Genomic DNA, 144,179 nt, shown 5'->3' with positions numbered 1-144,179 from the left:
AAAATAAGATTAATAAATATTTTTTTAATAAAATCATTCTATAATGTATTGCCCGCAGAAGTTATACACTAAAAATGTATATTTAAGGGTATTTTTAATGTATAACTTCTACAAACTTATAATACATATGATTTGGATATAACACCTCTCCAATCCAGATATGAATCTGAGTCTTCCATAATACACACAATTATTAATGATTCCTACTTGTCTTCCTCATGATGAAGAGTGTGCAAAATCTGATATGGGAAAAAAAGAAGAACATTTTTATAAGACGATAGATTCGAACCGGGTTCATAATCCATCGCATCAAAACATGATGCTGTGCGCTTAACAAGCTGCCCCACTCACCCCGCTATTTCAGAGGTAAATTTCTCAACACCTGTTGTACAACGCACGAGCGGTGCGTGAGCAGCGCCTACTGTAACACCGGCATGCATGTTCACACACCCGGGTTTCATACCAGGAGCAGCAACGCGAGCAGTGCATCAGCGTCAAGCAGGTGCGGTGCGAGAGGCGGGCAGGTATGATTTCTGCTCAAATGTGTCAGTTTGTTTTTGATTACATTGCTTTCACCAGCGTTGGATCGGTTGCACATAGACAGAATAACATCTTTAGAAAACTATAGAGTCTTTAACAACGTCTTTATTATAAAGGGAAAATATATTCATGGGGATAAATTTTTTTCTGCGTGAGAAAATGGATGTGTGGCGTGAGAGCGTGAGAATACGGCCAATTGCGTGACTCTCACACCGAATGCGTGAGAGTTGGCAACCCTCATTAAAACATCAATATTGCGTATCAAGAAAGACCTCACAAGATGGTCAAAACTATTTTTCAGGAAGAATAAACCTTATGAAAATGATAATATTCCAAACATATTCTCAATATCCATGCCTTTTTCAATCTAACAATTACTGACATAAACAATCCCTATAGTTATAAATTTCCCACTGATTAAGGGGAATTGTCTCTACCAATTTTTTAATAATATATATATAGGCAAAACATGCTAGGATCATTCTAGACTATAAATTTGAAAATGTGTAGATATTGATATAAAAAGAAGAAAAAAAAATATATATATACATACATATATATATATATATATATATATATATATATATATATATATATATATATATATAAATGCATTCAAAGGGGGGCTAATAAATAATTTTACTTAAAGTAGTTATAATGAATTTTTGTGATTGAGTTTATAATTGGAAAACCAAAACAAAAAAATGCCGGATGTGGCAGAAGGAACATTTTGTTCTGTCACCATTTTCAGTATATGAAATATTGTGGTCTTGTAAAACATGACATTTTATTTTTATATCAACACATTTAGAAGAAGGACAACATTTGTTACACTAATCTAATCAAGCAATAACGATGAAAACAGGTTGTAAAACCATGATGCAGACAAATAATTCCATTTCAATATGAATAGGTGTATAAATAAATTAATTACCAGAATATTTTAAACTAAACTAAAGAAGGTTAATACATAAAATACTACCAAATGAAATGGATGAATTGCATTATTTAAAGAGCCAGAGAAAAGGTATTTTTAACATCACAATAACTAATTAACTATTTGTTTTGTGTTTCTCTTCCCATTATTGCATTTTTTGTGTTTCTCTCTGGATGTAACAGGATGATGTAGCACTTTGGGGCAAATATGGCCAATAATAATGCAAAACTAGAAGCTAATATGGCAAATATCTCAACAGCCACTGCATATTTTCCTGGCGAACTCACATAGGCTGGAACAAATGCAATCCACACAGCACAGAAGATTAACATGCTAAAAGTGATGAACTTTGCTTCATTGAAATTATCTGGGAGATTTCTTGCCAAGAAGGCTAACAGGAAACTTATTGCTGCCAACAGTCCAATGTATCCCAACAGCAGAGAAAAACCAGCCACTGAACCAATGGCACATTCATATACTATTATAGAGCGGAAGTAATGATTGTTTTTATGGGGTGTTGGAGAGGCTGTTGATAACCAGACTGCACATATAACAACCTGGAGGGCCGTAAGGACCAGAACTGTGCATCTTTGTTGAGATGCTCCAAACCATTTCATTGCTCCTTTGCCTTCTGGCCGAGAGGACTTGAACACAGCTATTACCACCATAGTCTTGACCAGAATGCTGGAGACACACAGAACAAAACTTATGCCAAACACAGCATGTCTTAACTGACACGTCCACAACTGTGGTCGGCCGATGAACAGCAGCACACATAAAAAACACAGTTTGAGTGACAAAAGCAGCAGGAAGCTGAGCTCTGAATTGTTGGCTCGTACTATGGGTGTGTTATGATGAAGAGCAAATATGATCATCACAAGAGCACAGAAGCAGGTGCCAAGCAGAGAAGCAGTGGTCAGAGAGATGCCCAGAGGATCCTCATAGGACAGAAACTCTACTTCTTTTGGGACACATTGATCCTTATCCGGACTGGACCAAAACTCATCTGGACACATCATGCACTCCACAGCATCTGTCATAAAGACACAATAAGCCAAGGAGGGAAAAAACAACTCTTCCAATAATATTACAGTTTAAAATAAACTTTTTACCTCTTGTATTAGAAAACTCTCCATCTCCACAAGGCAGGCAGTCAAAACAGCAGAGAGGAAGTCCCTTCCTTGTTGCTTGTCTGGTGCCTGGGGGGCAGCTCTCACTACATACAGACAGTGGGGGCTGAAAGAGACACCATCTGTTATCACTCATGTATTTTACATCATGACAAGACTGGCCTGTATTCTCATTTGTCTTAATAGATTTCACTAAAATTCTGATCTTTGAAAAGGGTTACGAACAGACAAGGTTAGTTACTTTTTTGGTTTCAAAGTTCCAATATATTGCATCTGCATCCAGTGTGAGCATCATCCCTGTTGTTGCCCCTTCATATACTACACCAATCTTGTGTACTGTTATTGACCCATCAGAGCTTGGCTGCCAATTCAACACATCATAGATGGCTAGAGCATCTCCATTCTTATCAAATGTCACATGATCCCCAAAGCCTGTGGTGAAGTTCACATTTTGTAGATAGTGAACCAACTGTAGACAGGACAGGTGTTACATGTTTATCTAAATTCTAAACATTATAGAGCACACATTTTGAATTTACACATGTAGTTAACCTATGTATGTCTGTACAGAATACAAACTGTATCTGTGTATCTACCTGCCAGGGTTTAAGGCTAGTTATGTCAGCACAGCTGTTCCCAATGAATGGTCCTCTTCCCTCCTCACACTGCATCAGGTCATGAAGTCCATGTGCCAGAGCATAAACTGCTTTATAGACATTATAAGAAGCCCTTAACCCTGAAACATCAGTGTAAGGTGTGTTTGTTGTACTTAGATCCTCTTGTCCTGTACACTCCATTTTTTCTTGCTCTCGACCTGTTTTTAGACCTCCAGTTTCAAACCTGCATCCAAAAAGATTTTCCCAGAAGATCCTCACTATATTTTGTGATGTATCATTACTGGGACGAATACGTAGTAGGAATTCATGAAGCCCTTCAATCTCTCCACGCCTAATAGCAATGCCAAGTGTTCCTCCCAAGAAGGGCAAGAAACGAGGAGTGTGGTATTCAAGAGAGGTGGCCCAAGCTTCACTTGCAATCCACTGACAACCTGTCATGTTCTGCAGCACCACCTCATCCATTAAAGGTATCAGAAAGGATGAAAGGGCAAAAACAACAACCACTCTTGCTGTAGAGCCCTGGATCACCCTGATTATACGCTGAATATCTTTGGGATTGTGATCATTGGGCAGGATTTCTGAAAAAGCAACACAGTGTCCAGACAACTGCATTTCCTTGTGGAACATTTGTGCAGCATAGACACCATAATCATCACCACTGTAGAGGAGACCAACCCAAGTCCATTTAAAATGCTTTAAAATCTGAACCATAGCCCGCACCTGAAAGGCATCACTAGGAATCGTTCTGAAGAAAGAAGGGTACTTTTTCCGGTCACTCAAACAGGAGCAGGTGGCATAGTGACTAACCTTAGTAGAGAAGATGGAGAAAGACAAGGCAAAAGAAATAAAAATAAGTAAACAACTAAACTTTTTCAGAGAAGGTTTATGGCCTAATATACATACAGTCGAGCGCAGTTAATCATACCCAGGGCAAATTCTGACAGTTTTTATACAAATGTAAATAAAGGCTGAGATTTATTTTTTTCCACAATGATGCCTCTTGTACATCATCTTATTATTTTGTAAGTGTAATTTCCAGTCAAAAACAAACAAACAAAAACTTGCTGGTTAAATAAATGTAACTTTATTTTACTTCGTATGAAAAACTTCAGGCTTGACTGTAATATATATATATATATATATATATATATATATATATATATATATATATATATATATATATAATTATGCAGGTGAATGTGTGTGTACTAATATGTAAAATGCACATCCTCTTGTCTTACTATAGGTACTCGAAACAGCCCCAGAACACTGGAAATTGCAATGGAAGGAGTTGAACTTGCATCTCCCACAATCCCAATCACCGGAGGAGGGCCAGTACAATTGAGGTTAGAATATGAGTCCTCTGTTCCACTGGCCAGTGACATGGCAGCCCGGAACGCCATTCTTAGCATCACACAGTTGTCATAAAGATGGTATCCAAGAGTAATGTTTGGCAGCAGGGTTGGATTCTTATTGATCTCATTTATTGCAAATGCCATGGTTTGTGCATGCTGTAAACCTTCCATATTAAATCTAAAATAATAATACAATAAAAAAGTAATTTTTTAAAGATATTTCAACTTAAAAACAATTCATTATTAGCATATTTACACTTACACCAGAGTGCATGCATCAATTAAGAAACATTGTAATTTTTGTGTAAACACCATTATTGACAGAACATAATTTTTACAGATTAAAATGGTTATTGAAACATAACATTCTTAATTATTTGTTACTTTTTTATTCTAATTTTCAATGTTGTTCTTCACATTTATACAATATTCAGTCTAACACACTTTTCACAATATGGTTGTTGTGGTTCCATTCTGAAGCTCAGCTCTGGGAACACTGTGAAAAAGTGAACATGAAACAGGCCTCCAAGTATAAAATCTCCATCCTGGTACATTCCATTCAGTTTAAAACGTCCCTGGAGCTGACAGGAACGTAGTCTATGGATTGAATCTGCATAGATATGTTTAAAGCACAAGCATAGAGAAAGATACAGAGTGATACACATCTCTCTTTTTTCTCTGACTGATCCACTCACCCACTCAGTGCACTAATTTATGATGAAGGCTGCATGAAGTGTCACCTTGAAAAACGTTGTGCCAAGTGTGTCTCCCTGGAAATTTGGACGTCATAATTTCTTCCCTCCCAACTTGAAAATTTGGTCATGCACACTGAGTTACTGCTTGGGGAAGTTGTCTGAAGGTTTCTTTGAATACGCTGAGCTGGTTTAATTTAAATTTACTCGTACAATGCTTTCAACTTATCACAGGTTCTTCCTCAGGGTATTCGCTAGATGTCAGTCATGCATTTGAGTTTGAACACTTTTAAATGTATAACAGTACAAGAAATAGATCTACCCTTAAAAAACAGTATAGTGGCACAATGAACATGATTTCTCCAAGTTTAACAAGTTTCTGGATTAACCTTTTTTTTTTTTTTCAATCCAGAAACAACATGCAAGTCCAAATAGAATCAGATGCTATACAACAAAGGCTGAAACAAAGTGAAAATAGCAACAAAAAAATCTATTTACATTACTGTGCTATTTACACTCAGTGTCAATAGAAGGTAGATGCTATTTAAACCATGTGCTAAAAGAAAGTATATGCTGTTTGCACTGGCCTAATAGAAGTTAGATGCAGCAAGATGTTGTTCACATATAAGGCTAAATATTTACACTGGTTAAAGTGTCAAATCAGATTGTAAAAACAGTAATGCCTTGCACTTCAACTACCTAATAAACAAACAAAATATACTAATCATTTAAGAAAAAAATACATGATCACTTACTGTGTCGCTGCAGTGTTTGAGAGAGGATATACAATGTATTTTACTGTTAGGGGTATCCCAGCTAGCAAAATTCATGTGGCTCAAATCCGGCCCACACCAGAAACTAACATCTGGCCAACATACCGCATGGAATGATGGCACTTGGGCGGTCTGTTCTTGTTTGCAAGATCTGGGCCAAAATTTTGGTTTTGCCTCACTTCATTTTGTTTGCTGTAATGAACAATCTTTTCAAGCAAAGTTCTTAAAAGTTATAGCAGCCCAAAAGAAAATTTATATCAAGAGGTTTAGGGCTGAGCCCAACTAAAGCAAACACTGTCTCCATGATGGTGACTTTAGTCTATGTGGTCAACATATGTTTTAAGATAACTGGGTCATATTTGCTATATCTCCTCTGGGCTGCTTTAGGCTCAAATGTACATTAAGCAGAGCTTACTGTGCCGAATATTTGCCAAAAGTGGCCCACATATGTTTTAAATAGGGCTGTCAAAATTAGCACGTTAACACACGTGTTTAATTTAAAATATTTAAAGCGTAAAAAAAAAAATGCAAATACCGCTGTTGCAGTTTTTTTTTATTTCCTGTTGAGGCCGACGTGTGTTCAGGGCCAGCGTGTCCATAGAGGCGAACTAGGCGGTGCCCTGGGCAGCAGAATAGTGAGCGAACGCCCCGGTCATCATGTTCATTGGCTACACCCACCCCCTCCCTCACAGTCCCCGGCCTTCCATACGAATAAAACGGCATGATTGTCGTTTGCCTAGAGCGCCAGTACAGCTTTCTCTGGCCCTGCTTGTGTTTAACGTGCAAAGAAATATGGATAAGACCAAGAACGCACTTTTAGAAGAAAAGTTTGAGTATAAAACAATTAATGTCGCATCACCAGGCTATCCTGCGTTTCCTCCAGAGTTTCATGCAATTTCGGGTGTTAATTTTTTAATCTTTAGAGTTTAACTGCAGTTTACACGCATTCAGCATATTTTCATTCAGGATGTTTTAATGGAATTTGATACTGCATGGCGAACGGAAAGAAAAACCTCCGCATTTCGGGACTCGTGTGTGAAAGTGTGAATAACCGCGTTAATTTTTTAAATCATTTGACAATCCTAGTTTTAAGATAACTGGGCCACATTTTCCATATCTTCTTTGGGCCACTATAGACTAAAGACTGCATTTGCCAGAGTTAACTGTGCCAAATATTTGCCAAAAGTGGCCCAAATATGTCTTAAAATAACTGGGCCAAATTTGCCATATTTTCTCTGGACCACATTAAGCTCACAGCCGCAATACCCATAGCTTACTGTGCCAAATATTTGCCAAAAGTAGCCCACATATGTTTTAAGATAACTGGGCCACATTTGCACCTACATATGTGAGCCACTTTAGGTTTAGACCCTTAAACCCTGATTACCCTTAAATGACTATGCTACTATTTTGCCAACTGTGGCCCACATTTTTTCTCTGTCATTTTGGGCCAAATTTACGATTTTCCACATGGGTCACATTGGGCTCATTCAGATTACATTTTGCCATAAGTGCCAAATCATTGCCTTAAATGCCCCATATATGAATTTGAATCTTTAGCCCCCCTTTTACACTGTACAGATGGGCCACTTCAGGCTCACATTCATTTTGTCTGGGCCGAAGGAATATCACCAGTGTGGCATAACTGCCTAAAGTGGCCCACATTTGTACATTATCTGGGATATAATTTTAAATGTTTTACAAAAACACTATTCATTCAAATTCTTAAAGCGGACGTTTTAGGGCAAGTTATTGTATCAATCATCAGTAAATGACAAGAACAGTACAGCACAAGATTGGCAACACTGTGGGATTGTGAAAAACAACAATTTATGTATAAAAAAATTTAATTAAAATTGTGATTGCAGCCACATCTTTCAGTGATCGTAAGCTCCGCGTTATGATCAGTCCCCTCCACTGCACTGACTAGTGTTTGAAGGGCATTATACGAGATCAGGCACCTCATATTTGGCAATGTTTCATATCGACATCAATACTGAGCAAGCAAAAGATTTGAATCTGAGATGACTTTTCTTTGAGAATCAATAGTTTTAAACAGTGCATTTTCAAATTTAATCCTCGTGTGGATGTTTTCATTCACTTAAAGCTGTGTTACACACTGCATGGAAGGTTGTTTACAAAAAAAAAAACATAATAAAGGCTCTTTAACATTGAGCCTCTAGGATATCCCCAAATACATCAATTCCATTGGATCCCATTATAAACGTCACACATCAATAACATTATAGCAGTGTCATACATATATGGAGTTAGGCTCATTCGACCCAAGCAACCAATAAGCATCTCAATATGATAACGAAGCACTCAAGCCACAACCACAAGCCATTTAAACACTACAATCCTAAATCTTACCAAAAAAATTCCATAGACTTAACATTGAGCTCAATTTAAATGAATCAGAGTGTGACTTTCGTAGAAATATGGGTTTTAGAACATCTGAAAAGGGTTGCAGCCTGAGTGAGATTATACCTCGCAAGAGGTTATAAGTTATACTTATGTGTTCTAAGTAGTTCCAAGGTGGTTACTAAGGTGTTACTAGGCAGTTGCAAGGTTTTGGAGTGGTTGCTAGGCAGTTGCTTAGGTATTGTTATGTGGTTGCTAGGGTGTTTTGAGTAGTTACTAAGATCCCTGCTGAAAGATCCAGCTTAAACCAGCCTAGGCTGGTTGGCTGGTTTTAGCTGGTTGACCAGGCTGGTTTTAGAGGGGTTTTGGCCATTTCCAGGCTGGTTTCCAGCCATTTCCATCCTGGTCTTAGCTGGTCAGGCTGGGAAATGACCAGCTAAAACCAGCTTGACCAGCCTAGCCAAGCTGGGAGCCCAGCCAAAACCAGCTATGTCCAGCCTAACAGCTTGACCAGGCTGGTCAAGCTGGTTTTAGCTGGATTTAGCTGGCCATTTCTAGCCTGACCAGCTAAGACCAGGCTGGAAATGGCTGGAAACCAGCCTGGAAATGGCCAAAACCCCTCTAAAACCAGTCTGGTTGACCAGCTAAAACCAGCCAACCAGCCTAGGCTGGTTTAAGCTGGATTTTTCAGCAGGGATGTATAGTCTGGCAGGCTGCGCAATGGATAATCAGCATCATCCTGGAAAAGGAGCACTCAAGCCACCTGGATCTCATCACGCCGATTGCCTGCATCTAGAGCTCGTTAGCTCCCACAGCATAAAGACAGCTCTACGAAGACAGATGGGAGAGAAGCCTCTCCGCTAACCACAACTCTCATGAGTTCTCTCTTTCTCTGTCTCAGGAATTGCGGACGGATCGAGACTGGCGATCGGCGTTTCTCAGGAGCACGAACTGGACTTAGAGACAATTCACTCACAACTCATCTAAAGTACTGCTACACTGGGACCAAGGGAAGTTCAACGGAGACACCTGCACACCATCCGCTTGTTAGTGGTGAGGTGTTTGTGACGTATGTAATACTGTTTCCTGGTCCAAGCCACCATTTATTTAAGTGGAGAAATCATTTGTTTATGATCACTTTTTATTCATATCACACATTGAAGTTAATTTTATATAAAGTTATAGTGTACACAACAATCTCTGGGCTTGCTGCATAACAAATACCAAAATTTTAACAATTAATAAAAAAATGAATCACTTTCTGGCCATTGGATATTAGGCACAGACATATATATTGCGATCATGACTTTCGAAAGTATTAAATCGCTTTGTAAATGTTTATTTATTTATTTTTTGAACATTTATTGACAGCAGTCAACATAAATACAAACAGTAATAAGAACAGTCCTGAGATTGGGCCCGAGCTCACAAATAAAGATTATATATATATATATATATATATATATATATATATATATATATATATATATAATGACAATAAAGATCTGAGGAAAAAATAAGAGTAAATAGACAAACTTCAAGCAAAAATACAAACATAGAGACATAAGTGACCTATCCAATAAGGCTTTGAACTGGTCCCCATCTTCTTTCAAAGATTTGAGTCTTTAGCTGTATTTGTGCTGTCAACTGTTCCATTGAATATAACTCTCTGATTTTTTTGAACCCACTGTAAAACCATGGGTGGTTCAGGTTTAAACCAGTTAATTGTTATATTTTTCCTTGCAGCCATTAGCAGGAGATATCCATCATCAGTTTGCAATAAATTAAGGACACTTGTTTTTTCATTATGCCCTTGTTTTCAATCAGATGAATCAAGTGTTTTTCTATGTTTGTTTTTTTTTTTTCTTCTGAGCTGATCCCAATTATTATGTTTTGTTAAATAGTCCCTTATTTGTAAATATCTGTAATGGTCCCCTGAGGGTAGATTGAACTTGTTTCTTAGTTGGGAGAAAGATTTCCTTACATTTCCCTCAAAGAGTTGGTTTACAGTAAAAAGCTTTTTTTCCGCCCACTTCTCAAAGCCCCCGTCCGTTACAGATGGAAGAAATTCAATATTCCGGCTTATGGACATGGCTTGTGAGAGGGCCACCAATCCTCCTGATTGTTTTTGTACCTGGTTCCAGATTTTTAGAGTGTTTTTAACCCATACATTTTCTATCTTCATTTTCTTCTGTGTCTCTAGACCAACAAATGGGAGCCTCAATAGAGATATTCCAGGCATTGACACCTCTTCCATGGAGACCCATACTGTTTCTGGATCACGAATGATCCAGGCCACGATTGCTCTTATTTGGGCAGCCCAATAATACATCTTTATGTTAGGCAGCCTCAGACCACCATTACCTTTATCTGATATCAGAATTTTAAGGCACACTCTTGGCCTTTTGTTCTGCCAAATAAATTTGTAGATGCATTTTTCTAATGATTTGAATGCAGATTGTGGTACAACAACAGGGAGGCTTTGAAATATGAACTATAATCTTGGTAGAACATTCATTCTAATAGCTTCAATTCTTCCTAGGAGAGAAAGTGGAAGTATATCCCATCTATTCAAATTAGTTTTAATTTCCCTAAATAACTATTCATGATTAGATGAAAACAACTGAGTGGTCTTAGGGGTAACTGTTACTCCCAGATATTTAAACCCCTGTGTGGAGTGTTTAAATGAGACCAAATTATCTAACTGTGATGGCCAGTTCCCAACAATCAATAATGCTTCAGATTTGTTTGTATTAACTTTATATCCCGATACAGTACTATACTCATTAAGGCTTTGGAGCAGGGCAGGGATGGTGGTAATTGGATTTTCCAAAAATAATAAAATATCATCAGAAAAAAGAGACAGCTTATGAGAAGCATTGGTTTCGTCTTTTATTCCCTGTATAAGAGGATTGGATCTAATCAGTTCGGCCAGCGGCTCTATGCTAAGTGCAAATAAAGAGGGGGAGAGGACTTCACCCTGTCTAGTGCTGCGTCCCAGTGGGAAAATATCAGAGCAGTGGCCATTAACCCTCACTCTTGATCTGGGGTCTTTATAAAATATTTGGATCCATTTAATAAAGGTGTCATTAAAACCCATATGTTGGAGAGTCTGCTGTAGAAAGGCCCAGTCCACTCTGTCAAACGCCTTCTCAGCATCTAAGCTGAGAAGCATTGATGGGATATTCCTTTTTTGCGCTATTATTTGGAGATTTAAGGCTCTTCTGACATTATCTGTTCCTTGCCTCTGTGCAATGAAACCAGTCTGGTCAGGTTTTACACGTTTTCTTATGTGGTTTTGAATTCTGTTTGCAATGATGGCCGTAAGTATTTTCAAATCAACACATAGAAGGCTAATGGGACGATAAGAGGTGCAGAGTGTTGCGTCTTTGCTCTCTTTATGGATGACACTAATAATGGCTTCAGACCATGACCGTGGCGGGAAACACCTTCTGAGAGGGCATAATTGTAAACCTTATGCAAAATTGGCGTCAGCTATTTTTCAAACACTCTTTAATATTTTCCAGGGAGTCCATCCACTCCTGGAGATTTGTTATTTTTAAGTTTCATAATGTTTTTTTTTATTTCTTTTGTTATTGGGCTTATTATTTGGTCAGCTTCCTCCTCGGTCAGTTTACTAAGATTAATTGATTTAAGCAAATTTTCAGTCTTTTCCATCTTATTTGGGCAGTCCTCTTCCCTATAAAACTCCTGGTAATAGTTAGCAAATGTCTTTGTAATCTCCTTCAGTTGGTGCATCATATCCCCAGATTTTGGGCATTTTATTTTATGCACCACTCTGCTTGATTGCGATTTACGCAGCTGAAATGCTAACAAACGACTAGCCCTATTACTAAATTCATAATATTTTTGGTTTGTAAATCTCAGCTGCCCTTCTGCTTTATAGGTTAACAAGTTGTTCAGTTGTTGTAAGTCATCCGTCCGAGTTGTCTGAAATCCTCTTTCCAATGTTCTGATTTTATTTTCTAATACTAGTTGTTCTGCAATTCTCTCTTTTTTTAATCTGGAACAAATTGCAATAATATTGCCCCTTAAGACACATTTGGCTCCCTCCCATGAAACTGTTGGAGACACCCCATTCTTATCATTAAATTCAAGATAGTCAATAATGCTTTTTTGTAACTCTTGTTTAACTATTTCTTTATTTAATATGGATACATTGGCTCTCCAATATTTAAAATTATTATTTGGGCTCATCTTTAATTTCAAACATACTGGAGCATGGTCTGAGACGGTGATTGCTTCTATATTACATTCAGTGGCTCTAAAGGAGTCTGTTCCCGACTTCAGGAACATATCCAACCTTGAGTGGGCACAGTGAACCTGTGAGAAAAAAGTAAAATCTCTTTCCTTGCGATGTAAGCTGCGCCAGACATCAACCAAGCCTAGCTCCCTCATCCGTGCTAAAAGAGCCAGAGACTTTTGGGATTTTGAACCTGAACCTACAGGGAGCCTATCAACAGCTGCTCTCAAAACACAATTAAAGTACCCGCCAAATAGAATAATCCCTTCTGCTTTATCTGCTATCAATTATGCCATCTTCTTGAAAAAATTGGGTTGTCCTCATTTGGAGCATATAAATTAAGCAAAGTTATTTTAATGTCCCATATACTTCCAATTACCATCACATACCGCCCCTCTTTATCACAAAAATGTTTTTCATGACAAAAATAAATAGATTTATTGAAAAGAACTGCAACACCCCTCTTCCTCCCATTGTGGTATGAGGAGCTATATTGCTGGTCAACTCATTCCCTCTTCAGCGTCAAATGCTCCTTTTCTGAAAGATGTGTCTCCTGAAGCATAGCTATAGCACAGTTAAATTTCTTTAATTGGTTGAATACTTTTTTCCTCTTAATGGGGCTACACAGCCCTTTAACATTATAAGTAATACAAATTAGATTGTTCATCTTGTACTATGAACTTATTCATCATGGAGCAAAACAAAAAATATTTTTTACATATTTGTAGGGATTGGCTAATTTTCAATCCCAGGACATAAAGAACATTAAGAACATAACAGAACAAAAGTGAACAAAACAATGTAGACTTCCACATACCAGACTGGATCAGTCAGTTATCAAACCTGAAAAAGCCAGTCCCTGATGTTTCCTGGGCAGAGGATGGTGACTGGCCCTCCTAGGAAAACAAAACTAAACGTTTTGCGTCACTGTATCCGGTTCTTAGGGCAGTCTGTTGCACGCCAAGCCATGGAAGGATGAAACTCCACTCGTTTTTCCTCCCACCCCGTCCAGCGTTAAAACCGTTTATCATAATTCTCCTAACTGGTATCAGTCTCAAACATGAGATGTACTCGTCAAAGAAACAATAAATGAAAAAAGAAAAAGCTCACTCCTTTGTGGTGAAAAAGGATTTAATCCCTGCGCATGAACGGGTTTGAGGGCCGCTCCATGCTTTTGCTCCCGCAGTGCTCCATCCGCGTTTGGACAGCTCCACTTCCAGCTGCTCCCTTTCGTCCACACTCACCTTCACCCCCATCTTCTCAAGTACAGGTTGAGCATCTGCCATCGTCGGAAAGGTTTTCTCACCGTCTTCTAGGCCCACTCTCAGCTGTGCAGGGAAAATACACCTGGCTCTGATGTTCTTCGTTCGCAGCTGCTTAACTGCGTCACGCACAAGCGATCTTTTCTTCTGCAATTCGGGCGAGAAGTCGTGGTCAAAGTATATTTGTCCTTCTTAATACATCACTTTTTTTTGCTCCCATGCTTTCCTTCTGTGGCATAACCAAGGGGTTCAATAATGTTCAACAGCTCGCACGACTACGCCACCCTGGAATATGGCCAGGGACCTATATTTTATATTAGAAAGGCAACACAGGTAAGCTTGCAGTAAACGGCAAGAGACATGGGTAGGAAAAATACATACAAACTTTATTCAAAAATGCATCAAAAAGGGGGACAATGTATATGCTGTTATGAATCAATAAAATCATCCACTAAAAATACACTATGCACAAACACACACACACACACCTGGATTTAGGAGTGCAGGATCGGAGACGTGACAGCAGAGAGTAAGGGCACAACAAGGCCTCCACAGCAAAGACAACCAGACCTGTGATGCACGCACACTCACACAGTGCACACACACACACGCACACACAGCACACGTGCAAGAAAGACCTCCACCAGGAATCCACCCTGCCTTAGGTGCTCTGCTCCTGAAAACACAAAATCCAGTTACTACAAATTTTAAGAAAACAGTCACTTAAACCCCAACACACAATCACTCAGGCACACCACACACTGATGGTTGAAAATGGCAACAATAGTATATGAAAACCCCTTTTAATCAGCCTTCGGCTGAGGAAAACATCCCATAAATACAGACTATAGGAGAGAGAGAAAGAAACAGAGGTTAACAGTCTCAAATAAACATACAGAGACTGTTACAAATGAGAAAAACATACAATTTCAATAAAGCATACAAAAAAAGCAATGTAATAGAAAAAAAAAATCTTAACTTAGGGAAAATACAAATTTCAATGAGACCAACAAAAGAAATATATAACAAAAACTAGGCAAAATTACCCATACATAACTAGAAAAAAAGAGAAAACAAATGACAGCATTCAAAATCAGTCAACCACAGCCTTCAAATATACTGTCCAAGCAGTGTTCACTAACTAAAACACTCCTAAAGCATAATTTAAAAAAAAACTAAAATAGCATCGTGGCAGCAGTTAAGCAGCCTCCTAAAAACACTCAAACAGCAGTGAACCTGTCCCCTAAAGCAGCAGCGTCGTTTAGAAACCTCCCACGTAGCTACAGGTTGTCAAATGGCACCCAGCAATCACTTTAGGTCTGTAAAATGGTGAAGGAATTTAACCGTTAGAGCGAGTCCACGAGCAAGCTAATCAAAGGATTTTAAAATAACTTACCGCAAACACTCAATTTTGCCTAATCAATAGAGCACCAGAACACCAACACAGAGGAAAACGGGCTTGATCAATTATTAATAAATCCTAGACATATTCGTTGGGTTAAACGCAGTTTTGTAATGCAGTGAAACAAACTGCTGACTGCAAGGGAGGAAGAAACAAATAATGATATCACCACTTTACTACCATCAACTTTCTATCAAAAAGCAACGAGTCAGTTACCAGCAGAGGGGCAGCCGTAGATGCAAACCAACACCAGGATCCCTATAAGACGCAACACTAAACAAACATACAAAACATAAGCTTTCCCAATGAAGCAAACCGTACACAGACGAGCTGTCATCCACATACCTGCCGGCGAGTGACTGAAAGCGGGAAGAGACCAGTCGGAAGGGGCGGGACTCGTGACACATACCATCCTTGTTGTAATTTTATATCTTTCCACACTGATTACTAATAGGGTAGGGGGTATGCCACCAGCAACCACAGAGGGGCGGCGCTCATCTGGCCACAATCAGAATAGAGTGGAGGAACTATGATGTCACTTTGTAGGCTAATCGGCTGCTAGCATAAAACTGGTAAACTGGTTCCCTCGTGAAAATCCCTATAGGATTTTCCCATAGGGTTTTCGAAGATTGCGAATAATAAGCTCTGTGTTCAAACACTGTTCATTACACTTACACGTTTTGTTCAGCCGGATAATTGTCACACGAAAATACAACATTGAGCACTTTTGGATATTAAATGCAAACGCAAGACTTGAAAAGCTAACATTAGGCTGTAAACGGACTACACTGCCCTCGTGGCGCTCGTCAGTGACGTCAGCCCCACCCTGCTACAGATGACTTATCAAGCTTATTTTTAGAAATAACGTTCATGACAAAGAGTTAATCTCTCTGTTTATTATATTACAATCTGCGGTATATATTATAAACTAATAAATACGCAAACACACATAGACTTTTGTGCCTTTGGATCGTTTTTACGTGGGGAATACATCTATTTTGCTTTGCGTGTATAATGTGTATATATATATGTGTATAAATGTGCCTATATAGTATTTTCAACAGACATATTTAAATAAGTGTATCGCTCGCGTGCACACAGCCTGCTTACCTTAAACAGACGACAGAAACTAGGCGTGAGGAGGAACAAGTCTATCAAATGCCTGCAAGTTTCATCATCATGGACACAGAGCAACATTCAATATTCCTTTTTGTCACGAAGTTCAGCGAAAAACAGCCCATACAGTCACATCTGCTATACGTTTTATGAAGGAGTGTAAATACTGCAGTTAAATGTGATCAGATGAAGAAAAAAAGACTAGAAATCACTTGATCATGTTAAAATGACAGTTAACATGCATGTACTGTATTTTTACACATTTATTCACATGTTTGCATTACTGAGAGCAGGAAAGAAACAGGCTGCACTGGTGAGCAGTATCTTCATAATATCGTTTAATTTAAATAAATGATCAACAAATTAGTCTGTCTCGACAGCCTTTACATGTGAAGGAATTATCTACACAATCTGAATTCCCAATTAGAATAATACAACAAACTATAAAATACTATTCATGAAAATACCTAAAATCACAGACAAATCCAAACGCCCAACACAAGCGAGCTGCGCTCCAGACCAGATCAGCGCGATGACGTATCATGTCCCCGACGTCGCCTGTAGTCTCATTTAGCAACTTGATAGCAACCATCTTTTTAAAGAAGCATAATTGATTTAAAAGTAGAAGAGTGTGCTGTAACTGATGTGTTTTATGTCGTAGAACAAAACGTGAAAGTATATTGAGTTGGTGTTAAACACGTGCCTTATTTAAGCGATTTTACTCAAACCCCATTCAAAAAACCCATTGACTTTGGGACGAGGGAACCGGAAGTGCTAAAATGCTAACTCGCTTCCGGGTTTTTGCATACAAATTGACGTCATAGTTCCTCCACTCTATAGACTCTTTGATGGAGTAGTCCAGAAACTTCACAATCAGGGATCGCGGGACAGCATCTGGATTTTTAGGTCTGCCGGTAAGTACTCTGTGGGCTCTCTCGATGCTGATGTTCATCTCTGGGGGTAGTTCAAGGGCAGATTTAAGCAACTCTTGTACGAAAAGTTTTACATCTGTTACTTCACTTCCGTCTGGCACACGGTAAATTCTCAGGTTGTTTCTCCGTAGTCTGTTCTCCATGTCCTCGCAGCGCACAGTCAGGTGCATGTCGCGCTGCAACAGGTGTCGAATGGCCTGCTCATGGCGCTTCACAGTGTCCTTGTTAGCGCTAATACGGTCCTCCACCTCCAAGGTTCTCTTTTCCAAATTTGTCACGTCATCTTTTAGTCCTTTAAAAGTCGTTTCTAGTCTCGTTAAGGAGAGCTGAGTTTGCATGTGTCCATCTTGATTATCTTTCCTCATTTTCTTAAGTTCCTCCAATATTCTTGACCCAGAGTCATGCGAGCTAGCATCTGCAACCGCCGGCAAAAACGAGGCTTGTTTCAGAGTCAACTGTTTCAAAATGTCCCCCTTGTCCTTAACTTGTTCCTGTTTTTGCGATCCCTTAGGGATGATGCCATTTTGTTTAAGTAAAGATTTGCAGAGTTTTATGTAATTTAGTTAGGAATTATTTTTGTATTTAAACGGAGCAATTTCTTCAACCTGCTACTAGCCACATGACGTCACCGGAAGTCTGTAAACGTTTATTATTACCATTTCATGAATCTCCCCATTCAGTTGAATAGAGTGCTTGGACCCGGAAGCCTCGCCACGTGACATCACACTTAAGAAGCGGATACATATTCACGAGCTCAAGCATTGTAAATAAAAGCCCTTCGGGGGGGTGTTCACTAACAACTTGTGTTGGCCTCTTCATTCAACCCTCCTACTATATATATATATATATATATATATATATATATATATATATATATATATATATATTAGGGGTGTAACGATAAACCAAAGGCACGGTTTTGGAGCCATGGTTCGGTTTCTGTTTGCTGTGGGGTTAGGGTTGCTGTCATCTTTCTCAGCAATGCTAAGGAACAATAGATTCACTTAATAACAAGAAAAAAACTTTTTCATTATTAACTTTGCCATCACATTTTAGTACAGTCAGAAAACCTGAGTAAACAACAAAAATTAAATAAATACCTCCAATATAGACTGGTCAGAAAAAACTATTCTCTTTAGTGCAGCCATCTTAACTAACTAAAATTAAATAAAAATGCAGTGTAGACTAGTAAAAGATAAACAGGCTTTTCCTTTCTAAGTACATTTAAAATATTCAATTAAGTTTTAAGTTCTTCAAAAACACTATAATGTCCACATTCTCAGATGAGAGGCTTGATCTCTGTGCAGACATAGAAATGATGCTCATTTTTGATTTCATTTAGATAGATAGGTTTCCGTTTAATGATAAAAAGGTTTCCATTTAATGATAAAATATATATATAATGTGTTTGTACAGTGTTTTTACATGACATATTCTACAGTAAAATACATTGCAGTAATATTGCAGTAAAATAAATTGCAGCCGTAAAGGTTGCATTTTTGCCTTCTGTTAGTGATGCGTGGATGTCGGTTAGGCTTTATCCGTGGGCTCTGTGGATAAACCGCGGGTCGATTATAAAAAAATACATTTTAATTACCTAATTGCAGGTCGGTTAAGGGTGTATTGCGGGACATGGCAGTGGATCAGTGAAAAAGCAGAGAGTGGGCTTATATGCTGTAACATGAAATTAGCTCATTTTATGAATATTAATAATCAACAATAACGGTTTATTCTTAATTATTAATATTCCGGCTTAAGCTTCAGTCAATTTGGTCAAACAAACATATGATTGTAAATGATCATGCTCGCGCGACCAAGCGGATTCCCAGATTATGAATATTAATTATCAACAATAACGAATTATTATTAATCATTAATATTCCGGATCAATTTATTGTTAACTTGACCAAACGAACACAAGCAGAGCCGCCGCTCTTCCGAGCGGACACGGTAATCTATTCATTTAGAAAAAGGGAATTTAATTGCTACTTCTTGTGAAGTAGATTAATCATTCAAAAGTTTTAAACAACTTATAATAGCTAGGCAGGGGAATCTGTATTTCAGTGACATTTTCTCGTGAGGCAAACAATACAATTCATTTGATTATAATGGAATTTATTGACTAGTCAGACGTAACGAACAAACAAACGCACAAACATACATTAAACACAAAACAAAGGTAAACCACGTGGAGATATCGGGTTTATACGGGACTATAAAAACATGAACAGAGAGAGATAGCAAAGCGCGGAAATATAGATTTCAGGTAAAAGAGTGACAAAGCTTTCAGTTCCACACGCACCATTACGGACCACCAAGGTTATAAAAACACCTTTTTGATAAAAGGGGCACAGCTTAATCGTATAACTAAAATCACCTGGTCTTTCATGTCTGGAGGTCTCTTTTATGCGGCTCTCTTCCGTCATGATGAAACTCCTTTTGATGTCCTTCTTGATGCGTGGAGTTTGTAATGCAATTCGGACGAACACGATCGCAAACTTTAAACTGAGTTACTTTTGCCGGAAAATAAAGAAAACGTGGCGGGAAAGTCCATGCGGCTGTGAAGAGCCGTGTGGCCCTTAAAGGGACCACCGTCAATGATGTTCCTTTTTAGGACGTTCTCTTTCTGCGCAGATGTTTGGGCAAAAGGTCTGCTTATACCTGCGGGTCACGTGACAACCCGTACAGCATTCTGACCAATGGTTTCAGGGGAAAATTTGCGCGCGAACCTTCCTTTGTCTCGGGGCTGCTCGTATGCAAATTTGAGAATAAAGAATAAAGCAGTGCGAGTTATGGTCTTGCTCTATGCATCATGTGTTGTAAAATGTCAGCAGAAACCCATCGGTACCAAACATGGGGGGGTTTAAAGTACATCAACATAATTATTCATATCCTTACAATATTTATGCTTTACAAAGGCCTAAAGGGGACATGCATACAGGTTATAAGAGAGGTTACACAGGTAAGAAAAGTCAGAAATGAGATACAAAGTTTACAAAACATAACACTTAGTTTTGTGCTGGTTCAGGATTTGATGAGTTCATTTTCTTTCTGTCGGAACAGTCTTGTGTGTGTGTGTGTGTGTATTTGGGCAGGAATGTCTTTGAAGCGACAGACTCAGTAATCCAGGGACACTGAAGAGATAAGTCTAGCGGGGGTACCCAGACTTTGTGGAGCCAGGAGTCGTAAAACCGTTCTGTCGACCAAAGCCAGACCGTGATAAAATCAATAAGAAATTTTGTCTGTGGACTGTACGCTACAATGCAGAATGGGAAGATATGAGACACCCAATAATGTAGGAAGTGCAAGAGTAGCCTGCTGTTCGAAGTTTCAGTTAGAGGGGTGATCAGAGGAAAATCTGCAATCGTTCTGGGAGAAACAATATCGCATATTTCCATGACTGCAGCACCTTACAAGGAGAATCATTTCTATAACACACGGTGCGAGCAAACGCTCATTCACAGGCCGCGTTTTGGAGGTGAGGCGGAGATGATGCGGCCGCGCGGGGATATGAAAAGCAGAGAACGATTTTTCCTTTGATCTCATTTTTCGTGTATTATGCTGACATAGTTATAATTTTCATTCTTGCTTAACTTTCATTGAGCAAAATTATTTTGCATTTTTGCCCACTTTGAGACATTTTGTGAGGTTTGTACATTTTTATTTCAATTGATTTGTTTGTTAATTTTCGGCTCGGCTCTTTCCCGACAATATTAAGCTATAGCCTACCTCCTCAAGTTCACTCTTTGCTCAGAGTAAGGTGGATAGGGATGTTGTATGAGTTACATTTTGCAAATACGTAGAAAATGTATTGTTAAAGACATCAGATAAGAGGTGAACATCATCTTTGTTTTTATTTTATTCTACAGTTCAGTATAGGGAAGAAGAATTTCCTTTGTTTGGATTCACTATCGTCCCTTTACTCGAGTTTAACAAATTTTTATTTCATACTTTGTTTGAATTTGCTTCTTTATTATATTATTTTTATCAGTGTAAATATTTATCTTTCTAGTATATATTTGGGAATTAGTTTGGTCTCACTTTTGTACATCAAATCACTGTAGTTGGCTGTTCTGTTGTCAGTCTTTTGCTTACACCCTAACATACCATAATATTCCTTATAAGTAAGTTTCGGTAAAGTTACGACAGATAGACGTGCGCTTTGTCTACGACAAATATTATTCCTGCACTCCACTGGAAAACCAAAATGTTCCCACACAGGTGACTTAAATGGCTATGACACCCCCCACTTTCGGTTAAAGTCTACTTCAGAATTTTTTCAAAAGATGCATGATTAATGGGCGTGGAGCTCCGCGAGCATCGGGCAGGAGTGGGTGTGGCCAGCAGGGGAGAACGTGAGCGAACAAAGCTAATGAGACCCATGAGTTTATAGTTTACAAAGTTAAAAATCCAAAGAAATGAACAGTGATTAAATGCCCTGCTACATTTGCTATTCGTAATTTCATATACACATAACCACAATTTATATCATTATAAAGATAAGTGTGTTCGTGTAAACCCTATAAATGAGGACTTCTCCCTCAATCCCCGTATCCAGCAGACTCAGTGCAGCAGGTCTCCTGACCTGTCTATTTTAACCGTTAGCCCTGCTGGTAATCTGGAGGATTTAGGCAAACACAGCAGCACAGTGATGTGTCTGAATGTGAACGAACTCCTGATAAAAGACAGCGTCCGCCATTCTCTAATTCTCGTGCTGCTCTCCCGAAAAAAATGCTTGTAGCACACACACAGCTTTGCTGTATGATCGGCCCTGACAAGATCGCGGGGGAAAACATGCAACAAACCCCGTGGATCATGGAAACAAACGCAAATGAGCCTTCATGAACGGCTAAATACTGTGTGCCAGTGCCGTGGGTCCGTGACGTGTCTCACAGCTCGGGCTTGACTCTGGCAGGTCTCATGAATAATTAAGCAGCCGGCTCTTCTCATAGGATAAGAAACTCCGCTATGAATAATAATAAAAAACCGACGCGTCATCATTGCACTTGCAGTACTGCGCTACATTGCCGATTTTGATCCCGCCCCAAAAATCATTTTAAACCCGGAAGCTAAAATTTGCTGACAAAAGCTCAAAATTATCCAGTTTTCCCCACAATTAAAGCTGACAGGTGTTAACATTGTCTTAACTGATGCTCAACACACACAAATCTGTTAATATGAAAAAAAAGTTCTCCAGGGTGTCCTGAACCTTTAAATGTGTCTGGGGGATCTGCATCTTAATACCATGTAAAGTAACCATCGTGCATACAGTAGTAACTGAGTGAAAAATACTAACTTGATAATACTAACTTTAGAATATAATATTTAGAGCAAATGCTCAACATTACTAATACAATTTAATCAAATGTGATAAAATAAAGATGTTTAAATTGGTTCAATTAGTTAGAGACAAGTGACGTCAATCTCAACAATGGGCAGCAGGGGGCGTGAGAGTACTGTGGTACGCCACGAGAGTTTCGCGATATTTTTCCCCCCATGTGGCACAGATCGAATATGGCCTTTGTACGTGTAAGCAGGAAAATGGATCGCATGGATTCAGATTTACTCAAATCAGATTCAGGCCTTGTTCATATGTGGAAATTTATCTGATATGAATTGGATCTGTGCCCTTGAGTCTACAGTGTAAGCAGGTAGATCAAATTTTCACCTGTCAATGCAAGCCACGCATCATTAAAAATCATATTAAATGATGTCAACGTTGACACTTATATTTCAGAACAGACTTCAGCAGAATTGCAAACCTTAATTCTTATACACAAGGACTAAAAAAGCTTTTATATTGTCGGGTAGCACAAGTAAAAGCATGCTAGCAAGAGAGCGTAACATCCGCCACGTAACCAATATAAAACTATTGTGTACATCACATGCATAAATAATGTCATGGATATTAAATCAAGATGCCTACTGGTGTAAAAAGGCCTAAATTAAAAGAAGATGGCCCAATGAGAACTGTTTTTGTCATAAATTATAATAAAACAATTCTTAAAAAGAATAAAAGTAAATTAAACCCTGTGAACAGATTAAAGGAGAAAAGAGCACTCAGCTGTCAGTCAGCACCCGCCCTTTTTTCATGGTTACTGTGCCTTTGCTGAGTGTAAATGCAGATAATCGGATATGAGTCACTTTTAAAATGATGTTTTTTTTTTTTTTAAATTGGATACAGTCACAAAATTGGAAATGACCATAAAGATCTGCAGTGTAAATGCAGTTATAGTGACCTGGCCACTATTCTGCAAGAAGAATGGCTCAAAATTCCTCTTGCCACTGTGCAGGACTTGCAAAAGACCAATTGATGCTGTATTGGCTGCAAAAGAGGCCCTACACTATACTAATAAATGTTCATGGTATAAAACTAGGAGTTAAGTTTCATTGTCCAACATGTAAATAAAAAAGTGATGCATTCTAAATAACTCAAGAATAGGGTCGTCTGTTTTTTTTAACGTTCAAAGAGGTTAAATTAATTATGGATAAATAAGATCTGCCTTCCATCATATCCAAATCATGATTTTTGTCATTAACTCTTAGCCAAGCACTGTTGTGGGGTAATACGTAGTAATACATGCTTTTTTTAGGAGGATTTTATTTATTTATTATTTTGTGTAAAAGAAAGCCAGTTTCGAAAACAGAATTACAAAATTGGTTACAATTAAAATATGTGGTACTTACAACCAAACTTTTTTTTTTTTACTTGTCCCAGGCTTGAGCATAAGAGTCCAAATTTTTACAGTGTAAATAGCTGTGTAAACTCCAAAATATATTTTTATGTATTAAATTATCTTCAGGTGACTTGTTTGCTCTGTCTGCAGATATAAATTACTGCCAATATGACAAAAAAAAAAAAAAAAAAACATTCAACTGATATATTTATTAAACATCATTCTTAAAAAAACAAACAAATGGAACTAAATTATCTCAGAAATCAACATGTACAGAAAAATTCTGCAACTGATCCAAGAGCTCAATCCAAAAATTACAGTGTCAAATTGAGTTCATGTTTACGCTATAACAAAGTAAAACTATTTATTTTGCATTTCTCTTCCCATTATGGCATTTCTAGTGTTTCTCTCTGGATGTAAAAGAATGATGTAGCACTTTGGTGCAAATATGGCCACTAATAATCCAAAACTGGAAGCCAGGATAGCAAAAATTTCTACAGCAACTGCATATTTTCCTGGAGAGCTCACATAGGCTGGAACAAATGCAATCCAAACAGCACAGAATATCAACATGCTGAAAGTGATAAACTTTGCTTCATTAAAATTATCTGGAAGATTTCTTGCCAAGAAGGCTAACAGGAAGCTTATTGCTGCCAACAGTCCAATGTATCCCAGCAGCAGAGAAAAACCAGCCACTGAGCCAATGGCACATTCATATACTATTTTTGAGCGAATATATTGGTTGTTTTTATGGGGTGTTGGAGATGCAGTTAATAGCCAGACTACACATATAACAACCTGGAGGGCCGTAAGGACCAGAACTGTGCATCTTTGTTGAGTTGCTCCAAACCATTTCATTGCTCCTTTGCCTTCTGGTCGAGATGCCTTAAACACAGCTATTACCACCATAGTCTTGACCAGAATGCTGGAGATGCACAGGACAAAGCTTATGCCAAACACAGCATGTCTTAACTGACATGTCCATAACTGTGGTCTACCAATAAACAGTAGCACACAAAGGAAGCACATTTTTAGTGACAACAGAAGCAGGAAGCTGAGCTCTGAATTGTTGGCACGTACAATAGGAGTGTTACGATGCAAAGCAAAGATTATCATCACAAGAGCACAGAAGCAGGTGCCAAGCAGAGAAGCAGTGGTCAAAGAGATGCCCAGAGGATCCTCATAGGACAGAAACTCTACTTCTTTTGGTACACACTGATCCTTCTCTGGATTGGACCAGAACTCATCTGGACATACTGTGCACTCAATAGCACCTTTGAAAAAGAAACACACAAATGCTGTAAAGAGAGGCAGTATTAAAACATTCTGTTTAATTTTGTCAAAAATAATCTTCTTACCTGTTGCATTAGAAATCTCTCCTTCACCACATGGCAAGCAGTCAAAACAACATACCGGAAGACCCTTCCTCCTTGCTTGCCTGGTTCCTGGAGGGCAGCTCTCACTGCACACAGACTGTGGAGGCTGAAAAAGACATCTGTGATCATCTCTTTTACATTATAAAAATAAGCTTGACCTTGTAATTAATTTGGTCTGATATATATATATATATATATATATATATATATATATATATATATATATACATATATATATATATATATATATATATATATATACATATATATATATATACACATATATATATATATATATATATATATATATATATATATATATATATATATACATATATATATATATATATATATATATATATATATATACACATATATATATATATATATATATATATATATATATATATATATATATATATATATATATATATATTTATATATCAGAACAAATTAAGTATTTACAAATTATATATAATTAACAAATATAATTTCAAAATGACATCAACATGTAATTATTGTTACTTTTCTTGTCTCAAAATTCCAGTATATTGCATCATCATCCAATGTAAGCACCATCTCCATTGCTGCTCCTTTGTTTACCAACCCAACTGTATGTAGTTTTATTGATCCATCAGTGCTTGGATGCCAGTTCAGCACATCGTAGATGGGCAAAGCATCTCCATTTTTATCAAATGACACTTGATCACCAAAGCCTGTGGTAAAGTTTACATTTTGGAGGTAGTGAACCAGCTGTGTTTTTAGAAAGGACATATGTTAAAAAAATATTATTTGAAATTATATCTAAATTGATTTTTCAGTGATTTTAAAAGACTGCATTATGTTTACCTGCCAGGGTTTTAGATTTGTTGTTTCAGCACAACTGTTCCCATTGAATGGTCCTCTACCCTCCTCACACTGCATGAGATCATGAAGTCCATGTGCCAGGGCATAAACTGCTTTATAGACATTATAAGCTGCTCTTAGCCCTGACACATCAGTATATGGTGTGTCTGTGGTGCTCAGATCCTCCTGTCCTGTACAAATATTTTTTACTTGCTCTCCAAATGTCTCTGTACCCCACTTTTCAAAACTACACCCAAAAATATTTTCCCAAAAAATTCTTATTATACTATTTTTTTTATCATTACTGGGAATGAGACGTAACAGAAAGTCATGAAGGCCCTCGATTTCTCCTCGCCTGATAGCTATGCCCAGTGTGCCCCCTAGGATTGGCAGAAAACGTGGAGTGTGGTATACTGGAGAGGTGGTCCAAGCTTCACTTGCAATCCACTGCCTACCTGTCATGTTCTGTACCACCACCTCCTCCATCAAAGGTATTAAAAAGGATGAAGTGGAAAAAACAACCACCACTCTAGCTGTAGAGGCCTGAATGATGGCTGTTATACGTTGAATATCTCTGTGGTTGTTGTCATGGGGAAGAATTGCAGAAAAAGCAACACAATATCCAAACAGCAACATTTCCTGCTGGAAGGACTGAGCAGCGTAGATGCCGTAGTCATCATCACTGTAAATAAGACCAACCCAAGTCCATCCAAAATATCTCAAAATCTGAATCATAGCTCGCACCTGAAAGGCATCACTGGGAATTGTTCTGAAGAAAGATGGATACTTTTTCCTGTCACTCAAACAAGAGCAAGTGGCATAGTGACTAACCTAATAAGATAAAAAATGTGAAAAAAAGGAGTATGATTTAACATGATCATTGCATCAGTATATAATTTAAAAACACAAAATTTAACTTCAATGCATTTTGCATATTTCTCCCAACTTACAATAGGTACCCGGAACAGCCCAAGAATATTGGAAATTGCAATGGAGGGAGTTGAACTTGGATCTCCCACGATTCCAATCACTGGAGGAGGGCCAGTGCAGTTTAAATTGGAGAAGGACTCTTCTGTCCCACTAGCCAGGGATATGGCTGCCCGGAATGCTATTCCTAGTCTGACACAATTGTCATAAAGGTGGTAACCAAGAGTGATGTTTGGCAGCAGATTTGGATTCCTGTTGATCTCATCTACTGCAAAAGCCATTGTCTGTGCCTGCTGGAAGATTTCTATATTAAATCTTTTAAAAGAAAATAAATGAAATAAAATAATATTAAGAAATCAAGTAAATTAAAATAAGCACATCACATGATGATATATCATTGCCATGCTAATGAAAATAATTCAAATAAATCAATATAAGCATTAATACTTACATGTAAATACATGTAAAAACAAATATTACTTTCAGACTCCTATTGTGAATGTTTGGATACATTTTTGGATCACTTATATAATACATTTTATATATATATATATATATATATATATATATATATATATATATATATATATATATATATATATATATATATATATATATAAAATGCCTCAGACTCACTTTTCACAGTATGGTGGTTCTGGCTCTGTTTGAAAACTCAGCTCTGGGAAAACTGTGAAAAAGTGAACATGAAACAGACCTCCAAGTATAAAATCTCCATCCTGGTACATTCCTTCCAACTTAAATCGTCCCTGGAGCTGACAGGAACCTGATCGAAGGGCTGATTCTGAAGAGAAACAGCGAAACAACAGAAAAATATACAGAGTGGTCCACATCTTTCGTTCTCTTTGTATTTTTTACCTACTCACACTCTCTATTAACTAATTTATGATTAAGGCTGTGTGGGCTGTTACAATAAAAAAAAAAAAAAAAAGATGATGCTAAGTGGCCAACCTTGGTTATCAGAGCGTCATCTTCCCTCCCACACAGATAATATTATTGATGGAATTAGGTAGTAATTTTCAGTCATTTTCTTGGAGTCTATTATCATGTCTCCTTTGTCTGGCGTGCTCATTTCAGGTCATGTACTAATTGGGATAAGTTGCATCTATACTGTTCATGATGACGCCTTTTTTCTACAGGATTTCATCTAGATGTCATTGGATGTCACAATTTACAATAAGATATTATTAGTTAATTCTAGTTAATGCATTTAATAACAAACTCTGAATGAATTATAGTTGTATAGCATTTAGTATCGTTAGTTAACACACTCAATGCATTTTTTTCAACATATGCCATAATTTCTAAAATACAAGCCTTTACCAGATGGTTGATATGTCAGTTTATGGTAAAAGTAAAGTTTTTTTTTTTTTTTTTTGAAAAGCAGCAATGCTGTGTGTGTAATGATGTGGAACGCGCGTCAAGCACAAGTGATTTACATGTTAAGCCAATGCAAATTGAGCGCTTTGCGCGTTTGACGCGAATCGCTCGAGTTAAAAAATCTGAACTTTCGCGGACATTCACGCCGCGTTATCCAATCAGGAGCTTGCTCTAGTTGGGGCATGATTATGACGTATCACCTGTTGTTGGTGTCTCGGGAGTAATCCTCCAGCTGATCCCGACAACAGTGCATCAAACTGGGCTCGGCTAGGTCAGAAGCACCGCTGTTTCTGGAGAAGTTTCTAAGCTCACAGAGCTGGACGCACCTCTGAAAGGATCTAGTGGACTTAGAAGATACTCAGAGGCCTTTAATTTGGTATCGATATATATTTTTTAAAATTGATATTGATATTTGTATTGATATTTTAATTATTTCTGCATAACTAATATTTTAGCGCTGTGTACAGGATTGTCAGTGACGCTTTGTATACAAGATGTTACACAAGACGTCACACCAATCAATCTGCGGCGAATGTGACGCAAGGGATCATGTGCCTTTCAGATACTTTACATAGCCTACTCAACACACGCAAGTTGCACACTGCACCACAGGGGGCCCCGCGTCGTCACGATTTGAAAATCCGGCAACCGCAATAATCAAACCCCTGGGAGCAACTGTGGTCGGAACCAAAGTTCACAGGACTGTGTTTTTTGAACTCCTCTAAAGCGCTGGACTACTTCACACTGATTGCTTGCAGCCGAACCGCGTCATCACTCATTACCATAAAGTTGACTTGATTTCAACTCTCCTCGACACCCACACCATAGAAGATGCGCCGCGCTGCTACTCGCCGCCGGTTTTCATTGAAAATGAATGACTTCCGGTTACTTTGACACTCTCGCCGCTTGTTTATGATCGCTCCTCAGTTTGTGAAGGCTTCCCCGTGTTGTCACTCCATCCCGCCCCCCTTCCCTGCTCCTCAATTTTTGATCGCTTCCTCGCTCCACTGACTCACCCCGTCCCCTCAGTTTGTGATCGCTCCACCCCTCATCAGGGGTCCCCGCATTTTGCGCTACGCCACTGACCTGACTCGGCGTAACTGATGCAGGGGTACCAGAAACCAGCATAAGCATAGAGGATGTACATGTTGTTGTTGTTGGAGAATAGATCAGATTTGAAAACAAAAATATCAGGCTCATAAGACAATTGTAATGTTGTTTTTAAAGATGGAGCAATTAATTACTTAGCTTACTGAGAGTGGTCTGTGGGTGAGAGAAACATGTGTGCCTATGACCTGTTTAGCTGCACCTGCAACAAAAGTAACAATTCTTATTGTGCCACCTTTTGTCTCAAATAATGCAATAGTTAAAGAATTAATCCAATATGGAAAAAAATTCCAAGCCTAATTAAGATGATCCTGGTATAATGAAAAAATATGGCTCTGAAACATGTACTTTCATTTAGTCTGCAATTATTTGGGCCTTATCATACACCCAGCTCAATAAGGAGCAAGGCATGTAGGGGCATAATTTGTTGCTATTTTCAGACCAGTGCAACAGTCATTTTCGTGCCACGTTGTTTAAATAGCAAATTCTTTTTTGCCACTTTGTGGACTCATAGGCGTGCTTGTCTAAAAAGGAAGTGTGTTAGGGCGCATTGTTGGCAACTAAAATAGACCACGCCATTAACCAACTAAAAGCTGGTCTACAGTCAGTGATGCTGTTGCATACAGATGAACATGCAAACAGGAGTAGTTACAAATGCAGCTTTATTTGAAAATGGTCAGATAGGCAAGGGTCAAAAAACAGCATATTCAGTGTAAAAAAAACAGAATCATAATCCAAAAACAGAACAGGTTGATAAGGATAAACACTTGCATAATGAATGCAACATTATTCAGCAAAGTGTGTGTGAAACTAAAGTGCATATACAGTCCATGTAATCTTTAGTTGTGGAGGACCTGAAGCGTGGAGCTGTGGAGGATTCAGAGCATAGAGCTGCAGAAGACCCCGAGCATATTGCTGTGGAGGGCCTGGAGCACAGTGTTACAGAGGGCCTAGTGCGTGGAGTTGAGGACCTGGAGCATGGAGCAACAAAGGGCCTGGAGCATGGAGCAAAGGAGGGCCTGGAGCGTAGAGCTGCAGAGGGCGTGGATCTGTCGGTCTGTGGGCTCTCGTTCAGCTGGCACTGGTGGGTGAGACAACCCCAATGGGTCAGCAGGCACAGGTGGTTCAGACAACCCCAGTGGGTCAGAAGGCTTAGGTTAAGGAGCCACTGGCATTCAGACAACTGCAGTGGGTCAGGAGGCACTTGTGGTTTAAACAACACCAGTGGATCAGGAGACACTGGTGGTTCAGAAAGCCACATCGATGGGTCTTGTAGCTTTGGTGGTGGCGATGATAACTCTTGGAGTTCAGGCAACACTGAGAGGTCATACAGCTCTGGCGGCGCTGGCTAGTCACATGGTGTCACTCTGGTGGCCATTTTTGGGACTCAGGTGGCAGCTCTGGCCATTCGAGGAAGTCATGAAATGGCTCATTCAGAGGGACTTGGGTGGATCTGGCGCTTACCATTCAGGGAATTTGGAAAAACTTAGTGCCCACCGTTTGGTGAATTCAACAGGATATGGCGCCCGTCATTCGGGTAATTCAGCAGGATCTGGTGCCCCTAGAAGATCTGGCAGCAGCTCTGACAAATCAGGTGGTGGTAGCCATTCGAGTTGTTCAAGTGATGGCATTTCAGGGACAGGAACCATGACAGGAACTACAGCAGTGCAAACAGGAAACCATCGTCTGAGCCAATGGCAGAATAATTTTCAAAGAAGCTGGTGCATTAGCTGCGGCCACTTTTTGAATTGGTCTACTGGAGGCAGCCATCTTGTGCCCTTGACCTGAAGACCTGGAAGCAGGACTCTTGCACTTGGAATGGTTGGCAGCAGCCATTTTGTGCTTCGAAGGATTGGCAAAGGCCATTTTGTGCAGTGACTGTATGATGGTGGAATGAGCAAAAAACCCCATTACCAGTGTCTTTTGCTCCCCCTCAAAATACATTTAAGATTTTTGCCAACAGTGAATGGGGATCCTACAGTGAGAAGGGCAAAGTTTATAAGGTAATATAGCGACCCAGAGGACAAAAACGTGAGAGTAAAACAAAAAAAGTCTATTACCCTAAAATCTGGGTATTTACAATAATTAGAAATGTCCAAAGGGTCTTGAATATGGTTCTTGAAGGAATGCTTGCTGCACATAAACAAGCTGTATTACTGGGTCCATGATCAAAAAAGCAGCTGGAATTCACATGACTGTGTATTTTGCTGTGTAAGGATAAACAGGGGTCATTCCAAGCGCAGTTTTATTTAAGAATGGTAAGACAGGCAGGGGTCAAAAACCAGCATATACAGTGTAAAAGACAATCCAGAAGTGTAATCCAAAAACAGGCTAACGGTCTAGACAGGCGTTATGGAATCAAAAACAGTCCAAAAGTCAAAACATGAAAAACAAGAAACAAGGATAACCGCTTATGTAATGAATGCAATAAGAATCAACACTTAGCAAAGTGTGTGTGAAACTAAGGTGCACCTAAGGCAGTGGTTCCCAACCTTTTTCTTAGGGGCCCCCCCCATGAACATATACAAACATTGGAGCCCCCCCACCATATAAATACACACCCACGCACACACATATGTACTGTATATATATATATATATATATATATATATATATATATATATATATATATATATATATATATATGTGTGTGTGTGTGTGTGTGTTTGTGTAATATTAATATATAGTAATACGTATAGAAAATATTAATTAATCAGTTTTAACTTGTCTAGGCCTTCAATAAAACCAAAATTTAGGTAGGCTTTGTCATACTGTCTAATCTTTTTCTTCGCCTCTGAAGAATCAATGCATTTACGTTTGTCTGCCATTTTTGTTTTGATTTTGCCTTTACTACACGTTGACAAGCAGATTGCGCGAGTGAGCAAAATTTAAATAATTATTTAAAGTTATTTATTTTAATTATTTTCACTATTATGTTGGAATTTTAAGCATGTGGTTAGATTATTTTTTTTGGTACTTAAAAACACATATATAATAGTAGGGCTGCTCGATTTTGGGAAAAATCATAATCTTGATTATTTTGGTCATAATTGTAATCACGATTATTCAAAACGATTGCCAGTTAAAGTCAAAATTATTAGCGCTCCTGAGATTTTTTTTTTTTTTTATAAATATTTCCCAAATTAAGTTTAACAGAGCAAGGAATTTAAACAGTATTTCCTACAATATTTTTTCTTCTATTTGTTTTATTTTAGCTAGAATAAAGACAAGAATAAAGCAAGATATATTTTTGATTGTCTGCAGAATCAACTACCGTTATAATGACTTGCCTTATTACTCTAATTAAGCCTTTGAACTGCACTTTAATCTGAATGCTTGTATTTTGAAAAAAATATCTAGTAAAATATTATGTGCTGTCATCATAGCAAAGACAAAAAGAAATCAGTAATTAGAAATGAGATATCAAAACTATTATGTTCAGAAATAAGTTAATAAAATATTCTTTCCATGAAACAGAAATTGGGCAGGAAAAGGTTTGCTAATATTCAAGAGGGCTAATAATTCTGACTTCAACTGTATGCATACAGTTATTTTCCACCCTGCAAAGGAAAGAGAAATAAATACAATAGAATAAAAATATCAAACAAACTGTGCTTTAATCATCTTCACTGTAAGAAAAACACTTTAGCTACAGAAGTCCTTCAGTCAAGAGCAGCGAGGGTTTTCTCGTTGTGTTTGTTTAATAATGTTAAAAACAGGCGGCAGAAGGATTATAGCGCGATGTCTCTTTAATGGTTTCTCTTTCACGTCTTTTGATCCTCAACTCGTTTGTTTATTACACAAATGAGGGTTAATGTACATAATCACTAAACACCGCGTTTTGACACCTATTTTACCATTAAAGCGCTCACGTTAAGATGACTTTAGATGTCTGCGCTCCTCTGCTCGTCTCAGTGTGTGAATGAGAGTGAGTGCTGACCGGCCGCATGCTTCTGACTGCGTGATCGTGCTGCACACACACATAAGCTCTTTCGCGCTTTTAAGAGCAACACGTGTACAACTAGAACGTGGCAAAATATGATGCAATAATCATTTATCTCGATTAATGCTTTTTTATAATCGTTTGAAACCGAAATCTAAATCTGATTTTTGATTAATTGCAAAGCCCTTTATAATAGTGGAGCACTTTTATGCCTTTTTCTACCTCAATACTTATCCTCTCCCGCGCCCCCAGGTTGGGAACCACTGACCTAAGGTGCACATAAAGCCCATGTAATTACTCTACGGTGAGCTTCCAGCTGTGAGTGCAGTCAGAAGGAGAACTGAAACTGGTCTTTGTGTGAGGTGCATGATGGGATCTGTGGTGTATTTCTTCATCGATCTTCAACTGCCAGATTGCTGATGATCATAACAGGCACAGAGTTTTTGTAATTTAAAGAGTGCATTAGTTAGCATCCAAAGGATGTACAGCAATACACAAATTTTTTCACATATGAAAATAATTTAAGGATTAAATGATTACACAAATATTATTTTCTACATAAATAATATTAAATACATAAACAAATAAATAAATTCTACCTCCATGTCTTTTTCACCTCGGGGGATTTTTTTTTTCAGTTTATTCATGATAATTTGCATAATGTTATTATTATTAGTAGTAGTGTTTATTTGCATATGAATGTGTTTTAATTAAAAAAAAAAAACGTTTATAGATTTGTACACCTGTTGAGTTTTGGAGATGTATGCATCATATATTGCGTATAAAATTAGGACATATGTTTGGATAAGTGTTTTTTTCCACACTTTGATATTTTTGTTCATTTATTTGATTTCTGGAAATAAAAACTAAATTTAGAAATAGTTTTGAAACAAATCTTGGTGCTTAAACAAAATTAAGAAATTAAATATGTAGGCTAATGGATGTCTTTAATGGAGTGAGATTCCAATGTTTCCTTTCTCCACAAAATTAAACAAGCATAGCTGCCAAATCTCAGGCATTCAGCATGAGAGTTACACAATTGACAGTGTTCTCACGCCACACATCCGTTTTCTCACGCAGAAAATCATCCCTGTGAAATATTTTTTAACGTTATAATGAATATTGTTTAAAAGACTTTTTTTCGCTCTATAGACATTATTCTCTGTGTTTTATGTGTTTTTCTTTATGGACACGCCCTTTATGATTTTGTGCCACGCACTTTAAACTTTTTGCTTAGATTGTTACAGGAAAAAGGACCCTTTATGTTTTTTTGTTTAGAGATTTTATTCCATGATAATCAGAGAGATAATTCTTACATGTGTATGTGAGCCTGAATAACCTTATATATTTTGAATGCAGCGATTTAGGACACAATTGTTTCTTCTGTCCATTAGGGTCATGTGGGTAACGATTAATTACAGTCGTCTGCTGAGTTTAGTTACCTACAAATGGATATAATACAAAAAAATGGAAGCTGCAGTAATGAAAAATGAAAATGAGTAAAAGAGCATGCTAAAACATCACAAAAAAAGTAGATGCATCAGATGAGGTGAGTGAAAGTGATAATATTAACATTGATGAGAAAGTTGGATGTAGTTCTACTGTTGATATGCATCCAAATAATATTCATAGTAAATATAAAGATAATGTTTGTTTTAACTCACTGGCATACAGGATCAAAACCAGTCAGAATCTGAAATCTTGGAAATTGGGCGCCAAATTGTCTCAGTTATTTAGAACTGGCTTGAGGGCTTTATCACGGATAACAGAGAGCCAACTGATTTTTCTATTTTATCAATACTATGTCCGCAGATGTAAATGATCACCTAACAATGAAACCTAACTAACTGCCTCACAAGACTTATTATCATGACTCTCTGGTCATGTGCTGGTCTTGCAGTACATCCTGTTGGACGCACAATTTTGTAGAGACAAAGTATCTCTGGAATTAATGCATATGAATAAAAAACAATCACTTGTAGTGTCACAATCAAGGCAGATGTATCTTTGAATATGTCACGTTGAATATGCCATAGTCTTTCTCATATACTGTTTTGCAACCATTGTAACCAACCAAGTTAATCAATGTGTTTTTAACCCTAATAGCAAATGAAACCCTCTGTATGTGTCTGAAATGAATGATTTCTAGTTCTAAACAAAAGCTAGTAACATTTGCAATGCGTACCTAGAAGTACAATCAGTATTCTTTTTGTAACATTTGATGTAAGACCGTTGCAAACTTTCACTGTGTGAAATTAACAAGCAATCTGTTGATGATTGATCCTGAGTATGATGGTAGTGGGCATGGCCCAGCCCTTCATGGCAATCACTCATTGGAGGACAGTGCCATTGGGATTGACCAAACCAGATCACTTAAAAACTTACTGAAACAGTAAAACTTAGATTTTTGCATTAGCTTGCTTGTGCTTGCTCCTGCTTTCTGTCCCCTTTTGCCTTGTTTGAACACCGCACCGCCTAACAATTAGGTCACCACAACCTTTCCATGCATCCTCTTAAAGTTTCGGGACTGTTAAAACCGCAATAAGAACTTCCGCAAACTCACTCTCAGCAGAGTTTGTTACCCCGATAACCCAAGACAACATCCACTTACGAGCGAGTGAATCCCAATGAGTCATCAACAGAAGTGTTGTGTTTCCCAGAGGCCTGCCCAGCGAGGCAAACTGTCATGTGGGCAAGGAAGGCAAGTAATGATAGTAATGATGTTGTGCATTGAAGAAGAGATAAACCAGGATACATTTTGTGGATCTTCAAAGCAGAATCTTTTAATGAGAACTTGCAGTTGCTGTGTCATTCATGAAAAAATCTGAACTACTTTAGCTGCCACTTAATTAAATACACAATTTAATAAGCAGTACTTTTTAGTAGAAACAAAAATAACTCACAAAACATTAATTTTGTCTTTAATGTAACGTATGTTTGTTACAGACTTGTAATTCTTGGTCTGTATTTTACAGTTTAAAATTATGAATGTTGTAGAGACAAACATGCTGCTGTAGTCCATGGATTTTTATAGAAAATATTGTCATGGGTCAGGTTTGATCAGGGCTTCTCTGTCTTAAGCTATGGTCACACCAGAGTTTGTGTGTGCAAAATTCTGTCGTACGGCCCTGCAAAATGGGCGGGGGACAGGATATGACGTTACATGACAAATAGTTTCGATTTTATAGTCATTGTTTCGATTTGCACAGAATATGGATTCCGATGTACTTTTGCTGTGTTTGCTGCGACGACGACAAAAATGCCTGCAAAGGAAGAGATTTTGGGTTCACCCTAATCTCCAGACAAGGAAAGAGCGGGAAGAGTCTCATTGCCTAAATTCAAGAGCTTCATCTGGATGAAGAACGCCACAAGGAGTATTTTCGGCTCAGTACAGCCGATTTTCATCGGTTGCATACAATGGTTGCCCCGGCAATTGAGAAGTAAGACACTATACTATGTCAGGCAAAAGGTCCAGCAGAACGTCTTGCTATATGTTTACAGTCAGTATTTTCACGTAAGAAAATGCTCTGGTTACTAAAGTAACCCAAATGCTATAAGTGGATTTAATCCACGTATGGGAATTTTGTTTCAGAAAGCCAATTGTCTGAAAGAGTATATAATGGGCCAAAGAAATGCCTAATGAGTTGGCAGCGTAAGCTTGCACATCTGTGGCTTATTGCAATCAACTCAAGCCTAGTGGGGATCACGCATAGCGGACACCTATACCCAAAACGCGGGCTGACCAGCGGGCAGACCTACAACATAATGGGCCAGCAAGTAACTCCTCCGCTGAGTCAGTGCTGGGGGCCTTGGAGGAATCTGCAGGGCTCACCTAAGCGGGGTACTTTACTGACAGATGAAAAGGCGCATGTATCTCCGTGTTAGGGAGAATGGCGCAGCAAGCGTGCCTTAACCGAGTTGTTTCCTCAATCAATAAGGGTTACCTAATACCCTTAAGGAAACCGGCTCCACTCGCAGATTGTAAAACCTTGCCAATGTATTAGGTGTTGCCCAAACCGCAGTTCTACAGATGTCTGTTAGAAAGGTGCCAAGCTGGCTCACCCTGGCTCTGATAAGCGAGGGAAATGGCATCCACTATCCAGTGGGCCAACCTCTGTTTCGATACAGCACTTCCCTGCTGCCGACCGTCATAGCAGACAAAGAGCTGCTTAGAAGATCTAAGCTCGGAGGGCGGTCCAGATAAATTCCAAAGCACAAACTGGAAAAAGTAAAGAAAGGGCTGGGTCTGCCTCCTCCGGGGGCAGCGCTTGCAGGCTCACTACCTGGACTTTAAACGTTGTGGTAGGAACCTTGGGCACATATCCCGGGCGGGGTCTTCGGAAAACGTGAGTGTAAGCCAGCCCGAATTACAGGCACGAGTCACTGACCGAAAAATGCCTCCAGGTCCCCGACCCTCTTAATCGATATCAACGCGACCAGTCAAGTTGTCTTCAGGGACAGAAATCTTAAAAGATACTGAGTCGAGGTTCAAAGGGATCTGACGCAGACTTGTGAGAATGAGCGAGATCCCAAGAGGGCATAAGAGAAGGGCGGGGTCGATTTATTCGCCTAGCGCCTCTGAGGAACCGGATGATGAGGTTATGCCTTCCCACGGTGCTGCCAGCCACCGCATCATGAGCCACGCAACCTTGAGTGTGGAGGGCGAAAGCCTGCTCTCCAGCTTCTCTTGGAGTAAAGAAAGCACAATGCTGATCTGACAATTTTTGGGGGTCTTCTCTGCAAGAGATGCACCATTCAGTGAATAGACTTCAGGGCATAGGCGCACTAGAGGAGGGTGCTCTAGCCCGAGTAACGGTATTAACCACCGCAATCGGAAGGTTACCTAAGTCTTCCTCGCGTCTAAGGACCACACGTGAAGGTTCCAAAGATCGGGGCGAGGGTGCCAGATGTTGCCCTGTCCCTGAGAGACTAGGTCCTCTTTCAAAGGCATCTGCCAGGGGTGGGCCATCACGAGGAGGGAGAGCTCTAACATCCAGGTCCGGTTGGGCCAGAGGGGCGCAACCAGCAAAACCTGTTCCTCGTCCTCCCTGACCTTGCACAGTAACTGCGCCAGCAGGTTCACTAGGGGAAACGCATATTTGCGCATGCTCCGAGGCCAGCTGTGGGCCAGTGCATCTGTGGCGAGAGAGCCCTCGGTCAGGAAAAAGAACAACTGGCAATGAGCGTTCTCAAGTGAAGCAAACAGATTGATCTGGGCTTCCCCGAATCGCGCCCATATCAGCAGAACAGACTCGGGGTGGAGTTTCCAATTCTCCGGGACGTAAAGGCTACCGTGACAGCGCATCGACTGCACAGTTGAGCTTGCCTGGAATGTGAATGGGGCGCAATGATTTTAGCCACAGATAACTCCAGAGGAGCAGACGGCGGGCGAGCTGAGACATGCGGCGAGAGCGAATACCCCCCATGCCGTTGATATATATACCACTGCCGCCGTGCTGTCCATCCTGATCAGCACGTGCTGGTGTTCCAGCACTGGAAAAAAACGGTGAAGAGTGAGGAACACTGCCAACAGCTTCAGGCTATTGATATGCCAATGCAACTGGGTTCCTTTCCACAGGCCCGCAGCTGCATGCCCGCAGCACACATCCCCCCAGCCCATGCTGGAAGCATCTGTTGAAACAACATGACTGGACGCCTGTCCTAGAGGCACTCCGGCCTGTAGTAATGAGGGGTCGTTCCAAGGGCTAAGGGTGCGGCAACACAGCGCAGTAGCAGTGACTCGATGTGTGCCCGCGTGCCATGCGCGTCTGGGGACTCGATCGTGAAGCCAGTGATGGAGTGGTCTCATATGGAGTAATCCAAGCGGCGTGACAGCAGCTGCGGATGCCATATGCCCCAGGAGCCTCCGAAATAATTTCAGTGGGACTACTATTTTGCTGTTGAACTCTCTCAGACAGTTCATTTTGGGTTTTTGAACTCTCTCAGACAGTTCATTTTGGGATTTTGGGTGACCGAATCCAGCTCCAGCCCGAGAAACGAGATCCTCTGCATGGGGGGCAAGTTTGCTCTTTTCTCGGTTGACCTGAAGCCCCAACAGGTGGAGGTGTCGGAGCACCTTGTCTCTGTGCATAATCAATTGCTCCAGAGAGTGGGCTAAAATCAGCCAGTTGTCAAGATAATTGAGTATGCGGATGCCCGCGAGCCGAAGGGGCGCTAAGGCACCCTCTGCGAGCTTGGTCAGTCAGTCAGTCAGTCAGTCTTTATTCATTTCCCGAAGGCAATTTGGTTGCAGCATACAAGCATGTCACACACAATACACAAAAGTACATCATACAATGCAAATTCTACCCTACGTTTAAAAACTTTACAGCTGAGGGGATGAATGAAAGTTTAAAATGATTTGTTTTACTAATAGGAGTTCTGTATTGAAATCCGGAAGGGAGAAGATAAAACTCGTGGTGCATAGGATGGGAATCATCTGACAGACTACTCTGAGCTTTACTCAAAACTTGTCTCTGGTGTAACTGAGCCATGGGCATCTGTTTTTTCCAGAGGTGTGGACTCGAGTCATGTGACTTGGACTCGAGTCATGAATTTGATGACTTCAGACTCGACTTGACAAATATGAAAAGACTTGCAACTCGACTTGGACTTGAACATGAATGACTCGGACTTTCACTTGGACTTGCGCCTATTGACTTGTAAAGACTTGCTACTTTCTATAAAAAGCCCAAAGATAAAAAGTATGTTGACACAGAACGCTCTATCTCTGCGTGTGTGTATGTGTGTGTGTGTGTGTGAGACAAAGAGCATGCGCGCATACTTTCGACCACTAGCGCTTTGTGGCGCACTTCCGTGTTTTTGCACTAGTGGGAAATTTGAAGATGCCATTTTTATTCTGACTCGGAGAGTGAAATAAACACATTCGAGATCTGCTTCTTTTGTTTTATTCAGCAGATTTACAACATCTGTCAAAGGTAAGAGACTTTACTACTCGCAATGTGTTACTGTTGTGCAAAAGCATTGTTTTATTGTTGTGCATAAGTCAATGAACTTCAGTTTTTTTTAAACCAAATTTACCCTCTCGTGATTTATTTCACATAATTATGAATGAACATGGCTGTAATTTATGTTTTTGCACTTAGTCGTTTGTCAATGCGCATATAAAGTTTTATTTTTGTGTTTTGCCCATCCTCTGACAGTATTTTCTAACTATTTAATTAGTAGTAACATGCCATAATAACTAGATATATATAATTTATTTTTAAAGCTCTTAAAACTGTGAAAAACGTGTTTTGTTATTTTTTGGTGACATTTTGCAATAAGGTTTTTTTTAGTTAATCTATGTACTAACATGAACTAATAATGAACTATACTTTTAAACCTTTAATTATAGTTTAACATTTACTATTGCATTATTATAATTTAAAGGTATGCTTGTTAAAATTATTGTTAATGCACTGTGATTTAACAAGAATTAACCAATAATTTTATTTCCATTAATTAAAGCATAAAATAATGAATACTTTAATGAACTGCACTGCATTGTTTGTTCACATTAGTACATACATAAACTTAATTAATTAATACAACCTTATTGTAAAGTGTTACCTTTTTCATATTTTGGATTGATACTATTAATTTTATTTAGTATTTAAAACCATAAAGGTATTTGTATTATTTTTGATGTTATGCCTCTTAGCAATATTTTAGTCCTCTATATGGTTTTTAATTAAATTTTTATTGTGAGATTGTAATGTAATGCATCTATATTGTTGAATTTCTGTTTGTTTGTTTTTCTGTATTTCTCCCTCTATATTTAAGGATTATCTACTATTTTTTAAAGTACTTAAAACCAACCATCTAATAAATACAATTAACAATCACATTTTGTTTCATGAGTGTCTTTGTTCCTGTTTTGTAGGACTTTTAACAGATTTCATTTGGAAACACTTGACTGATCATTCAATTAAAGTTTTACCTTTATTATTCCATCACTCAATGAGATCATTTAATTGTGGTTAAATTACTCCATTTGTAATTGTTTTAAAATAAACTAAAAATGAAGGCTTGTTTTATTCAGTTTGTTGAATGTGAACTTCTCTACTTTACATATTAAAATATATTTAAAACCACTATGAATGTATTTAAACAAATATTTAAATTTATATAACTGTTTCACTGTGGGTATTTCTATTTTAATTTATTTAGCACATTTATTGGCTATTCAAACATGAAAACAAGTTTTAGATACTTCGTGGCTCTAATAAATTGTTAAACATTACAAATCCCAGCAGAAAAATTCAGCTTAAACCAGCCTAGGCTGGTAAGCTGGTTTTAGCTGGTCGACCAGGCTGGTTTTAGAGAGGTTTTGGTCATTTCTAGGCCGGTTTCCAGCCATTTCCAGCCTGGTCTTAGCTGGTCAGGCTGGAAACTGACCAGCAAAATCCAGCTAAAACCAGCTTGACCAGCCTGGTTTAAGCAGGACATAGCTGGTTTTGGCTGGCTTCCCTGCCTGGCTAGGCTGGTTCAAGCTGTTTTTTTCAGTAGGGATTTTTGACAAAATGGTCTAAAATGATAGTTTACAAGTGCCTAAGTGGCATTCGAACCCTGTTCTTTATGAAAAGAAAGAAAAATCTGATTGGCTCTGACATTACTTTCACCAGTGGGCAGGTACTTCAATCTGATTGGCTGGTCTCGCGTGCATATTCAGTTTCTCTGCGTTTGCTTGACTTTTGTCCACACTGGTGCCTCAAACCTTTCCTGCTACAGCACTGGGTCATTTGTTTATATTACACTTGTGTCACCATAGCAACTATAATATGACCCCAACAAATTAATTGAAGTACTTTACTATAGTATTGTTCAAAACACTGTACATGCCAGTAGATGTGTTCAGGGGCCCTGTGGAACAGCTTTTCCTTAAAATGAAGAGGATGACATGGAAAATGTCCTCCACAATCTCATCAAAAATGTGGAAGACAGCAGAGACGTGTTCACTTTATTTTAGTTGCCATGATAAAATGGGATTGATAGTGAGATTTATTTAAAGAGTGAATGGTACAGTAGGCTATAATACCTTATCAAGTTTTTCCTTATTTTTATCACAGTTACATTTCTGCTTGCGTTACTTACATTTTTGTTTAAATGTTTTTTTTATTTGATTAGTATGGTGCACCTTTTGGATGTTTAATAAATGTTTGCAAAACAAAATGCATTCTTTACATCCAACCTATATTCTCTGTGTCTTTAAGTGTTTGTAACTGGAAATATCTCATCATATAACATACAGCCAAAATGTTATGGTTTATTAGATAAAAAATGTAATATGTAAGTCTGATTTAGTATTTTGGTAATTGTTAATAAATAGTGCCTCAATATAAATCATATCAAAAAGCATGAAAGGAAGAGGAAACACAAGACACAAATTCTGTATATAATCTCTGGAAGCACGCAGGAAAATGTGTGTGTGAGCAATGCATATTTGAGAGCGAGAAAATTTGCGCGTGAGCAGCGTATATTTGAGAGCTCGTAAGCAGTTTTGTCCACAGAGGAAATCGGTGCACGAGCATCACACAAGGCAGAGAGCAAAGTTCTTCATTGTTATGTGAAGAAAACAACGTTATTGTTTGTATGAAGTAGCCTACTTCATTGAGAATATGTGCCACAATTTTACATTGCTGCTAGACAGATTTGCATCTCCATCTTTTCAGCACACACGAGATTCAATTGACAAAATACCAAGCACATAACATAGCACAACTAAACTTAACGAACTAGACAGCAGTAGACCTGCAATTTCTGTGTGATGTGAGGCAAAATGGACTCTATTGTGGTGGAACTCGTTCTTGTGCAATATGCTGTGTAGACAAGACGCAGCACTGTTTAGCACTTTTTCAGAAAATTACATTTGTGTTTTTATATATCTGAGCAATGTTCTTTCATAAAAAAAAAGGTTTGTTTAATAAATACAGATCTTACAACCATACATAATCTGTTTACATTTTATTTTTCTGTTAAAAAGACTCGAAAATCCAACTATAGGACTTTGGACTTGACTTGAGACTTGTTGCCTTTGACTTGGGACTTGACTCGGGACTTGACTCGGGACTTGAGGGCAATGAATTGAGACTTACTTGTAACTTGCCAAACAATGACTTGGTCCCACCTCTGTTTTAGTACTTCATCAAATATCTGTTGTGCATATCCTGGTATATATACAATGCATTTCTATTTTTCATAAATCATATTACAGAACAATGAATCACTTGTTAGTGCACCTGCAGACATGTGCTTGATTGAGTCATCCTCTTCTCTTGTGGGAAATTCATGGTTGTGGTTCGTTCCGCCACAAACACTTCAATAAATTTCATTATGTCAAAAAACCTTTATTTCTTTTTCCTCCTTCACCTCCACTTCTCTTACTGTCTCTTTCTATCCTTCTCTCCCTCATGTGCGTATCTGTCACACTACCATCGATCGCTCTCCAGAGATCGCTGGTTCTCACACGAACTCTCAGGACTACACTTCCGCATTCCCCAGGACTACACATTCATACATACACTTCTCCCAGACACGCACGCCTGTATCCCTGTTATCCTGTTTAGCCACCTGCCTTACGACCTATTGCCTGTACTGTGATTACGATTCTGGATTGTCCACATATACCCGTTTGCACCTGTATGACCACTGCTTGCCTGACGCTGAATAAACCTGCATATTGGATCTTACCTCCAGTTGTATCTGTCACTTCCACCCCAGTCGTTACAGAAAACTCGGCCAAGATGATGGATCCAGCGGGAACCCAGATAATGCACCTGCGTCATGAAGCACGGTCCATCGAGGAATATGTCGAGGACTTTGTTAATTTAGCCCATCTCACTAAAATGAATGAGGTATGTTTAATGATTTTCTTTCGTGGAGGACTTTCAGAGCCCCTATACTCCCACATGCCACTGCACAATCCCCACTGGACGCTAGCACGATTTATCGATCTAGCCCTTCAGATGAGTGGATCTTCCTTCACAATAGGAGAAGTGGAGGAGATTCCAAAAATATCTTTTTGTGGGGGGCTATAGAGAGCAAGACCCGCTGGCAAAGGGGCTTGCGACTCATTGTCCACAGCCAGCTCACAAGATGGCTTTCAGTCCCAAGTTTGTTCCTGCCCCAGAAGGCCATCTCCAGAGCTGCCAGACCCTCCAGTGCTGCCAGATCCTCCAGAGCCGACGCCGCAGCCAGCGCCAGAGCCGACGCCGCAGCCAGCGCCTCAGCCAGAGCCGACGCCGCAGCCAGCGCCTCCCGAACGGCCGCTGCCTGAGCTTCCCGAATGGCCGCCGCCACCTAAGCTTCCCGAACGGCTGCCGCCTGAGCTTCCCGAATGGCCGCCACCGCCTGAGCTTCCTGAACGGTCACAGCTCCTCGCCTTGCCGGTCCCAGCCCGGCTCCTCGCCCTGTCGGCGCCATCCAGACAGCTCACCCGGCCGGCGTCATCCAGACTCCTCGCCTTGCCGATCCCAGCCCGGCTCCTCACCCTGCCGGCTCCCTACAAGCCTCCAGCCCTGCCGGCTCCTCGCAGTACTCCAGATCCTTCGCTGCCACACGATCCAGGACCACTGCAGCTCCACTCTCCGGGTCTTCCGCAGCTCCACTCTCCAGGCCCTCCGCAGCCACACGCCCCAGCTGCATAGTCCTGGCCCTCGATCCCTCCCCCTGTTTTGCCTCCCGCCTGAACTGTAGTGGAGTGTCTGAAATCCACTCTAGAGGGGGGGCTATGTCACACAACCAGCGATCGCTGTCCAGAGATCGCTGGTTCTCACACAAACTCTCAGGACTACACTTCCGCATTCCCCAGGACTACACATTCATACATGCACTACTCCCAGACACGCACGCCTGCTCATTAATCTGCTTGATTACATTCACCACTTGAACCTTGTCACAGACTGATAGCTTACCATACATAAGCCACACATTCACTGTTCCAGTTTGCTGAGTCTTGTTTATCCTAGTGTGACTTTACAACGAGTTTCCTTGTCTTGTTTCTCCGTGTTAGACCTTAGCCTTGTATCCCTGTTATCCTGTTTTGCCACCTGCCTTACGACCTAGTGCCTGTACTGTGATTGCGATTCTGGATTGTCCACATATACCCGTTTGCACCTGTATGACCACTGCTTGCCTGACGCTGAATAAACCTGCATATTGGATCTTACCTCCAGTTGTATCTGTCACTTCCACCCCAGTCGTTACAGTATCTCTGAGGCCATGCCATTTTTTCTTGCAAGTTTCAACTGGAAAATAAAAGAAACATAGGATCTACACATAAATAAACATATACATTTTTTTTGCATTCATTATATTTTATTTCATTGAAATATAAAAGTATGCAATGTGTGCACGCACATATACAAATATAGTATATCTTTGTATCTCTTTCTCTTATCTCTTTGTATTTGTGTGTGCACACATATTTAAAAGTTGCCACTATGAAAATGAATATTTTTCTATATTTCAGTATAATATATGTTTGTGTAATTTACCAAAACAATTTGATTAAATTATTATATCCATTAAGTGTCGTCACCAAAGACCTTTAGGAACACTCTATGTGTGTGTTCTCAAAATATTCTAATGTTACATTGGAATACTTTTTACCTTTTTAAAGTGCTTAATTGCCACTGTACAGCTGACATTTTACCATTTGAAATAATGTGTTACTTCATTCATTCATTAGTTTTCAAATGTACTAAATATTCCCGTTTCCACAGAGACTGTGAACCAAGCTGCTTCTATTTTGATTAGATTTTTTAAAAACTTTAGGGAGGTGTTGTATAAAATAGGGTGATGGGACATTGATATAATTAGAGCTTCCACCATTTTTAATTTTCTGAACAGAAAGGTCATGCTACGTTTTTTTTTTTTTTTCTATTGGTCTCATGCACCACCTAAAGCAAATTCGCAGTTCAAAGTTCACCTAGCTTGAACTTTGCCTCGCAGCAAACTTTGTTGCTAGAGATCAGATCATCAGATACCGTTGCGGCCGGAAGTAAAAAAAATGTATTTATATTTTTTATTGAATTTCCCAATACATGTATTTCAACAATGTCTACCCACCCCAACAGTCACAGTACTGTAAAAATATTAATTGTTGTTATGCAGTGTCACAGAAATGATCCTATATTGAAGTGCATATCTGCATCTGTATCCTGTGTAGACCTTACGCAGAGAACTGCGAAAACCCATCGCAGGATCCTGCGTTTCCAGTCTAACGCATTCGTGTGCGTATGAATGGAAGTCTATGGGAGGAAAAGCCCAGTGTGACCGCAGCTTTAATCAGTTGTATGCTTCAGCTGTTACCTCTTACAATCAGCGATGGCGTGCATACATGACTTACCTGATGCTATTTTGATCTGATTCTTCTCTCTACATATACTTTTCTTGTTTTGTGATTCATTGCAAGATTATTGTGTGTTTAAAATTCTACAAATACTATGCTGGGGTCCGTTCTTCGTACCTCGCTTAAATGATCTAAGATGATTTGGCAGATCCTGGATCTTTTCATCTCGATAACTGATCTCTCGCTAATTTGGTTCTTCAAACAAGTTGGCAAATCAGATTAGAATGTTTGGATAAACTGATCTGAGATCGCTGCGTGTATTGTAAAAGACAGATCTATCGATCTTCTAAATCATGATCAGCAATGCAACGATTGGCTGACAGCACAGCAGTGTAATGACATCATCTGATTAATATTCAATTATCCATGTGAGCAAAATTACATCAAATTAGCAGTAAACGGTTTATTGAATATGACACGCAATAACCTTCCACATTTGTTGTGAGCTGCAGGCTTTACACTTTCATGTGTCAAGTGTATTCATCATGTATTTCAATGCAAATCAATGTATTTAGTTTTACATTTAGAGAAGATTTTTTTTACTATAGTAGCCTTTTTAAAATTGGGTTAAAGAATAACTGGTTGTTTACAAAAGCATTTTGATGTTGGTAAAGGCGTCTGCAACTTTTGTGAAGCATCAAATCACTGCATTAACTATCAAAACGTTTATGACTGCATAAATGTATTATTGCTTTTTTTTTTTAAAGTCACATATTGTGCATTTCTATTATACACAATTTGTACTAAAGCGATCTAAAAAGTACATATCAATAAGTTTTCTCTTTGCACCACCAGGTGGCAGTCTTTTTATTTTCATTTCGAGGGTGCAGATTGCATAAGTTTTATTAATATGTATAACTTTATTTATTTTATTGATAACTATAACTTTATATATATAGTTAAAAAAAATATTTACCATTTTCCCAAGTGTATATAATTACTACTGTAAGAACATATCAGAATTCGGAACACTTTCTGTATTATCTTTGCTTGAACTGAGCCGATCTAATCCTGTTTATATATAATTGAACCTGCTCCCGATCAGGTTTGACCTACTCAGAACTGTTGCTATGACAACAACTCTCGGATCAGCTTTGAAGAACAAAACGATCCTGGATTGTGTCAAATCGTCAATATCCAAATCCAGCTAACTGAGTAATCCATGTACGAAGAACGGACCCCTGTTCTTCTTTTCATTGTTACTTTGAGTTTATTTAGTCTTGTCTAGCCCTGCACATTATTATTTCTTACATAACTTCATTACTAACCTGTGATCTGTGCCGTCAGCTTGCTGTTGATCCATTTTTTGTAGCTGGCTTTATTTAATTTTAATTTGAGGAAGAAATTATTTTTGGATGTTGGTGTGTCGAGCCCAGTCCACAGGTTTTCAAATTCCGCTTCACATCGTAGATGTTCTATATACTAAAGAGTGCTGCTGACTAGCTGGACACTGACACATTGTCAGCAGCCTCAGATTGCAACTTTTTGTTAGGAGGTTCAAGGAGCACCAGCATTTTATGGCTCATAAGAGCTATGAACATTAAGCATGGCTCAGTCACGGCTTTCACTAAACCTGTAGCCTCAAGTCTGACATCTGTACTCCATGAGCAATGGCAATAGATTGAATTGCACACATTGAAGAATCCTCCATCTCAGGCGACATTGCTTTTACCACCACTAAATTCAGCTGATGGTTGAAACAATGAACATATGGTACTTTGCTAAGTAATTTATCTTGCAGGATTTTTTGCATTCCACCATGTTTTCCAGACATAACATTTGCTTCATCATAACACTGACTTAAAATCTTTTTAAGGGCGACGACAGAATTTGTTAGCTCAGAGATCACTTGTTCTGTTATTGAAAAGGCGCCATATTATGTGCTCTTGATCATAATCAGCTGTCTCTCCCACAGACGGCAACTGTTATCTACATATCTCAGAACAATGGAGATGTTTTCACATCCAGTGGGGTATTTCAATCCATACACTTTAAGGGGGTACCAAGAATCATCGACTTCTTTCACAATGTGCTCTTTGACAATTTCGCTCTTTAGATTTTTCATTGTATTCTGATTGTCGTGAGACGTATACATGACATTTCATGGAATTGTGGCAAAGGCTTTTGTGAAATGTTAAATGCCACATACCTGGCGAGGAAAGTGGCATTAAAGGATTAATAACTGGAGTTCTGCTGGCTGTAACAGATGTGAAAAGGTTGGCATCAAATAGAAGAGGGAAAAGAGAATCAAGTACATGATAACCATGAATGGGAAGCAACTACCAGATAATGTTAAAATGGGATATGCATTTTATTCAGTAAGACCATTCATTAAACCTGCATTGAGATGTTTTAATTGTCAAAGACAAGGTCATGTTGCAGAAGTTTGTACGTGGAAGAAATGATGCTGTAAGTATAGAGGTGAACAGAGTTATGGAGAATTTGGTTCTAGAAGAACCTAAGTGCTGTAACTGGAGGTCCTCATAGTGCAGCATATTTAGGATGGAATGCACAAAAACAAACTGTGGAGGCAATGAAGTACAAAACAGAGTATAATGTGTCATATGCTCAAGCTGTAAAAACAGTGCAAGATGAACAAAAACAAAAAGAGCTATGAAGTTATGAATGCAAATGAAAGACCAAATAAATCAATAGAAGCATTCAAAACAAATCAAGGTGCAGATTTTCTCATTGTCAGCAAGGTCAATTGTATAGCATTTATTGCAGAAGTAATCAACTGCACAACTCAAACTAACAAAACAGACAGACAAAATAAAAATCATAATTTCTGCAGCAACTAGTCATAATAACAGAAGTAGGAATAACAAAAGTCTCAATTGAGGGAATTCAGTCTCTATTAGGGCAACCTGAGAGTAATTTAAACCCTTAAGAACCTCCAGACAAGGAAAGGCTAATTAAATGAAATGACATTCAGGATAATACAATGGAATGCCAGGAGTCTATTCTCGAATGGCCATAAATTTAAGAAGATTATACACGAAATGACAAATGTGCCAGATTTAATATGCATTCAGGAAACATGGCTTAAATCACGATTGGATTTTGTCATTCCAGGGTATTTATCTATTAGAAAAGACAGAGCAGGAACTTCAGGTGGTAGGTTTGCAACATTTATAAAAAATGGGGTGGCTTAATGGAAAAAGAAGTGTAGATTTACAATATAAATGTGTTAAGGTTGAAATGTGGACAGCACTAGGGAAAGTAACAATAATTAATTATTACAACCCATGTAAATAAAAATCCTTAGTGGAGCTGATAAATATTTGGAGAAAAAATAAAGATATAGAGATATGGTGTGGGCATTTTAATGCACATTGTGTGGTGTGGGGTGTTATGAACACAGATGGTCCTCTACCCTCTTCAAACTCCATTAGGTCATGGAGTGCATGCGCCAGTGCATAAACAGTCTTATAGACGTTGTAAGATGCTCTTAATCCTAAAACATCCGTGTATGGTGTTTTTGTGGTACTCAGATTCTCATGTCCTGTACAGATACTTTTCTCCTGCTCTCCAATTGTGTCTTTACCCCTAGTTTCAAAACTGCACCTGAACATGTTCTCTCAGAAGATCTTCAGCATATTATTTTTTGGATTGATGCTAGCATGACTATATAGCAGAAACTCTTGTAATCCCAGGATCTCTCCTCTTCTGATGGCAATGTGTGCCCCCCAGGAAAGGCAAGTAACGTGGAGTGTGAAATACCAGTGAAGTTGCCCAAGCTTCACTTGCACTCTATAGCCTGCCTGTCAAGTTTTGCAACACCACCTCATCAATCAAAGGCATAAGATAGGATGATGTTAAAAAAACAACCACCACACTAGCTGTGGAGGTCTAAAAATCTTTAAAATCTTTGTGGTTATTATCATGGGGAAGGATTTATGTAAAAGAAATGCAGCTTCCAAAATGTTGCATTTCCTCACAGAAGTTAAGCCCGACTCTCAGGCAGCCATCGGCTGACTTCTTTATGCAGCTCAAAAAAACGGAGCTTTCCCGGGAGACCCTTGTTAATACCCAGAGTCGGACCATGGGCCAGATGTCCATTCAAAACCAGGCGTAGACCTGGACAGACTCGTCCAGCCAAGCACCTACTTGTGCTGCAAAAAAAAGGATCATTTGTCCTGATGGGTTATTAACCAAGGCTGAACCTGGACCCAGGTGTCCCACGCGACACTTTTAGCACGAGACCGGGATAATTTGTCCCAATTGGCATTTAACCAAGGCTGAACCTGGACAGGGGGTCCGACGTGACACTTTTAACACACAAGACAGGGATCATTTGTCCCAATAGAAGCCATTTTTAACATGCAGATACAGGAATAATGACCATCCCATCCCAATGAAGATACTGCATGGCGATAAATGTCCGAACACCATAGGACCTTTTTTTTTTTTTTTTTTTGGAAAATTGTATTTATTTCTTCAGGAAAATTCAGAGTCTTCTGTTGGCTAGAGTGGGTATGCCCCTTGTCTTTCCCCCTTTGCAGATTGCTGTGGCAGCATCCTGCTGCTGCTTCCCTCCTGGAAAAGAGAGACAGTAAGGCCAGTAAGCCCTGCTGTTCACATCCATGATTTGGATAGCCAGAGGAACTGACTTACCAGGGATGACCCGGGACTCAGCACTCTTGCTCCCCTTTCTTGGGTGGCTTTCTCTGCCCGCCAACGCCATGAGTTAAGTATAACCGGAGGTCAGAGCCAGCTCCAAATGGTCAGGGCAGCTCCAAATGGGTGGGACTAGAGCTCCAAATGGGCTGTACAAATCATCCATGGCTTTTGATTTGTTCGTTAGTAGCAGCGGAAGAAGTTGAAAAGTTGTGAAGACTACTACTGTAACAGACGTTTGATTACTACTGTTAGGATGTACCGGGGTGCAGATGTACAAAACCAGTGACGAGGAATAAATTCAGTCCAAAGTGTTTATTTCAGTGCAAAAATGTGTGCATTCCCAGCAAAAATATATATACAAAATTTACAGAATCAAGGTGTGTTCTGGCTATGCCAACAGTTAGACCCAAACACACAACTATCCACACAGAAAAAAAAAACTTCCTAAAATGGCCGTCATGCAGGAGCCATTTTATAGAGTTTGGCTCCACCCATTTTGTTAATACATACCACATGAAAACATATACAACTTCTAAAGCAAGTCAAATATATTTTATGAGACAACACAAATGGTAGTAACATGCAACATATACCCAGCCGGCATTTCAACGGTAATTCAACGTTGAATCAACGTCAGGTCTATGGTTGGATCAACGTTGAATTACCTTTCGATTTTGCAAATTGGATCAACGTTTATATAGTGACGTTGTTTCACCGTCGGACCACCACCGGTGATTCACCGTTGAAATCACAACGTTGTTTCACTCTTACCTTTTTCATGGGTGAATTATGGTCGTTTTGTAGACGTTGAATGAAGGTTGAATTACCTTTCGATTTTGCAAATTGGATCAACGTTGATACCGTGACGTTGTTTCACCGTCATACATTTCAACGTAAGTTAAATAGGAATTACATACAACGCAAAGTCCATAAATATAGCAAACAAATTTTTACTAATTAAAAATACACGACACAAATACACAACTTAGCCTGTGTATCAATTTATTTAATACACACCTCATTATTTCAATTATTCTAAATATACAGCAACATTTACAGCATACATCATTAAAGAGCCCATATTATACATGAAATAAGGTCATATCTTGGTTGTAAGGGTCTCCAACAACAGTCTAATATGCATGCAAGGTCAAAAAACACTTTCATGGTCTTATAATCTGCATTTATTTTTATCTAATTATCCCAGCGACTCCTGTATGAATCGTCCAGTGATTCATTTGTTCCCAAACCCCTCCTTAGCGCGAAGCTAATCTGCGCTGATTGGGCCGATGACAGTCTGTCGCGATTGGTCGACTGCCTTCAGTCAGAGAGGGAAATGGCCAATAGCTAATCAGCAATTTAAAAAGTAATCACAGTTCATACACGCTCGATAGTGTAGGTGTGGACTTTAGCTGCCACACTATGGCGAGTGGATAGTGCCACGGATAACCGAACGAAGGAGACAGTCGTGTACTCGCCATACCACACACACACAAAAACACACACACACCTCCGGATGACAACGCTCCCGCTTCAGCCCGCACCCGCCAGGTTTTAGCCTGAGAACCCGCTCCGTTTTCTGCCCGCCGCGCCCGGTCCCCCTAGAGCGGAGAACACAACCAAATATCACCCAGTATACAGTCCAGACAGCCAAGCTGTCTGTATCAAAACACACACACAGCACAAAGTACACAAAGCTCGTTCGTTCGTTCGCTCTCTCTCTCGCTCTCTCTCTCTCTCCCCGCGCCAGATTTCTGCGGCGCGGGAATACATTTCCGAATAAATCGCGGGAGCAGAACTCTAGCACGGAGCTCCATAAACAAACAGCACGCGTCGCGTTTTTAACGTGACTTTGCACGCGATAAGATAATATATCCAGTTAACCTGATACAGTACACGCGGTTACAAGTAACAAATCACAACTAAATACATTTGCAAGCTAGAGTAAACGAGGCAACAACTTTAACCGCACGTACTTACACTTGAGAAATGTAGGAAGAAACCCATCCTGACGTCCATCAGTTACACTTTACTGATCCTTCCTTTAACAAACGCAGATGAAGTATTCTTTGTAGCATGTAGCTTCCAGAAGTTTCCAACTGCTTGGTTATAATGCTGATGTTTCATCTTTGGGTAGAGACTCAATATAATATCCATCTGCAGTGTGACTTCAATCGACCGGCATGTTTGTGTGCGTGTGTTTGTGGGTGTGCGTGTGTTTGTGGGTGTGTGTGTGTGTGTGTCTGGGTTACTGCGTCAGAGGGCGGGGCCTCAGGTTTGAAATCTCCCGGGTTTGCGCGTGCACGTGAAAAACTTTGTTTCGTTCGTACGTCATGGCGAAACACCTAATGAGTCGGTATCAAGGCGACTCGTTTGAAGCACTATGATTCGACTCTTTTATAGATGAATCAACAGTTTTAAACACTGTATTCTTACAGATTTAAGCCTTAGCTGGATACTTCACTTCACTTAGAGCTGTGTTACACACTACATGGAGGGGAATTTTCAAAAACCCATAATATGGGCTCTTTAAAACCATGCAGGTTACTATACATGCTCAAATACAGAAAAAGGCATCCAATTAAATAGTCACTTTTTAATTAGGTTTCATGAATTAAAGTTAGTTAATGTTTACTAACATGAACAAAGAACAAATACTTGTACAGCATTTATTAATCATTTAATTAATTGAAATATGTCCCGATGCTATTAAAATCAAAATGCATGCTTGTTAACATTAATGCACTGAGCTGACATGAACTGTACTTTCTTTATATGAAAGATGCTTCATTGTTCTTTGTTCATGTTAGTAAATACATTAACACTTACTAATACAACCTTATTGTAAAGTGTTACCGTCTTCAGAAAGACAGATACTAACTAAATTAAACTAAGTAACTAAATTACGCTTCAACCATCACAGTCTCCAAAATACAATTCCGTTTACAAAGTTTACAAAATACCCATTTTTAAAGTGGCTGCAGTAAAAAAAATAAAAATAAAAAACATCACTCACAACTAAGAATCAAAAGTGAAATACATTACATCTGTTTGAGGTTTTATAGGTTGAGAGAAAAACTTAAGGTAAAAGATGGCACTGGGACAAAGAATCAAGTGTAAAACACTTAAACATCTATATCAGTCTAGCAGTTAAATACATATTTATTTCTCAAACACCAGGTGAGTTTCCTTCAAAATCAATAATGAGGTTTGCTATTGTGAATGAATGGCTTCACTTTCACAATAGTGAAAACTCATGCTATAATCTAAACCTGACATTACTCCTTCACTTTGCAGGTCTGCATGCTAAATATTTAGTAGTTTTTTTTTTTTTGCATAAAGTACATCTATTGTGTTTAGCATTACTGCAGCAAAACTGAGCACCTGTGACAGTGGAACATGTAGACAAATATTTCAGTAAATCATCAAGAAAATGTGTAGAATATATGGTTTGATTCTCTCTCACAAACACAACAGTAAAAGCAATTTGTTATTCCATTATTATTAGTATCATAAAAATTGCATGTTCACATGGGTCTTATAATAATGGCTCACATTTGTGAATGTAGGACCACTATTTCACTATTACATGTCACATTAACTGTTCATATAGGTTCTGTTATTAAGTACTTGTGTCATCCCAGAGACCTGTTAATCTTCAGAACACAAACTAAAATATTTTAGATTAAATGCTCCTCATCCTCTACAGACAGCAATAGTCCCAAGATGGTCATTGTCAAGATAAGGCACAAAACACATTGTCAAAATGTTCCATGTGACTTCAGTGATTTCAACTGTGAACATACCAAGCTCCAACAACACTTTAGTGAGGCAAAACAAAACAGTAAATACAAATGTGTTTGCGTATATCTCTCCCGCATCAGATCAGCATGTGTGTTTACTACGAGCAGTATGCACACACCATGACCTGTTGTGGCAAAGGCGAACAAGTTATTTTTACAGTACTTACTGTGATTTAACCTTTATGACAAATGTACTGGACCTGTTACACATATCTTTTATGAACACAAATTTCACTGTAAAGGATGCTGTTGTTTTGCTCCAGTTATACCTTTAGAGAACACCGTATTAGTCAGACATCCATACAAAAGCAGAGAGTTTGGTCTTGTGTAGCAGAACTGCAATAGATGTCTGTCTGTCTGTCTAGGCTGACACTGGTTTAGGCCATCAGTATGTCCTTGATGACCTCAAATGGAGCTTCCAGAAAACCTGCAATAAGTGAAATACGAGGTTACAACTAAGTTGGTGTCTGCTATTATACAAAGTGAAATTCAAATATTTATTTTTTATTGAATCCAAATTTGTCCTATAATATCGTCACACTCAATAATTTTGACTCATCCATCTGAATATTCCTAACTAAGAGAAGTGAAGAATTAGGTGTGATATCGTCAGGAAGCCCTTCGCCACCACCGGTGCCAGCATTTCCAGAATTCAAATTTCAGATTCTCAAAAAAATTACATTTTTTTTTAACAAAGGCTGCAGTAAAGAATCATGAAACATTCAACACATCTAATAATTACAAGTTGTTGTAAACCATTACATGTACTGTAAAAGCTGTTTGAAGCTTTTTAGACATATGGTTGAGAAAAACTCTAGAAGGAGTAGCACTTCTACAAAAGTCTGCATGTAGGACAGATAATTAAAGGAATAGTTCAAAATGTTTATTCTGTCGTCATTTACTGACCACGTTTAACACAAAAGAAGATATTTTGAAGAAAGCTGCAAATCTATAACCATTGACTTCTATAGTATTTTTTTTCTACTATGGAGGTCAATGTTTACAGGTTTTTAGTTTTTTTTTCAGAATAGCCTCTTTTTTTGTTCAACAAAATAAACTCATAATGGTTTTAAACCATTTGGGGAGTAAAATGTGAGTAAATTTTCATTCTTGGTTGAACTATCTTTTTCAGTTGGAAAACACCAGAATTCTTAAGTACACCCCTTTCGCAAGACAGATGATTAATTTCATTTCTCATCTTAATCCTCAAGTTTTTAATATTTAGATTTATTTAAATGGTATGTTTATTTATTTGTTTTAAGGACATTTAATAAAAACAACTTCTCAATGAGATCACATGTACTGGACCTGCTACACATGTATCACTATTTTTATGAATACAAATTTCACTGTAACAGGTGCTGTTGTTTTGCTCCAGTAATACCTTTAGAGAACACAGTAGTAGTCAGACATCCATACAAAAGCCTTGGCGTGGAATAGCAGAACTGCAGTCAGTCCAGGCTGACACAGGTTTAGGCCATCTGCGTGTTCTTGATGCCCCTCAACTGGACCTTCCAGAAAACCCAGAAAATTAAAACCCATTACACCTCTTATCTGCTACTATACAAAGTGTAATTTAAGCATTAATTTCTAACTAAATACATATTTGTTCCCCAATACTGTCACATATAGTATAACATCACAACATGATTTCACAATAATAATATCAATATAACAATATAATATCACAACATAGCCTAACAATCAATAAACAAACAGATTAGAAAGAGAATATCACCAACCAAAGCATCAAGAAGATTTAACAGATAGCTTAGTTAAAGCTAAAGTAAACTTACATGGACAAAGCCTTTTCCATTCAATGCTGTGCAAGTTAGTGCGTCTCTGGAGTAAGTTACATCTCTAAAAGCAAAAACAACAACAACAGTGAAACGACAGCAGTTCACTTTGTAATAATAACACTAATGATACAGCGTATAAAAAGGATATTGTTTTATAACGTTGCTCAGTAACTTTAAACTGCGTTTGGAGTTTATCGATTTGAATTTGCCATAAAAACGCTCATTTAGAGTAACGTTAAACATGTGACATTACCTCGAGGTTAGCTGCGCGTCACCGGAGCGCAAACGACTAAAAACCAAACTGGAAAGTTTTAAATGCTTCAAAATTCGAAACACTACACCAAGTCACATTTAAGATACACTGTGTGTAAAACAAAATCGGGGGGTAAATAAAACATTAAAGCATCTAAAAACACGCTTACCTCTGAATTCTGCTGCACTGCAGGTCAGTTGTTCGTAATTAAGTGAAGTGAAGCACTGCGCGTGGCCGCGTGCGCCTAGTCCTCCGATACCATGGTAACCAAACATGTTGAATATTGGGTGAAGCCATGACGTTAATTCAACATACAGATCATGATAAAAAAAATGTCAACGTTGATTTGTACAAGGATTTCTGTAACTTTTTTCAACCATTTATCATTCAACATTTTTTCAACATTAAAGCAACTACTGACGTATTTTCAACCACATTTCAACGTTGAAGCCTTGTCATATGCAGGCTGTTTTTCAACCGTTCAACATTAAACGTTCTATCAACATTATTTCAACGTTCAAAACACATCTGACCTTATTTCAACCATATTTCAACGTTGAAGGTCGGTCGTGTGCCGGCTGGGTACATCTCAGAATTACCTAAAAAAGTGTCTAATTAATATGTTCCATCAAAATCAATGGTTTCCTTGATATATCCCCCTATGACATCATCTAACATAGTAGAACCCTAATCATTGGGGAAATGGAAACCTTAAAATGGCTGCCTTTCCTGCATACAGGTTTGGCTGTTTGGAGGTGACCCAGAATGTAAGTAGGACAATATTACTTGTTTGTTAGTTTTAACCATGTAAAATAAACTATTATGATTACAACAAAGTCTGATGTGATTTATTTTAAATGTTAAGCCAAATAATGAAATGTTAAGCTGAATAAAATAAATAAACAAACAGCAAAAATTATTTTTCAGAAATAAATGGAACATTTCTAAATTACACAAAACAGTCAGGTATCCACACACAGTAGATTTGATGTTTGTTTGTTTTTTCAGCCGGCATCTAACTTGTGTGTATAGTGGAAATGGTTTGTGTGAGTTAGTGCATGCTTACTAGCTTGCCTACATAAAAGTGAGTGACTGCCTATCTGTGACAACTACTATCCAGCAGATGGCAGTATCGAACTTATAAGTTGTGATTGATTAATGTCAAAAACAATGCTCTGGAGAGGTATGCTAGTGGATTAGTTTTGTTTTATTTATTTGTCCTTGTAAAAGTATTTTTGTAGTTTGGAAGTTTTTAGGCATGTGGATATGGTTCTTTCAAAGTTTATGGTTGATCCATACCACACAGTTTGCGGCACTTGCCTAGTGCACGTTTAAATTGCAGATTTACTAAAAGGTTTATCTACTTTGTTTTTTTAAGTATGTCTGTGTTGTGACCAAAGTTAACAATGTTGTTTATTGAATTCAACTTTGACTTAAGTGAAAGTAAATGCAGGGAATTTTAACAGATTGCACTCTGAATTAACTTTTAATCTTAGTCGAGTAATTTTTTTGTGAGTTTTGTTCATTATTATGCAGTTACTTTACAGGATTTTAAGTGTTTTTTACCCAGATCAGCGCAAAATATATAGTTTTTTTTTTTATCTTTGGTTAGTTGGTTACTTTCTATTTGTTGATTTTATTTGATATACTTCATTAACATTAACTCGTCATTAGCCACCTTTCATTGGTGAAGCACCATGGCCTCACGCTTGGAGGTGCTGATAGTCATACCAACCGTGTCACACTCTGCAGCAAACCACCACAGTGCATGCTGAAGGACCATGCCCGATGAAGCCAACAGAACAACATCAACAGAAATAAATAACAGAAAAAGAAATCCAGTTGTTCTGAACCAGACCCCCTCCGGCCCTAGGCTGTGTCTAGAAATTTCCTGGGAGGCTGAGGAGTGTGATTTCCCTATATAGTTGGAACACACCCTCTGTCGGTCTGCTTAAAAATGGGAACCTCCTTTCCAGTTGCCCAGTCCAGAGGTACTGTCCGGATTGCCAGGCACCACGGGCCTTACAGCCACATGGCCCACTCAGTATCAATGTTGCCGTTAAGGACATGTCAATGCCTGTGCATGGAAGTGAGCCTGGCTATCTCTAGTTGGTACCATTCAAACTCCCACACAAGTTCAAACTCCTTTCTTCCCAGTGTGGTGAAATTTCATGTCCCAAGAGCCAGTTTCTGTGCCTGGTGATTGGGTTGTCATAGTACTGAACTTCAATTATAATGCACTCCCCCTTATGGCTACCCCTGCGCCATACCAGGCTACATCACGTTCTTTGATGTTGGAGTACTCATAAGGGGTTTTTGAATTGCACTTCATTTCTCTGACCTGTCACCCAAGACCTTTTTTAGCTTGGGAAACCTTACCAGGGGCATTATACTGTGACAATATAGCACATAGGATCACTCAGGCACTCAAAACCTTCCACTACAATAAGGTGGCAGCTCATGGACGAAAAGATTTAAGAACAAATATTTAAAGATTTTTTATGTGTAAGCAGCAATTTGTTAGTTTATTTTTATTTGTGTTTCAGTGAGTGAGGTACCCAATCCTATGGAGTATACTGGCAATGTTAATATAAAAGGCCTCTGGGAGTCAGTGTCCTTTAAAGTCATTTCATTTGGATTTTTTAATGGTAAGACATGATTTTCCCCCTTTTTTTGTAAAAGCATCTCAAATTAGATTATTCAGTACCATTAAATCCTGTTTATCTCTTGCAAATTATTTTAATTGTTTTCCCACACAGTTGGAGAAGAGAATCCGTTCATCGTTGAGCCAACATTTGAGTTTAGGGCTCCATGGATTGGACCACAAAATCTCAAAAATCGGATATAGTTTTAAACACTGAATGGAAATGTAGCGAATTAGCTCAAGGTTAAAATTACCGTGCATTCTCCACCATAATAATGAAGCGAATTATTAACTAAATTCAACTCCTCGTATATTCAGCACCATAATATGTAGCGGATTAGTTTAAAGGGTTGCGTGTGGAAGGGCATTCGCTGGGTAAAAACTTGCCGGATAAGTTGGCGGTTCATTCCGCTGTGGTGACCTCAGATTAATAAAGGGACTAAGCAGACAAGAAAATTATTGAATTAATGTTTAAGCAGGGTAGCAAGATCGAAGTTTAAGACATTCGATTCATAAATATGCACAGGTACCTTTCTTTATACAAAACAAAACTTTATTGACTAATTTAACAAAAACTAACATCTAACACAAACACACATTCATACAAGTGTAGAGAAGAGTAAAAGAAAGTAAAGTGAGAGGTTGAGAGAATGCAATGATGGAAAACCTTGGATTTTGTAAGACCAAACCAAGCAAACCAAAAATAATCAATTTAACCCTTCTATTGTCTTTTTAGGGTTGCATTCAGTTTAAAACATTTGAGAACAAAGTTTTTACTTGCATTCTTTTGTGATGTAAAGAAGCTCCCTCTGTTGCGCACCTGGCTGGCTGGTTGTATGAATCAATAAAGCTTTAAACAGTTATAATTGTTAATAATTGCTGCTGTTGTTGTAATTATTTTAGGAGGATGGTCAACAGTTATGTGCTCATGTGGAGTCGTCTATAGCCTAAAATTCAACAATAGAGCGACTACATTGATTAAAGGGACTACATTGATATTTTACATTAATGGCATCATTTGCCAAATGTTTCTATTCATGATTTTGCAAGAGGACAACTCATGGAAATCTGTGGTATCCACTGGCGCTACTATTTGGTCCTCATGAGGAAAGACTACTAAGCCCTACAAAAGACAATATTTATTTAGCCAAAGAAGGAAAGGTCAAAGTTAATCTTTTTTGGTTAACAGAACCAAAATATCCTCCAGATGTAAATGGACATCCTAGCAACTTTTAAGAAGAACTGTTCAGGTACCAGAACTGACAGGGAAAGTGAATACACACGTTGTAGGACAATTTTTTGCTCAAATGGAGAAAAACAACTATTTTCTTAACATGATGGCTCCAAGTTCTCAGATTTTTCTTATATGAAACCTAGTTTATCATCACAGCACCAAGCTTAACAGATCACAAGTCTGGACAAAATACATAAGTCAGTGGGAGCAAAACAAATCAACATGAACAGCTTATCATTGGTAAAGCAATATTTCCACCACATTGTTTGTTTATGGTTTACAAACATAACTCACCCGTGAGGACTTCTTGACACTAGATGTACAGAATGTATGTCTGACAATTGTAATAGGATTAACTCTTCTTCCTTCCTTCCTTCACTTTTTTAGGTCCTCAAGAAATAGTACATTTTGAAAGCATGCAGAACCAGGTTCCTACTGATAATCTGCTCAAGGCTGAAGCTATTACTACACTGAATAATGTGAGGCCTAGCATGAACTGCTGGCAGCATCCATTGAGTGCAGAGCTACAAGAAAAGGTAATGAGCCAGATTGACAATAATAACAGTAGATTGATTGGTAATATAAGGGTTGTTGATTACAATAGCAATGCTTGTTGTATCCATGTGTGTTATTTTTTTCAGGTTTTACATGTACTAAATGAACCCAAGGATCCTAAAGTACACATTGTTCGCGTTTATGGCCAAACACTCAGCCGTGAGGACTTCTTGACACTAGATCTACAGACTGAAGTAGAGGGCATGGTAGGTTAATGGGATAATAGGTACTTATTTGTCAGCTTTTTTTTGTTTTGTTTTTTGTATTGCCATAGATTGTTTTTCTTTTACAGATTTTACATTTCTGTCTGAGAGTTATTTAACAAATTGGATATATGAGGGCAAAAGCAAGCAAAAAGAAAATCTTTAAACAGAATGTGAATTAGAGGTGCTCTTTTTAGAGGTAGAAAAACTGTGTTATTTGCAAGTTTGCCCTCCGCAATTAATAACAAAAGAAAAAAAAATTGAGTTTGAGAGTTTAGCTGATGTGGTTAACGCAGTCGAGTCTGAACATCGCACTGTGATTGAATTAAAAAAGAAATGGTCAGATGTAAAGGTGTAAAATTTTGTAGTGTCTATCTAGACTAAGTGCAAATAGCACACCTCAGTGGAATGAGCTACATGTAGTTGAGTGGTTCTCACCCATCACTGTTTGATTGACAGAGAAAACATAACTAAAGAGAGCGACTAACAGCATTGTGAGTGGCTTAGCTTGTTAAATGTATGGCAACATGTCTTGACACGATTAATTATGAACTCGGTTCGAATCCAGCGTCTGATGAACTCATTCTTCTTTTTTACTCCGCTACATTTTATATTTTGCCTACTCTTCATCACGAGAAAGACAAGTAGGAATCATTAATAAGTGTGTGTGTTATGTTAAGCGCATTTGAGCATACCATGTTATTTGCATATTTATTGAATTGAAATGTTTCTGATTCACGTATGCAAATTCGTCTTCAGATGGCACCTTTATAGCAATGTGCATGCAGGCGATCACTCTGATTACATTGGGAAAACTGGCGATCACTGCAAATTGCGTTTTAATGTTTGGCTGGTCAAATGCATGCTATGGAAACCTTATATACCCGCTAGACATGAGGATGATCACGTCCCATACAGCTGCCAATGCATGGCGCAAAGATACTTTGTAGTGTGCAATTTAACACAATTGCCACTAGGAATCGCCAATGGAAATAAAACAAACACACAAAAGACGTTCGCCAGACCTCAAGTTGCCCTGGACCAACGCACATTCTCACGTTCATTTCATTGTTAGTAAATCCAAAAGAGAGCATGAAATGTGGCGTACGCAACATTGATACATGACTTACTACCTCTAATTTGCTGACCCTATGGATTAATTTCCAGCAAGTTTATATATATATATATATATATATATAGTCCTTTTTAAATGTTGTGTAAATCTAATGAGGATGGGCAATTATATATTTTATGTATATTTTTTTAAGTAAGATCCTGTCTGACCAAACCAGTTTCAGATACCTAATATGATGTTGTAGTATCGCTTGTTTAGAAGCAGCAATTTATAGTTAAAAGTATTTTTTTTAAATGTTCAGATTATAAAGCCAAAGCAAAGACAGCTATTCTTAGGGATGTCCTGATCCGAGATTGATATCGAAAATTCGTCTGATATCAGTCTAAAAAATATTATCGGACTGCGTTAAAAATCTCCGATATAAGCAGTCTGATTCGCTCTAAACTCCATCACAGCTTTTCAATCCAGCAGCGTCCACAGCCAGCATGCAAAGCCCACGTGATCACAACACTGCTTGCTAGCAAAGTCCCTTTAAGATTTAACATGCTCTTCACACTAAGTTATGGTGTATTGCGATAGAAATTTATTGTGACTGTAGCACATGCTGACGCGATCAACAATGGCACATCTGTACTGGTTTAATTAACTTATGTCAAGTGAGTCATTTAAAACATTTAAGTTACAATTCGGTCATGGCATATTGTGGTTCATCCAGTGTGATACCCAATTCAACACCAGCGCTTCCCACATATAAGACTTTACCTCAGCTGCCCAGTTCTGTGTGCATGAGTAACTCCACAGACTCGGGTGCTATGCTGCTTCAGACTTCAGAGACGTGTTGGATGTCTGACTTAGGTTGAGTTGAGCGCGAGGACATGCAAAGAAAAGCCTTTTACTAAATAGACTGACCCAGCTCATTATTTAGGGTGACAATACATCCTCTTTTTACTGGACATGTCCTCCATTTGAGACTTAAAAATGCATTCAGCCAGGATTTCTAAATCGCCTAACATGTCCTGGATTCTGCTTTCGTTTTCTATAGCTGTCATGTAAAAGTTGCTAAATGCTAAACATTTCTGTTGTTTTAATTGTCTGTTAAATTAGAATAAAAAAACATTCTGCTGCTGAGGGCCATTACAGTTTAAAATAAAGAATGGTATTATTTTCTGGCAGAAGTAAAATTTAATTAGAGGCGTTTCCATAATAAATACTTCTTTTAAAAGCCCAGAAGATAAAGTGCTCTGATAAACAGATTGCTTTGCACATCAGTTTGCAGTTCTGTCTTTATTTACATTGTTCACTTTTCCCATGTGGGAAGTAGGGTGGAATCTGTGCAATATATTATGCAAATAAAATTATTTTTGAGGAATAAAATTATTCTTTAAAGTCACATTATTGTATGTGTTGTGGAGAAAAGGTTTGTTTCAATCCGACTACTGCAAGTATATTTATGTTAAAGATAATATGTGCAATATATATTGTTCTAAAATTAATAATGATTTGTTTGGAAACATTGATACAGCCATAATCTTGTAACAGAAATAAGCTCATTTTATGAATGTTAATAATCAACAATAACGGTTTATTCTTAATTATTAATATTCCGGCTTAAGTTTCTGTCAATTTAGTCAAACACACATATGATTGTATATGATCCTGGCCGCTCGACCCAGCGAACTCTCAGATTATGAATATTAATTATCAACAATAACAAATTATTATTAATCATTAATATTCTGGATCAATTTATTGTCAATTTGACCAAACAAACATAACCAGAGCCACCGCTCTTCCGAGCAGACACAGTAATGAGCTATTCATTTAGAAAAAGGGAATTGTTGCTACTTCTTGTGAAGTAGATTAATCATTCGTAAGTTTTAATCAACTTATTACAGCTAGGCAGGGGAATCTGTGTTTCAATGACCTTTTCTATGAGGCAAACAATATAATTAATTTTGATTATAATGGGATTTATTGACTAGTCAGACAGATAACGAACAAATGCACGAACATACATTAAACATAGAACAAAGGTAAACCACGTGGAGATATCGGGTCTATAGAACATGTAAAAACAAAGAGAAATAGTAAAGCGAGGAAAAAACCATCACAGATAAAGAGTGATAAAACTTTCAGTTCCCCTTCGGTTGGGGAACTTCAGTGCCATGAATGGGAGGATTCGGATCAGAAGCCGCTTATCTGGAGAGTATTGAACGGGCCAATGAATGAAATTAATTGGCAGCGTAAGCTTGCGCAGGTGTGCGACATCTGCAATCATCTCAGCATATAAGCACACCTGAAGCCAGCAGACGCCATCCTTTTCGCTTCAGATCCTTTCTGAGTGAGTCGATGAGGGTTCCTCTTGCTGATCAGCACTTCAGAGCGAACGAGTGTGTCTCCCGGTCCAGAGTGGGTCTTCGCGGTGGCAGACGGTCGAGCTGGGTTACTCCCTTGCCTGCGGTTCTTTGGGTCCGGTCCTCCAGAGCGGTGCGTATAGTTGCAACTTTCCTAAAAGAGCAACACAGTCGTGCAGCACGTCCTTTTCAGGATGGCGCTCCGACTGTGCGTTTCTGGATGCGGGGGTTTCCTGTCTCCGGATGATGGACACGATCACTGCATTGCATGTTTGGGGGTCCAGCATGTTAATGCGGTGCTCGCGGGCGGTTCATGTCGTCATTGCGATGCCATGACCGTTGCACAGCTAAGATCGCGGCTAACTTTCGCAAGAGAGCGAGCCACCCCAGTTGCCTCCTGTTCTAAAAAAGCAGCGGGCGCTCGGGCAGATCTGAGGGTTTCAGCGGGAGCTAATCCGCCGCCCACGGGCTCGCGGACCTCTCGCTCCTCACGGCGCTCCATCCAAGCTTCGGGTGGTGAGAGTGATCCGTCTAACCAGATGGTAGCTCTCACACTCGCTGACACCGGAGATCAGATGTCCTCCGCGGCATCGGAGGGTGGGCTTTCACTGTCCGACGAAGATCCGGACCCGCTCGCCCCCTCCGGGCAGGTGAGCGCTGTCAAATCGGATCCTGAAGCGGACATGTTAGCCGTGCTTTCCCGGGCTGCTTCGGCCGTGGGGTTGGAGATGGTTTATCCCCCAGCTCCGCGGCCGGACCGACTAGATGGGTGCTACGTAGAGGACCAGAAGGCGAAGCCTTCGAAGCCTCTCGTCCCCTTCTTCCCGGAAGTGCACAGTAGGCTCACGCAGTCCTGGAGGGCACCTTTCTCTGCCCGTGCTGCGAGTGCCTCCGCCCTCACCGCCCTTGACGGCGGAGCTGCCAGGGGGTATGAGGCGATCCCGTCAGTGGAGCGCGCTATCGCGGTCAATCTTTGTCCGCGCGGCGCCTCTACGTGGCGGGGTTTGCCCCGCCTCCCGTCCAAAGCCTGTAGGTTGTCTGCCTCCCTCGGAGCCAGAGCTTATAAGGCTGCGGGCCAGGCTGCTTCTGCTTTGCACGCGATGGCCACCTACCAGCGCTACCAAGCGCAGGCGCTGGCCGAGCTGCACGAGGGCGGGTCCAACCCAAGCTTATTACATGAGCTGCGCACCGCGACCGACTATGCTCTTCGGACTACTAAGTCCGCCGCGTGTGCGCTGGGGAGGACGATGTCCACACTTGTGGTTCAGGAACGCCACCTCTGGCTAAACCTGGCCGATATGCGCGACGTTGACAAAGTTCGCTTTCTTGACTCGCCCATATCCCAGGCTGGCCTGTTCGGCGACACCGTCGGTGAATTCACCCAGGAATTCAAGGCGGTGAAAGAGCAGTCGGATGCGATGGGCAATGTCATCTATCGGCGTGGCCGTAAGCCCGCTCCGCCCGCCGAGCCATCCACCTCCGCTGTTCCTCGCCGAGGGCGCCCGCCAACGAGTGCTGCCCCGCCCCCGCCTGCGCCTCCGGCCAAGCGGGCGCGGCGTTCACCTCGAAAGCAGGCAGCCCCTCCTGCCCAGGGCGCCGTTAAGTCCGGTAAACGGACCGCGAAGCGTCCCTGAGACAGGCCATCCGGAGAAGAGGAAACTTGCTCTTTCCCCGCTGGAGGGCGGGGCCCTGATAACAACGGTACTTTTCAGTGCCACCAAAACATCAGTAAAAGAGCACTTTTTCCCTTCCCCGGATGTGACTGCACGAGTTCTGCCAGTCCGGGACGCGCTGCCTTCCGGCTCGCAGACTCTACGTGCTTCGCCAGTGGCTCACGAGCGCTGGGGGGACGGTCTCCCTTCCCTCAGCCCTCCAGCCCCCTCTCCGGAGTCAGGGTGCGGAGCCAGAGCGAATCGCTCTCCTCCAGCTTTTCCGCGGGACCCTCGTGCTTCCCGGATCAGCACACCCACTCCGCGCTGCCCCACCGCTGGTACGTCAGCGATTGTAGCGATGACTCCATTAGCGAGGGCTCTGCCTGCCTGGTTAGCGCGGGCCAGCCCCTCGCGGTGGCTCATACGCACAATCAGACTCGGTTACGCGATTCAGTTCGCGAAACGGCCCCCCAAGTTTACGGGCGTGTATTTCTCCAGGGTCAACCCCCTGTCCGCCCCTGTCTTGCGAGAGGAGATTGCTGCCCTCCTGGCGAAGGGTGCAATCGAGCCGGTTCCTCCAGCCGAGATGGAGAGTGGGTTTTACAGCCCATACTTCATCGTACCCAAAAAGAGCGGTGGGTCACGGCCAATCCTAGATCTGCGCGTTTTGAACCGCTGTCTGCACAAGCTGCCGTTCAGAATGCTCACGCAGAGGCGCATTCTCCAATGCGTTCGTCCTCGGGATTGGTTTGCAGCCATAGACCTGAAGGACGCGTATTTCCATGTCTCCATTCTTCCACGCCACCGCCAATTTCTGCGGTTTGCGTTCGAGGGTCGAGCGTGGCAGTACAAGGTCCTCCCCTTCGGGCTCTCTCTGTCTCCGCGGGTCTTCACCAAACTCGCGGAGGGTGCCCTAGCGCCCCTTCGGCTCGCGGGCATTCGCATACTCAATTATCTCGACGACTGGCTGATTTTAGCCCACTCGCGGGAGCAATTGATTATGCACAGGGACGAGGTGCTTCGGCATCTCCGCCTACTGGGGCTTCAGGTCAACCGAGAAAAGAGCAAACTCGCCCCCGTGCAGAGGATTTCTTTTCTCGGGATGGAGCTGGACTCGATCACCATGGTAGCGCACCTCTCCGAGGAACGCGCTCGCCTGTTGCTGAACTGTCTGAGGGAGCTCGACAGCAAACTAGTGGTCCCACTGAAGTTCTTTCAGAGGCTCCTGGGGCATATGGCATCCGCAGCCGCCGTCACGCCGCTCGGGTTGCTCCATATGAGACCACTTCAGCACTGGCTTCACGATCGGGTCCCCAGACGCGCATGGCACGCGGGCACACACCGGGTCTCGGTTACTGCGCTGTGTCGCCGCGCCCTCAGCCCTTGGAACGACCCCTCGTTCCTACAGGCCGGTGTGCCTCTAGGACAGGCGTCCAGCCATGTTGTTGTTTCAACAGACGCTTCCAACACGGGTTGGGGGGCCGTGTGTCGCGGGCATGCGGCTGCGGGCCTCTGGAAGGGTGCCCAGCTGCATTGGCATATCAATCGCCTAGAGCTGTTGGCAGTGTTCCTCGCTCTCCACCGCTTTTTACCGGTGCTGGAGCGGCAACACGTGCTGGTCAGGACGGACAGTACGGCGGCGGCGGCGTATATCAACCGCATGGGGGGTATGCGCTCTCGCCGCATGTCTCAGCTCGCCCGCCGTCTGCTCCTCTGGAGTCACCCGCGGCTGAAATCGCTGCGCGCCATTCACGTCCCAGGCACGCTCAATCGTGCAGCCGATGCGCTCTCACGACAGCTGTTACGCCCTGGAGAATGGAGACTCCACCCCGAGTCTGTTCAGCTGATATGGGCGCGATTCGGGGAGGCCCAGATCGATCTGTTTGCTTCCCCCGAGAACGCTCACTGCCAGTTGTTTTTTTCCCTGACCGAGGGCTCTCTCGGCACGGATGCACTGGCCCACAGCTGGCCTCGGGGCATGCGCAAGTATGCGTTTCCCCCAGTGAGCCTGCTCGCGCAGTTTCTGTGCAAGGTCAGGGAGGACGAGGAACAGGTTCTGCTAGTTGCGCCCCTTTGGCCCAACCGGACCTGGATATCAGAGCTCTCACTCCTCGCGACGGCCCTCCCCTGGCGGATCCCTTTGAGAGAGGACCTACTCTCTCAGGGACAGGGCACCATCTGGCACCCTCGCCCCGATCTTTGGAACCTCCACGTGTGGTCCCTAGACGCGAGGAAGACTTAGGTAACCTACCGACTGCGGTGGTTAATACCATCACTCAGGCTAGAGCCCCCTCCACGAGGCGCGCCTACGCCCTGAAGTGGAGTCTATTCACTGAAGAAGACCCCCGAAATTGCCAGATTAGTGTTGTGCTCTCTTTCCTTCAAGAGAAGTTGGACAGCAGGCTGTCGCCCTCCACTCTCAAGGTTTACGTGGCCGCCATCTCCGCTTATCATAGCGCGGTAGCTGGCGGCACCGTGGGAAAGCATAACCTGGTCATCCAGTTCCTTAGGGGTGCTAGGCGAATTAATCCATCTCGCCCCCCTCTCATGCCCTCTTGGGATCTCGCCCTCGTTCTCACGAGTCTGCGATCCGATCCCTTTGAGCCACTCGAATCAGTATCTCTAAGATTTCTGTCCCTGAAGACAGCTCTGCTGGTTGCGTTGGCCTCCATCAAGAGGGTCGGGGACCTGGAGGCATTTTCGGTCAGTGACTCGTGCCTGGAATTCGGGCCGGATTACTCTCACGTTATCCTGAGACCCCGCCCCGGTTATGTGCCCAAGGTTCCTACCACCCCCTTTAGAGATCAGGTAGTGAACCTGCAAGCGCTGCCCCCGGAGGAGGCAGACCCAGCCCTTTCTTTACTTTGTCCAGTTCGCGCTCTGCGCATTTATGTGGACCGTACTCAGAATTTTAGATCATCTGAGCAGCTCTTTGTCTGTTATGGCGGTCGGCAGCAGGGAAGTGCCGTATCGAAACAAAGATTATCCCACTGGATTGTGGATGCCATTTCACTCGCTTATTCGAGTCGAGGTCAGCCGTGTCCCCCGGGAGTACGTGCACACTCCACTCGGAGCGTTGCATCCTCTTGGGCGCATGCACGCGGCGCCTCTCTAACAGACATCTGTAGAGCTGCGGGCTGGGCGACACCCAACACATTTGCAAGGTTTTACAATCTGCGAGTGGAGCCGGTTTCCTCAAGGGTATTAGGTAACCCTTTGGTGATTGAGGAGACAACTCGGTAGGGTGTTGAAACACGCTTGCTGCGCCATTCTCCCTAACACGGAGGTACGTGCGCCTTTTTTATCTGTCAGTAAAGTTCCCCGTCAGGTGAGCCCTGCAGATTCCTCCGTGGCCCCCAGCACTGACTCAGCGGAGGAGTCACTTGCTGGCCCACTACGTTGTAGGTCTGCCCGCTGGTCAGCCCGCGTTTTGGGTATAGGTGCCTGCTATGCGTGATCCCCACTAGGCGATCCCATATGCTTATTCCGCCACGGTTAAGTCCCCCCCCTGGGCGGACCCGTGTCTTCCCTCTCCGCTAACCACTCTTTGCTATGCGTACTCCCCCTTTTTAGGGCTAGTCCATAGGTAAATTCTGCCATCTATCCCCCCCTTGGGTAACGGATGGCCTCCGCAGCGTCCTCCCTATCGGGATTGCACGCTTCCCAACGTACTGTCGTATTCCTAGAATTATCTAGATGCTCACGACTTCCCAAAAAATATATCTAAATCCGTAAAACTTCTGTTGAAGTAGGATAAATTAGGGCCAGGGACACGTTGGAGGACCGCGCCCCCCATGATGTGGGTGCGTCACGCTTGCTTGACTATCTCCTCATCGGGGGTGTTGGTAAGGTGCAGTCATTATGGCGCTTTCCATATTCTCCCATTCATGGCACTGAAGTTCCCCAACCGAAGGGGAACGTTCGAGGTTACAGAAGTAACCCTTCGTTCCCCGAGGAGGGGAACGGAAGTGCCATATTCCGTCGCCATAATGACTGTCCCTTAGCTGTTTGAAAGTCTCTTCAGCTTAAAAGGATGGCGTCTGCTGGCTTCAGGTGTGCTTATATGCTGAGATGATTGCAGATGTCGCACACCTGCGCAAGCTTACGCTGCCAATTAATTTCATTCATTGGCCCGTTCAATACTCTCCAGATAAGCGGCTTCTGATCCGAATCCTCCCATTCATGGCACTTCCGTTCCCCTCCTCGGGGAACGAAGGGTTACTTCTGTAACCTCGAACGTTCTACATGCACCATTAAGGATCACCAAGATTATAAAAACAAAAACACCTTTTTTGATAAAAGGGGCACAGCTTAATCGCATAACTAAACATACCTGGACTTTAATGTCTGTGGTCTCACTATGGAACAAAATTAATGCCAAAAGTCTTGAATTAAAAAGCTTGTTGAATAGCACAAACTGAAAAAAATAATACACCGTATTAACAAGTTCTTGCATTTTAATGACTTGAATTCCTGAGGTGGATTTTATACTCTTTAAAGTGTGAAGTTAATATATATATTCAAAGTGTATGTATATAATCTGCTTGTAGACTTGCATACCATTAGAACAATTACCATATCACAAGAACTGGATAAGTTATATAGTTACCAGGTTTGGGTCAGGGGTTAACCTAGGTGGAAATTGAGGCCAGGGGTTAACCTAGGTGGAATTTGTGTAATATATGGAGAACAAAGGAAAACAACGGATGTAAAAGGGTATTTAAATAAGCCAAGAACAGGAGTGAGGCAGAATTTTTCAGACAGAGATGCTACTGGGGGTCTCCTGAAAGTTCTCCTTTGTTGTCGACAATAAAGTATATTCTTCTGATATTCATAACCTCCAGACTGAGTTTGATTTAGTAAGAGAAAAACCAAGAAAACCACTACATTTGGCGTCCCTGGGTGGGCTGGAAAGGAGCAGGACTGGTGTTGCTGTGCATGCTGGACTGGAGAGAAAACACAAATATGTGGCCACAATAAAAAACGGTAAGCGATTTTATGCTTATTAGTTTGTGTTTTTTCTGCCAGGACCTGCTTGTACAGGTAAATACACTTGAACTGTTTCTCCAGCTTTAAAGAATTAAAAGTAAATGTAAAAAAGATATTAAAGAAAAATGGGGTTTTGAATAACAGAAGAAAAAGAGTAATTTGCATGCAAATGATCTGTGTTTTCCTAAGAGGGCCTTGATGGATAGGATAAACATTAACTAGTAACTGTTACTCAGATTTGGGAAATTATTAATGATATAAGATATGCATAGAGCATTTATAGGTTTTAAAAGAGAGTCTTTAATGTGTGGTGACAGTTAAGAGATTAAAGCAGAGTAAGGTATGCAAATGATCTGTGTTTTCCTAAGTGGGCCTTGATGGATAGGATAAACAATCACTAGTAACTGTTACCCAGATTTGGGAAATTAATAATGATGTAAGAAATGCATAGAGCATTTATAAGTTTTAAGTGAGAGTCCTTAATGTGTGGTAACAGTTAAGAGATTAAAGCAGATTAAAATAGAGAGATGCGCGCTAAGACCTACGATACCGCTTTGTTAAATGAGATAAACAAAGGGCTGCATGGGTAGGCGAAAGCCTGTGGTTACCGCTCTAAGGTTAGAGGGCTGCTCGGACAGGTCACTCAAGAGGAGTGTAGTGTAGAGTATTTATTTAATTGAAGTGTTTGTGTATTTGCTGCTTCAGATTGTGGCAAAATAGTCCACATTGGTGGGCAGAGAAGACTGCCTTCCTCCTCCTTGAATGGAATGAGGATGGGGGGATGCAGCTCCTGTTACACTGAGTGGAGGAGAGGAGTGAATGAGAAGAGGAAAAGTAATAAGATTAGAGATGTGAATGCGTTTTAAAGTATGTTTTCAATAAGGAGTAGGTTAAAATAATGATTATAGTAGATTATATAAAAGGAGGGCTGCATAGGTGTGGTGTGATATAAAGAACAAGAAGAAAAGTGATTGATGCAGTTTAAGAGAAGAGATTATAATATAAAGGAGGAGTCTCCTAAATCAAAACTAATGGAACATGTGCATTTGAAAGACACAGAGTAAAAAGCAGAAGAATAAACATTTTTCTGAAATTATCTTTGTGTTTTAAGTTTGAATATGTTAAAAAAGAACAATAGGCAGAGTGGACTTAAATTCTTTACATAGCAACAGGTGAAAGACAGTCTGCTCCAGAATGGGGGTAAGGGAGAGATTTATGGTGTCCATGTGTGAACAATAGATTGCCTATTTACAGCACTAAGGAAACAGAGAAGAGGAGAGTTAAAAGAGAGGAGATCAAACTATAGATAAAATAATGACATAGACTTTAACATAATTTGGATAGAATATAAGTTATTAATGAATAGATATATTATAAAGTAGTATAGTAAGATAAATGAAATGAGGAAGTACTAATAATAGAGTTATATTATATAGAAAAGAGTTTGAAACTGTACTAATGAAAAAGAATAAATGAAGCCATAGTGATCAGTATATATAGAGATAAAGGTAATATGGAGTAAAAGAATGTAGTAATAAACAAATAGATTTACTAAATAAGTATGGATAAATAACATATAAGTTAGTTCTTTGATTGAGAATAAGAAAGAAAAAGAAAACTTGAAAAATTAATAGTGATTAATTGAAGATTTAATTATAAAATGTCTAACAAAATAAGCTTTAAAATGTATAAGAAAACCTAAGAGCTAAAAACTCAAATTATGGAAAGGAAAAAGAATAAAATAGAAATAGAAAAAATAAGTCCACTGTTTCATAGATAAAATTAGATGTTTAAAAAATACTTACAATATAGGCACATTGAACAGATAAGATAAAAAGTAAAAAAGCAGTAACAATTTGAAGAAATAATTGACTTTAGAGAATTTGTTTGTATTTAAGGGCAATAAAAATGTCTTTCTCAAAGTCAGCTATATCATTTATTTGTAGTAAAGTACAGTGATTCAGATGAAAATCATAGAAGCTAGGTAAATGTTAAAGAATTAGTCACTTAGCGTTAGAGTGAGTTTAAAAGATAAATACCTTTAAAAGTTTATGCAGTAAGAAGCTAAATTGATAAGTATGCATTGCACTTTAAAAATGAAAAATGCTTTTAGTAAATAAATATGTGAAATAATAAAAAATAATGTTAATTAATAATATTAACTTTGAGCTATAGCAGTAATGATTTTTAACAGTTATTCCAGATATTGGGTCACCATGTAGTATTGTTGAATTAAATCAGGTATGGAAAAACAGCTATGGAAATAAAAAATGCAATACTAAAATATGTGACAGAGAAAATAAAAGATAAGATAATGACAAATGGCAAACAGAAGAAACATTTGATGCAAGCAGTGAGAAAATAGAAACTGAGCATAGAAAATGTTAGGGAAACTAAAATTCGATGTAAAAATGACCGGTTAGTAAAGGAACACTAGCATAGATGAGGAGAAATGTAAAGTAAAGCATAATCTGAAGCTAAAGAAATTATTTAGAAGAACACTGAAGAAATAGAAAATTAAACATTTACATATGATAAAATGATTGTGAATTAGAGAAAAATAAACTGTTAAACCGTAAAGAGGAGAAAATAGATGAGAGGAGTCTTCATTTGATGAAAAAAAAATGGGAAAGAAGGAAATATTTTATAGGTTATGAGTTAAATTCCATATATTAATTAAGAGGACAAAGGGATGGACTTTGGGGGACTGTGGTCTCTTATCTACTAGACATCTCTGAGTGCACTGGCAAATGGAAAAGGTGTTTGAAAAACACAATGGACAAACTGTTGGCTGTGGACATTTGTGAAAGCAGTGAGGCAGGCACTGCATGCCCAGGAATTACTGAGGACTGGAAAGGCTACTTATGTTCAGAGACACTAAAAAGAGGCAAACAAGCTAATGATGAACTGATCAAAGAGAAAAAGCGCTCCACCAGAACTTTACAACAGCTCAATGAAAGAAGCCAGCACTAAGAAAGAAGGGGGAAACACTGTGCCCTGATATGGACACCACAGAAAAGACTACACCAATCTATGAACCAGTTGTCTTCTCAGGGTGTGAGGAGGGGGAGTCTGGCAGTCCATCTCAAAGCAGTCGACCTATAGTCCAAATTGAGAACAATGTGACCACTCAGAGGGCAAAATAAGAGCAAAAGTGTAGCTACCCATTCTTGTATCAAATCAGACTCCTATCAATATAATAAAAAGAAAATTATCATGTAAACTGTAAGAAAAGTCTTAGATGATAATGTACGATGAAACTTTAAATGTGTTATGTTGAAATAATAAATTATGAAGAATGTTAAATTATTTTGGTTCATTTTCATAGGTTAATTCATAGAGATTATTGAACATAGGAGGACAAATTATAATGCATGGTGGTGACTAATAAAAGAAAAAGAGACAGCTTTTATAACACAAAAAATAATTTGGGTTAGAAGTTGATGGAATTAAATATTTAAGTTAAAAATTAGGGAAAACTTATTTTGAGTAAACTAAACCAAGATTTGAGAGAAAAATTATGTCAGAGATTAAGACAGAAAAGTGATTTATACTTGAAGGGAATGAAAAAAAAAAAAAGTGAAATGAACTCACAGTACTGAATAGGTCAAAAAGTAACTATTCTAAATGTATTAAAAGAATACTTGAAAGAGAAAAGTGTTTAAAAACAGAAAATAGGTTGTTTTACATATGTGAAGAAATAATTAAAAGCAAAAAGGATTAAGGACTAAAGATGAATAATCAGATCAGATAGAGAGGAACCTATAAAGAAATCCAGTGATTTTTCAGTCAACTTGTAGAAAATTACAACAAAAGTTTATGAATAACCAGTTTGATGTGAGAACAGGAAGGAATTAGGAGCTGAAAATGCTGAAAAGTGAAAAATGTTAATTAATAGAAAATGCAAAATAAGAAATAGCTCAGAAATAAGAAATTACTTAGGTGTCAAGTTTTAATAATGATTAACAGTTCAGGACATTAAGGGAAAACAAAATTAACCAGCATAGGGAGGATTAATTAAAATTAAACCAGATGCAGGTCTGTTATATGCTGGAATAGGCATTATTGAAACTTTTGAGAACATGGCAATAATAGAAACACTTAGATATGTTATGGCATTTCTAATTAAAGTAAATTTCAATTTGGCTGTGATTGTATAGGTGAAGAATAAAATGGATTCTATTTGAATTTGATTTGAATTTAAATTTTGATTATGGCATTAGTCAAAACAGACAAAAGTAGAGGTTGTAAAGTTAATGATTTAAGAACAGTCAGTGATAGAGAATTTCTTAGCAGAGGTTCCTAACATGCACTGTACTTAAATTTGTTAGTTTGGATGCCAAATATGTTAAAGTAATTGATTTCTGTTCAGTTAATTATCAGAGGAGGGTAGACACTTGGTTACATTTAAAGTAAAAAAGACGTGTAGAATTTAGTTATCTGCAGGTACATCTAGCTCAAGCTAAGTAAAAGACATAAATACATTTTTTTAGGGATGACGGGTTTAGTGTTAACAAGATTCTGTATTTATTCTAGATGCAATAATAATTGTTAAGATGATAAATAAGAAATTGATTTTACATTAAAGAAAATAAGGTAGCAGGTCTAACACTAGTATAGAGTCACAACCACAATTAGATGATAGTGCAAATTAAATAACATACAAGTCTTTATGAACAATATGTATAGCAACAAAGGGAAGCAAAAACGATAGGTATGATTTTTATAATAGGAAGTACAGATTGTTGATACAACAGCATTTCTAGATATTGTCATTGGCGATGTACATGGTTTGAATCAAGGGTGAAGTGATAAGGAAAATTAAGCAGCAAGCAAAATGATTTGAAAAAATTATCCATTTTAAATGCAGTAATTATTGAATTGTTGTCCACATGTGACATTTGTGCAAAGTAGAATGTGAATAGAGGAACAACAATAGATCTAATGGGTTATTCAAGAACTTCATAGTGGATGTTGTGAAATGATAAAATTAATTTAGGGCAAGAGATACAAGTTTTTGGGCATGGCAGTTGTGGTAGATGAGTGAAGGTAATTCCATTAGCAGAGCAGGAAAGAAGGAACAGTTATTACATTTAAGACAAGAGAAGTTTAATGTGTCTGCATTTAAAAATAAATTAGAGTAATTAAAGTCAATTAAAGTGAATAAAGGTAATTAAGTAGATAAATAAGTGGGTATGTGATTCAGTGAATAGATAAGTAAATGTATTGATAAAGTATTGGAAATTGGAAAAAAAATTAAGCAATTACACATAATTGTAAGGAATAATTGAAAGAGCTAAAGATGATTCATCAAGGCCTAGTTTAACAAGATGTGTTAAAATAATATACCTTTTGCATTAATAAGTGATTGCATGAAAACTGACAGAAACAAACAACTAACATTGCATGAAGTATTATTGGGTCGACCCTTGCATGTAATCTCACAAATAACTTCGCATATAACCGTTTGGAATGTTTGGAGAACATTTCGAATGCATTGGAAAGAAGTTTGGTCTTTTATGAAGAAACTAACTGCTATGTGCAAAGCGATATCTGTACAGGAAACCAGAAAGGACCAGAAGCAGGAGATTAATCTGGTGATCGAGTATATCTGAGGTTTTCTGGAGAAAGTGGAGAAATCAGGAGAAAGGGACCTTATGCCAAGGTTACCAAAGGGGATGCCATCAACTGGATACCATCAGGACCACAGCACAAGACAGCCAAAGGAAAAAGCTCCAGCAAGAGAAAGCTAACGGGAAACAGAGGAGGCCGAAAATCCTAAAGCTCAAACCAACGAATTGCAAAGTGTGGCAGAAGCAGTTCATCAGAACAGTTAAAAGAGTAATTCTGATTATATACCTGAGTGAAATATACAGAAGGTGCCACAAATTCAAGTGATGATAATCACCACAACTTCAGGTTATAGACTCTCAACATAAAGTCTTTAGCAACACTTTTTAAGGCTAGAACGAAACAAAGAATGCTCGCAAGTATGTGCCAGATTTAGGGTCAAAAAGATGAACTAGTGCTAAAAATTTTTATAGTTTAGATAAAGAAGAGGATGATGAAGAGGATCCATGCCTTGGGTGTTAAGTGCTAGTAACCTCTACCCCAAAACGGCGGCTCTCTACGATACGCAAAGTATCTGGGCTGAAGATCAACGTATTCTACTGATTATGTTTTGTGGGTGTTAGATTAGAATATTGTGTTGTGACCCTAGATTGGGAGATTGTGCATGTTTATTTTTTGTTGTAGGTTTATTCTTTACTGTATGTTAAATAATCATGACCACCAGAAGCAAATAGATAACTAATTGTATGCTTAAAATACTACTTTTTATGATATCAACAAAATAGAATCAAGTCTTTTACTGTGTCCTCGTCAAAACAGGACACAGAGGTTTGGCGTGATTCTATTCCAAAGTGCAATTACATGATTTGGTCATTTGTAATAATACTGTGACATATATTTGTCATTAGGTAATATGGCTGAGGGCTAGATCATAGAGTTGCACTATGGGCCAAAAGCAAGACTATTAAGACTTAAAGTCTTAAGAGGAGGGATTATATGAGGTGGATTTTATACTCTTTAAAGTGTGAAGTTAATATATATATTCAAAGTGTATGTATATAATCTGCTTGTAGACTTGCATACCATTAGAAGAATTACCATATCACAAGAACTGGATAAGTTATATAGTTACCAGGTTTGGGTCAGGGGTTAACCTAGGTGGAAATTGAGGCCAGGGGTTAACCTAGGTGGAATTTGTGTAATATATGGAGAACAAAGGAAAACAACGGATGTAAAAGGGTATTTAAATAAGCCAAGAACAGGAGTGAGGCAGAATTTTTCAGACAGAGATGCTACTGGGGGTCTCCTGAAAGTTCTCCTTTGTTGTCGACAATAAAGTATATTCTTCTGATATTCATAACCTCCAGACTGAGTTTGATTTAGTAAGAGAAAAACCAAGAAAACCACTACATTCCAGGGTTTGTATTTTTAGGTCCTGAAATTTAACATATCTGTTTATTTAAGCTGTGAATATTTCAACGAAAAATATTTCAAACACGTTTTCATACTTAAAAATTCAATAATTCATATTCAATTTTCAGATTTCACTTACAAAATATTCAATACCCTTTAAAAATACGATGTATATGATTCTAAAGGTAATTTTCAGTTGATTTTATTTCAGTTCAAATATTCGCTTCCATAAATTCAGTGGATCAAATTCGACTGTTAAAATTCAACATTACATCCGGGAACTGCAGGAAAAGCAATAGATTGCAGATTGAAGATCGCCAGCTGCTCTAGCTTTCACCAGCAGGTGGAGATGGAATAATGTAAGATTTTTAACCCAGTAAACAGGCGAGAAAAAGGCTAATAAAGGCACAAAAGTAGCATTTAATATTAATATCAATGCCTTGGACATTATAAATAATAAAAAGTATGAGTAAAATGAGTAAATGAGATTTTAGTCATCTATATTTGCCCTTATGTAATGGAAGCCAGCTGGTGATCGCGTAAATCTCAGTCCTCGGATCCAGTGACAGAAATTGTTCTGCAATCTTTAGCATCCTCGGAGCTTGATCCCATGCCGGCTCGCTCCCTGCTCGGACCGTGTACTTGCACATAAACCGTCGAAATAAAATATTTTCCTCTGATTGGTCAACCAAATCTGAGCTTGTGACAGCCCTTAAAAAAAGAGCCCTCTAGACCAGCACCCAGGATTTGAATTATTGTAATTTATTCACTTTTTCGGCGGTTTGTCTCAGCTCTTAATGCCCCCCTTCCAAAGCATCTCTTCCATACCTAAAGCCAGACACACTCTTCCCAGGGATCTTCTTCCTTTCCAGGGGCCAAGCTCCACGGTGGGAGGGGGGAGGGGGCCTGGAACCATTACCTTCCATACCCCAAGCCAGACCCACTCTGCCGGGGAATCGTCACCCTTTCCGGGCTTATGCTACTAAGCAGGTGTCCCTGGATTGACACCTGTTCTCCAGCGGTGCCAGGATACCTCCCACTTAAGCCCAGAAAATGGACTTAGCTAACAGCACGTGCTAGCCAGACGTATTGTTGGTGAACCACCCAGCTCTGGTGCACCACCCTATCCCCCATTCTACCACCTGGATGTACTCTAGACACCTTGGATGGGACCCGCAGCATTCCATTCAGCAGGATGGGTCAGGGAGAGGACTGCCCCTGGAGGATCTGGAAGCTATGGTAGTGGCAGCAGCTCTGGCAACTTAGGTGGTGGTAGCCATTCTAGTTGTTCAGGTGGTGGCATTTCAAAGACAGGAACCATGACAGGAACTATGGCAGGGCGAACAGGAAGAGGAAACCATCTTCTGAGCTAATGGCAGATTGACTATCAAAGTAGCTGGTGCATTAGCTGTGGTTGCTTTTTGAACTTGTTCACTGAAGGCAGCCATGTTGTGCCTTGACCTGAAGAGCTGGCGGCAGCACTCTTGCGCTTATAAGGGTTGACAGCGGCCATTTTGTGCTTAGATGGATTATGTAATGAATGCAACAAGAAACAATACTTAGCAAAATGTGTGTGAATCTAAGGTGCATATACAGTCCATGTAATCGGCCTATGATGGGCTTCCAGCTGTGTGTGCAATCAGGGAGAGAACTGGAACTGGTGTGTGTGTGTGAGATGCATGATGGGATCTGTGGATCATTTCAGTCGTAGAACTGTAGTTCTCCAGCGATCTGCAACTGCCAGATTGCTGGTGCCTTTTTCATTGCATGAAGATTCATTTTGCACCAACAGCTCTGAGACTGTAGCTCAAAGACCAGCTTCATTTCAATATCCTGGTATCTTAATATCTATAATAGACTTTTAGGAATATCATCACTTTGTAATAGTGTCATTGTTTAATTTTGTGAGCAGTCAACATTTGATGGCAACTGATATTTAATGTGGGCTTTTCTTTGGATAATATAATTTCATGCAGTTTGAGTAAAAAAATACAATTCAGTACATATGTGTTTTCTCTCATGGTTATTAGACACCAATAATGGTAATAAACTCACTGAGACAATTGGCACCATAACAGTAAGTAGTGCAATACAGTTCTCCATTACAAGTACAGATGTCTCTGTCTTATGAAAGACGCACCTTAGTCAGGTGCTAACATCTCATTGCCAGCTGAACCATTTCTGCTCAGCCACCTCACAATTTAGCTCCAGTACAGCCTCAGCTACCAGTTTAGTTCACAGCCATTACCCAGGCCAATTGATCTAGGTGTACAGTCACCAGCACCAGCCAATATTATGGCCAATTGATATGGTATACCCAAACCAGCTCTGCCTACATTTGATAGGGATAGGGAGTGAGACTTTTCCCTACTCAAAATGGCAGTCTCATATGAGGCCATGCTCCTCTCACAGAGCAGTTTAAATATCAGTTGCATCTATACAGACCAAGAATACCAAGTGCCTGCAAATTAACACAGGCCTACTGTATCTGCATGACCACTACCTTACACTACCACATTGCATGCCCTCCAAGACAAACATGGGCAATCTCATATAGTAAACATAGTGGCTTATAAACTCTGCAAGTGTTGATGCTGGCTTCTGCTGATGAAACTGCAAACTATCTTCAGTTACCTTTTACTCCTAAAATGATGAGTACAACGAAACAAAAACTTTGCAGAGTATGGAACCTGAGTGGCTGGTAGAGTCCGGGGATCCAGCAGGATTTCTCACAGATTTCCATAGAAGCAGCAAATGTTTTTTTATTTTTTTATTTTATAATTTTTTTTTTCGATTAATTTATTCAGGATTTTACACTTTAGTGAATCAAAACATTGCACATTCTTTTGTATAAACAAAACACAACATGGAATAAGCTATGCTGTTTATGATGAAAATGGTGAATATACACATATTGTTATTAATGTCTAAGTAGCTGCAGTACTTTGACTTAGTTACAAGAATAAATCAAATGAGATGTGGACAGCCATTTTACTTGATGCTGGAACCTTGTCGCATTGCATTTTGTTATTAAATAATGAGTGTAATAGTTAAAGGTTTGTCTCGGTTTGGATTCTCTGAGTTGAACACTATCTATGTTTCCATGTGTTACATTTTAATGTAAGTCAAAGTAATAACAATCAAACTGGTGACAGACATTCTAGAAGTAATGAAATGCATACAGCAAAGCTGGCTTTGACTACAGGACAGAGCTTAAATATATATATATATATATATATATATATATATATATATATATATAAAACCCCACCAGTCCTACGTCACCCAACCCGCTACGAGCTGGTATCGAGTTGGCGACCTTCCGCATGGAAGTCGGGTGCTCTACCAAAGAGGCTATAGACCATGGCCTCTAGCGTCTGTTACTAGAGCACCTTTACAGGTCAGAGGAGTGAGGTTTACCTGCACAGTACACCCTAGCAGGCCTCCGTTACACTCACCCCCCAACCTCACTCCCATCCGGGTCATGGCACCAATGTAACCCCGCCGGTCCTACGCTACTTTGCCTACGCTACTTGTGTCAGACTCCTTGTGAAATACAGCCAGAATTTAAAACGCTTAGTTTTAGCAAATTTGATGAACGGGATCATGCGTGTTGATGTGAAGTGAGTGGCTCCAGCTACGCTGTCATGCGCTTGGTGTGTGTGTGTCTGTGTGTGCATGCTTTAGTGACACAAAGCGTACCTGTATGTGCCATTGATGTACTGCTTGATGCTTCTTACGTCCTTGTCGCAGCACCAGTGGCCACAAAATTAAGCACCAAAATGCAAATGCTGATTCAGTAATCCTGCTTGTGATCCTGCTTTTCTCACTCACAGCTCACATTATTCAAAACAAAAGGTCCACATTGTCCCCCGATAATGTCAACAGACTGGACTGTCTTAGCAACTGTCTGAACGTAAAGGAGGACTAAGCAAAATTGTTTCTGCTTTATAGTTAATGTTCTCAACTCACATCAATACACCTTTTTTAATGAGTACAATTGTATTCAATATTTTATTATTATTATAATTTTCCATATTTGCAATGATTGTATTTTGGCTTTTTTTGCAGTCCACTTACAATCTAACTTGGAAATCAATGTTTTCTTTATTGGCATTGATTGTTTTGAAATTCAAATAGCACTAACATGCCTGTGTTTTTATTTCTGTAATAAATATGGCTGTCAAGTCAGGATCTTGATGGTTTATTGTGGGTATGTTGTTTACATTAAGGAATTTGTTACAAGTAAAACAAAAATTCTAATAATGAATTATAGTTTGAATTTAAATAGTTGTTGTCTTGCATTTACAGCAATGGTAGATTTAAATAGCCAACATTACAAGTTTCAGTCTTTTTAATGTGATTAATTGCGATTAACTTTCAAAAAAGTGTGATTAATTAGTCAATTATTTTATCGATTGACAGCACTAATATACACACACACACACACACACACACATATATATATATATATATATATATATATATATATATATATATATATATATATATATATATATATATATACAGTTGAAGTCAGAATTATTGGCCCCCCTGAATTATTAGCGCCCCTGTTTATTTTTTTCCCCAATTTCTGTTTAATGGAGGGAAGATTGTTTCAGCACATTTCAAAGCATAATAGTTTTAAAAACTTATTTCTAAAAACTGATTTTTTTTTATCTTTGACATGATGACAGTAAATAATATTTTGTTTGATATTTTTCAAGACACTTCTATACAGCTTAAAGTGACATTTAAAGGCTTAACTAGGTTAATCAGGTGAACTAGGCAGGTCAGGGTAATTAGGCAAGTTATTGTATAATGATGGTTTGTTCTGTAGATTATCGAGAAAAAAAATAGCTTAAAGGGGCTAATAATATTGTCCCAAAAATGTTTTTAAAAAAAATTAATAACTGCTTTTATTCTAGCCGAAATAAAAAAATAAGACTTTCTCCAGAAGAAAAAATATTATCAGACATACTGTGAAATTTTCCTTGCTCTGTTAAAAATCATTTGGGAAATATTTAGAGAAGAAAAAAAAAATCAAAAGGGGGCTAATAATTCTGACTTCAACTATATATATATATATATATATATATATATATATATATATATATATATATATATATATATATATATAGTTGAAGTAAGAATTATTAGTCCCCCTTTGAATTTTCTACTCTTTTTAAAAATATTTTTCAAATGATGTTTAACAGAGCAAAGCAATTTTCACAGTATGTCTGATAATTTTGTTTCTTCTGGAGTAAGTCTTAAACACCATTTTAATAACAAAATTATTAGCCCCGTTAGACTATTTTTTTTTCTCCCTTCGATAGTCTACAGAAAAAAATATTGTGATCTAATAACTTGCCTAATTACCCTAACCTGCCTAGTTAGCCAAATTCACCTAGTTAAACCGTTAAATGTCACTTTAAGCTGTATGGAAGTGTCTTAAAAAATATGTAGTAAAATATTATTTAGTGTCATAACAGCAAAGATAAAACAATTATTTGAGGTAAGTTATTAAAACTATTATGTTTAGAAATGTGTTGAAAAAAACTGATAGATAGATGGATAGATAGATAGATAGATAGATAGATAGATAGATAGATAGATAGATAGATAGATAGATAGATAGATAGATAGATAGATAGATAGATAGATAGATAATTATTTTGACCAATTATTTTTGTGAAATTTAGAGCCATTTGAAGCTGCATTAGCATCTTGAATGACAAGGTGATGTAAAAATTATTTATTTCATTGCGGAAGAGTCCTTTAAACCAGAGTCAATGACAAACTATGAATGATACAAATAACTTATTTATTTGAGAGTTTATCAGCAGCTAGTACTAACTTGATTCAGTCTGAAAGATGCTCAAAGTAGTCTGTATGGTGGCCTGAAGTCAAGTCAAGTGCGGAAGTCAAAAGCGATTTATTGTTTATGCTAGATATTGCTATATTGTCAGTGATGGAACCCGGTCTCAAAAAAAATCTAAATGTGTAAAAATTATTACAAATGAATAGTGCTTAATTTTAAGCAAAATGAAATTATGTAATTGTAAATTGTAAAAATAATAATACAAAACTATTAGTATTTGAAAAAAGTTGATCAGAGATTAAATTAACAATTTAACAGTTATCTCTTTTTTGTTTCTCTTCTTATTATGGCTTTTTTAGTGTTTCTCTCTGGATGTAAAAGGATTATGTAGCATTTTGGAGCAAATATGGCCACCAGTAAGCCAAAACTAGAAGCTAAAATAGCAAATATCTCAACAGCCACTGCATATTTACCTGGTGAACTAACATATGCTGGAACAAATGCAATCCATACAGCACAGAAGATCAACATGCTAAAAGTAATGAACTTTGCTTCATTAAAATTATCTGGAAGATTTCTTGCCAGGAAAGCTAACAGGAAGCTTATTGCCGCCAATAGTCCAATGTATCCCAGCAGCAGAGAAAAACCAGCCACTGAACCAATAGCACATTCATAGACTATTTTAGAACGGATATACTGGTTGTTTTTGATGGGTGTTGGAGATGCATTTGATAACCAGACTGCACATATCACAACCTGGAGAGCCGTGAGGACCAAAACTGTGCATCTTTGTTGAGCTGCTCCAAACCATTTCATTGTTCCTTTACCCTCAGGCCGAGATGACTTGAACACAGCTATTACCACCATGGTCTTGACCAGAATGCTGGAGATGCACAGGACAAAGCTTATGCCAAACACAACATGTCTTAACTGACAAGTCCACAACTGTGGCTGGCCAATGAATAGAAGAACACACAGGAAACACAGTTTGAGTGACAAAAGCAGCAGGAAGCTGAGCTCCGAATTGTTGGCTCGTACTATGGGCGTGTTAAGATGTAGAGCAAAGATGATCATCACAAGAGCACAGAAGCATGTGCCAAGCAGGGAAGCAGTGGTCAAAGAGATGCCCAGAGGATCTTCATAGGACAGAAACTCTACTTCCTTAGGGACGCATTGATTTTTATCAAAATTGGACCAGAATTCATCTGGACATGTCACGCATTCAGTGGAATCTGTGAGTAAAAATATGCAGCAAGATTTAATGACTATATATATATATATATATATATATATATATATATATATATATATATATATATATATATATATATATATATATATAATTATTATTATTATTATTATTTAATAAACAACAAAAAGCTCCAGACCTGTTGCATTAGAAATCTCTCCATCGCCACATGGCAAGCAGTCAAAGCAGCAGATAGGAAGACCCTTTCTCATCGCTTGTCTGGTGCCTGGTGGGCAGCTCGCACTACACACAGACCGTGGGGGCTATCAGATGACAGCACACGTTAAATATTCACAGAATGAATGGTCAGTACTTTGTATGGGGTATTTCTTAATCAAGTAGTTTTATAGGGTATTTCTAAATTGTTGCTTTTATTATTTTATAATTAATCTTTATTTCTATAGTGCTTTTTACAATGTAGATTGTGTCAAAGCTGCTACATATAGATGCAGTTCTAGCAAATAAAAACTGCTTCAGTCCCCTAATGTAGACAAATGTAACATGCATTACATAACAAAACAATATTTACAAATTATTGATAAAAATAATACATTACATTTTTTGTCTGAAAGTTCCAGTATAATGCACTCTCATCCAGTGAGAGCACTTTCCCTGTTCCTGCCCCTTCATTGACTACACCAACCGTGTGTAATCTTATTGATCCATCCGAGCTTGGGTGCCAGTTTAGCACATCATAGATTGCCAGAGCATCTCCATTCTCATCAAATGACACATGATCTCCAAAACCAGTTTTAAAGTTCACTTTTTGTAAGTAGTGGACCAGCTGTACAGTTGGTAGATAGGAAGAGTATTTAAAAAGTATGGCAAACTGTACATACATAATTTTTTTAAATATTAAGGTTCTGTCACAATTGCTATTTATTATTCTTTTAAATTATATTACTATATAGCTATTGCTGAACAGTAATAGAGTTGTAAGAAAGCAATTTCAATACATTATACTAGTTCAATTAAGATATCTAGAAAACAAATATATTTAGTTTATATATCTACATTTTCCTCTTTCAGCCCTTCTATATCTTAAGACAATGTTCATGAGTCTTACCTGCCAGGGTTTCAGATTTGTTATGTTGCCACAGCTGTTTCCATCAAATGGTCCTCTACCCTCCTCACACTCCATTAAGTCATGAAGGGCATGTGCCAGAGCATAAACAGCCTTATAGACATTGTAAGATGCTCTTAATCCTGAAACATCAGTGTATGGAGTTTTTGTGGTACTCAGATCCTCATGTCCTGTACAGATACTTTTCTCCTGCTCTCCAATTGTGTCTTTACTTCTTGTTTCAAAACTGCACCTGAACATGTTCTCCCAGAAGATCTTCAGCATATTATCTTTTGGATTGTTGCTAGCATGAATATGTAGCAGAAACTCTTGTAATCCCAGGATCTCTCCACGCCTGATGGCGATGCCTAGTGTGCCCCCCAGGAAAGGCAAGTAACGTGGAGTGTGAAATACTGGTGAAGTGGCCCAAGCTTCACTTGCAATCCATTGCCTGCCTGTCAAGTTTTGCAACACCACCTCATCAATCAAAGGCATCAGATAGGATGATGTTGAAAAAACAACCACCACACTAGCTGTAGAGGCCTTAATCACTTCCATTATACGCTGTATATCTTTGGGGTTATTATCATGGGGAAGGATTTCAGAAAAAGAAATGCAGCTTCCAAACTGCTGCATTTCCTGCTGAAAAGACACAGATGCATAGATACCATAATCGTCATCACTGTAGATGAGACCAACCCAGGTCCATCCAAAATGGCTCAAGATTCGAACCATAGCTCGGACCTGAAAGGCATCACTAGGGATTGTTCTGAAAAAAGAGGGATATTTTTTCCTGTCACTCAAACAGGAGCAGGTGGCGTAGTGACTAACCTAATTTGGACAAGAGAAGGGAGAGAGAGAGAAAGGGAGAGAGATTATAAAACACTGCAATTTATGTTTAGATAAGAAAAAGAAAGAGGACATATGAATAAAAGAACCAAAATGTTATTAAAAAGTTCATATTTTTACTTTTTTTATCCGATCTTACTATAGGTACTCGAAACAGCCCCAGAACACTGGAAATTGCAATAGATGGAGTTGATCCAGGATCACCGACAACCCCAATTACTGGAGGAGGACCAGTGCAGTTTAGGTTGGAGAAGTACTCCTCTGTCCCACTAGCCAGAGATATGGCAGCTCGAAATGCCATTCCTAGCATCACACAGTTGTCATAAAGATGGTAGCCAAGAGTGATGTTTGGCAGCAGATTTGGATTTTTATTGATCTCATCTATAGCAAAAACCATAGTTTGTGCCTGCTGAAAGCTTTCCATATCAAATCTAAGGGGGGAATACTTTCAGTAAAAATCACACGAATATAAACTAATAAGTATATAGTATAATACTGTAAAATATTCACATACAACTCATATCACATACTCATAAATCCATTTGTTAAAAATATAGTGTGTGTGTGTGATGTATATATATATATATATATATATATATATATATATATATATATATATATATATATATATATATATATATATAGTCAAGAAAACATAACAGTTTTCTAAATAATGTTTAAAAAACAATACTTACAATACATAGACATTTTTTACAGAGCACCCTAGATTCGGCAAAAGGCAAAAAAAAATTGCAAGTGCTATGACTAGTCCCAGTTAATAAAATACAGTATGTTTTAATATAGTTTTATATAAATAAAACAGAGGTGCTAGTTTTAATGTTAAGTAATGACAAAAACATTTAGATTTAGCTATTATTATTATTATTCTTATTAGTAGTAGTCATCTTAGGTTCCAGACTCACTTTTCACAATATGGTGGTTCTGGCTCTGATTTGAAGCTAAGCTTAGGGAACAATGTAAAAAAATGAACCTCAAACAGGCCTCCAAGTATAAAATCTCCATCCTGGTACATTCCATTTAACTTGAAGTGTCCCTGGAGCTGACAGGTACCTGGATTGACAACTGATGCTGCAAAGATACAATTTAAAGACAGATAAAGAAAGATATTTAGACTGATCCACATCTTTTTTTTTTTCTCACCCACTCACCAATTCTGCTTGCTAATTTATAATGATGATTGCATGGGGTGTTGCTTTTAAAGAGAAGGTGGTGCTAAAGTAAGAATACGAAGATGAAGAAGGGGATGGGGAGTTGGGTTGTCACCCCCATTTCCGTGACATTATATCTCATTCGTGGGCATCAGGGAGCCAATATGAATTTGCAAGAGACTCCTAGGTAACTTGGCATGTCTGCATTCTAAATAACGGTCACATAAAGTAAAAAATAATTTTAAAAAAAATAATAATAATGCTGGTGGGTCAGCAGAAGTATTTCAAACATACATGTGATAGAGTTTAAGAAATTATCTGAACATTATGAAAAATAACAGTTACACTAGATAAGTTATTACACTGGATGAACACTTAATTAGTTTATATTGTATTAGTAGTGGGCGAAGCAGTGGCGCAGTAGGTAGTGCTGTCGCCTCACAGCAAGAAGGTCGCTGGTTCGAGCCTCAGCTAAGTTGGCGTTTCTGTGTGGAGTTTGCATGTTCTCCCTGCGTTCGTGTGGGTTTCCTCCAGGTGTTCTGGTTTCCCTCACAGTCCAAAGACATGCGGTATAGGTGAATTGGGTAGGCTAAATTGTCCGGAGTGTGTGTGTGTGTTTGGATGTTTCCCAGAGATGGGTTGCGGCTGGAAGGGCATACGCTGCGTAAAACTTGCTGGATAAGTTGGCAGTTCATTCCGCTGTCGTGACCCCAGATTAATAAAGGGACTCAGCGGACAAGAAATGAATGAACAATAAGAAAAACACTAAGTTAACAATATTAAATATTATTCACATATTTATTATGTAGGCCCACAGTCTCTAAAAACAGCTCTGAAACAATAATTCAAACCAGGTGCTGTTCAGAAATGGCTATCTTAGCTCAGCATCAGGTGCACAGCAGCAAGAAGTTTGACGGCGAACTACAGGCATACGTTATTATTATTATATAGGCATAGCTCGGAAACAATCATGCAGACAGGTGCTATTTGGAAATGGCTATCTTTGCTCAGCATCAGGTGCATAGCAGCAAGACATTTGGCAGTGTTCTATGTCCTTTTGTCATTTGTACACATCATAGTAGCAGTTTCTCATTCCTTCCAACAAATTGCAAATGCTTTTGGACAAGCATTAATTGCTTTCATACAACTCTCTGCTGTTTATAACATTATCATTTGCCTATGTCATGTCAATTAAAATTAACTAAACTTGTGATTGCTGAATAGTCATGATATATAAAACCATGAGATAGTCCTCATTTCATTACTTGAGTCATTACATACAAAAATGTTGAACTAGAAGTAAAATCTGTCAAATTTAAATTTTATAACAATGCTCAGATCTTTTTTTCCTGAAAATGTCTTCTAAATTCAACAATTTCATGGATGATTTACAGACCTATGTATGTTGGTTCAGTTCCAATATGTACTGCAATCTTGTTTACAGTTGTGCACAGCTCCACCTAAAGGAAGTCTATGCTTGTTGTAAATAAGGGTGTATTTATTTTTTTACACAATGTGTAATAGATTAGAATAGATTAGAATTGCAAAGAGCAAATGCAGTAAAAAAAAGAAAAAAAGAAACATACATATTCAGTGTCTTGTACCTCACTAAATGCAGTGATGTCTATCTTTACTGTAGTTTTCAAATGGCTGTGCAAATAGTATATAGTGCTGTCTTAAGCATTTTCAGGAAGTGTCAACCAAATTTGACTTTTTTGCATTGGAAAAATATATAGAGGAAACTGTCATAATGAAAACATGACAAAACCATCTCACTATCTTGTTCATAAACAATAGTGTCAAGACTTTTTCTCTTGATGACACTGACATTTTCATTGACATGAATACTTGCAGCAGTGGCGCAGTAGGTAGTGCTGTCGCCTCACAGCAAGAAGGTTGCTGGGTCGCTGGTTCGAACATCGGCTCAGCTGATGTTTCTGTGTGGAGTTTGCATGTTCTCCCTGCGTTTGCATGGGTTTCCTCCGGCTACTCCGGTTTCCCCCACAGTCCAAAGACAGGTGATACAGGTGAATTGGGTAGGCTAAATTGTCCGTAGTGTATGAGAGTGTGTGTGGAAATTTCCCAGAGATGGGTTGCGGCTGGAAGGGCATCCGCTGCGTAAAAAAAACTTGCTGGAAAAGTCGGTGGTTCATTCTGCTGTGGCGACCCCGGATTAACCCCCTAGGGTCGAAGACCGCATATACGCGTTCTGACAAGTATTTACCTTATTGAGCTGAAATGAACCTAAATTACACTTTCAGTTTTATTAGTATAGATAAGATCAATACATCAATCGAATCTGTTAGGTGTCTAGTTTTAAATGTGTACACTCACAACAAAAACAAATGTCTTTGCTTTTGCAAAACAAGGATAATTAACAGTGTAGGCATTCTGTCTTTTCTCTCTCTGTGAACTGTTTTAGAAACGCGTCAGTAAAATGTGCTGAAACTCCGCGAAAACAAAACACCCAGACATGAGACACATATCTTTATAAAGCTTGACGTGTCTACTTTTAAATGCAGCTATGCATGTTGAAAACAAATATTGTTTGATAAAGTAATCAGTATGAAACAAATGCTATGTCTAGTTTCTCAGTCTGAGCTCATTAGAGTTAATGCGACCACGCCCACAAAGCTTTGACATTACAAGTAGCCTGCATGAGGAGCGCGCAACAGTAGACTGTGTCAGGACAAACACGTCATTAAAATGAACTGAAACTCAGCAAATACTTAACAAAGAAACATGTAAGATGTTTCTAAAGATATGTCTACTTTTGCATTAACCACTTCAAGTCGAAAACAAATAATCTCCTTTCATGGAATCCGTATAAAAGTAAGGGCTGGTACGGATTCTCCTGTCGCCTCATTACATCGAACGTGATCCCGCCGGCAGTAAAGCCGCAGTTCATATGGAAATGAAGTGAAGGGAGCCAGCCAGGTGATAATGTACACGCTCCCCGAGACATGGCATCAAACTACAAGTTTTATTATAGTTACTTAATTTTGTTTGAATGATGGCACGTTACTGCCAGAAGTGCTGTACTAAACAGCGACAAAGAATTTACCTTCTCCTTTCAGAGGAAGAGCACGACTCTATGACGAGCACATGCATTTTGAAGAACGTCTAGACTCAGCAAAGGACAGAATTCCTGTTGATAAGTCTTTTATTCTAACCTTTATGATTTATATGAAATATGGCATTACAGGCCACTTATAGTTTCATTGCTATACAAAATGTGTCCTATAACGTAGAGCGTATACAATACAGGTGCTGTTCTGTTTAAAATTCCTATTTGGTAACTGAGTTTATTAGGTCAACTAGTATTGAGTTATTTTGTGTGATAGTTAAATATATTTTAAATAAACTGCAAACAAATATATATATATATATATATATATATATATATATATATATATATATATATATATATATATATATATATATAAACTTATTTTTTCTCAGATTCTTTCTTGAAACTCTTAGTCACATACCTGTCTGATGGCTCATTATGCAGCTCATTATGCAGGTCTTTGTCTGCTCTGGTGTTACTCACTGCATAGTAATGATAGTTCACGCCTTCTCGCATAAACCATTTTCAGCCAAAAAGTGACTTAGAAAATGTTATTCATTATATTGTTTTCTGTGAGCAAGTGAACAAGATGATTCTCACATCATTTTAAAGTAAAAACACTAGACTGCAAGATCCAGTTCTCAAAAGTCTTGTGCACAAATGTTCTCTGTGTGTTTCACCGCCTTGTTTCTGTGGGTTCAAAATTTTAGTTTTTCCCCTACCACGCATAAACGTTCCTTTCTTAAAAACACGAACACATACAAACATGCTGCTTAGGTATTATTGCAGCCCAACTTGTGCTGTTTACAGTGTTATCACAATTTAGCCATTACAGTTTTTCTTGTTTGCTTTGACCTGGTTAAAGAAACTAGGTTCCTCTTCATTTTCATTATCACTATCCCAGCAGAGCAGAGGACCGGTCTTGCAAATGTGTAAACCCTTTCTCATTGGGTTGACACATTTTCCCTACCATTTTTCCAAACAGTTAACACAGATGTCATTCAAGCAGTCCAAACTCCATTGTTTTAGTTTTGGTAACCAAACAGAATCCATCTATTCCTAACTATTAAACTACCAACATCAGTATGAAATCACTGAAGCACCGGTTTGACACTCCTTCACACAAATCTTCAATTAGCCATCATTCTGCAAACCTTATAAAAACGATGGAAGGTCTATGTTGTTCTGTGCCAGCATTGATGGAGGAGGTCAATATGGCTATGTCCTATACTGTAGTATATTAGTTTACATGTGTTTTCTCTAATATTTACAGTATTTTATTACTTTTGTCTGTTTTTTTATGTACAGTATTTCAGTTTTCAGCCACAGTTTGAAAAATGTCATGAATTCAATATATATTCAATCAAAGCACATCTTATTCTTGATCCAATTCTTTGCAAAAAGGCGAATTTGACAGCCCAAATAGAGACAACAAATGCCATTGGCTATAAGCTACAATGGCAAGCAATGGTGGTGCATTTTGAGTTCTGTATTTTGTAGTCCATTGTGTAATGATTAATTGAAAGAGCTCATATACTTGTTTGCAAGTTGTGTAGTTTGAAGGTAAAACTAGCTTTTGTTGCATAGTTAAATGTTTTGACACAATATGTGCCTTTTGCAAGCAAAATGTGTCATTTTGACCATGAGTGCCGCTGTTTAGGCCTGTGTGTTAACTGTTTTGAAAATGTGGAGTTTCAGTTGACAACTGCATCCAAGCAATCGAGAAAAACTGTAATATGTTTTAAAGATACTGAAAACAACACAAATGTCAGTGCATGTCAAAACTTCTCCAGAGCCCCAAAACACCCTCAGACCCAGAGGGTTAATAAAGGGACTAAGCCAACAAGAAAATTAATGAATGAATACTTGCTTTTGAGGAATGAGCTATTTATTTTGAGAAAGTGACATGCTTTTACAGGTTATCAACTACGTTTTGCTGTTTTTTCTAATTGTTTTGAGAAATGCATTAACTGTTATGCAAATGTAAATAGTGTTGTGGGAAATGCACCAAAGCAACTAATAAAAACTAATACTGCTAATTTAGGTTTACATTTAATTTATGCATACACAATGAATTTAAGCCTGTTAACCGATCAGATGATATAATATGTAAACTTAGTTTCTATATTTAAATAAATAATATATTTGCAGAGGACTATTATTTTGAGGGCGACGTCACAAGCTCAGATTTGGTTAAACAATCAGAGGAAAAAGGGCATTTCAGCACAGCCTACATGTGTATAATAAAATTTTAAGTTGTTTATCCGTTTTCCTAACCTAAACCAAAAAATTAAAATCGCGCCAAAATCTTGTTTAAGTTAAGTAAAGTTTTGTTTCCTTATTTTGTTTGAAAACGGATATGGACACCAAGAATGATTAAACTGGAAAAGCATACTGTTGTTTAAAAACTCACCAACCAACTTCAAAAAGCACATCTAGGTAAAGTTGAGTTTCAGCAGTAACAGATCAGCAGCAACAGTGTTTAAAATGTTTACATTTAAAATAATGTTGTTGTTTTTTTTTCAAAAATGAAACTTCTTAATTTTACATTCAGCCTTTTAAAATTTCAAATAAAAGAAAATGTTTGAAACAAAGTTAAAACTAAACAAAATCAGGTTGCTCAAACAGTGCATGGAACATGCTTCATTAGCCCCTTTCAAACTATAATGCCGGGGAGTAACACCACAACAGAAGGTAGGATCCAATATGCAGGTTTATTCACAGTCAGGCAAGCAGTGGTCAATACGGGAGCAAACAGGTATGTGAGGACAATCCAGAATCGTAGTCAGTTTAACAATCAAGAGGTCGAAAGGCAGGCGGCAGACAAGGATAACTAAATAAACAAGGCTAGGTTCAAAACACAGGGAAAACAAGAAAAGGAAAACGCGTTGTAATGCTACTTTACAGTGAACAAGACTCAAAGGCAAAACTGAAGGAGTGAATGTGTGGCTTAAATAGTGTGTGTTAATCAGTCTCTGAAAGTCCTCAGGTGTGAATGTAAATCAAGCTAAATGAGAAAGCAGGTGTGTGGGTGAAGAGCATGTATTAAGATGTAGTCCAGGAAAAGTGTAGTTCTAAGTGTGTGTGTGTTTACCAGCGACATCTGGTGGTTGTTCGCTGGTAAACATGACACACACATACAGACCTTTCCGGAAAATTACCGGCAATTTTCCGGAAAGGTTGTATGTGTGAACAGGTCCTTTTTGAAAATACCGGTAAATTCGTTCTGGCTATTTTCCGGAAAGAGAAGCTGTAACATTACCGGTAATTTGCCGGAATGCTGCGCTGTGTGAATGCAGAAGGAAGATTGCCGGAAAGAGCGCGTGCACGTCTAGAACGTGCTGACGTGAGACGTCTGCTTTAGCCAATCAGAACAGTCAGACGCGTTTACGTCCGTGCGGTTTATGAGAATAAAACCCTTTGAATATTTTCCCAGACGCATGTAGCGGCTAGAAGTTAGTGAGATAACGTTTATATGTTCTTCTTAATGTCAACTGTGTAAATAATAATCGATAAGATGCTTATGATAAGCCGCTGTTTGTTTACCTTCAAGCTTTGCGTGTGCCTGTGAAACAGCCTTTAAGCGCCAGCACACGCACAAATCATGAACATCTCGACATGCGAAAGTGATCTTCCATATGTTTTCATCGAAGTTGTTCACAATACTGATCATCCACAGAGTTTATAATGTAGTCAAATATTTACAAATACAAGCGCAGCCGTTTAAGGCTCATTTGTGGTGAATGATGTCAGAATTTACCGGTATTTTGGAATGAATGTGTGAACGGTCTTTTCTGGAAAAAAATCCGTAACGTCCTCGCCTGTGTGAACAGGCGAATATACCGATAAATATACCGGTAAAGTCGTTCCAGAAATTTTCCAGATAATTACCGGTATCACTGTGTGAAAGGGGCTATTATTTACTGGCAGCATTAACTTTTACTTTCAGTACTTGAGTAGCATTAAATAAAAAAAAATTAAAAAAACTGTTGATACTTAAATACATTAAATATAATTCAGTCATTTTTTTTATAGCTTAGTCCCTTCATTAGTCAGGGATCGCCACTGGAAATGAATCACTAACCAGTGGTTAGTTTTATGGTTTACGCAGTGGATGCCCTTCTAGCTGCAACCCATCTCTGGGAAACAATAAATATCAGATACTTTAAACTTTTACTCAAGTAATTTTCTAAGCAGTGATTTTAACTTTTACCAAATTCATTTTCTAGTAAGGTATCTGAACTTTTGCTCAAGTATGGTTTTCAAGTACTTTGTATACCACTGCTATTAAGCAACTTAAATAAAATTGGTCCTTATACTTAAGTGCTACTAACTGAAGCATGGTTACAAGCTTTACCAATAGGTGATTTCTAAAAAAAAATGTGATTTTACAGTATAAAGAAATTGAGGTGGCTTATTTCAACATGACTTTAATTATAAATATTGGTGGTCCTTCTTTGTGACATCATTAAGCATGTGTAGATCCTCCTCTGTAATTACTCACATAAATGTAAAATATGAAATTAGACTTTTCCTAGTAAATTACACTGGCCATCCAAAAGTGTGTCATTTGTACCTAAACATGAAAAAGGACAAGTCATTTAAATTCTAGCTTTTCATATGCATTTCATACATATACATTTTTTATATAAGAAAGCTTCTCTCATGAAAAGTCTCTTTTGTGTAATAATGGAAAACAGCAATTTTTGCAATTATCTTCCCATGATGGCTTTTTTGGTGTTTCTCTCTGGATGTAAAAGAATAATGTAGCACTTTGGGGTAAATATGGCCATCAGTAAACCAAAACTCGAAGCTAATATAGCAAAAATTTCTACAGCCACTGCATATTTCCCTGGAGAGCTCACATATGCTGGAACAAATGCAATCCAAACAGCACAAAAGATCAACATGCTAAAAGTGATAAACTTTGCTTCATTAAAATTATCCGGAAGATTTCTGGCTAGAAAGGCTAACAGAAAGCTTATTGCTGCCAATAGTCCAATGTATCCCAGCAGCAAAGAAAAACCAGCCACTGAGCCAATGGCACATTCAAATACTATTTTAGAACGGATGTACTGGTGGTTTTTATGGGGTGTTGGCGATGCATTTGATATCCATACTGTGCATATAACAACTTGAATGGTTGTTAGGACTAGAATAGTACATCTTTGTTGAAGTAGTCCAAACCATTTCATTGCATCCTTGCCTTCTGGACGAGATGACTTGAACACAGCTATTACCACCATAGTCTTAACCAAAATGCTGCAGACACTCAGGACAAAACTTATGCCAAAGACAGCATATCTTAACTGACATGTCCATAACTGTGGCTGGCCAATGAACAGCAGCACACACAGAAAACACAATTTGAGTGACACCAGCAGCAGGAAGCTAAGCTCTGAATTGTTGGCACGTACTATGGGAGTGTTATGATGATGAGAGAAGATGACCATCACAAGAGCACAAAAGCAGATGCCTAGCAAGGAAGCAGTGGTCAGAGAGATGCCCAGGGGATCCTCATAGGATAAAAACTCAACTTGTTTGGGCACACAATAATCCTTTTCTTTATTGGACCAAAACTCATATGGACACACCAGGCACTCAGTTGCATCTGAATGTAATAAAAAAAATAATTTTAGAGGACACTGAAATTGTTTTAATATTTGCTAATAATCTCTTCACCTGTTCTATTAGAAATTTCTCCATCTCCACATGGCAGGCAGTCATAACAACATACAGGAAGACCCTTCCTTCTGGCTTTTCTGGTGCCTAGGGGGCAGCTCTCACTGCACATAGACTGCGGGGGCTAAAAAAAAAAAAGTAATATCTGGTAATTTCTTTTAAGGTTTTCTGTTAACTTACTCTTGTTTGACTTTTCATGGTGACATTGACATGTAATGTCTATTTACCTTTTTTGTTTCAAAGTTCCAGTATATTGCATCTTCAACCAAATTGAGCACCATACCTGATGTCACTCCCTTATTTACTACACCAACTGTTTGGACTCGTATTGAACCATCAGAGCTTGGTTGCCAATTCATCACATCATAGATGGGCAGAGCATCTCCATTCTTATCAAATGACACACGATCCCCAAAGCCTGTGATGAAGTTCACTTTTTGTAGATAGTGGATTAGCTGCAGTTTGTGGAAATAACAGGAGTTAAATATTTATCTGAAATTTAAATTAAATATATAAAGCATTTTTTTATTGTTAAATATAGCTCTGCTCTTCTATTTGTCTGGAAAATATCTACACTGTACCAGTGGTTCTTACCTGCCAGGGTTTCAGATTTGTTATGTCAGCACAGCTGTTCCCACTGAATGGTCCTCTCCCCTCTTCACATTGCATCAGTCCATGAAGTGCATGTGCCAGGGCATAAACTGCTTTATAAACATTATAAGGGCCTCTCAACCCTGAAATATCAGTGTATGCTGTGTTTGTGATGCTCAGATCCTCCTGTCCTGTGCACAACTTTTTTACTTGCTCACCTACTGTTTGCGATGCAAAACTGCACCCAAACATGTTCTCCCAAAAGATTCTCACCAAATTATTTCTTGGATCACTGCTAGGACGGAGACGTAAAAGATATTCAAGAAGTCCCTGGATCTCACCACGTCTGATAGCAATGCCAATTGTTCCCCTCAAAATTGTCAGAAAGCGTGGAGTGCGAAATGCTGGTGTGGTGGCCCAAGCTTCACTTGCAATCCACTGTCTACCTGTCAGGTTTTGCAATACCACTTCATCCATCAAAGGCAGCAGATAAGATGATGTAGAAATTGCAACTATTACTCTAGCTGTAGAAGCCCGAATGACTCCCATTATATTCTGAATCTCTCTAGGGTTGTTCTGGGGCAGTATTGTAGAAAAAGCGATACAACCTCCAAAAAGCTGAACTTCCTTTTGGAAGGACTGTGCTGCATAGGTGCCATAGTCATCATCACTGTAAAGAAGGCCAACCCAGGTCCATCCAAAATGCCTCAAAACCTGAACCATAGCCTGCACCTGAAAGGCATCACTAGGGATTGTTCTGAAAAAAGAGGGGTATTTCTTCTTGTCACTCAAACAAGAGCAGGTGGCGTAGTGACTAACCTATTTAGAGTAGAGGGAGAATACAAGACACAGAGGAATTGTTTTTTTTTTTTGTTTAACATTTAATTGAAAAACGAATAAAGAAAAATTTGGAGGTAAAATGATGACCATTTAACTGAAAAATGAATATAAGTGTGTGTACGTGTAAAATCTCTCTTACTATAAACTTACTATAGGTACATGAAACAGCCCCAGGATACTGGAAATTGCAATAGAAGGAGTTGAACTTGGATCTCCTACAATCCCAATCACCGGAGGAGGGCCAGTGCAGTTTAAGTTGGAGAAGGATTCCTCTGTCCCACTAGCCAGAGACATGGCAGCCCGAAATGCCATTGCTAGTCTCACACAGTTGTCATAAAGATGATATCCAAGAGTGATGTTGGGTAGCAGATTTGGATTATTATTGATCTCATCTATAGTAAAAGCCATTGTCTGTGACGATTTGAAGTTTTCCATACTGAATCTAAAAAAAGGGAAATGTTAGAACACACATCAGTCATGAATGATTCACATAAACAACTGGTTAAATATACAGTGATTTTTTTTTTTTTTTTTTTTTTTTACATAAAAAGTACAATGTAACAGCAAAAACAAAACAGGCATGGAAACTACTCATTTAATTATGATCATTCTGACACCACACTTGCTTTTCACAGTATGGTGGCTTTGGCTGCACTCTGAAGCTCAGCTGTGGGAAAACTGTAAGTAAGTGAACATCAAACAACCCTCCTAGTATAACATCTCCATGTTTGTACACCCCATTCAACATGAAGTGTCCCTGAAGCTGACATGTGTCTAATCTGAGGACTGAATCTGCAGAGATCCATTTAGACAGACACAAGAATATGTTTAGAATGATCCACATCTCTTTCTCTTTCCAAATAGGTTTTGCACATTAATGATGAAGGTTGGAAAGGGTGTTACTTTAAAATAACAGGTGGTGCCTATTGTACCTCCCTTAAAAAGACAGTATCACCTTCCCACTGATTTGTCATATACAGGGGTTGGGCAATTAAACTGAAACATTGACAAATTTAGTGTTGGAGGATAAATGACAAAATTTGACCAGTCTGGTGTCCAATCTTTATTGGTTGCACATTTAACCAATATAAACAGGAGTGTAAAAGATTAATTTGCAAAGTAAAAGCCCAGTTTTGCTTAAAATATTGCAATACAATAATAGACTTTAAAAGAGGAATATTTTTGGTGCGTGTCTCACTGGCACATCCGTGATCAAGACAGCAAGTCTTTGTGATGTGTTAGGAGTCATGGTATCCAGGGTAATGTCAGCATACTACCAAGAAGGATGGGACACATTTAACATGAGTAAAAGTAGACCCAAGAAAAAGCTTCCTGAAAGAGATGTCCAACCCGGATTGTATCCATAAAACTTAAAACCACAGCTGACTAACTCACTGCAGAATTAAATGTGCACCTCAACTTTCCCATTTACACTAAAATTGTTTATCGGGAGCACCATAGGGTCTATATACATGACCGGGCTGCTATAGCCAAACCTTTGGTCACTTGTACAAATGCCAACCGATTTCAGTGGTAAATCTTGGGTTGTGGACAGTGTAAAACATGTATTGTTCTCTGACAAGCCCACCTTCACTGTCACTTTTTCACAGCCAAAAGAGTTACAATGTGGTGAAGCCCCAATAACTTGCATTAAAAATAGTTAATAACTCATGGTGACCTACTTTCTGCCAATGATGAAAGTAAAACTTTTTTTTTTCGACAGAGTAACATAGTTCAGTTAATTTGTCATTAAAATTTGTTCAAAACAGCATCAGTGGACTGTCTGATGTGGACTCCCATTCAAATCCTGCTCATTTACATAAAACAAGGAAGAGATGGATTGCTAGCACAAATGCTCATTTTCATCCTTATAAAAGAATAAAACATAAAGAATAAAAAGATAAATAAAAAAAAAACTCTGAATCTTGAACAAACATTACAACTGAAGCTGCTTTTAACCACTTGGGCAAGTTTACTACCCCTGCCACAAAGTCTAGGTAAGTTCAGAAAAGAACAGGGGCACCAATTAATGTTGTAATAATTAAATTTATCACAAATATTATAATTAATATGTGGTGATGTTGTTAATATTGATAATTTAGCTTCACACGGGGCACTAATTAATGTAGTAATATTTTATAACAAATTTTAACATCAATATTTGGTATTGATATTAATAATGATACTTTAACCTCATGCATGGCACCAGTTATTGTAGTGATAATTTATTTGGTTTGACTCGAATATTAAAATTAATAGTATTAAAAATAAAATTGAGATTTTAGTCACTCCACTCTTAAAGTGTGTGTAAATATCAAATAAATAACAGTTTTTAAAAGGGGCACCAGAAAGCTTTGTAAAAATAAATAACAAATATTTTTAATCAAATCATATGAGATTGTCCTATTTGTTGAACCTTTTACTGTATTATCAACATAAGGAAGACACAATTGTAATAAATAATTGTTTATTAACAAAAGAATAAACAAGGGTAACTAACATTACTACATGTACAATAAATGAAGTGCATAGGCATAAATCATGAAGGTGATTAAGTTGAGAATTGTAATTACTAACTCTGTTATCTTTTCTTTGAGAAATTCTGATAACCTGAAATGTACAAGAAATCTTTTTGTTTCGTCTTGTAGACATTCAGTGGTGTAACGCTTGCATTGAAAACCACACTACTACTACCATGTGTATCACCACCACTCTTTTGGTATATCTTCTTTGAGAGAACATTTTATCCTTTCTCTTGAAACCAAGGTTGAATAGATGGTGCCTTTTAAATCGAGCATTGTGATTGGATGATCCTGTGATCACTGGAGGTTGTCATCCTAGCTTTTGCATAGTCATAGTCCACGGTTAAACTATTTTCTTATGCATAATTCACTTTCCAAACCACTTTTAATTTAACATTACAATTTTTTTTTAATTTAGGCAATGTTCTAAATATATAAAGTCTAAGCATCTTTACCAGCTTGATCTTTACCTAAGCATTCATATATAAACAATAATAAGTAAACTTTCAATATTTTCAATATTTCAAACTGCATTTTAAATACATATATATATATATATATATATATATATATATATATATATATATATATATATATATATATATATAGTTGAATCTAAAAGTATTTAAAAAGAACTATTCCATTTTGTGTCCACTTTGTGAAATGGGTAAAAAATCCATGTGTCTCTCTGTGTCTGAGACAGTGTAGATAAGAAGGAATGTTGATTAAATCAAGAAGTCGTTTTGCAAGCTCTGGCCTCTAACACCTTTGTCAAAAACAAGAGTAAGCGAGCATGCATGAACCAAGCCACATCGGGCCGCAAGCATGCTCACTTTACAAAGACACAAACGCACAGCTCACTCGAGGACATGCACTCACAACAATGACGAGACACAGACAAAGACAGGATGAGTCGCCCCCCGATACTGTGCTGCATTCTGTGGCAAGAGCCATCACTGGCGCGTACTCTGGGGCTGGAACTGTCACTGACCGCCTTTGCTAAAGATACCTTTCTCCTCAGCCTCTGCTTTTGGGAGTGGGTTTTTCCTTGGGGGTTGGCCATGGGCTGTGAGGTGGTGGTGGTGGCTGCAGGAGGGGTCAATTCCCTTTGCAGGAGCTCCCTACTGCAAACAGATATATTCCACCACCTCTCAATAATTCCATGCCTTAAAGTTCCCCAGCTTCTCCCAGTCAAATGACCCATCCAATCTGGCCAGAAAGAAATGGATGATGTTGGTTTACTAAAAAGCCCCAAGACTGCTTCAAAGAGGCCTTGTGCATAAACCCTAAAGGGGCGATGTTTCCAGTGGTACTGCAGTTCACTGGCCAGGGGTTAATCTTGGGGATCCTCTTGCTGGGAAAGAGCTGGATAAAGAAATAAGCCCATGGTCTGCTGAGTCCTCTTTTGGCCAGTTTGTTCTGTCACGGTTGAGGTCTGGGAAAGATGAGGACTCAAATGCAGGGATAAAAATGTGGGTTTATTAATTAGGAAATAAAACAAAATGCAACAAAAACTACCCTGAGGAGGAAAACATAAAAACAAACTTGACTGGGCAGGCAGGGAAGAGCAGGGCTGGACAGGACTGGACAACACAAGACTTGAAAACTCAAGCTGAGCACAACATACAAGACAAGACAGGACTAGTGTGTGGACAAAAAAAATCTCTTTATAATCTTATATTGATCAAAATGAGTACATTAATAAAAAATAAAATGCAACAAACAAAGTTCACAATTTAAGACCATAGTAAAGTATTACAATTTATTTAGTTATTTGTCTACCCATGATGGCTTTTTTTGTATTTTTCTCTGGATGTAAAAGGATAATATAGCATTTTGGGGCAAATATTGCTCCTAATAATCCAAAACTTGAGGCAAGAATAGCAAAAATTTCCACAGCCACTGCATATTTCCCTGGAGAGGTCACATATGCTGGAACAAATGCAATCCAAACAGCACAGAAAATCAACATGCTAAAAGTGATGAACTTTGCTTCATTAAAATTATCTGGAAGGTTTCTTGCTAAGAAGGCTAACAGAAAGCTTACTGCTGCCAGAAGACCAATGTATCCCAATAGCAGAGAAAAACCAGCCAATGAGCCAATGGCACATTCATAAACAATTTTGGAACTGATATGCTGGCTGTTTTTATGGGGTGCTGGAGAAGAATTTGATAGCCAGACTATGCATATTACTACCTGGAGTGCAGTTAGGATGAGGACAGTACATCTTTGCTGGGTTGTCCCAAACCATTTCATAGACCCTTTTCCCTCTGGTCGAGAGGACTTGAACACGGCTATTACCACCATAGTCTTAACCAGGATACTGGACACACACAAAACAAAGCTTATGCCAAACACAGCATGTCTTAACTGACATGTCCACAACTGTGGCCGGCCAATGAACAGCAGCACACACAGGAAACACAGTTTGAGTGACAATAGAAGCAGGAAGCTAAGCTCTGAATTGTTGGCTCGTACTATGGGAGTGTTACGATGTTGACAGAAGATGATCATTACAAGAGCACAGAAGCAGGTGCCAAGCAGGCAAGCAGTAGTCAGAGAGATGCCCAAGGGATCCTCATAAGACAGAAACTCTACTTCTTTGGGTACACACTGATCCTTATCTTTATTAGACCAGAACTCGTCTGGACATACTGTGCACTCAATAGCATCTGAGAAAGAAAGAAATCAAAATTGCTTATATGCATATATATATATATATATGCATATATATATATATATATATATATATATATATATATATATATATATATATATATATATATATATATATATATACTGTATATATGTGTGTGTGTGTGTGTGTGTTTATATATTAAGGCTGTAACGATTCGATTCGATTTTAGATTATGAATAAGTAATTAATTAATAACAAATTGATTATTTGTAGCCGACCATTTAAACTACCTGACCTGTATGGTCTTTGTTTTACCCATAAACAAATCATACAGTAAATGAATAAAGGCAAGTTTCACACATAATTACCACCTGTCAATCACTTTTTTCTTGTGAATAGGCAGTGATCTGTGTCGTTATAATGGCGTCGGTAAAAAAAAAAGGTGCACAACTAACAGGAACCAGCCAACAGTATCTGAGGTGTTTGCTAAAATGACTAAGTACTAATGTGAAACTAAAAGATTGAGGCAGTCTTAACTCGATTAATTAGGTTAACCAGTCAGGCTAGGGTAATTAGGCAAGTTAATTATTAAGTATATTATTATTATTATTAAGCAAGTTAGTTATTGTATAACGACGGTTTGTTCTGGAGACAGTCTGAAAGACAATTAGCTTAAGGGGCTAATAAATTTGACCTTAAAATAGGTCATAAAAAATTAAGAACTGCTTTTATTCTAGCCAAATAAAACAAATAAGACTTTGTTCAGAGGAAAAAATATTATCAGAAATACTATCATCATTTCCTTGCTCTGTTAAACATCATTTAGGAAATATTTTAAAAAGAAAAAAACAACAAAGGGGGGCTAATAATTCCACTGTATAAATATAGACTTCCACTGTATATATATTTAAAGTAATTTTTTAATGTTTTTTAAGAAAACTTATTCAGTTCATCAAGGCTAAATAACTGCTTTGTTATTGTATGTAGTTTTAAATAAAATTATTATTCCAGACATTATAGCTTTTATTACCATTGCCATTAATAAATATAATAATAATCAATATTAGTGATTTCTGAAGGATATAGTAATGAAGGAGTAATGAAGCTGAAATTTCATCTTTAAAATGAATAAATCATCTGGAATAAATGAATAAATAAATTAAATGATAAACTACTTTTGAACAGTTATTTTGTAGTGCAAAATTTCAATATTTGTATTTATGAAGAAATAATTGCAGCCTTGATGAGCAGAAGAAGCTTAGTTTAACATATTTAACAATCATACTGACCCCAAACTTTAGAGCAGTTGTGTACAGAATATTTTATAAGCAAAAATGTGCACTTTAATTTTAACAACCCACAGACATCGTCACCGAATATAAAGCCGAGGTCAGACTTTCTCATATATACAGAGCCTCATTTCAATTGTCAGGTTTTGTAAAAATGGATCTATTGAATTAATCAATCTATTAAAGAAACATTGGCTAGAATTCTGCATTATAGGCTTAAATTATAGAGAGACATAGCAGATGAACCGAGACTGCATCAGATCAATGTAAATCTTTCTTTCGAGCTGTCAGTGCGAAAATGAACAAAACAACAGGCCTAAAACAACATATTATACGATTAAAATATGGAAAAATTAACAGATAGTAATTTCGATCAATTTTCCTGACGGATAAACCGAGATCAGGCTGAATAAACAGCTCTTGGTAATATTTCAGCATGCTTTCACTTTCGCATTTACCGGTAAGAAAGACATCTCGCCCTGCTCATCATTCTCTCTTCATATAGCCGTATATATGGCTATTACACGATCATAATACACTGTGATATAGCCTGGTTCGTTAATTCGTTGCATTGTTTTGTTTTCTCACTACAATCGATCCGCTCAGTAGGACAGAGACCGTCTCATTCAGGCGATCTCAGACTGGTTGATTTGGCGCGGATGCGATCGCAACTGCTGGATGAATGCCAAACAAACCGCGCTAACGGGGGAAACGAGACAGATTCCGAAACAAACGTCTATGTGTGAAAGCACCGTAAGATTGTATTTGCACACAATTGACACACAGTCGCAGCATGCAGCTCTGGCTCGATCTGTCAGGCAACAAGGCAGCACTGTACACTGGCCGTCTCGCACGCTGGCCCCGGGCTATCGGGCAGTGCTTATTGTCGAGCCCTGAAGGTTTAAGCTTTGTCGATGGGTTTCCTGCGTCTGCACAGTTTAACAAGCACTTCAACAAGCGTGTTTTTTCCAGCTTGGCAAGACAAGCTGACGTGACATGGGGGCGTGGCAGCATCGACGATTCTATTTTTTGATTTGATAATCGAAATCAAGCATAAATTTCGATCGATTTCGGTGACACCCTTAATATATATATATATATATATATATATATATATATATATATATATATATATATATATATATATATATATATATATATGTTTTACATAGCAGATGCCCTACCATCCACAACCCAGTACTGGGAAACACCTATACACTCTCTCTATACAATCTCTTTTTCTGTAACACACAAACACACACACACACACACTACGGCCAATTTAGTTTATTCTATTCACCTCTACTGCATGTCTTTGAACGTTGAAGGAAACCAGAGCACCCAGAGAAAACCCATGCAATTCTAACTGACACAGCAGGGACTCAAACCAGCGACTTTCTTGCTTTGATGTGACAGTGCTAACCACTTATAGTTTTTCTCAATTGCTTAATTTCAATTCTCGATTTGAATGTGTACTTTTCAAAACAACAAGTAGCTCTCTGAACAATTTGCTTATTATACCCTATTGCAAATGTATTGGCACATGTGTGCAAACATTAAGTTCAACTTTCTGTAGTTTGGACAAAAACTATTTTCATATAGGTTGTTGTTCAAAACTATTAAGTCAATTCTCATTTAAACTGTCAAAAGAGCAAAAGGATGTCCACCAAGAATATTTTTTTATTGATGCTATTTTGTAGTATTTTTGTGTATCACCTCAGAGAAAGAAGGTCGCTGGTTCGAGCCTCGGTTGGGTCAGTTGGTGTTTATGTGTGGAGTTTGCATGTTACCCCACACTGAAATAAATTATTCAAAGATGATTCCTTGGATTTACTCAATTTCTTTATGTTAAGAGGTTGTAAACAATTTATTTGGGCTGAATTTAAACAAACAAATTAAGTTGAACATTACTAAACTTAATTTGTTTGTTTAAATTCAACACAAACAAATTGTTTGCAACAGTTCTGCATGCAACACTTTTTTCAGTGCAATGTTCACGTGGGTTTCCTTTTGGTGCTCCAGGTTCCCCCACAAGTCCAAAAATGGGGTATAGGACAATTGGGTAGGCTAAATTGTCCATAGTGTATGTGTGTGAACGAGTGTGTATGGATGTTTCCTAGAGATGGGTTGCAACTGGAAGGGCGTTTGCTGCATAAAACATATGCTGGATATGTTGGCAGTTCATTCCACTGTGGCAACCCCAGATTAATAAAGGGACTAAGCTGCAAAGAAAATGAATGAATGATTGAATGTATAAATACAAATGTCCATATGTTAGTTTTAACATGTTGTTGACTGAAAATTGTCATCATTGCCTGTCAGAGTGAAAAAACAACACATTTTGAGCAGTGTGGCTCACTCGATGACAAATGTATGTTATGTTTTGGTGACTTTGGCCAAATTACCGACATGATTACTAGGTTTTGAAGCTTTAAATGTTTTGGGTAAGTAACTACATTTTGCAGACATGCAATGAAGTTTTGAATTTTCAGCAAACCATTTTGACATTTGCACATAAATGTGCCAAAGCCATTGAGAAAAAAAAAATTAATGGTATCTCCAATAACAAAACAAAATAACTGTCTCCTTACTTGTTACATTAGAAATCTCCCCATCTCCACATGGCAGACAGTCAAAACAGCACACAGGAAGCCCTTTTTTTGTTGCTTGTCTGGTTCCTGGGGGACAGCTCTCACTGCACACAGACTGTGGAGCCTGTATAAAAACAATATACTTAAATGTAGTCTTATTTAATATATTTGATAAGTAAGTATACTATAAAGCTGTGAAATTTTTACAATAAAACATTAACATGTTAATTACTTTCTTTATCTTAAAGTTCCAGTATATTGCATCTTCATCCAGTGTGAGCACCTTTCCTGATGCTGCTCCTTCATTTACCACTCCAACTGTGCGGACACTTATCGATCCATCAGAGCTTGGGTGCCAGTTCATCACATCATAGATGGCCAGTACATCTCCATTCTTATCAAATGACACATGATCCCCAAAGCCTGTGGTAAAGTTGACTTTCTGTAGGTAGTGGACCAGCTGTACAGTTTATTGACAGGACAGGTGTTACATGCATTTCATTTTATTTATTCATGGACCTTGAATATGCACTTTATATGCACTGTTCAAAAATCAAAGGGAACACTAGAAGTTATATTGTATTGTTTAAGTGTTCCAATCATTTTTTTTTGAGTAGTATTTTTAATCCTTACTTGCCAGGGTTGTAAATTGGTTATGTCAGCACATCTGTTTTCACTGAATGGTCCTCTCTCCTCATCACACTCCGTCAGGTCATGAAGGGCATGTGCCAGGGCATAAACCGTTTTATACACATTATATGATGCCCTCAGCTCTTTGACATCAGTGTAAGCTGTATCTATGCTGCTCAGATCCTCTTGCCCTGAGCACTGTTTGTCTCCTTTGCCTCCAGGGTTAAATCTGCACCCAAACATTTTCTCCCAGAAAATTCTTACCATGTTATTATGTTGATCGTTTTTAGGACGAAGATGTAGCAGAAACTCATGAAGTCCCTGGATCTCTCCACGCCTGATGGCGATACCCAGTGTGCCCCCCAGGAAAGGCAAAAGGCGCTGAGTGTGAAACATAGGTGAAGTAGCCCAAGCTTCACTTGCAATCCATTGTCTGTTTGTTACATTCTGCAATACCACCTCGTCCATTAAAGGCAACACATAAGTCGAAGTCGAAAACACCACTACCACCCTTGCTGTAGAGGCCTGAATTACTCCAACTACATGTTCAATATATTTGCGGTTGTTATTTAGAGGCAGAATTTCAGTAAAAGCAACACACCCTCCATATATCTGAATGTCCTGAAGAAAGGACTGAGCGGCATAGTTGCCGTAATCATCATCACTGTAGATAAGACCAACCCAGGTCCATCCAAAATGTTTTAAAATATTAACCATAGCCCTCACTTGGAAGGCATCACTGGGGATTGTTCTAAAGAAGGATGGGTATTGTTTTCTATTACTCAAACAGGAACAGGTTGCAAAATAGCTAACCTAATAAGGCAAAAACAAAAGGATAGGCAAAGAGAGAGAAAATTAAAGAACTGTAGGAATTATGTTCCCATTAAAAATAAACATGATAATGTTTAGAAATGAAAGCGTTATGTATATATGTGTGTGTGTGTGTGCAAATTAGCATGTCCAAATGAAAATACAATGTATTATTCATTTTATTTCCATCTTACTATAGGCACTCGAAACAGTCCTAAAACACTGGAAATTGCAATAGAGGGAGTGGAATTTGAATCCCCCACAATGCCAATCACCGGAGGTGAGCCAGTACAGTTAAGGTTAGAGAACAATTCCTCTGTTCCACTAACTAGGGATATGGCAGCCCGGAATGCCATTCCTAGCATCACACAGTTGTCATAAAGATGATAACCAAGAGTAATATTAGGAAGCAGTTTTGGGTTCTTGTTGATCTCATCTATGGCAAAAACCATAGTCTGTGCCTGCTGGAAGCTTGCCATATCGAATCTAAGACAGAAAAAAATAACAACAGGAACATTTTTGAAGTTAAATTTTTAACCACAAAATCACATGTGATTTTTATTTTTTTGTAAACAACTCATTTTAAAGATGCATTTTGAAATTAAATAAATGAATCTCTCAAATTCGACTCTTAATGTTTCTCTTATACTTGTCTAACTGTACTTTCCAGTCCAGACTCACTGTTCACAGTAAGGTGGTTCGGGTGCTGATCTAAAGCTTAGCTCTGGGAACACTGCAAGTAAGTGAACTTCAAACAGCCCTCCAAGAATAACATCTCCAGCCTGGTACATTCCATTTAAACCAAAGTGTCCCTGGAGCTGGCAAGAACCCATAAGGATTGAAGCTGCAGACTTAAAGTTATAGGACAGATATAGACAAATGATTAAAGGGCTCCACATGTCTTCCCTGTTCCTGACCTACTCACCCACTCTGCTCTTTAATTTATGATAAATGTGTGGGGAGAGGGGGTGGAGGTAGTTCCTTTTACCAAGCAGGTGGTGCCAGGTTCATGCCTGGAAATTAGGGAGTCACTATTGTGTAAGATTCCCTCAGTTTTATTATATAATTTTAAATTGCATATTTGTTAATGTTACTAATACATGGCTTACTAACTCTATGTAAAGTAAATCATCTAATTAAATTGCAAATATAATTATTTGACTGAAAACTACTGAAGAGGGTAGGAGGTTTAAGACATTATTAAAAACATGTATGTACAGTGTTTGAGGGTATGTTTATATTTGTGATTCCGTTTAGTGTGTTAGTAGTGATCCAACAGTTCTTGATTAAAGTTGCTGTATGTTTCAGTACTGACCACTTAAATGATCTGATTTGACTAGTTTGACTTAGAAAATTCACAGTGACACAATTTTCTCTGCCCTATGTACTTCATGCTTACTTATTTTGTGTATGTAATGCTACACATTTGATGTATTAATAACACAAAATAATGTGTAATACACCAATAACATTATGCAATGTAATGTGTCATGAAATGAACTAATAAATGAATAAAATAAACTCGTCCTAAACAAAAATGATGAGAACTAACTCAAAGTACTTTTTTTTTTTAAACGATTGATCAATTGAGAAAATGTAATTTGCTTTGCAATGCCTTTCTCAAAATGTCCTCTAGGTGACAGTCATACACCTTTATTGCTTGTGGTCACTTAAAACCAAATATATAAATGTATTCATTTTTATTAGCATTTTTTGGGAAATACTTTACAATAAGTTTGATTTAATTTACAGTAGTTAATGCATTAGTTAACAAGCAATCAATGAACACTGCATCTGTTCAAGATCGTAATAAACGTGGACAATTCTGATATAATAGAAAGATTCCTTGAATTTAAACATTTTCTACAAGAAAAAAGTAAGGTAAATAGCAGGGGCTATAGGGACTGTGCTTTTAGATCAGGGATAGACATCTGTGATTGTAGGGAGCAAGGGTGTGATATATTTCTGGGCAATTATTTCTGGAAGGATCAAAGGACTCCAGGCCCAAATGTTACAAATAATTTCCTCATTTTCACCTTGTGCTTCTTATACATATCATTTTATGGGTGTGCACGTTAAAGTGATTGAAGTGTCTACATTTTATTTTGTTATATTGATTGTCTGTATAGTTTATAAATGCCAGTCCAGAGCAATAAGACAGTGTTGGCTGCTCTCTTCATACCTTATCTGACACCCAATGAAGTGTCAAACCTGTGGCTAAAAGCTTGCCAGGGGCGACCAGGGATGATTGTAACACAATTTTTCTTTAGCACCTAAAACTACCTAATTTTTATAGCTACATGACTGAAACTTTTATGCAAAGTACCTACATTTGTCTACAACAAATGTCACCAATTAAAATTTCTTAAACTATATCACAGACTATGTGAGATGATGACAAATACAAAGTGGTCATTAGTTACAATTTACCCCACTAATGTGGTAGGATGTAAAAGGTAGACAAAATGCACAAAAACTAAAACTAAGGGCACTACAAATGATATGCCATAACAACAGTTTTATTATAAATAAATGACTGCAACAATACAATAAATGTGAATATTGGAAGTGTATGAGCATATTGTGTGTGTTTGTGCATGCACGTGTGTTTGTGTGTGCATGGCTGTACGTGCACATTCATATGTGTGTGTGTGTGTGTAAGTGTGCGTGTAAGTGAGGGCAAATTAATAAACATATTTACCCCCATTCCACAGAATGAACAAATTAAATGCATTCTTTGTCTGTCACAATGGTGACAAGAGCAAACAAATTAAATGCATTCTTACTGTAAGTCACAATGGTGACAACTAACAAATTAAATGCATTTTTTGTCACAATGGTGACAAGAACAAACAAATGCCAAACAAAACAAATTGGCTCAGTCAATCAGAGTCACAATGCTGACAAATGAAACTGGTCAGGCCTGGAGTGCATGTCTGGTGGGCCCAAAAGCTACATAAAAAACACTTGACTCACAGTTCCTTGGATCTTTAATTTCTAAATGGTTCCATGCAGACGACACAGAAATCTTCCTCTTCTGGAGAGGAGTTATCAGCCCTCACCCTTTTTCTGACAGGTTTCTTTACCTTCTTGCTTTTCTCACTCCCCTAATTTTTTTTTTTCTGATGTTTTTCACTTTTTGATACTCCTCTTCTGATGCCAGCTTCACTGATGATTTCTGGGAGCCTTTTCTTCCCTCCCCTACCTGTCTCTTTCCTTGGGCCTACTTTTGGAAATGGCTTAATGAGTGATGAACTGAACAACTGACCTATGATGAACCCCGAAGTGCTTAGCATCTCATCGGGGAGCAGGTTGACACCATGAATGGCTGGAGTGTGGCTGGGCCGCAGGTAAGGTGGAGAGGAGCCGGGCGGCAGGTGAGCTGGAGAGGACCTGGGCGGCAATGTGGGAAGAGTGATTGATACTCTAATGGGTGTTTTGAGCTGAAACTATACAGACATATTCTGGGGACACAAAAGACTTATATTAAATATGAAAAAAGGGGTAACCTATGTGCCCTTTAAATGTTTTGAAAATGTAAAGTTTCAGTTGATGACTGCATCAAAGCAATCAAGAAAAACTGAATTGCTGATGGCATGTATATTGCGGAGCTAAGATCGTGGCTCGCTCTTGTAAAAGAGCGAACCACTCCTGTTGTGCCCTGCAAGTAGCAGTTGACCCTCGGGCAGATCTTAGGGGTCAATCCACAACCCTCGGGGCTTGCAGAACTCCCATTCCTCAGCGCGCTCCATTCAAGCTTCGAGTAGGAGAAGCGTTCCATCCTCCGGGATGATTGCCCCCTTACTCGATGAGAACCAGATGTCTATCGCTGCATCGGAGGGTGAGCTGTCATTTTCTGATGACAATTCACACACTCTTCTTACCTAAGGGTTGGTAAGCAAGGCTCCGGATATTGAATCTGATACGATGGCCGTGCTAACCCGAGCTGCTCTGGCGATGAGGTGACAATCACCACCCCTGGCCTCAAGAGCCTCTCAGAATGCTCATAAAGAAGCACATCCCCCCGTGCATTCATCCTCAGGATTGGTCTGCAGCTTTAAACCTGAACTAAAACCTGACATGTATGTTTATGTTTCCAAATTTTTTCATGTCACCGGCAGTTTTTGCGATTTACGTGCAAGGGTCGAGCATGGTAGTACAAAGTCCTGCCTTCCGGGCTCTCCCTGTCTACGCGGGATTTCACTCAGCTCGCAAAGGATGCCCTAACACCCCTTCGGCTAACAGGCATATGCATTCTCAATTATCTCGATGACTGGTTTTTTATAGCTCATGCGGGATCAATTGATTATGCACAGGGACTGGTTGCTCCGGCACCTAGACCTGTTAGGGATTTGGGTCAAACGTGAAAAGAGCAGGCTTGCCCCCGTGCAGAGCATATCTTTTCTTGGGTTAAAGCCATGAATCTCTCAGACAGGTCAGCATCAGCTGGGGAAGGCACGCCAAGTTTAACAAGAAAACTGTGGTCCCACTGATATTATTTCAGAGGCTCCTGGGGCATATGGCATCCGCAGCCGCTGTCACGCTGCTCGATTGCACCATCAAGTTCCCAGATTCACGAAACGCTGGATAATTAAATAAATTCTGTCACCCTCTCATACCCACATAGAGATTTCTCTTGGGGGAGGTCTGCTTGATCCACTTAACTCAGTATCTTTAAGATTTCTGTTTAGGTAGACAGCTCTGCTCGTCTTGTTGGCATCGGTCAAGAGGGTTGGGTATCTGGAGGCAGTTTTGTCAGGATATGTGCCAACAATTTGAGCCGGCCCACTCTTACGTTTTCCTGAGAACCCGACCCACCTAGGTGCCCTTTAGCACCTTCTTTTTTAGATTACATAGTGAACCTGCAAGTGCTGTCCACGGAGGAGGCAGACCCAGCACCTTTGCTGTGTCCTATTCATGCTTTGCGTTATGTGACCGCTCTAGAGTTTACAACTCTAAGCAGCTTCTTTTCTGTTACTATAAAGAAAAATAACCCTAACTTGGGACTTCCGGTTATGTCGGGCTGCTGAACGGCTGCACTTTCCAACACTTTCTGTCGATTTTCATAATTTCCTAGCCCCGATAGCTAAATCCTTGCTTTCTTTTTTAATATTTGCTTTACAAAGCATTTACCATGTCTTTGCAAACTCAAAGTAAGAGGAATAAAAAAAAGATCATACGGATCCAGCTGTTGATGACATTTTTACACCTAAAATAGACAACATAACTGGCACCATGGCTAACTCCGACACAGAAATCAACCCGATAACAACGTCATTCTCTCGGCTATAAGCAGTCTCAAGTGTTAATTTTTGTCTTAGTACAAGGAAGTTCTGTCAGCAGAGTTCTTCTTTTACTGAAAGACTTACTGAAGCAGAGAGCCGCATCGGCCAGGCCGAAGATGCCATTATATACATCCAAGGAAGAGTTTCCAAACTGGAAAAAACTACAACAGACCCCGCAGCTGCTCTTGATTTGGCCGAATGTAGAAAGTAGGTGGTCTAATATTCGTATCCTGGGACTTCCGAACGGAGTTGAGGGGAAAAAATACGGTTTCATTTCTGGAAAGCTGTCTACCTCAGATCCTAGGTGCGGACTATTTCCCGGCGCCGGTTACCATCGAACAGGCGCACAGACTACCCAGTGGCTATCAAGCGGGGAACTCATCAAGACCAAAGACGATGATACTGAAATTTCTTAGCTACGCCAACAAATTCAGAGTGCTGAGAGCAGCTTGGGAAAAGGGCACAGTGATTTTCCAGAACCATCACATCATGTTTTTTTCCGGATCTATCATCTGAGGTGTTAAAACAGCAAAGGCGATTTGACAAAGTGAAATGAAAACTTTGGAGAAGAAAGATTAAATTTGGAATGATTTTCCCTGCCAAGCTTCTGGTCATCTGTGGAGACTGCTGTCATTTCTTCGATTCCCCTATAGAGGCAAACAAATTCATCACGGCCCTGCAAGAGGATGCCGGAGAAGAACACTGCACCGCGCAGTAGTTTGTGGATGCTAAAAGAAACTTTTTTTTTGGCTTTCAAATACTCTTTAAACGTTTTACTATGCAAGTTGTTAAGATTGGTTATTGGATTTCATAAACCATGAAGAGCTGACTCTGATTTATTTAAAGTCGTTAAAACAGAACTGATAAACTTTTATTTTTGATAACATAATATACGAGGAATTTAAATATATTTAAATATATATAATCTAACAGAAACTAACACCTAACACAAACACACATTCATACAAGTGAAGAGAAGAGTAAAGAAGGTAAAGTAAGAGGTTGAGAGAATGTAATGATGGGAAAACCTCTGATTTTGTAAGAGCAAACACCAAGCGAACCAAACATAATCAAATTCACCCTTCTATTGTCTCTTTAGGGTTGCATTTAGTTTACACCAGTTCAGGTGGAAATGTACTTGCGGTTTGTCCGTGATGTGAAGAAGCTCCCTTTGTTGAGCACGTGGCTGGCTGGTTGTTTTTGGACCTCGCGAGATTTGAAGTGGGGTGGAGTCGGTAGTTTCAAGTTTGAAGCGGCATGGCCAAACATGAGTACTGGTTTGCGACACACTAAACTTAACTAGACTCTCGATGGAAAATAAAGAAAAGAAGGTGTCTGAGATGTGAATGTCCAATCTGTGCGATTAACCCTTTCCGTCTGGGTCTCCCCCTGCTTTCTTGGAGGTTTCTCTGTGTTGGTCTCGTTCTTAGGTTGTTTAAGCGAGTTAAAGTTCTCTTAGAGGTTCCAGAGAAGAGAGTTGAGAGAAGAGTTATTGCTTGACTTGAGAAGAAAAGAGCTGTTGAAGTTTGAAGAGAGAGCGGATTTAAGAGGGTGGGCGTTTCTTTGAACACAAGCTTTATAGGGAGGGTTCGTATCCACCCTCGATGGAAAGTTGACCAATTAGAAACTAACATCCCAGAGACATGACTTTTTGACTCTTTGTCCGAGGTAGAGGAATTTGCATAGGTAAATTTGATGCAAACTGAGTGAGGAATGTTCAAGTCTCTTATTGTTGCACTCGTATTAACATAAAATGTCAACAATCATTCAGTAAAGCAATTTAGCTTCAAAACAATTCCAAACATGAACGGCAAAGTTTACATTAAAACATCAGTCTAAAGCAAGAAGCTTATAGTCCCGTTCAGTTCTTTTGTGCTGTACTGTGTGCAGATTCCTTTGGGTCATAAATTTCTTGGAGTCGGATTATAACTGACCATTGAGTCTTCCTTGGGCAAAAAGTTGGCTCATTTGTTAAACAAAAGCAAAATAATTATGTGTCTGGTTGGCCATATCGTTACAGGCCCCTATTTTGGAAAATGGATAAAAACTTTATATTCAAACCCCACGTCAGAAATACTTACCAATAATATAATTTCTAAGCCATTCCAGCATTCACGTGGCACACACCAGGGTTGCCCCCTATCACCGCTCCATTTTAGATTAGGTATTGAACCTTTGGCTAGCTCAATCAGAGGAAATAAAGATAATTCCCCTGCCTCCACCGCTAAATTTTTTCCCTATTATAAAGAAATTATTTTCAAATTTTTAGGCAAATCAACGTCCCAGACGAAAGCTCTCTATTTATATTTACCATATGAACGTGGTGGATTGCAGATGCCTAATCTCAAATGGTTCTACTGGGCAGCTCAATTGGGAGCTGCAATGTTTTGGTTCATAAATGAAAAAACCCACTCCAAGGTTACGGACTAAGATTAGCACATCCAGGCAGTTGCCCCTAAATCTGTACTTGTACCTAGCACCCCTATTCTAATTCCTTCATTAAAAATACTACTGTGGTATGGTATGAAGTTATTAAACATCTAGGCGAGGTTCTACAATTATCACAATTTACACCAATTTGGGGTAACGCTAACTTTACATCTGGGACTTATGATACTGGCTTTAAAATATGGGCTTTAAAAGGTTTGAAAAAGGTGAGCAATTTATTTAATAATGAAACTATGCTCAGTTTTCAAGAATTAAGACAAAAGTTTTATTTACCTAAAACACTTTTTTTTTCATAATTTCAAATAAGACATATTATTAATAAAACACAGCATCATTCTCCCGTTTTGCCAGATAAATCGCCTTTAGAATATATTACTTTAAACCATTTTGATGGGGGCGGGCAAATTTCTTTATTATTATTATTACAGACTAATCTTCAATAATTGCAAAGAAAATACAGACAATAAATGGTTGGCATGGTGTCAAGATCTGAGTGAGAGTATCACAGAAGATGAATGGCAGAGTATCTGTCTAAAGGCACAAACCCAGACAGTTAATACATGATTCAAACTTCTGCAATATAAATGGAATATGAGACTTTATATAACTCCAGAATTACTTCACAAATTTATTCCAAACATTCCTGATCCATGCGTAAAAAACTTTCCATCACACTTTTGTGCACAACATCTATGCGACTTGATTCAACCAGTATCTGCTACAGTGTCTTCCTCTTTTTTCTTTCTAAAGTTTTTGTGGGCAGGGCTGGGGGTTTTAATTTTCCACATTCTGATTAATCAATAGTTTTAAACATGGTTTACGTTAAGATTTAAGCCATAGCTTAATATTTCAATTCACTTAGAGCAGTTACACACTGCATGGAAGTTTATTTTCAAAAACCCATAATAGGGGCTCTTTAAAACCTAAAGACTGAGCTTGATTAATTAATGGAATAGCCAGAACCATAACACATTCTGGTCCACAACAGATATCAAAAATATAATAAGATTCAGGCTCCCTAAATATGTCATTTTGAAGTACTGTCTTTGTTGCCCAGTTGCATATTGCCACTTGTGGTTTTGACCACAAGATTCATCTACTGGACATCTAAGGTGTTGTACTATATGGTTTAGTTTTACATTTCATTATACATGTACACATAGAAAACACCTTTTTTGGAAGGACACAATATACTATTGTATATTGTATTATACTATTGTATTTTTTTTTTTTTTTTGACTGCAGGTTAACTATGTTTATATATAATGACCACTCTATACACAAGTTCTTATGTTTTCAGATTTCATCTGTAAAATAAAAATGTGCACCTTTTGTAAGGCTGCTTTGGAACAATAATTATTGTGAAAAGTTCTTTAGAAATGAACTAAAACTGCATGGATTGAATCACCCAAAAGAGTTTGTATTCCTTACCACATTCACTTCTGGCTCAGATTGGCTTCACCTTAGCTCACACACTTTGCATTTGCCTCTTTTTTTATTTAAATGATCAGTGATCAACCAAAATAATACATTTCTGAAGAAAACAACTGATAACATCATACATTTGTTTATTATTCCCTATTAAATTGTCAGTTTAAACTATTTAATTTGTGTGGCTCTTCCCATGATTGATTTTTTAGTGTTTCTCTCTGGATGAAAAAGGATCATGTAGCACTTTGGGGCAAATATAGCCACCAGTAATCCAAAACTGGAAGCTAAAATTGCAAATATCTCCACAGCCACTGCATATTTTCCTGGTGAACTCACATAAGCTGGAACAAATGTAATCCACACAGCACAGAAAATCAACATACTGAATGTAATAAATTTGGCTTCATTAAAATTATCTGGAAGGTTTCTTGCCAGGAAGGCAAATAGAAAGCTTACTGCTGCCAGAAGACCAATGTATCCCAGCAATAGAGAAAAACCAACTACTGAGCCAATATCACATTCATAGACAACTTTGGAGGAGATATACAGGCTGTTTTTATAGGGTTTTGGGGATGCCATGCTTAACCAAACTGTACATATCACAATCTGGAGGGTGGTTAGGGCCATAACTGTCCCTCTTTGTTGAGCTACCCCAAACCATTTCATGGCACTTTTACTCTCAGGCCGAGATGATTTAAACACGGCTATTACCACCATAGTCTTGACCAGGATACTGGAGACACATAAAACAAAACTTATGCCAAATGCAGCATGCCTTAACTGACATGTCCATAACTTTGGTCGTCCAATGAACAGCAACACACACAGAAAACACAGTTTGAGTGACAAAAGTAGCAGGAAGCTGAGCTCTGAATTGTTGGCACGAACTACAGGAGTGTTACGATGATGAGAGAAGATGACCATAACAAGAGCACAGAAGCAGGTGCCAAGCAGGGAAGCAGTGGTCAGAGAGATGCCCAGAGGATCCTCAAAGGACAAAAAATCTTCTTCTTTTGGGACACACTGATCTTTATTTGGATTGGGCCATAACTCATCAGGACATATTTTGCACTCAATAGCATCTGTATGAAAAAAAACAAACAATTATTTGGTTCCCTTTTCAATTTAATTACAATTTTGTAGTAGAATTTATACCAGTTGTGTTAGAAATCTCTCCATCTGCGCATGGCAGGCAATCAAAACAGCAGACAGGAAGGCCCTTCCTCCTGACTTGTCTGGTGCCTGGGGGGCAGCTCTCACTACACACAGACTGTGGGGGCTAAGGGGTACAGCATATAATATTACTTATCTTTGTAATATGTATGTTCATCCATCATTAAGTATAGGTTCAAACCATATACAATTTCATAGTAACAAACCAAAGTATAAGAATGTAGTACAAGATAGTTTGGTAACACTTTATAATAACTACACACTATAAATCATTTATTAAGCATAATCAAATGGTGAATTCATTATCTGTTTTAACTCTAAGCATTAACTCTACATTAGTAAGCAGTTTATAACTGCAGCTACATATGCTCTATTCTTGACTTACAAACATTTATAATGTGCTTAATAATTGTACTTTCATGCTTTGCTAATGATTTATTTTCATTACTAAATTAAGTATTGCATTATTTACAAACCATTTGTATTTAAGAGTATTTAAGGGTTTTTAGAATAATTCAGAATGAGTTAGTAAATGATTAATAAATTATTGAAATCAACGTTTATATATCTTTTTATTCAGGCATATATTAATGGTTACTATGTATGTTAGTAAATGCTTTATTAACTCAACTTCATCTAGTTTTGGGAATCTAAAGTGAGGACTGTATGCTATATAAATCCCTTATAAATGACAAATATAGGCTCAGTTAAATTCTAAACAGGAAAAATTACAGTAGTCATTCCTATTCATTTAAAGATATACAAATGAAACTGTACTTCAAAAGAAAAATAAATCTTTGCAACCTTATCTAAAATAAAATAACTGTTAAGTTTAAACATTGCATCTTATTCTATTGTTTAATAATTATATTGTTGTTGTTTAATCCAGTTTTATGCCGTATTTAACACTGCTGTTAAAATGTTTAAACTTTACAGTAATTTTACTTTTTAGAAAAGATTGCAAAGATTATTATTCATTTGATTAAGAGCCTTTGATTGACATTTATAAGGGATTTATGAAGGGTCCTCACTTTAGATTAGGTCACAAAACTGCATGAAGTTGAGTTAATAAAGCATTTATTAACATATTAGTTAACTATTAGTATATGCCTGAATAATAAGATATATAAATGTTGATTTCAATAGTTCATTAATCATTTTCTAACTCATTCTGAATTATCCTAAAAACCCTCAACTACTCTTAAATACAACTAGTTTGTAAATAATGCGATACTTAATTTAGTAATGAAAAATAAATCATTAACTAACTATGAAAATACAATTATTAAGCACAATATATAGGTGCTTATAAGTCAAGAATAGAGCATTTGTAGCTGCAATTATAAACTGCTTACTAACGTTTATTAATGTAGAGTTAATGCTTAATAAATAATGAATTCATTAGTTGCTATTGCTTTCATAGTAAATGATTCATAGTGTGTAGTTATTATAAAGTGTTACCAATAGTTTTTATATATTTTATCAGGAGAGAAATAATATGATAAATTAATTACTTTTCTGTTTTTAAAGTTCCAGAATATTGAATTCTCCTTCAGTGTGAGCACCATCTTCATTGAAGCCCCTTCATTCACCACACCAACTGTGCTAACACTTATTGCACCATCTGAACTCGGCTGCCAGTTCATCACATCATAGATGGCCAGAGCATCTCCATTCTCATCAAATGACACATGATCTCCAAATCCTGTGGTAAAGTTTACTTTTTGAAGATAATGGACTACCTGCACAGGGCACACAGGACTTGCTTTGTATTTTGTATCAATGTAATATTTTCTGTCACTTCTGTGTATCATAAATAAATTCTGCTGTACCTGCCAGGGCTGTAGGTTGATTTGGTCTGCACATTTGTTTCCACTAAATGGTCCTCTCCCATCTTCACACTGCATCAGGTCATGAAGTGCATGGGCTAGAGCATAAACAGCTTTATATGCATTATAAGAGGCCCTCAGTCCTGATACATCAGTGTATGCTGTGTTTGTGCTTTTCAGATCTTCTTGCCCTGTACAAACCTTTCTCTCTCTGCCTCCAATCTCAAAACTGCACCCAAAAATGTTCTCCCAAAAGATTCTTACAATATTGTTCCTTGTATTGCTGTCAGGATGGAGGTAATACAGAAATTCTTTAAGGCCCTGGATCTCCCCACGCCTTATTGCAATGCCCAGTGTGCCCCCAAGGAAGGGCAGGAGATGCTGAGTATGAAACACAGGAGAGGTGGCCCAAGCTTCACTCGCAATCCACTGCCTGCCTGTCACATTTTTCAATGCCACCTCATCCATCAGTGGTAATAAATAGGCTTCTGTGGAGAACACCACCACCACTCTAGCTGTTGAAGTCTGAATCACTTCCACAATACTCTGGATATCTTCATGGTTATTATCACGAGGCAGCATTTCAGAAAAGCCAACACATGCTCCAAAGAGCTGCATTTCCTTCTGGAATGACTGAGCAGCGTAGATTCCATAGTCATCATCACTGTAGAGCAGACCAACCCAGGTCCATCCAAAACGCTTTAAGATCTGAACCATAGCCCGCACCTGGAAAGCATCACTGGGTATTGTTCTGAAGAAAGATGGGTATGTTTTCCTGTCACTTAAACAGGAGCAGGTTGCGAAGTAGCTAACCTTATAGAAGAGACACAGATGAGCTGTAAATAAGATTTCTGTTGTTGCTTGTGTGTGTGTGTGTGTGTGTGTGTGTGTGTGTGTGTGTGTGTGTGTGTGTGTGTGTGTGTGTGTGTGTGGTAAATTCTACTCTTATTTATTTGGCAATTTAAATGCAGTCTGTACAGTTAGATTTTTTCCCCCACAAATTTCACATTCACACTTACCATAGGCACTCTAAACAGCCCTAATATACTAGAGATTGCAATTGAGTGGGTAGATCCAGGGTCCCCCACTATGGCAATCACTGGTGGAGGGCCAGTGCAGTTTAGGCTGGAGAATGATTCCTCTGTGCCACTAACAAGAGCCATAGCAGCCCTGAATGCCACACTCAACTTGACACAGTTGTCATAAAGATAATAACCAAGAGTGATGTTCGGAAGCAGGTTTGGATTCCTATTGATTTCGTCTATTGCAAAGACCATAGTCTGTGCCTGCTGGAAACTTGCCATATCAAATCTATAAAGAGCAGAAGAAATTATGTTATTTCAGAACTGATATTTCAGAAAATCTTTGCAGATACAAGACAATTCCTGACAAAAAATCTTATATTCTTAAAGAGCTGCTTTTTATGGTAAACATTAATTGTTTACATATTCTGATAAGTAAAACATATAACTGTTAATTCTTAAGTAGCGTCTTGATTTAATATATTCATTTTGTATTTATAAGAAATCTTGGTCCAGTCTGACCCCAGACTCACTGCTCACAGTATGGTGGTTCTGGCTCTGTTCTGAAGCTCTGCTCTGGGAACACTGTGAGGAAGTGAACCTCAAATAGCCCTCCAAGGATGAGATCTCCTTCCTGGAACATCCCGTTCAGCCTGAATTGCCCCTGGAGCTGACAGGGACCTGATCTGAAGATAGAAGCTACAGAGATACAACTGAAGGACAAGTACAGGCAGATTTTTGCAATGATCCACATTTCCACATTTCTTTTTAGCTCACCCCTATGGATATTATTTATAATAAATACTTTGGAGGGCGTTGCCTTAATAAACAGGCGGTGCCATGTTAACATCCCAGCAAATCAAGAATAATTCCTTTTTAATACTTAATGGAATTCTTTATTAACTCAACAGTAAATTTATTAATGGCCTTTCTTTAAATGAATAAACAAAAGGCTACTTGAAGCTACACACACAAACACACACACACACACACAAACGTGTGTTTGTCGCACCCATAAACCTACCACATACCTAGATATTCCTCTAGATGGCAGTATATTCCTAGTTTTTTTTTTCTTTCTAGGACAGCAACATCAAAACTGTTTAGTTTTAACCCAACTCTAATTAAACACAGTTAACTATGAACCAGCAATAGAAGTCACAATCATTAGAGTCATTAGAAATTAGCTTTCTGTGAACAGTTTTAAAGATTTTTTTTACTAAGTTGTACATATTTTTATATAATATAAAGAACTTTATAATATATAATATAATGTACAGCATTTCTTGTGGTTTTTAAATCTGATTGGTTTAGAGCAAGTGTATTTGAAATTGCTGATGCTGTTTGCTGTGTTAATGCAAGGGTTCTTAACTGGTTTGGCCATGGGACCCACATTTTTACATGGTCTTCAAGCTGCGACCCAGATTTTTAGGAACTATAATACAATTTTAGGAATTATAATTAATTTGTATTTATTTGTTAACATACAAGTAGTGACAGTTAAAATATATAAAAATAATACTTACAAATAAACAATATTTTATTGCTGTCATTTAACAAAATGTATCAAATTATAGAAATATTACTTGTAAAAACGACAAATACTGAAAACAGTGGTTAGGGTAAGGAAAGGTTTAGTTACCATGAACTAAACTGAACATTTAATAAAACATGTTGTCTGGTTTCTAAATGTCATTTTAATTTAGATGGTTTCATAATCTCTGAGAGCACCTTCCTAGTTATGACACACTGAGGCTTTAAGTCTTTTTTGTCGTCAATATATGTAAATCCAAACTTTACATATTCAGGTTCGTACTTGCGCTTCGACATATTTGTTGCTATAGTTAAATGAAATTTCACATGTCAAACGGTAGGGTTGTCGGGCACGCATTTCAAAATAAAAGTCAACATAAGTAAAAAATTCAACTTTTGTTTTTTTGACCACACACTCCGCGACCCACCAGTTGAGAAACACTGTGTTAATGTTTTAATTATCACCTGTAATTATTCTTAAAAATTATGTACTTTTCATCATATTCATATTACTATCTTATGCTGCTTATATATCCAGTATTATTCAATCATTTTTCTTTTTTTTTCTTTTCTTTTTCATCATATATATCACATTAAAAACATAATTTGAAACCCTGTACATTCTTAAAACCCAGTATTTAAATAATGGCAGTCGGCACAAAGTACATTTGATACACATTTTTCTTTACTTTACATTTTCTTTACTTTCCAAAATGTCCTTTTGATGACAAGAGCTTAAAAATTATATATTTAAGGGATAAGAACAATCTTCAATAATGATGTGTGCTTTCTGTTTAACCCTCATTGAATAAATCTTTATTTGGTTGTCTTTACCTACAATTACAATGGCAATTTTTACTACTCGACAAAGTTTTTGCTTTTCCTTAATTGGTAACAGTCCATACCATGCATCATGTTAAAACTCGCAACACTTTCAACCAAGTTCTTGTATACCATCTCCAGAACATCCTGACTCTCACCAAATTGTTGTAACCTGTTAATGAGATATAATCTCTGCATTCCTTTTTTTTTAAAAATGCACTCTGCAATTGCAGCAAATGATAATCGACGATCAATAGATGTTCCTAAATATTTAAAACATTCAACTGTCTCTATTTCATGTCCCTCAAAGATCAGAGGTTTCAACCCTTGTTGACAGAAATCTGAAGATGGATGTACATCATCGCTTTCCATCCAGCCTGATAGAGTTTGAGAGGTACTGCAAAGAGGAATGGGCATAAATTGACAGGTGTGCTAACCTTGTGGCATCATATTCAAAACGACTTGAGGCTGAAATTGCTGCCAATGGTGCATCAACAAAGTATTGAGCAAGGGCTGTGAATGCTTATGTAAATGTGATTTTACAGTTTTTTTTTTTTTTTTTTTAATAAAATTATTAATTAATTTACAATTTCAAAAATCTTTTTTTTTTCACATTGTCATTATGAGGTATTGTGTGTAGAATTTGGAGGAAATAAACAAATACTTTCCAGATGCACTGTAGTCAAGGATGGGGCTGGTTCTCAAGCCAGGTTCCAAACATGGGACACCCTGATATGCTACAGTACCATACAATAAGAAATAATATGCCAAAATGAAGTGAGTTTTTCTTTAAATCAAGCTAAATAATCTGCCAATGGGGTAAGCAAAATAATCTTATCACAAATCGAAAAACAAGATTATTTTGCTTACCCTATTGGCAGATTATTTTGCTTGATTTGAGGAAAAACCTCATTTTGTCATATTATTTCTTAAAACAAGACAAAATGTTTTGCTTGTCTAGAAATAGCTTCTTGATTTAAGAATTTGTAGATATTTGGACTAGAAACAAGAAAAAAATCCAAGTGAGAAAAACATTTTTTGCAGTGTAAGTACACTGCAAAAAAAATTTTTCTTAGATGTTTTGTGTTAGATTTTGTGTCTCAAGCAAAATAACCCAGTAAATGATTTAGCATCAGTCATTTTATGCCAGAATAATCTAAATTACAACATATTTACTTTAAACTTAGAAGATGGTCATCAGTAGTTTACAGATGTAGCTATGGAAGAAACTGCTTAAAAGGTGTGCCAAAGTTGTAGTCATACACAAAAAGACCTGAGACTGTAATTGGTGCCACAAGTGCTCAAAGAACAAAGTACTTAACAAACTGTGACCTTGTTTGCCCAGCAAATTGTTTTTAAATATTAAATACATTTGCAAATATTAAACAAACCTTTTTCACCTGATCATTATAGGATATTGTCTGAAGAGTGTTGAGGACAATAAATAATGTAACCCATTTTGGACTAAGGCTATAACATAAAAGGGACAAAACAAGTGACATGAATTCTTTAAGGATGCACTGTATTTTTTAGAGGTTTTATGTTATTGTTATTGTTTATTCTCCCATTCAAGTAAAACAAATTCATTTCAAAGACATATTTGTCTGAGGTTTTACTAACAGCAAATAGATCTATTTATTTTTTGTACCTTTTCCCATAATGGCTTTCTTAGTGTTTCTTTCTGGGTGTAATATAATGATGTAGCACTTCGGGGCAAATATTGCTAGCAGTAAGCCAAAACTAGAAGCTAGTATGGCAAAAATCTCCACAGCCACAGCATACTTCCCTGGAGAGCTCACATATGCTGGAACAAATGCAATCCACACAGCACAAAAGATCAGCATGCTAAAAGTGATGAACTTTGCTTCATTAAAACTATCTGGAAGGTTTCTGGCTAGGAAGGCCAGCAGGAAGCTTACTGCTGCTAAAAGTCCAATGTATCCCAGCAGCAGAGAAAATCCAGCCACTGAGCCAATGGCACATTCATATACTATAATAGATCTGATATACCGGCTGTTTTTATGAGGTGTTGGAGAAGCAGTTGACAGCCAGACTGCACATATCAAAACTTGAAGAGCTGTTAGGATCAGGACTGTACCTCTTTGTTGAGCTGCTCCAAACCATTTCATGGCATTTTTACCCTCGGGTCGTGATGATTTAAAGACAGCTATTACCACCATAGTCTTAACCAGGATACTGGAGACACACAGAACAAAGCTTATGCCAAACACAGCATGTCTTAATTGACACGTCCACAACTGTGGCTGACCAATGAACAGCAGCACACACAAGAAAGAGAGTTTAAGGGACAACAGAAGCAGGAAGCTGAGCTCTGAATTATTTGAACGTACTACAGGAGTGTTGCGGTAATGAGCAAAAATGGTCATTACAAGAGCACAGATGAAAGTGCCAAGCATGGCCGCAGTGGTCAGAGAAATGCCCAAAGGATCCTCATACGAGAGAAACTCTACTTCTTTTGGGATGCATTGATCTTTTTCTGGGTTGGACCAGAAATCATTTGGACATGCTATGCACTCAGTGGTATCTGTGTATGAGAAACAAAGAAATGCGTTTTAATAGTTAAATCAACTGTTTGTTTGTTATCGGAGGAAAATTAAAAATAATACTTTCTCACCTGTTGTATTGGAAATCTCTCCATCTCCACATGGCAAGCAGTCAAAACAGCAGACAGGAAGCCCTTTCCTTGTTGCTTGTCTAGTTCCAGGGGGGCAGCTTTCACTGCACACAGACCGTGGAGGCTGAAAAACACATTAATTGTTGCTATTTAGGCCAGACATGATTTGACTTTATACTGTTTGTATGATCTGTTTTTACATTAGTCACATTATGTTTTGATAATTACTTTATTTGTCTCAAAGTTCCAGTATATTGCATTTTCATCTAGTGTGAACACCTTCCCTGTTGTCACCCCTTCATCTACAACACCAATTCTTCTGACAGTTACTGACTCCTCAGAGCTCAGCTGCCAGTTCAGCACATCATAGATGGCCAGAGCATCTCCATTTTTGTCAAAGGACACATGATCCCCAAAGCCTGTGGTAAATTTCACTCTTTGAAGGTAGTGAACCAGCTGCACAATTTGTAGACAAGATGATTGTTATCTTTTTACCAGACATTTTGAGTAAGATTACAGTTTTTTTTTTTTTGCACATTATTCTCTTCTAAATGAATAGAATATAAATGCACTTTTACATTTAAGTTTTACCTGCCAAGGTTTTAGATTTGATATGTCAACACATCTGTTCTCACTGAATGGTCCTCTCCCCTCCTCACAATGCATTAGGTCATGTAGTGCGTGTGCTAGAGCATAAACTGCCTTATAGACATTATAAGAAGCTCTCAGCTCAGAAACATCAGTGTATGGTGTAAATTTGCTTCTCAAATCCTCTTGCCCTGAGCACAATTTGGTTCTCAGTCCTCCAATAGTGTCGAAATTGCATTCAAACATGTTCTCCCAGAATATCCTCATCATACTGTTTTGTGAAAAATTGTCGGGACGAAGGCGTAACAGAAAGTTGTCAAGTCCTTCAATCTCTCCCCGTCGGATGGCAATTCCCAGTGTACCCCCTAAAACATACCTAAGTCGGGGATTAAGAAGCACAGGTGAGGTGGACCAAGCCTCACTAGCAATCCATTGCCTGCCTGTAATATTTTTCAACAGCATCTCATCAATCACAGGCAACAAATAGCTTGAAGTGGAAAACACAACCACTACTTTTGCTGTAGAGTTCTGAATGACTCTGACTATGTGTTGTACTGCCATCTGGTTGTTATCATTGGGGAGAATCTCAGAGAAAGCCACGCAACCTCCAAATTGCTGCACATCATGGTGGAAAGACAGAGCAGCATTTATGCCATAATCATCATCACTGTAGAGGAGACCAACCCAGGTCCATTCAAAATGCCTCAAAATTTGAATCATAGCCCGCACCTGGAAAGCATCACTGGGTATTGTTCTGAAGAAAGAGGGGTACTTTTTCCTGTTACTCAAACAGGAACAGGTGGCATAATAGCTAATCTAATTAGGAAAAATCGAGGAGAGAGACAGAGAGATGAGCATAACGCACGTTCATTATATAACTGTGTGTGTGTGTGTGTGTGTCTGTGCGTGCTTGTATAAATATCTTACCATAGGCATTCGAAAAAGCCCCAAAACACTAGAAATTGCAATAGAATGTGTAGATCCTGGATCACCTATGACTCCAATAACTGGTGGTGGGCCTTTGCAGTTGAGGTCAGAGAGGGTCTCCTCTGTCCCACTTATAAGAGCTGTAGCTGCCCGAAATGCCACTCCAAGCCTTAAACAGTTGTCATACATCTGGTAACCAAGTGTGATGTTAGGCAGCAGGTTGGGATTGTTATTAATCTCATTGATGGCAAAAACCATTGTTATTGCCTGCTGGAAGCTTGTCATATAGAAGCTGGAGAAGACAAACAATGTTTGATTATTAACTTCAACATTACTAACAATATATGTAACAATAAAGAAAACAATTGAACTGCGTTTCACATTAATTGAGTTTAAAATGATAAAATAATAATAAATTATGGAAACAAGAAAAAAAAAATAAATAATACACACACACACACACACACACTTCCTACACATTTTTTTCAGTCATTGTGGTTTAGACTGACTTTTCACAGTGGGGTAGTTTTGGCTCTGTTCTGAAGCTTAGCCCCGGGAATGCTTTGAGGTATTGAATCTCAAATAAACCACCAATTAAAAAGTCTCCATTCTGGTACATCCCGTTCAATGTAAAGTGTCCTTGTAGTTGACAGGTTCCTGAACTGGCCATCAAAGCCACAGACATATAATTACAAGATATAAAAAAATAAATGTGCAGAATCACCCACATCCCTCTTATCTGTTTATGTCCTTCGTCATTGAGATCACATATATATAAAGCCTTTTTTTTTCTTCTTGAAAGGCGGTACCACTCTAAAAATAAAGATATTGTGTTTGTCATTCTGTCGTTTTAACATAGCATAATACAATAAAAAAAAACAGATGTATTACTATATGCAATTGTATTATTATGTTTTAAAATTATCACTAAAAAAATATTACTTTGTTTTATAGTTTCTGGGAATAAGAGATAAGAGTTTTGATGACAGAAAGATCATAAACGTATAGTCTCAAAGGTATTAATTCCATAAACAAATACCACCCCAAGTTTATATTCTCAAAATGTGATTTACAAGTTAAATAAATCAATTCGTACATACACAAGTCTTAAACACAATATTGTAGACAGTATTTAGTTTTTTCAGTTTACATATATTTGTAGCTTATAATAAAGTCTTGCAAAATATTGTTAATATTTTACCTTTTCTGGATGTTGAAACTACATTTAAATACAGAATTTGTGTAAATGGCTGTTTGAAAAAGAAATTAAGCAACAAAAAAACTTCTAGTTTTTGAAATGAACTCAGGTTACAGTTAAGTGTTTTTTAAATTTTCTGTTAAGAAAATACTCTGTATTCTTTTGCATTTGAGATTATTGTAATACAAACCTGAATGATTTCAAATATGTGGATCACATTTTGTCAATGTTTTGTCAATACAGTATACATGAGAATTCTGAGTAAATTCCAAATCATCTTTCATTTGACATCTAGATGGCAGTTGTGTCTTTGACTTTGTATTGTAAAGCACCTGCAGTTCATCACAAAAACGGTCTAATTCTCTTGAGGTTATTACACAAACAGCATATTCCATTAGTTTTGTGAGAAGAACATTAAGCACAGTAACCACAGAACATATAATCAAGCTAATTATCCATAAATGCGTTTGTGTCTGATGCTAAAATACTTTAAATCTCAGTTTTATCAAATCTGATAAAAAGGCCACAAGCTGCAGTTAGACTCCAAACACATTTTAAGAAATTACTATTGAAAAGACATCAACATTTTAATATCCACATCAAGTCTGTGTTGATAGCCTTCTAGTTAGTGCTTCGACACATAGCACTTTGGTACTTATGGCAACTAAAGTTTGGCTCCTGGCCTAAGGCTCTTTGCCATTCCATCCCCTCTCTTTTTGCTTTGCTGACATTTTTCTTTCTATAATATTTTTTATATATATTGCCACCTTGGAAATAGGGATGCACCGATACCAGTATCGGGTCGATAATAAAATACTCATACTCATATTGGACATGAAAGGCCGATACCACGCATTGATTCCACTCAACAGTAATTCACTACATGGATGTGACTTGTTGTCCTAACTGACTTCAATGCCTTAATGTATAATAAGCCTAATGTATTATATATTAATAGCTTAGTCCTTATAAACAATACATTTATATAATACATTATTAACAAATACATAGGCTACTGAAGAATAAACCGAATATAAAATATGATCCTTGCATAATAATCACAGCTAAACAAGCTAGCACTCATTTTATATATACACTATAAATTTAAAAAAATGAAAGAAATTTTAAGTAATGGAACATTATGAAAAAATCTAAAGACTACAGGCTAAATAAAAGTTAATCAGATCTAAACATTATGGGGACCACCATGTGCGTGTCAGTTTACAGCTTCTGTAAAGATCAGACTGCCTATACAGATCAAACAATCTTAATAAACACCATGCGGATGTATAACTATTTTGATAAGTACCGTTAATGAAATATTTAAAACCATATGATCTTGCTTATACGATTTGCGTTTTGTTCTTTTTTTTAAAATGCCTTTTAGTTTTAAAATCTCTCAAGTTAATATTCGCTATCGGGTAGCATGATCTCATTCAGAGATATTGGAGTTCATTAACAAGATGCGCAGTACGACTATTGACTCGTACCTTCTTGTAAGTTTACACACTGCATACACAGGCCTACAGCTCTGGTGTGTTATGAATTACATGTTTTAAATGACAGCGAGGCATGCTACATTTAGTTTTTATTGTAAAATATACATTATAACCCACTACATAGTAAATCAATATTTTTGAATGCTTGCTTATTGGCAGCTTATATAATAGTTGAGCTTAAATAAGCTGAGCACATTTTTATTAATATTAAAACACATTAATACAAACTAGCCATCCTTTGATTTTTTTGAAGTTTTTGTTTCCGTTTCAAGAGTTCACACTAAGCTGATGATTGGTTATAAGCTAGTTTGGCATGCTGTCCCAGGAGAGAGCCCTGAGCTCATGAGACAGGGCGAGAGGGGAGTTTGAGCACAGGTAGATCTCGGGAACCCTCCAAGATGTCATTCGCTCGGGACAGCAGCCACGTATTGAAAGACCCCCCCCCCAAAGGGCGCTGATATCAACGCTATATCCGCCAGCTGGATATATTATTGATAAAGGATAGGAGAAAGAAAGATTCCTGTGGGAGCGTGGGAAAGCAGGGAGAGCGCTGGAATCAGAGCTGCAGGGCCAGATTCCTGCAGAAGTCACGAAAGGAAGTCGGCGGTAGGGGACTCCTGCGGGAATCGTGCTCGGGAATGACTCCTGCAGGAGTCAGAGCAGTTGGGTAAGGGCCTATGTGGAAGGAAAATAGAGAAGCAGGATATGTGCTAGAAGGAAGAAGAGAATAGCGGAGAAGTTTGACGCTGAAAAGAAATTAAAGGAGGGGGCGGGAGAGAGACTCGACGCTTGGAGGAAGCGGAGCACTCGCTGCTGGGAAGCAGAAACAAAAGTGGGGCTGAGAGACTAGATGCAAGGAGGGAGTGGAGCACTCGGCGCTGGGACAGAAAGGGGGGGGCGGAGAGACTCGAACGTTCAGGGGGAGGGAAGCACTTGACACCGGAAGGAAGGGTATAGCGGAGACTTGACGCTGGAAGGGAGCGGAACACTCGACGCTGGACGAAAGAAAGGTTCAACTATTGGCTGGGGGGACAGTGGTTGACTCCTGTAGGAGTCGAAGCTTAAGATAACTCCTGCGGGAGTCAGGAGCGGGAACTAGGATCCTGTAAGAGTAGGGCAAAAGAGAGGGTAGTGGTGGCTTTTGCAGTAGAAGTGAATGGTGAAGGGGAGGCTAAGGTGGGCATGGCTCCTGCAGGAGTCGGCACCTGGGGTGTCACTCCTGCGGGAGTTAGAGAAGCAAAGTAGCGCATGCAAGAAAGCTGGAGGAAAATAAAAAGGGGAGAGTATGCAGACTTTGTACACTTTGGAGCAGGGCAGAGTAGTGCTTTGCTGAGGGGAGAAGCAGAGTTGACTCCATGCTGGAGAGACAGGGAGGGAGAAGCATGGGTAATGCTCAGCGTTACACATGCTGATTCCTTTGGCTACCAATGGGTGATTTAATGTTTTAAAGAGGTGGTAGCTAGGTGGTTTGCAGCCATGTCAGTCCTGAATAGGGAGGGGCAGGAGTAAGGTGGGACTCCATTTCGGAGCCAGCTGCCAAAGTTTATAAATATACATAAAGAGTTGGCAAGGTGTCTTGATTTCGGTCCGTAAACCGCTCTTCCTCTGTATTACATCACATGCAAGCTCATAGGATGTATAGATCAGCCGTGGATGCTGATAATAACTTATTAAGGTCCTGGAGTTGATTAATTGTTCAAGGGAATAGGGTGATCTGGGGTTATTGGAGGCAGAGTCTTTGTGCAGTGCAGCTGGGGGCATGGCTTCTTCGAAAATAATCGAGCAGCAACCAATCGCTGTAACACTGGCTGTATGTTCAGTCAGTGGGTTTGGCAGGCGGTAATATTTCAGTGGAGGTAAATGTGACTTATCAATTTCATAAGTCCCTATTATAGCATAGATTAAATAATACATGTGGTAATAATAATAATAATAACTAGAACCTAAAGTTCTTGACGGACTTTGATGTTGGCCTGAGAGAGCCAGCGTGACCACTGGGACACTAAGACAGTTGGCATGAAGCGTATGCATTGCTAAGGTGTTGCTAAGCATTGCTAGGTGATTACTAAGGTATTCAGAGTAGTTCCTAAGCAGTTGCTGGGGTTCACTGGTTGTTGACTGGCAAGCCTTATTTACATGTTGATCAACCCCAATGCTAGCCAGCGTTTCTAGCATGTGATAGCATTATGCTGATCATCATGTAGCTAACCGCTGTTGCCAGCTGTAGCATACAAGAAATACCATTGCTAGCCTGGATCAAACAAGCCAATGCCCAGCAGTTCTGATGCTGGAGTAGAAAAGTTCATAAATGGCTACTAGGTCAGAATGTTTGTTGCTATGGATCTAATTTGACAGCTTATTGTAATGATACACCAGAGCGTCTTGTGTGAATGTTAGAAATCAACCCAGATGTCTCTACGACAGTAAAAACTAGGCCTGGACTTATCAAAAAATAGCTTGCCATATTATCATAGAAAATATAATGCTTAGATTATTTATTTTACGGGCAAAGGTGTGACCAGTATTCAAAAATATAGCGACAAATCGCAACAAGGACAGCTTTCTGTCAGTTAACTTAAAATAGCATGACAGTATGTTGGTTTCTCATGCCATCATAATGATTATGTATCAGTAATGTAAGTAATGCCAATAACTAATCAAATAGCAAGTAACTATTAGGATATTTAAGTGCTGTAAAATATATTACAGCATATAATATCTAATGATAAAATATTTTAGTAAAGTGCATACATACTGTACAAATAAGGCTTGCCATACGAAATGGATTTGGACTAATGTAAACCTGGTTCACCATATTGAACTAATTGCTGGAATCTGTATTCTTTCAAGCAGACATAATCATTGTAAAGTTTAAATAGTCTGATGCATATTGTATACTTAAATTATACATCAGGCAGTGAACTGGTTTATAAAAATTCAGACCTAATGTGATGGTTTCTAATGGAAAATGTTCGACGGAAGCGTTTAGGATGTCTAAAATGAAATCTGAGTGTGTGGGACAAGGAAGGCTTTAGCATGATGTACGTTACTGTTTAGCTGTTTAAGTCTGTATAATCATTAATAACGTCTTACGTTTGTCCGTATATGACTGCTTTGACTCTATGGTAAGTGTTGCAGCTAAGGGAATAATCTACTTTATGTTTTGTCTGCCTCGTAACACCACAGTAGAAGATGACTAAATAAAGCGAGAGCAGTGCACGTGTTATTAATATTATTATGGGGGATCTTTACCTTGTAATGCCGGTAGTGCGAGAAAATAACAAGCTGAATCGTCCAAAGTTATACGTGCCATGAGTGGAGCATTATTGATCGCTGTATCTAAATGCATAATGGAATACAGCTAGTACTGGGCACTCGATTAGTCTGGACCAGCAATTGCTGGATCCAGGAACGCTGCCTGGAGGCTTGTGCAGTCAATGGAGGTTCGTCCCCGGCGTGAGTGAAGGCCAGCGGCCCTGAGTTTAAAGACGCAGACTTGTTGGTGTGCTCTGCTGAGTGGTAGTGTGCTGGATGTCGGGTAGGGGAAGCGAGAGAAGCCGTGCAGTTAAGGGTGTTATTTTCAGAGAATTCTGCTTGAATGTTACAGCGTTTGAATATTCTTTAAGAGGAAGATGACTACAAGGTAAGATGATTGGTTATTTATACTGATTTAGGCATCGTCTGATTGGTGGTTCGTACATTAGTTTGACTCGAGGCCAGCCGTGTCAATCATAAGCACGTGATCCTCTCGAAATTAGTTTATAAGTAAACTTCACATATTTTTATCAAACGAAAAATGCAATGGGGCGAGGCAGTGGCGCAGTAGGTAGTGCTGTCGCCTCACAGCAAGAAGGTCGATGGGTCACTGGTTAGAACCTCGGCTCAGTTGGCATTTCTGTGTGGAGTTTGCATGTTCTCCCTGCCTTCGAGTGGGTTTCCCCCACAGTCCAAATACATGCGGTTCAGGTGAATTTGGTAGGCTAAATTGTCCGTAGTGTGTGAATGTGTGGATGTTTCCCAGAGATGGGTTGCGGCTGGAAGGGGATCCACTGCGTAAAAACTTGCTGATTAAGTTGGTGGTTCGTTCCGCTGTGGCTACCCCAGATTAATAAAGGGAAGAAAATGAAATGAAAAATGCAAAGAATTGCTTCTTTTGATTTCCATTTAAATTAATTTAATATAATTATTAGGCTACGCAACATTGGCTGATTGTGTTTTTACAGATAGCCTACAGATAGACTTTTTGGCTCAAAGACATTTATGCCTGTTAATTTCAGTGCTGTATTTTGACAGATTTCATGTTTACCCTAGCCTTGTTTTTCTGTTCATCCCTTCCTGCTGCCAGTCTTGTGACCATCTGCCTGTTATTGTGACTAGGATTCTGGATTGCCTTCATACATATGCTTGCACCCATGTTGACCATTGCTTGCCTGACCTTCTCAATAAACCTTCATGTGGATCTGAACTCTGTTATCAGTGTCACATCCCCTGGTTACACCAGCGTTTCCTCCAGAGTATCATACTATTTCGTGTGTTTAATTTTTTATTTTTAGACTTTAACTGCAGTTCAGCAGTTCACTTTCATTCAGCAACATATTGTTCATGCCCCGTGACAATACTTAATTGAAAATATGAAGGACTTCTGGAAGAGTGCTGTTGTAAGAGGCTAAATTATCATATGCATTTGTTTATATGACAAAACATGTCTTTTTCACTCAAGAAGGTCCATGCTGACTACAAAGGCATAAACTGATAAGATCAGGGCCTGTTGTGTGGACTTTGGGGGTTTTATGGCGTGGTCACATGTTGATTGGTCAGTTTTAATGTCTTGAATGGCTTTAGTCACATGGTCAAGAAAGATACAAAATAGGTGGTAAACTTGAGCTCTGTCTCTTTTCCTGCCCTCTTTTTTCCTGGCCTGTCTTTTCCAGCTCTGCTCCTTTCCTCCTCTGGAGTCTTTCTTCTTTGACTCTACTGCAATCAGGCTAACTTCTGGGCCTGCTCTCTTTGTCTCTCTCCCTCCCTCTTGTGTCTCTCCTTCTACCTCTGGTAACTTTTTAATTTTACATTTAAGCTGGGTACAATTTATATCATATGTTTTATCATTTCATATTTTATCATTTTATACAGTTATTTTGTATTTAATTCAGTTGTAACCATGGAGAATTATTGTCATTAAATCATCTCATTTGTGATTTACTTTTGATTTAACATCAACATTTAGTTGTTCCAAATTGCAATACAATACAATCACATAATATCAATGCTCTCCCACATTTATAGCTATTAATACTGCCCTTATTTCCTTATTTTTGGAATGAGATTGCAGAAGAATGGTTTGACTAGAAATGTACAGTTTTATTATCATCATGCTGATAACTTTTTAGTCGCTCGGCAGAACTACAGTTCGAACTGCTGTGGTTTAAAACCATTCTTACACTGTTTTAATAGAATTTGATACTGCATGGCGAACGGAAAGAAAAAACTAAAAATTTTGGCTTGGGTAGTCCTTTTAGGTAATCAAAAATCGCTGTTTACATGGTAGACTCTTAATCAGTCATATTTTTATCATAAATTCTAAATATTGGTGTCCATATAAATCTACTCAGTAAAAGTGCCTGATGATGTCACAAGCTGTCAAAGACAGCCGATTTCTCTGCCTTCAAGTTGCTTCCCTGCGCCCTCAAATGTTTCATTAAGTTTAACGTGTGTCTCCCCTACATGCAACTTTTGTAAAGAGTCTGCTTCATGTTGCTGTGTCAGAATATTTGCTTGTAAAATACAGCCATACTTTAGAACGCTTAGTTTAAGCAAATTTGATGAACGCGATTCTGCGTGTTGATGAATCCGAAAGGATCCCTCGCTCACCGGGTGCTCTGTACTGTGCGTGTTTCCTAGCAACAAGAGCAAATGCCTGACATCGCTGACTGTCCAAAGTTTCTTTAAGGTTTTCTATATGTATTCTATAGTCTTTGCAGTGTCCGTATCCCTCAAAGCTGTTTAGATTTAAATCTTTAGAGGTGGAGTGACTAAAGTCCCTCTAAGAAGTCTAGATTCTTTGGTACCTGCCTTTGATGGCCTTGGCCACGTTGTCCCCCGATAATGTCAATAGACCGGACTGTCTTAGCAACTGGCTAAATGTTAAGGAGGACTAATCAAACTTGTTTCTACTTTATAATTAATGTTCTCAACTTGCAATACAACTTTACAATGAGTACAATTGTTTGTATTCAATACCTCATTATTATTATAATTTTCTATTTTCCATAATTGCAATGTCTGTATTTTGGATTATTTTCATAGTCCACTTAGAATCCAATATGAAAATCTTTTTTTTTTTTTTTTTTGGCATTGATTGTTTTGAAATTCAAATGGCACTTACATGCCTGTGTTTTTAATTCTATAATAAATAGGGTGTATATTTATATATATATATATATATATATATATATATATATATATATATATATATATATATATATATATATATATATATATATATATATACTCACCGGCCACTTTATTAGGCACACCTGCCCAACTGCTCGTTAATGCAAATTTCTAATCAGCCACATGGCAACAATTCAGTGCATTTAGGCAAGTAGACATGATCAAGGCGATCTGCTGCAGTTCAAACTGAGCATCAGGATGGGTAAGAAAGGTGATTTAAGTTACATTGAACGTGGCATAGTTGTTGGTGCCAGACATGCTCATCTGAGTATTTCAGAAACTGCTGATCTACTAAGACAACCATTAATGCACAACCATCTCTAGGGTTTATAGAGAATGGTCCGAAAAAGAGAAAATAACCAGTGAGTGGCAGTTCTGGGGGCACAAATGCCTTGTTGATGCCAGAGGTCAAAGGGAAATGGCCAGATTGAGCTGATAGAAAGGCAACAGTAATTCAAATAACCACTCCTTACAACTGAGGTATGCAGAAGAGAATCTAAACCATGGGTGGGAAAACACGGTCCTGGAGGGCCGGTGTTCTGCACAGTTTATCTCCAACTCTAATCAAACACACCTGCTTATAGATTTCTAGTGTTCTTAAAAGACACTGATTAGTATGTTCAGGTGTTTTTGATTAGTGCTGCAGCTAAACTATGCAGGACACCGGCCCTCTAGGACTGAGTTTGCCCATCCCTGATCTAAACACACAAAACGTTGAATCTTGAGGTGGATGACCTACAGCAGCAGAAGACAACAGTGAGTACCACTCCTGTCAGATAAGAACAGGAAACTGAAGCTACAATTTACAGTTTCACAAAAATTGGATAATAGAAGAGTGGAAAAACATGGTCTGGTCTGATGTGACTTGGTTTCTGTTGTAACATTTTGATGGTAGGGTCAGAATTTGGCATCAACAGCATGAAAGCATGCATACATCCTGCCTCGTATCAATGGTTTAGACTGGTGGTAGTGGTTATACTGGTGTGGGGGATATTTTCTTGACACACTTTGGGCCCAATAGTACCAACTAAGCATTGTTTCAACACCACAGCCTACCAGAGTATTGTTGCTGACTAGGTTCATTCCTTTATGACCACAGAGTACCCATCTTCTGATGGCTACTTCCAGCAGGATAACACGCCATGTCATAAAGCACAAATCATCTCAGACTGGTATACTATGAATTATACCGAGCCATGAGTGTGAGCACAACTTCATTACCAGAGGCACAGTCTTCCAACGTGTTCCCTGGCACTTACTCTTTCCGGTGAGGAGTACTCAAATGAAAACAGATGGTTACCAGGGAGAGAAGACACAAGCCCGCCTAGGAGGGGGAACTACATTGTGGCTGACTGAACATATGGAATTGCCTGTGGCTAACGCACATAGCGGGCACCTATACCCAGAACACAGGCTGACCAGCATACATGCCAACAACATAACTGGCCAACACCTGAGTCCTCTGCTGAGTCAGAAGCTGGGGGCCTCGGAAGAATCTCTGCAGGGTTCATTAAGCGAGAAACTCAACTGACAAAGCGAGAAAGCAGACTTATCTCTGTGTTAGAGAGAAAGGCAAAGCAAGCGTTTTACAACACTTAACTGAATTTCCTTATTCACTGGGGTTTCGCAGCACATGTGAGGAAATCGGCTTCCCTCAAGATGAAAAAAATCACAATATATTAGGTGTCGCCCAGCTCACAGCTCTACAGTGTCTGATAGAAAGGCGCCTGGTGCTAATGCCCAAAAGGATGTGCGCTCTGAGTGGAGTGTGCTTTTCACTCCTGGGGGACACGTCTCGCCCTCGCTCAGTCAAGCAAAGGAGATGGCATCCACTGTTTAGTGGGTATGATCCAACCTCTGTTTGAATACGGCACTTCGCTTCTGCCGACCACCGTAACAGATAAAGAGCTGTAAGAGAATCTGAAAGCTGAGTACGATCCGTAAAATACGCAAATCGCGAACAGGACACAGCAATAAAGAGGCTGGGTCTTCCTCCTCCATGGGCAGCGCTTACAGGTTCACTACGTGGTCTAAAAAGAACGCTGTAGGATCCTAGGGCACCTGGGCTACAAATTGCTGGCACATTTCGCTGACCGAAAATGCCCCCAGATACCCACCCATTTGACCGATGCCAACGCGAACAGCAGAGCTGTCTACCTGGAAAGAAATCGTAAATATTGAGTTGAGTGATCGAGGTGACCTCTCCTAAGAGAGATCTCCAATGGGTATGAGGGGAACAGAATAGAATTAATATCCACGTCTAGCGCCTCTGGGAACTGGATGATGAGGCGATGCTTTCCTAGCATGCCGCCATCGCCGCGTCCTCAGAGCGGAGATGATCGTAACGCCAACCCCTCAGTGCAGAGGGCACAGCCTACTGAAGGAGGATAGCATCACACTGATCTGGTATGTTTGGGGTCCTTCTTGGGGAAAAATTAAATCTCCATGCTTCATCTATGGACCATACGTGAGGCATAGACCTAAGCACGGGTGCCAAATGGTGCCTGTCCTCTTCCTCCAGGGCATGTGCCAGAGAGGGGCCATCACATGGTTCTCCCTAACTTTACACAGTATTTGTGCCAGTAGGCTCATATCAGCTGCACTTGGTGGGCAAGAGTGGAATGCAGCAATTGCAGTGTGACAGTCACCCTGTGCGCTCTCAGGGGAGGCACATGGTCATGGTGATCGAGTCCAGCTACAACCCTAGAAAAGAGATGCTCTGCACGAGGGCAAGCTTGCTCTTTTCTCGGTTGAACTGATGCGCTTCTGTGTAAGCATTCTGAACAGCAGCTTGTGTAAGGATGGCTATATCGCTCCATAATATTAACCCTGATAACTGTTATGGAACTCCACACGAGACAAAACTACGAGAATGGTCAGGCGCTAAAACAATAAACTTTCTAATCTGAGAGGAAGAACAGGTAAAGTCGGATGGGGTGGAGTCGGTGTTTCAAGTTGAAGTGGCAAAGGGCCAGTCGTGCTGATTACTGGTTTGTGAAGCACTAACTTAACTAGACTCTCAATGGTAAATAAAGAAAAGAAGGTATCGGAGATGTGAATGTCTGAGCTGTGCGATTAACCCTTTCCGTCTGGGTCTCCGCCTGCTTTCTTGGAGTTTTCTCTTCTTAGGTTTCGTCCTTAGGGTTTCTCTTTTTGTCTTGCTTTGCTAGGCTTTCTTGACTTAAGTTGACTTGAAAACTTGAAGAGAGAGTAACTTTTTAGGAGAAGAGTAGAGGAGCGAGATGATTAGCTCTTTTTCCCTTTTAAGTAAACGCAGTCGGAGTGACGTCTTGAAAAAGATGCGGTGCATAACCATTTTTTGCTCTTTTAGGAAATTTGCAACAATACATACCGCTCTGGAGGAACGGACCCAAAGAACGCCAGGCAAGGGAGAAACCCTGCTCGACCATCTGTCGCCGCAAATCACACACCGGGAGTAGCAGCCCGCTTTCTCGTTCTCTCTCTGGCTGTCGTAACAGTCGGAGAAAAACCCTCATCTTCTTTCTCAGAAGCTTCGTGAAAGGATCTGTAGTTAAAAGGATGTTCAGCTTGGCACTCGCTGCGCTTTTATTACAAATTGATTGTAAGTGGCGACAGCCGATCATGCTGATGCTGCCAACTCATTGGCATTTCATTGGCCCATTTATATACTTATTTAGATGATTGGATTCCGACGAAATGCCCCCGTAGTGGAAGTTTCCACATAGCATTGAAGTTCCTCTCCTGAAGGGGAACTTTATTTATTTTTTAGGATCGGTAAAATATGGTGCCGGATCAGATTTTAGAGGTTTCGGATCTGGCTTGTTCCAGCACAAATTAAGCCATGGTTTTATGTTTGTATGTATGTATGTATGTATAAGAACCTATTGAGGCTTTTAAAAGGATGAAATTATATTTTGTTAATTTTAATAAAATGTATTTTTCAAATTCATATTTTCTTTTAAACTTTCTTTCTCATACATGCTGTAGGGATGGTTTACAGTTTTAACACAAAGAATGACCAGTCTGTCAGATGAAGAAGAGCCAGAGTCAGAGATTCAAATAAATAAATAAAGTTTACTGAAGATAGTTTGCAGCTTCATCAGCAGAAGCCAGCTTCAACACTTCAATGAGTTACAATCACAAATCACAATTAGACTCTCACATAACGTCATTAACTGTGTCACACATATAGGTGTTCTAACCCGATTGTTTAAAACACAGACTAGGATAATTTCCACGTGGGTGCGTGCGTACAATTCTAAACAATATCTTAAGCATAAATGTCAGACATCCACTAGGCTGTTTAGAGCTAACTGCAGATCTGTGAAGCGGATCCACGATCAAATAGAACACACACACTTAAAGTATAATCTGTTTCTTATCCAAGGCTGAGTGTACTCTCAGCCATCTTTATCAAAACTGGTTAAAAAAATCGGTATAATCTACATTCAGGCAGTTATAATATCCTTACTACACAAAGGCTATCTTGAATAAAAAGTAGAATCACTTTAAAATAATTAACCATAAAAATAGCAAAATCACATTTAAATAGTATTTACTCATAGAAATAACAATGAAAACAGTTGCTTCCAGTCCTCAGCCTTCAGTTCCACTCAAGGTCTCCATGACCTCTGAGCTAGTTTGGTGGTTCCAGAAAATAGTTATAAAGAGGCAGGCAAATGCACTGAACATTCTTATATTAAGCAATGTGTTAACTTTATTCATTAATAAATAATCATCTTTAAAAAACATAATGAGAAACATGACATGCGAAAAGAATAAACGTTGATCCATGATGAGATGGATTGGCAGTATATATAATAATCTTATAAATAGATTATTGTCCACCTTTTTCCACAAGTGTTACTTTTTCACTCATCATTTTTTTATATGAATATAGTTCAATTATAAGCTCAAATAGAAGAGGAGATCAGTTAATTGTAATTTTAGTTTTGCTACCATTAATGATAAAGTCAACCTATATTCATAACTACTTATTTTTTCAATCACCTACAAATTTCAGAACTCTGATGTCAATTTTCAAAACTCCAGACACAGAGCTCTAAACAGTCACTACTTTAACCAGTGTTGAGAGTAATGCGTTAAGATATTAAGAAATAAAAAATACTGTAGTTCTATTTCCTATTCGTGGTTAGTGAATATACCCATGTTGTCAATAATCTCCCTCTGGCTATTCTTGGAACTTTTTACTTTGATCGTGGAATGATTTCAGCCTCGAGGTCTGGGGCTATTGGCTCAGCCTGGTTCGCAGTAACGTTAAGCTCTAACGCACAGCAGAAAAGCAGCAACTAGATGAAAATGGCAGAAGACAGGACATTCACGAGATGGACGTCCGTGCATA

At 38.6% G+C, this 144,179-nt stretch overlaps 7 protein-coding genes and 2 long non-coding RNA genes across 13 annotated transcripts; 1 reads left to right on the top strand and 8 right to left on the bottom strand.

The window, feature by feature from the left end:
* Positions 1–1,304: 1,304 nt before the first annotated feature.
* On the bottom strand, positions 1,305–5,414 carry olfcq17 (olfactory receptor C family, q17). Of its 2 annotated transcripts, XM_073929776.1 has the most exons (7): positions 5,320–5,414; positions 5,024–5,189; positions 4,466–4,757; positions 3,204–4,031; positions 2,849–3,076; positions 2,590–2,713; positions 1,313–2,510 (listed from the first exon to the last, which is right to left on the bottom strand). In XM_073929776.1, the coding sequence occupies exons 1-7, from the start codon at positions 5,366–5,368 to the stop codon at positions 1,597–1,599; spliced, it is 2,601 nt and encodes an 866-aa protein (XP_073785877.1). In that variant the 5' UTR covers positions 5,369–5,414; the 3' UTR covers positions 1,313–1,596. The 2 variants fall into 2 exon arrangements, with proteins under 2 accessions (XP_683668.8, XP_073785877.1); XM_678576.9 differs by lacking the exon at positions 5,320–5,414 and having other exon boundaries at positions 1,305–2,510; positions 5,024–5,298.
* Positions 5,415–23,555: 18,141 nt separating this feature from the next.
* On the bottom strand, positions 23,556–28,081 carry olfcq16 (olfactory receptor C family, q16). The gene is made up of 6 exons (XM_073929780.1): positions 27,847–28,081; positions 27,234–27,525; positions 26,287–27,114; positions 25,963–26,190; positions 25,420–25,543; positions 23,556–25,335 (listed from the first exon to the last, which is right to left on the bottom strand). The coding sequence occupies exons 1-6, from the start codon at positions 28,059–28,061 to the stop codon at positions 24,422–24,424; spliced, it is 2,601 nt and encodes an 866-aa protein (XP_073785881.1). The 5' UTR covers positions 28,062–28,081; the 3' UTR covers positions 23,556–24,421.
* Positions 28,082–52,570: 24,489 nt separating this feature from the next.
* Positions 52,571–58,929, bottom strand: LOC103909162 (uncharacterized). 2 transcript variants are annotated; one of them, XR_011007309.2, is made up of 4 exons: positions 57,660–58,929; positions 57,235–57,298; positions 56,823–56,949; positions 52,571–55,865 (listed from the first exon to the last, which is right to left on the bottom strand). It is a non-coding gene; the product is annotated as an uncharacterized lncRNA (long non-coding RNA). The 2 variants fall into 2 exon arrangements; XR_012393943.1 differs by having other exon boundaries at positions 57,235–57,280; positions 57,660–58,073.
* Positions 58,930–59,508: 579 nt separating this feature from the next.
* LOC141378713 (uncharacterized) lies at positions 59,509–62,617 on the top strand. The gene is made up of 3 exons (XR_012393949.1): positions 59,509–61,608; positions 61,756–61,904; positions 62,010–62,617. It is a non-coding gene; the product is annotated as an uncharacterized lncRNA (long non-coding RNA).
* A 22,368-nt stretch (positions 62,618–84,985) lies between these two features.
* On the bottom strand, positions 84,986–94,900 carry olfcq15 (olfactory receptor C family, q15). Of its 3 annotated transcripts, none has more exons than XM_073929778.1 (7): positions 94,815–94,900; positions 89,086–89,251; positions 88,302–88,593; positions 87,317–88,144; positions 86,807–87,034; positions 86,390–86,513; positions 84,992–86,233 (listed from the first exon to the last, which is right to left on the bottom strand). In XM_073929778.1, exons 1-7 carry the CDS (start codon positions 94,834–94,836, stop codon positions 85,320–85,322), a joined length of 2,574 nt encoding a protein of 857 aa, XP_073785879.1. In that variant the 5' UTR covers positions 94,837–94,900; the 3' UTR covers positions 84,992–85,319. The 3 variants fall into 3 exon arrangements, with proteins under 3 accessions (XP_001332644.4, XP_073785879.1, XP_073785880.1); XM_073929779.1 differs by lacking the exon at positions 94,815–94,900 and having other exon boundaries at positions 87,317–87,768; positions 87,982–88,144; positions 89,086–90,886; XM_001332608.8 differs by lacking the exon at positions 94,815–94,900 and having other exon boundaries at positions 84,986–86,233; positions 89,086–90,886.
* Positions 94,901–96,821: 1,921 nt separating this feature from the next.
* On the bottom strand, positions 96,822–101,380 carry olfcq14 (olfactory receptor C family, q14). Its single transcript, XM_009293750.3, has 6 exons — positions 100,141–101,380; positions 99,665–99,956; positions 98,678–99,493; positions 98,311–98,538; positions 98,084–98,207; positions 96,822–98,012 (listed from the first exon to the last, which is right to left on the bottom strand). The coding sequence occupies exons 1-6, from the start codon at positions 100,356–100,358 to the stop codon at positions 97,114–97,116; spliced, it is 2,577 nt and encodes an 858-aa protein (XP_009292025.1). The 5' UTR covers positions 100,359–101,380; the 3' UTR covers positions 96,822–97,113.
* A 1,743-nt stretch (positions 101,381–103,123) lies between these two features.
* On the bottom strand, positions 103,124–110,908 carry olfcq13 (olfactory receptor C family, q13). Its single transcript, XM_001332781.9, has 6 exons — positions 110,677–110,908; positions 110,190–110,481; positions 109,189–109,998; positions 108,788–109,015; positions 108,556–108,679; positions 103,124–104,709 (listed from the first exon to the last, which is right to left on the bottom strand). The coding sequence occupies exons 1-6, from the start codon at positions 110,892–110,894 to the stop codon at positions 103,799–103,801; spliced, it is 2,583 nt and encodes an 860-aa protein (XP_001332817.5). The 5' UTR covers positions 110,895–110,908; the 3' UTR covers positions 103,124–103,798.
* Positions 110,909–118,965: 8,057 nt separating this feature from the next.
* olfcq12 (olfactory receptor C family, q12) lies at positions 118,966–124,225 on the bottom strand. The gene is made up of 6 exons (XM_678862.8): positions 123,717–124,225; positions 123,181–123,472; positions 122,165–122,974; positions 121,847–122,074; positions 120,315–120,438; positions 118,966–120,241 (listed from the first exon to the last, which is right to left on the bottom strand). The coding sequence occupies exons 1-6, from the start codon at positions 124,031–124,033 to the stop codon at positions 119,328–119,330; spliced, it is 2,685 nt and encodes an 894-aa protein (XP_683954.6). The 5' UTR covers positions 124,034–124,225; the 3' UTR covers positions 118,966–119,327.
* Positions 124,226–125,300: 1,075 nt separating this feature from the next.
* olfcq11 (olfactory receptor C family, q11) lies at positions 125,301–130,433 on the bottom strand. Its single transcript, XM_678970.7, has 6 exons — positions 130,198–130,433; positions 129,689–129,980; positions 128,765–129,577; positions 128,402–128,629; positions 128,174–128,297; positions 125,301–128,083 (listed from the first exon to the last, which is right to left on the bottom strand). Exons 1-6 carry the CDS (start codon positions 130,416–130,418, stop codon positions 127,170–127,172), a joined length of 2,592 nt encoding a protein of 863 aa, XP_684062.4. The 5' UTR covers positions 130,419–130,433; the 3' UTR covers positions 125,301–127,169.
* Between the last annotated feature and the right edge of the window lie 13,746 nt (positions 130,434–144,179).

This window comes from Danio rerio, chromosome 18, assembly GCF_049306965.1.
Source record: "Danio rerio strain Tuebingen ecotype United States chromosome 18, GRCz12tu, whole genome shotgun sequence".
In the NCBI taxonomy this organism is placed as follows: Eukaryota; Metazoa; Chordata; class Actinopteri; order Cypriniformes; family Danionidae; genus Danio; species Danio rerio.
The sequence above is the reverse complement of the archived record's forward strand: the minus strand, read 5'-3'. Positions and strand labels throughout refer to the sequence as shown.

Excerpts from the sequence above, each read along its gene's own strand:
- olfcq17 (XM_678576.9), bottom strand. The coding sequence starts at position 5,244 with ATGTGTATCACTCTGTATCTTTCTCTATGCTTGTGCTTTAAACATATC. Across the intron at positions 4,758-5,023 it reads CAACAACCATATTGTGAAAA|ATTTAATATGGAAGGTTTAC; the intron begins GTGTGTTAGACT and ends TTATTATTTTAG. Across the intron at positions 3,077-3,203 it reads CTAGCCTTAAACCCTGGCAG|TTGGTTCACTATCTACAAAA; the intron begins GTAGATACACAG and ends TCCTGTCTACAG.
- olfcq16 (XM_073929780.1), bottom strand. The coding sequence starts at position 28,061 with ATGTGGACCACTCTGTATATTTTTCTGTTGTTTCGCTGTTTCTCTTCA. Across the intron at positions 27,526-27,846 it reads GAACCACCATACTGTGAAAA|ATTTAATATAGAAATCTTCC; the intron begins GTGAGTCTGAGG and ends TTCTTTTAAAAG. Across the intron at positions 27,115-27,233 it reads GGCTGTTCCGGGTACCTATT|GTTAGTCACTATGCCACTTG; the intron begins GTAAGTTGGGAG and ends TTATCTTATTAG.
- olfcq15 (XM_001332608.8), bottom strand. The coding sequence starts at position 89,306 with ATGTGGATCAGTCTAAATATCTTTCTTTATCTGTCTTTAAATTGTATC. Across the intron at positions 88,145-88,301 it reads GGCTGTTTCGAGTACCTATA|GTTAGTCACTACGCCACCTG; the intron begins GTAAGATCGGAT and ends TGTCCAAATTAG. Across the intron at positions 87,035-87,316 it reads CAAATCTGAAACCCTGGCAG|CTGGTCCACTACTTACAAAA; the intron begins GTAAGACTCATG and ends CCAACTGTACAG.
- olfcq14 (XM_009293750.3), bottom strand. The coding sequence starts at position 100,358 with ATGTGGATCATTCTAAACATATTCTTGTGTCTGTCTAAATGGATCTCT. Across the intron at positions 98,539-98,677 it reads CAAATCTGAAACCCTGGCAG|CTAATCCACTATCTACAAAA; the intron begins GTAAGAACCACT and ends CACAAACTGCAG. Across the intron at positions 98,208-98,310 it reads GGAACTTTGAAACAAAAAAG|CCCCCGCAGTCTATGTGCAG; the intron begins GTAAATAGACAT and ends TTTTTTTTTTAG.
- olfcq13 (XM_001332781.9), bottom strand. The coding sequence starts at position 110,894 with ATGTGGAGCCCTTTAATCATTTGTCTATATCTGTCCTATAACTTTAAG. Across the intron at positions 108,680-108,787 it reads GGAACTTTAAGATAAAGAAA|GCTCCACAGTCTGTGTGCAG; the intron begins GTAATTAACATG and ends GTTTTTATACAG. Across the intron at positions 104,710-108,555 it reads GGAGATTTCTAATGTAACAA|ATGCTATTGAGTGCACAGTA; the intron begins GTAAGGAGACAG and ends TTTCTTTCTCAG.
- olfcq12 (XM_678862.8), bottom strand. The coding sequence starts at position 124,033 with ATGTTAACATGGCACCGCCTGTTTATTAAGGCAACGCCCTCCAAAGTA. Across the intron at positions 122,075-122,164 it reads TCAACCTACAGCCCTGGCAG|GTAGTCCATTATCTTCAAAA; the intron begins GTACAGCAGAAT and ends TGCCCTGTGCAG. Across the intron at positions 120,242-120,314 it reads AGAGATTTCTAACACAACTG|ATGCTATTGAGTGCAAAATA; the intron begins GTATAAATTCTA and ends TTTTTCATACAG.
- olfcq11 (XM_678970.7), bottom strand. The coding sequence starts at position 130,418 with ATGTGGGTGATTCTGCACATTTATTTTTTTATATCTTGTAATTATATG. Across the intron at positions 129,981-130,197 it reads AAACTACCCCACTGTGAAAA|CTTCTATATGACAAGCTTCC; the intron begins GTCAGTCTAAAC and ends TGTCTTCTCCAG. Across the intron at positions 128,298-128,401 it reads GGAACTTTGAGACAAATAAA|CCTCCACGGTCTGTGTGCAG; the intron begins GTAATTATCAAA and ends TGTGTTTTTCAG.